This window comes from Monodelphis domestica, chromosome 1 (assembly GCF_027887165.1).
Source record: "Monodelphis domestica isolate mMonDom1 chromosome 1, mMonDom1.pri, whole genome shotgun sequence".
Classification (NCBI taxonomy): domain Eukaryota; kingdom Metazoa; phylum Chordata; class Mammalia; order Didelphimorphia; family Didelphidae; genus Monodelphis; species Monodelphis domestica.
The window spans coordinates 62,614,228-62,741,106 of record NC_077227.1 but is presented as its reverse complement, the minus strand read 5'-3'; the positions used below and the strand labels follow the sequence as shown (position 1 = coordinate 62,741,106).

General features: G+C 39.1%; 2 protein-coding genes, 2 non-coding genes and 1 pseudogene across 6 annotated transcripts; 1 reads left to right on the top strand and 4 right to left on the bottom strand.

The window, feature by feature from the left end:
* Nucleotides 1–18,185: 18,185 nt before the first annotated feature.
* Nucleotides 18,186–64,201, bottom strand: BMS1 (BMS1 ribosome biogenesis factor). 3 transcript variants are annotated; one of them, XM_007478481.3, is made up of 23 exons: nt 64,030–64,201; nt 62,217–62,418; nt 61,495–61,685; nt 56,731–56,810; nt 54,595–54,783; nt 48,477–48,619; nt 47,585–47,706; nt 47,019–47,215; nt 46,245–46,384; nt 43,714–44,510; nt 43,427–43,528; nt 40,835–40,992; nt 37,071–37,152; nt 33,284–33,378; nt 28,723–28,899; nt 24,627–24,815; nt 22,997–23,177; nt 22,534–22,592; nt 21,762–21,884; nt 20,839–20,986; nt 20,184–20,359; nt 19,560–19,721; nt 18,186–18,767 (listed from the first exon to the last, which is right to left on the bottom strand). In XM_007478481.3, the coding sequence occupies exons 2-23, from the start codon at nt 62,390–62,392 to the stop codon at nt 18,528–18,530; spliced, it is 3,927 nt and encodes a 1,308-aa protein (XP_007478543.1). In that variant the 5' UTR covers nt 62,393–62,418; nt 64,030–64,201; the 3' UTR covers nt 18,186–18,527. The 3 variants fall into 3 exon arrangements, with proteins under 3 accessions (XP_007478543.1, XP_007478544.1, XP_056655911.1); XM_007478482.3 differs by having other exon boundaries at nt 63,725–64,116; XM_056799933.1 differs by lacking the exon at nt 64,030–64,201 and adding an exon at nt 63,418–63,439.
* Nucleotides 64,202–64,283: 82 nt separating this feature from the next.
* On the top strand, nt 64,284–69,230 carry LOC130454617 (splicing factor YJU2-like; annotated as a pseudogene).
* A 6,209-nt stretch (nt 69,231–75,439) lies between these two features.
* On the bottom strand, nt 75,440–93,847 carry LOC130454616 (homeobox protein OTX1 B-like). Its single transcript, XM_056799919.1, has 3 exons — nt 93,139–93,847; nt 90,673–90,830; nt 75,440–87,419 (listed from the first exon to the last, which is right to left on the bottom strand). Exons 1-3 carry the CDS (start codon nt 93,167–93,169, stop codon nt 86,232–86,234), a joined length of 1,377 nt encoding a protein of 458 aa, XP_056655897.1. The 5' UTR covers nt 93,170–93,847; the 3' UTR covers nt 75,440–86,231.
* A 3,860-nt stretch (nt 93,848–97,707) lies between these two features.
* LOC130456800 (U4 spliceosomal RNA) lies at nt 97,708–97,844 on the bottom strand. Its single transcript, XR_008915829.1, has one exon. It is a non-coding gene; the product is annotated as a U4 spliceosomal RNA (small nuclear RNA).
* Nucleotides 97,845–113,196: 15,352 nt separating this feature from the next.
* On the bottom strand, nt 113,197–113,300 carry LOC130456638 (U6 spliceosomal RNA). Its single transcript, XR_008915707.1, has one exon. It is a non-coding gene; the product is annotated as a U6 spliceosomal RNA (small nuclear RNA).
* Nucleotides 113,301–126,879: the final 13,579 nt, after the last annotated feature.

Below are 126,879 nucleotides of genomic sequence, written 5' to 3'. Positions count from 1 at the left end.
ATGAGCTATACATCATCTGGCATAGGCTACGTGTTGATTCACTTTGCTTAATTGTGCTCCTTTCTTATAAGGGAATGGGGGAAAAGGGAAAATGCATCAAGAAATAATATCAGTGCCCAAAAGGGTCATCAATAAAACATTTCCCCAAAAAGTATTTCCTTAAACTAATGCTTACCCGTGGAAACTAGGATTGTGGGAGAGGGGAGAGGGGGCGGGGGAGAGAGAGAGAGAGAGAGAGAGAAAGAGACAGAGACAGACAGAGACTGAGACAGAGAAAAAGAAAGAGAAAAAAACAGAGAGGCAAAGACAGAGATAGAGAGAGAAGAAAGAGACAGACAGAGACAGAGAGACAGACAGAGACAGAGAGACTGAAACAGAGAAAGACAGAGACAGAGACAGAAATAGACAGAGACAGAGACAGAGACAGAGAGGACAGAGACAGAGAGAGGAGAAAGAGAGGCAGAGAAAGAGACAGAGGCATACAGAAAGAGACAGACAGAGACAGAGAGGACAGTGATAGAGGAAAAAGATAGAGACAGAGAAAGAGACAGACAGATAGAGAGAGGAGAAAGACAGAGACAGAGACAGACAGGGAAAGAGAGAACAGAGACAGATAGAGAGAGACAGAGAAAGAGAAGACAGAGATAGAGAAAGAAAGAGAGAGAGAGAGAAAGAGACAGAGATAGAGAGAAACAGACAGACAGAGAGGACAGAGACAGAGAGAGGAGAAAGACAGAGACAGACAGAGAAAGAGAGAACAGAGACAGATAGGGAGAAAGAGACCGAGAGAGGACAGAGATAGAGAAAGAGAGAGAGAGAGAGAGAAAGAGACAGAGATATACAGAGAGAAACAGACAGACAGCGAGGACAGAGACAGAGAGAGGAGAAAGACAGAGACAGACAGAGAAAGAGACAGAGACAGAGACAGAGAAAGAGAGGACAGAGACAGAGAAAGACAGAGAGACAGAGAGGGAGAGAGAGAGAGAGAAAGAGAGAGAGAGAGACAGAGAGAGACAGAGACAGAGAGGGAGGGAGAGAGAGAGAGAGAGAGAGAGAGAGAGAGAGAGAGAGAGAGAGAGAGAGAGATGAGAGAGGAGAGAGAGAGACACAGAGAGAGAGAGAGAGAGAGAGAGAGAGAGAGAGAGAGAGAGAGAGAGGAGAGAGAGAGACACAGAGAGAGAGAGAGAGAGAGAGAGAGAGAGAGAGAGAGAGAGAGAGAGAGAGAGAGAGAGAGAGAGAGAGAGAGGACAGAGACAGAGAAAGGAGAAAGACGGAGATGGAGACAGACAGAGAGAGAGTTTGAAAGATTGGAAGTCTCTGCAATAAATCCTGAAGGAAAAGATGACCACCACCAGGAGAATTAGACCAAGTCATATCCTAGCTTGGCACTCTGAGGATAGTGGAGGATTGAAATGAAGGGGGAATGCTGCCTAGTGGCCCCAAGAGTTGTCCCATGTCTTAAGTGTCGCTTTCTCAGGAAAGTATAAGAGGAATGAGAGGCTAAAGCATCAGGTTTTAAGCATTTGACAATGGGTGATTTCTTCTGTAATATAGAAAGCAGGAATCGCTGCTCGATTTTGTACAATGAAGGAGCCAGAGACTACAAGAAGAAAATGACTCTCTCTTTGGGGTCAGCCTCCCCCAGGATAGGAAAATGGTCTGCGTCAGCCAAGAGCTAGGGTCCCTTGTTGGGATGAGCTCCTCATCTCGGACCCTGGGCTAAAGGTTTTTTATTTGAGTGGTTTCTCCTTGGTAGGGCATCTCTAGAATTCCTTATAAAGCTAGTAGCCTATTAGATAAAAAAGCTCATATAAATTTTCATTTTCTTATTAGTATCCACATAATACTGTCTTGGCTACTTGCCAGGGTCCATTTCTAAAACTGGCTGCTTAAAGAATCATCCAATCTCGGGTACTTCCTGAGCCATTCTTGGCAAAAGAGGTTTTTATCTATCGGTTCTTTGGAGTGCTCAGCCTGTTCCCGAGACACCACCTCTATGCCAGCCAGACATTAGGAAGTCAGCAACCGTAAGCACAATCTTATGGCTCATCATTATGGGCATGCAGAGGTTGTTTGGGGGTAGCTGGGCTCATTCAGTAAAAGGGAGAGTAAGGTTTCCTCCCCAAGGATTCCAATAAGAGGTGCTGCTCTTTATACTATATTTTTCTCCATCCACCCAAAAGAGGGCAGAGAGCTAATGCCTTCCTGAGACTGGGTTTTGGCACAGATGTGGCAGTCCATTCACTAACATATTAGCTTAAAGAGAGATGCAAGGATGCATGAAGGGCATTTTTCAGATATTTGGCCAATTTTAAAAGCCAAAAGGATGTTGGGAAGTACTCTTAAGTCAATCTTGAGAAAGATGGAAGAGGGCTCAGCATGACCTGGTTAAAAATGGTTAAAGTTATTTGTTTTTTTTAAATCAGGAAGTGCAAACTAGGCTTCCTTTATTACTTCCCTAATGTTTACAAGAAGGGAAGGAAAGGGAAATGGGGTTGAGGGGCAGGTCCAATAATGATACTGGGGCAGCCACTTGTGGTACAATAGAGAGAGTGCCAGGTAGACCTCTCCCTGAGTTCAAATCCAACCTCATACAACCTCAGACACTCACTAGCTGTGTGGCCCTGGGCAAGTCATTTAACCCCTCATTCCTTGGCTCTTACCCCTCTTTTGCCTTGGAACCGATACATAAGGCTGACTCTAAGACAGAAGGTCAGGGATTAAAAAAATAAGGAACAAATCTATACAACGGATAGGAGAAGGTATTTTAGAAAGAAAAATGAAGTAGAGACAAAGAAAGAGGAAGCTTGACTCAGATTCTAGCAACAAATAAGAGCAGGGGCTCCTAGGTGGCCCTGTGGAGAGAAAGCTAGGCCTGGAGTTGGAAGGACCTGGGTTTAAATCCAGCCTCAGACACTTCCTAGCTGTGTGACCCTGGACTAGTCACTTTTGATTGCTAACCCTTACCACTCTTCTGTCTTAAAACTGATACTAAGAGAGAAGGTAAATGTTTAAGGTTTATTTTTAAACACATATACAAGAGCAGTAAAGAGGCAGAAACAAAGGAACATATTTACATAGAGGAGGACTGTTCACCCTCAGGTGACAGACACCAACCTGCCATGTTCCAGGGAGATAAAGGAGATGAGACCCCTGAGTTTGAGATATTGGGGGGCACAGGGAACCTTTGAACCTGGCCATGAGGGGGATGTTGGCGTCTTTGTCATTTTCCTTCCCATAATGCAAATGAACGGGCTCCAGAGACAGCCCTGCCACAGAACGGAAGCTTAGCCCAGCCCAGCCCAAGAAATAAAAGATAAGCAATTCTTGGGTATTTTCTACCTTGTAACAACATGCTGAGACGTAGAACAGCCGACCTTCTTGAGGGAGGTTATTGTGTACGGTGAGCAGGGCCTGGTCCAATTTGAGTCCGACACCTGGCACATAGACACAACCAGAGGAGAATCGATGCCCAAAGTTAGAGCAGATCTCTAGCAGGAGTCCTCTGTCTCTGCCTCTGTCTCTCTCTGTCTCTGTCTCTGCCTCTGCCTCTCTCTGTCTCTGTCTCTGCCTCTCTCTGTCTGTCTTTGTCTTTCTGTCTCTGTCTCTGCCTCTCTCTGTCTCTGTCTTTGTCTTTCTGTCTCTGTCTCTGTCTCTGCCTCTCTCTGTCTCTGTCTCTGTCTTTCTGTCTCTGTCTCTGTCTCTGCCTTTCTCTGTCTCTGTCTCTGCCTCTCTCTGTCTCTGTCTCTGTCTCTGCCTCTCTCTGTCTCTGTCTTTGTCTTTCTGTCTCTGTCTCTGCCTCTCTCTGTCTCTGTCTTTGTCTTTCTGTCTCTGTCTCTGTCTCTGCCTCTCTCTGTCTCTGTCTCTGTCTTTCTGTCTCTGTCTCTGTCTCTGCCTTTCCTCTGTCTCTGTCTCTGCCTTTCTCTGTCTCTGTCTCTGTCTGTCTTTCTCTCTCTGTCTCTGTCTCTGCCTCTCTCTGTCTCTGTCTTTGTCTTTCTGTCTCTGTCTCTCTGTCTCTGTCTCTCTCTGTCTGTCTTTGTCTTTCTGTCTCTGTCTCTCTGTCTCTGTCTCTCTCTGTCTCTGTCTCTGTCTTTCTGTCTCTGTCTCTGCCTCTCTGTGTCTCTGTCTCTGCCTCTCTCTGTCTCTGTCTTTGTCTTTCTGTCTCTGTCTCTCTGTCTCTGTCTCTGTCTGTCTCTGTCTTTGTCTTTCTGTTTCTCTCTGCCTCTCTGTGTCTCTGTCTCTGCCTCTCTGTGTCTCTTTCTCTGCCTCTCTCTGTCTGTCTTTGTCTTTCTGTTTCTGTGTCTCTGTCTCTGTCTCTCTGTGTCTCTGTCTCTGCCTCTCTGTGTCTCTGTCTCTGCCTCTCTGTGTCTCTTTCTCTGCCTCTCTCTGTCTGTCTTTGTCTTTCTGTCTCTGTCTCTCTGTCTCTGTCTCTCTGTGTCTCTGTCTCTGCCTCTCTGTGTCTCTTTCTCTGCCTCTCTCTGTCTCTGTCTTTCTGTCTCTGTCTCTCTGTCTCTGTCTCTGTCTGTCTCTGTCTTTGTCTTTCTGTCTCTGTCTCTGCCTCTCTGTGTCTCTGTCTCTGCCTCTCTGTGTCTCTTTCTCTGCCTCTCTCTGTCTGTCTTTGTCTTTCTGTCTCTGTCTCTCTGTCTCTGTCTCTCTGTGTCTCTGTCTCTGCCTCTCTGTGTCTCTTTCTCTGCCTCTCTCTGTCTCTGTCTTTCTGTCTCTGTCTCTCTGTCTCTGTCTCTGTCTGTCTCTGTCTTTGTCTTTCTGTCTCTGTCTCTGCCTCTCTGTGTCTCTGTCTCTGCCTCTCTGTGTCTCTTTCTCTGCCTCTCTCTGTCTCTGTCTTTCTGTCTCTGTCTCTCTGTCTCTGTCTCTGTCTGTCTCTGTCTTTGTCTTTCTGTTTCTGTCTCTGCCTCTCTGTGTCTCTGTCTCTGTCTCTGTCTCTGCCTTTCTCTGTCTCTCTCTCTGCCTCTCAGTGTCTTTGTCTTTCTGTCTCTGTCTCTCTGTCTCTGTCTCCAACCAAGTCCACATGGGGCATGGTGTGGGGAGAGTAATATTTAATGGTTGGATATTACTAACTAAAAAGCTGTATTCTATCTGAATTTTAAAGATAGGAACAGACCTAGACCAGGCAGGGGGTGGGGGCGGGGGTGAAGCAATGCAGACCATTACTGTCAACCAGAAATGCTCATCGGTCTTTTCAATCAAATTATGTACACAGAATGTGTATATAATGTGTGTATAAAAGATGCCAGTCATTATATTTACATGCACATGGCAGATGAAACTACATTATCCCAGGACAAATATAATGCACTTCCCTACTCCCACCTCCACGCCATGTAAACATCAAGTTCATAAATTAAACTGGGCATTCATTAGCTGGGTGTGTCCACGTCATAAAACCAGACTAAGAGTCATTCCTCAAATCTTGAATGCAGAGAGCAATTATGCAATAAAGCGAGAGACGAATCCTACAAATCACTGCAATGTGACTCAATATAACGAGCATTTATAAAGAACCTACCTTGTGCCAGACTCTGGGGATACAAAGAGTTTGCACTCTACCACAGAGGTCCTGGGAGAAATCACTTCCTTTATGCATTTCCCATGGATCATCTCAGACACTGAGTCCTTGAAAATCAGAGCTGAAGGAAACCCTCTAGATTTTCTACACTACAGATCTCTCCCTGCACCCTTCATTTTATAGAGAATCAAAAAAGGTACGGAAAGAACTAACCTAAGGTTACATGGATTGTATGAAGGAGCCAGAATGTGAATTTAGGAATCGAGATCCCACCTACAAATCCTGAATTATACTACCTCCACAGAGATTTTAGAATTTGAGAAGAGAGGGCTGATATAAATTCATTTCAAAAGGGGAGTAAATATGACCTTGGATACTTTCTAGCTGTGTGATCTTGAGCAAGTCATTTAGCCCCCATTGTCTAGCCTTTACTGTTCTTCTGTCTTAGAACCAATACACAGTATTGAAAGATAAGAGTTTAAAAATAAATAAATAACCAAATAAATGCAGTTTACTGTTCTATCTTAGAACTGATTCCTGTATTAAGAGGAAGGAAGGAAGGAAGGAAGGAAGGAAGGAAGGAAGGAAGGAAGGAAGGAAGGAAGGAAGGAAGGAAGGAAGGAAGGAAGGAAGGAAGGAAGGAAGGAAGGAAGGAAGGAAGGAAGGAAGGAAGGAAGGAAGGAAGTTAGGAAGGAAGGAAGGAAGGAAGGAAGAAAGAAAGAAAGAAAGAAAGAAAGAAAGAAAGAAAGAAAGAAAGAAAGAAAGAAAGAAAGAAAGAAAGAAAGAAAGAAAGAAAGAAAGAAAGAAAGAAAGAAAGAAAGAAAGAAAGAAAGAAAGAAAGAAAGAAAGAAAGGAAGGAAGGAAGGAAGGAAGGAAGGAAGGAAGGAAGGAAGGAAGGAAGGAAGGAAGGAAGGAAGGAAGGAAGGAAGGAAGGAAGGAAGGAAGGAAGGAAGGAAGGAAGGAAGGAAGGAAGGAAGGAAGGAAGGAAGAAATGAAGGAATCAAGAAAGGAAGGAAGCAAGGAAGCAAGGAAGGAAGGGAGGAAGCAAGGAAGGAAGGGAGGAAGGGAGGGAGGAAGGAAAGAAGAAATGAAGGAATCAAGAAAGGAAGGAATCAAGAAAGGAAGGAAGCAAGGAAGGAAGGAAGGAAGAAAGAGGGAGGGAGGGAGGGAGGAAGGAAGCAAGGAAGGAAGAAAGGAAGGAAGGAAGGAAGGAAGGAAGGAAGGAAGGAAGGAAGGAAGGGAGGGAGGGAGGGAGGGAGGGAGGGAAGAAGGAAGGGAGGAAGGAAAGAAGAAATGAAGGAATGAAGGAATGAAGAAAGGAAGGAAGCAAGAAAGGAAGGAAGCAAGGAAGGAAGCAAGGAAGGAAGCAAGGAAGGAAGGAAGGAAGGAATGAAGGAAGGAAGGAAGGAAGGAAGGAAGGAAAAGAGAAAAAGAGAGAGAGAAAGGGAGAGAAAGAGAGAGAAAGAACGAATGGCAGGTTGGTCTACAGACAAGAGCACTGGGCTAGGGCTGAGGTCCTAAGCCCTGCTGTGCCATGAACTTGTCTTTTCACCTTGGTTAAATAACACATCCTCTGGACCTTAGTTTCTGCCTTTCTAAAATAAGAGTAGTAATATCCTCCAAAGACCAAGTGAGGTAATACATATGAGAGTGCATTTTTATCTATAAAGAACTATGCAAACAATTAGAAACTATCTCATTGACATTATATATTCATATGATGATGATGATGATTTGAGTGATGAAGTCATAGGTTCAGCAAAAAAAAATTGTTATGACTATTAAATATTAAGATAGCCAATAAGTGATTTCTTCAGACATCATGTTCTCTTTCTAATGAAAGAGGACTTGGATTTAACATTGAGGTGAACCTTCACTTTCTTTTACACATACTTTCCCCAATAAAAATATTTATCCAATAAAGAGAAATAAAGGTTTTCATATTTGGCCAGGATTAAAGAAGATTTTTTTTAACTTATTGATATCTTTTTTGGTAGCACTTTCATTTAGGAATCTATTTCTTCCTCATCTCCTTACCCAAAAAAGCCATCCCTAACAGCAAAAAAGAAAAAAAAAAGTAGTTCCTCAAAATATATCAATACACCCAACCTATGAGGAAACACATGCAGCATTCTACATCCATAGGTCCCTGCCTCATTTTACCCTCTGCAAGGAAAAGAGAGAGAAGTATTTTTTCAATTGCTCTCAAGCCAAGCTGAACCAATGAAGATTTAGTCCTTTCCAAAGTGACCTGGAGTTGGGAGTTTCCGGAACTATCTGATTGATCCTTTGACCCATCCAGAAAGTTTAGAGAGCAAGAAATAGCTCTGGAGGACTTCCGTCTAGAATCAAAGAGTGAATGACAGGCTGCCTGTGTGGTGCTGAATGCCTACTCAAGAGAGGCATTGTAGGCTGTTTTGTTGGGTTTGTTGGGGCTTTTTTTTAATCATTCCCAAGTCATAAAGGCCAAATTTGATACTAGAATCACAAGAGAACTACAAGTGCTAGACAAAGTGAGTAGTCAAATAATTAGTAACCGATTTCCTCACCGAAGCCACCTAGGGAACAGGAAAGTAACAGGAATAATCAAATTAAGACGTCTATTCTCTGGAGTATCATTGTAAGCTATGGTCCTATTTATATTGGGCTCCCAGAGATCAGAGACCCCTGGTTGCTTCCTCACCTTCACCAGCACTCCAAGTGGAGCCCATGACAGCAAAGAGCCAGAAGACCGAGTTCATTTTCAGCTCCATTTTCTCCAGAGGTGTGGTTATAAAACTTTGTCCCTTTCTCTGAGCTGGAAACAAAGTTCAAATAACTTAATGACTTTATTTTAGGAAAGATAAAGATCATATTTTGTTTATAAAGGAAAAAATGCAGTAGCTATGGATCAGCAAATCATTTTCATTCATTAATGGAATTCAATGGCCCATACGTCATCCTTAAAGTCCATCACCAAACTAGCAAAAATAGCGTCACATGGGGGCAGCTGGGTAGCTCAGTGGATTGAGAGCCATGCCTAGAGATGGGAGGTCCTAGGTTCAAATCTGGCCTCAGACACTTCCCAGCTGTGTGACCCTGGGCAAGTCACTTGACCCCCATTGCCTAGCCCTTACCACTCTTCTGCCTTGGAGCTAATACACAGTATTGACTCCAAGATGGAAGGTAAGGGTTTAAAAAAAAAAATAGCATCACATTTTAGTTGACAAAGCACTTTCCCTCCATGGAACCCAGAAAATAGTACAAGTATCACTTCTCTCATTTTAACAGTTTTCTGGAAGCTTGTAGAGATTGGCTGCTTTTGAACACAGATCATCCTGGCTCTGAAGATGATTTCCTATCTACTGCCTCTAATATAAATAAGGGAGCTAGGGGGTACAATGGATAGAAAATGGAACCTGGAGTCAGGAAACCTGATCGAAATTCTTCCTCACATACTTATTAGCTGTGTGACCCTGGGTCATTTCATTTCTATGTGCCTCAGTTCCCTCATTTGTAAAACAAGTTTAATAATAAATTCATGAGAGTCAAATGAGAAAAAAAATGTATAAAGTGCTTAGCATTTCTTGAGGCTTTATATAGATGCAGTTTATAAGTATTATTATAGCAGGCAATTAATAAATGTTTCTTGAATTCAATTTGGCACCTCTTATGTGCCAGGGACTATACTTGCTGAGTGACTACCAGCCAGCCAGCAGAGCAGTTCATGGTCATCCATCTAAGGCACAGTCTCACCTGTCTTAATTCCAGAGAAAAATCAGATCTTTGCTGATTTCCAGGAAATTTGTCTGGACCCTCTGGGTAGACAGAGGAAAAGGCATGCCAGGCTCTGGGTTGACCTAGTGAGAAGGGATTTTTGTGAATAGATTGGCAGGAAAGAAATTGGTTGGGTGGCACATAGGTACATGGGTGAAAGGGAAGGACATCAAGTATCTATTTTGCAACTTTGATTAGAGAAAGGAAGCGGAAGGAAGGATTTGATCTGGGATTTGAAGCCAGAGAAGGTAGGAGGCAAAGATGAGAAGGGAACATTCTAACCATGGGGAGTAGCCAGTGTTTCATTGAAAGGAATGGGGATGGGGGGCAGATAGGTGGCTCAGTGAATTGAGATCCAGGCCTAGAGATGGGAGGTCCTGGGTACAAATTCAGCTCCCAAAACATCCTAGCTTTGTGACCCTGGGCAAGTCACTTCACCCCAACTGTCTAGCCCTTACTGCTCTTTTGCCTTGGAACCAATACTTGGTATTGATTCCAAGACAGAAGATAAAGGAGGGAGGAAAAGAAGGAAGGAAGGAAGGAAGGAAGGAAGGAAGGAAGGAAGGAAGGAAGGAAGGAAGGAAGGAAGGAAGGAAGGAAGGAAGGAAGGAAGGAAGGAAGGAAGGAAGGAAGGAAGGAAGGAAGGAAGGAAGGAAGGAAGGAAGGAAGGAAGGAAGGAAGGAAGCAAGGAAGCAAGGAAGCAAGGAAGCAAGGAAGCAAGGAAGCAAGGAAGGGAGGGAGGGAGGGAGCAAGGGAGCAAGGGAGCAAGGAAGCAAGGAAGCAAGGAAGAAAGGAAGCAAGGAAATGGGGAATGAGAGGGAAGTAAAAGGTTACTAAGCAAAAAGAGGGGTAAGAAAGATTTTAGACTTGACCTACCATTACTTTTCAAACCTGGAAAGGTGGCAGACAAAGTGGGAAAAGAAGTGATTGATTTCTATCCACCCCCCTCAAGTCCCATTAATTTCCTGGACACTGTGTGACAAGATCTAAAGAAGCTACAGAGAAAATATCAGGAAGATCCCTTTCTTGTCTATGTTCAATGGGCTATAAAGAATTGGCCCTTAACCAAGGAGCAAAGTGTCTCCCACAAAGTTTCAAATATCCATTTATGTATACTTCTGATATTCCTCTCTCTTTCTCCATTCTCAAAAGGTTTGTTTTGTTTTTGTATTGGGTGCTGCCAGGCATCTTGTGTACTATTTCACATTGAGTTAAGGACACTATTTTCCTGAGGGGGGTCATCATCACTGGAGAGTTTAGAAAAAAGCCAGTAACTCTGATAGTGGAATTTCAGGCCATGTGGCAGATGGATAGATATATATGTGCAAGAGGGAAGGGACAAAGTCCCTTGAATGAACTAAATCAGATCATATTGACAAGGATTTGTTTGATAACCATTTGTTGGATATATTGTTGAAGGATTCTGGTTCAAACTTAGGTTACTTTAGATGTTCTGAGGTTCCTTTCAATGCTAAGATTCTGAGATAAAATTTTCCTAACTAAAACCTCTAATGGGAAGCTAGGTGGTGAAGTGGATAAAGTACTAGGCCTGGAATCAGGAAGACTTCCAGCTATGTGACCCTGGATAAATCACTTAATCCCATTTGCCTCAGTTTTCTCATCTGTAAAAATAAATTAGAGAAGGAAATGGCAAACTACTCCAGTATCCTTGCCAAGAAAATCTCAAATGGGATCATGATGAGAGTCAGACACAATTGCATAGCAAAAACTTATAAATACAATACAAATGTATTTTACTTTGTTTTTTTAATTAAAAAATTTTAATGAAAATAATGTATTTTCTCTCCCTCCCCTCCTATCCCACTCTCCCACCATTAAAAAGGGTGGGGGGCATTGACAAGCAAAACAAATCCTCATGCAGGTCATGTCAAACAATAATCTTAGCACTCTTGGGGGCAGCTGGATGGCTCAGTGGATTGAGAGCCAGGCCTAGAGATGGGAGGTCCTATTTTCAAATCTGGCCTCAGACACTTCCCAGCTGTGTGACCCTGGGCAAGTCACTTGACCCCCATTGCCTAGCCCTTATCGCTCTTCTGCCTTGGAGCCAATATACAGTATTGACTCCAAGATGATGGAAGGTAAGGGTTTAAAAAAAAAATCTTAGCACTCTTTATCTCTCTCAGGAGATTGATAGCATGTGTATTCATCAGAAACAGAATCTAGAATTCTAGAATCATGACTGGTCATTGTGTTAGTCAGAATTTCCAAGTCATTTTTTTGTTGATTTTTTTAATTTAATCAGAAGTTACCTTCTCTCCCTTCTTCCTCCCCTTCACCATGTAAACCTCAAAATTTCTGATTTATGAATGTTAGGGGTTTCCCCCATTGGGGAATCTTCTACTTAAAAAAATTCCCTAGCAGATAGTGAGAATTCTACTTGAATGTGAGGGCTCCTTGCCTTGGGATTATCCCTACTCCACCCTACTTAGGACTGCTTTAGGACAGAGAGCTCCTTGAGAACAATGAAAGTGCTTTGACCCATGCTTATGGAAAGGACAGGAAGTTCTTTGAGTCATGACTGTTTTAGAATTGATACAATGGAATACTAAGTACCTATAAAGGTGGGGCAACTTGTAAACTACTTAAACCTAAAAGGGTGATAACTTATTCAGAGGTTTTTTCTTAATGAAATTTGTCGACACAGCAGCATTTTTTCCTGACTTACTAAAGAGATTAAAACTACTCAGCTGTGAATTCAAAATGGGCGGTCCTTTAGAAACATCTACAGTGATTGGTAGATGTAAGGACTTTGGGGAGGTGACAGAGGAGATTTTTCCCTTAAAAATAAGAGCTCAGAGAAGAGCAGAGGATCTCGATTTCTGACTCTCATTCTGAAGGAGAGCTCCTTGAGGAGCTCCTCTGAGGGGCTCTGTCCCTCTGGGGTAGGAGCTCTGGAGGCTCTTGAGAGAGGCCCTTTGAAACAATCTCTGGCTGGAAGACTCTTTGAGGAAGGACGCTGGCCTGGTGTCACTAGTATCCTTGTTTGGGCAGACCTTGTGGTGAGTGTTAAAAAACTGACTGATTTCTCTTTTAAGACTCAGGTCTAAGCCATATTGGCTTGAGGCCCTTCATACTTATTCCTTTCTTACTCTCTCTCTCTTTCTTTGATTACTCATTGTATTGTTAATTAAAATCTCTATAAAACCCAATTGACTTGGGTATTTGAATAATTGGGAATATTTCCCTGGCGACCACCTTATATTTGATTTTAAAACCCAAGACACTGTAGTGAAACATATTTCTATGGTCAAATTTACTCACCCTCTCTTATATCTATCACAATTTATATCTTCCACTATTTTAATCACTACAGTTTAAGACCTCAATCACTTTAAATCTCACAACCAAAGAATAAAGAAAGAAAAACAAAATCCTTAAAATAAGTGTGAATTGTCAAGCAAAACAAATTCTCCTATTGGCCACACCAAAAAACAGGGGGAAATTTTGATTCAATCTGCAGGGTCCATCACCTCTCTTTTAGTAGCATATTTGATCACAAGTCCTTTAGAATAATGCTTGGTCATTGCCTTGATAGGTTGAGCCCTTCGATATCGTTTGGCTTTATAATATCATTGTTATCATGTAAATTATTTTCTTGTTTCTCTTTTTATTCTGTGACAATTCATCTTAGTCTTTACACTCTCTCTGAAGTCATTTCCTTCATTTTTGAAGGCAAAATGTTATTCCATCTCATTCATGTATCACTTGTTCTGATATTTCTCCAGTTCTTTGACACTATAAAAAGAGCTGGGTTTTTTGTTTTGTTTTTTTAACTGATGGGTCCTTTCCCTTTTTATTTGCTCTGAATTGGGTATAAACCTAACAGTAGTATTAAGTCAAAGGATATGCACAATTTAGTAACTTTGGAGGCTTAGTCTTCAACTGAATAGCTGGACCAGTTCACACCTCCAGGAGCACATTAATATGTTTATTTTCCCACAACTCCCTCAACATTTGTAATTTTCTTTTTTGTCATATATGCCTGTCTGGTGCATCTGAGGTTGAACTTCACATTTGCTTTAATTTTATTTCCCTAATTAGTTTGGACTATTTTTACTATGGTTCCGATAGCTTGGGTCTCTTCTTTTTTAAACTGCCTATTCATATCTTTTAAGCAATTCTCTGATAGGGAATGACTCTTTTTCTTATAGATTTGAATCATTCCTTATAGAACTTAGACAGGAGATATTACCAGAGACTATAAAGACTGTTATGAAGATTTTTTTACCCCATTTATCTGTTCCCATTCTAATTTTTATATTTTTACCCCATTTTTTACCCCATTTACCTGTTCCCATTCTAATAATTCTAAAACTATATTAGATTTAGCTAAAAAATCCTGTTAATTTTATATGATCAAAACTGTCCACTTTAGATTGTTATCCACTCTATCTCTTTTCAGTCGTATACTCTACCCTGTCAATTGATCGGAAAGTTAATTCCTTCCTTTCTTCTAATAATTTGTGATGTTACTTTTATATGCAGGTATCCTTTTGGAGCTTATCTTGGTAAATGCTGGGGGGGGAGGGTTGAGGGGGGGAAGCATATCTGGCAGAAAAACTAAGCATAAAGCAAAACCACGACTGTATGCCAAGACAAGCTCCAAATGGATACCTGACTCAGCCATATGGATACATGATTTGAGGCAATGAATATGTGACCGAATCAACAATACTACTAAGTCTATGCCTCAAGGAGATCAAAGGAAGAAGAAAAGGATATAGATGTGTGTGTGTGTATCTATACAAAGCAGCTATGATAAGTAGAAAATTGTACTGCAGTAGAAAAATGGATACTAAGGGAATTCCCTATTGGCAAATATAAACAAATTGCAGTATATGGATGCTATGGAATATTATTGTGAAATAACAAAAGATATATAGTTCTGGAAGACTAGAAAGACCCCTCTGAACTGATGCAGGGGGAAGTGAGCAGAACTAGCACAATTTATACAACAGCAATAACGTTTTTTTTTAAAAAAGGCTTAAAAAAGGGAAGACTTTGTAAATTCAGAACTCTGGTCAATGCAATAAGCTGAGTCTAGAAGGCTGGAGATGAAATATGCTTTTCATTTACTGAGATGTGTATGTGTGTGTGTGTATACACATATATGTTAGGTACAGTGAATGTGGGAATGTTTTTATTGGATTATGCCTGTTTATAATATACATAATGTATAAATTAATATATAATTTTATATATTACATAATAATATATTAATATAGGAATTAATAAAATATAAATAATATACATAAAAATAATAAAATGCCTATTATATTTTTTCATTTTTTGTTATGGAATTGGGAAGTAGTAAGAAGAGCAAATTATAAATGTATATAAAAATAAATTTACTTTAAACATATCTCTATTTCATTCTATTCAGTTTTCTTTTATTGTATTCCCTGCTATGAACTCTCTGATAGTGACTTGACACTAACCTACTTGCTGTTTCTCTTCCAAAACCAAGCATTTTCACTGGCTGTCCCTCACACCTATAATATTCTCTCATCTCACTTCTTTCAAGCCTCAGCTCAAATCCCTCCTTCTACAGTTTCTTTTCCCAATCCCCCTAATTCTAATGCCTTCCTCCTTATTTTCTCCCATTTGTCCTCTACATACCTTATTTGTGCACAGATGTCATGTTGTCTCTCCCCTTAGATTATGTGCTCCTTGAGATCAGGAACTGGTTTTTGCCTTCCTTTGCATCCCTGGGGCTTATCAGTGCTTGGCACATGGTAGATGTTCACTATTTATTTAGCAGACTTTAGCTCCTACTCAATTTTTTTAAGTGTTTCATTATGAACTGTCATTCCTCCCACTCTACCTCCTCAAACCAGTGAGGACATTCATCAGAAGCTCATTATGCCCTCTATTACACCTAACCCCCCACTATATCCTTTCCATCATCTCCTCCTTTGCTCCAATCTCTGGGAAAGGGGGTGGCCCCCTCCCCTCCCCTCCAGCTTCCCAGGTAATTATTCCCTCCCCTTCTCTCTTCACTTTTTCCTATTCCCTTATTTGTTACTTTGCTCAGGTCTAGTTGCCATCATTAGGGTCTTGCTTGTTGCTTATACTTTGTGGTTGTGGGTTTTGCTACCAGTTTCACCAGTCATGAATTTCTGGGTGTTTCAGGTATAGTTTTTCCTATATCATTGTTAGATTATACAGGAGCACTTTTCTCCTTCCCACACCCCTTTTATTAGATTTTGCAAAAGAACAGTTAAGAAACATTTTATAAGCCAGCCAAGGGTTTTTCATTCTCTGATTCTAAGGATTGGACCCAGAAATCCAAACCATATTCTCAGACACCATGTTCTTAGTCTGTTCTTTTATTTTCCAAATTACATCTTCCTCCACCTCCCACCCCAAACTGTTCTAGAGAAATTTCCATTTTAGCATCCAATCTGACACTGATGCCTTTTAAGAGAAATAGATTTACCAATAACCTCTTTGCACACCCTCTAAGCACTTAGCCAGTGCCTTGAATAGAACAGGTACTCAATAAATATTTACTGAATGTTGAATGAATATGAGCAGCTTCTTTTCCAGGTACTATATGTTGGTTTGGAAAGAAAAATCAGCCTTTAGTGAGATGTTTCTCTTTATTTCCACTTACAAAGGGCTGCCTGCTTTTCAAATTATTTTTAAGTAACTGAAACCCTAGTTCCTTTTATTCATTAACTTTTGAAATTCACTTGGATCTTAATGAAGATGACCTCAATCATTACTAACAGTTCTTAAGATGAGATCTGTGCACTTAGCTTTATAGAAATAGTTTGATAATGATCTTTCAAAATAATTGATTTGTTTTTTATAATCCTATATACTTTTTACATTATGCATTTTAAAATATTTTTCTTTGGAGGTTACACAGACTGCCAAGGGGGTGCATAAAACTACAACATGGGGATCTGCCTATCTATGGTATATACCCAGATTGTCGTTTTCCCAACCTGAGATATGCCACACCATCTCTTAAGTTCTCTCAGAATAGTACACTGTTTAACATTCAGTGGGAAATGGGGGAACTGGGTGGTTTGGTGTATAGAGCCAGGTCTGGAGATCAGAGGTTCTAGCTTCAAATCAGGTCTCAGATACTTCTTAGCTGTGATCCTACGCAAGTCACTTAACCCCCATTCATTGGCTAACCCTTATTGCTCCTCTGCCTCAAAACCAATAGTTTTGATTCTAAGATAGTAGGTAAGAGTTTGTAAGAATATATTCAGTGGGGAAACAAAGGGAACTGGATCATTCATCTAGGATATGCAATCCCCAGATATCTCTGAATATATCAGTTGAAGGTAGCTAAAGATGGACATCACAGACTGGTAAGTATTCCTTTGGGGCTCAGGAGTCATTCCTATAGATGCAGTTGCGGTTTCTACCTTTGGGTGTCCATTCTTTCTTTTAAGAGAAGGGGATCTGTCACCCTCAATATTTATTGTGGATGCTCATTACACCTTTCAATTTCATCCAGAATGTGGAAAGTTGGATGATAATTGTTCCAATGCAGACTACCTAAGACCCCCCCCCCCAACTTTAGTTTAAATGTGGTATCAGAAAATCAGAGTCTGACCATTAACGCTAAGAACTTATTTAAAAGTAAACATCAAATTGATTAGAAAGGCATTATATTTTGCAGCCAACATCAATGTTATGTAATTTAGATTCTCCAAAGCATATCGATGTAGTTTGTCAGCAAAGTATTCATTTGTACAGAATATTTACTATGTGGGAAGCACCACAATGTGTAAAAATGGAGATTTGAACCCCAGACTTCAATCCCCAGAAGTCCTTGGCACTTCCCAGAATGCCCTATAATCTCACCTGAGATACCCACCTGTGTCAAGAACAAAATGGGTATTTAAACTGACTGGTCTCTCTCTGCTTCTGCTTCTAAGCACACACATCTCTCAGGATGTAGTAAGTGAAATTGAATGGACTTATCAGCCCTAGAAACATGGCTTATTGATTTGTATCTTTGATTTCTAATAATCTTTAATAAACCTTTAAAAAATAATATTTTTAGTAGAGATACTAATTTAACTGTTACAAAAGTATACCAGTACAGTCTCCTCCTCATTTCCTGTAAAATGAAGATATCCACATAAACGAAGCAACAGGAAACCAAATGGAAGGGGATATACACAGCCCCATCCGAGCAAATTCAGCAGATGAGAGCAAGAAATCAAATCTACTGCTGGCTCCCCAACTTCTTTCTACCAAGTTTCAACATTATCCTGTTTGTTTGGGTTTTTTTTAAACCCTTATTTTCTGTCTTAGTAACAGCTCTAAGACAGAAAGGCAAGGGCTAGGCAAATGGGGTTAAGTGACCTGCCCAGGGTCCTCCCAACTCCAGGCCTGGAGCTCTATCTATTGTGCCACCTAGCTGCCCCCATCACCGTTTTGGGGGTAAGCTTAGAAGACAAAATCTTTTCCCTCCTCTCAGGACATGCTTTCAAGTTTTTTCCTCAGGGCATTTTATGAATTCAATAATAAGCTGCCACTAATCGTTTCAAAAGAAAACTACTAAAATGAAAGCATTTCACTTGGAGTAACTTCAACTAAGATATCCCTCAGCTCCTTGGTTCTGAAAGACAAGCCTCCCCAGTGGGACACAAACCCGCTGAACAACTAAGACTATTAGAGAATACTAGCAGATACTGCCTAGGATACCACCAGTACTAAAAATGTTCAAGTTAAAGCCTCATTAACATCATCCTGAAAAGAATGCCAAGTGGCAGAACAAAATGAGACAATCCAACGGGCTTATAGAATATAAGAATTTGGAAGGAAAAAAAAAATCAGCTGATTTTCTCCCTCTAGAAGACATACTGTGAAAATAAGGTCAACACCAGTCACAATGAAAACTACCACTCCACAATTCACAAGAAAATACTTTAATGTTTTTAGTAGTGGGCCCTGTGAGCCCAACTACACTGCGATACCTCAAGTGTTGTAGGAAACAATCCACAAAAGCATAAATTATTCTCTCTGTACACATTCCAAATGCTCCAACTGCACTTTATCATGTCATCAGCATTTCCTTCAGGTCTCTCTTCTCCAAGGCGGGATATGTGGGCAGTTCAAGCAAGAAGTCTGGCTTTGCACCCAGTCAGTCCCCTCTTTGGATCGCTATCTTCTAGCCCTGCCAATATCTGAACACTGGTCCTCAAAGATGCAGATGCAGGAGCAGCAGCAACAGCAACAGCTCTGCTCACAGCCTTCAGAAGGCTGCCTGCCCCGAAGCTCCAGCCCCCTTCAGGCTTGACCTCAGATTCTTTTGTTCTTTCTGGCCCCTAATTCGGAAGACTTTTTTCCTGGCCTCCTTTAGCCGCTTGAATTTGTCCTCCTCCTCCTTCTGCTTGATTTTGAGGTGTTCTTTATGCTGCTGGCGATGCTTGTCCTTGGCCTTTTTCATCTTGTAACTGTGTACTGTGCCCAGAGCAGTGAGCAGGGAGAAGATCTGATTTGGAGAGAAATCCATGGCATCAGAACACAGTGTTTTAGAAAAATAACATTTTTTAATCTTTAGTTTCCAAAAAACCTAAAATTCAAAACTGAGGGTATCAAATCTGGAGTTCACTAAATTGCTGATCTTTACTAGGTAAGAAAGTGATGGTAAAACAGAATCCACTATATATTCTTTGCATTCTGTCAATCCTTCTGACAAGAATCACAGACGAAGAGTATTTACTTTCCTGTGCATCTCTAAATACTTTTGAATATTTGGGCTATTATGAATTAAGATCATCAGACCTAACTAAAGCAAGAGACAAAACCTCTGCCCTTAAGGAGAGTTTATTATGTTTTAAAGTGAAAGTTTGTTTTTCCCCAAGTCATAGAAGTAGGGATAAAAAACAAAAATGATTTCTATCTAAAGCCTTAATCACCTAATAGCAATATCAACAATCAAACTGTCCAGTCTGCTCACATTTATGAATGTTACAAATACCATGTGTTTGTGTGAATGTTACAAATACAAAAACACTTTTGCCTTTTTACCCCTAAACGGGATGAGGTCTGTTTTAATTTGGGGAACTCCTTTCTTTTCCTTGATGAATCATAAATAAGAGACATGACTGAGAGAGATCAGGGAAACTGTCTCTGCTCTGAGACAACACATGATCTTCCTTATCCAACTCTGAGAAAGCTAGATTTTTCCCAGACACAAAATGGGGATGCACTGGAAACCTAAGTAATGCATAATGAAATTACATATGAATATGATGCATGGTAAGCCATCACACCATCTTACCTTTTTTTCATGAGGCTCTCTGATCACAGCTGCTCTCACCCGATCCCTTGGTATCTTGGCAGCCTTTTCCTGGTTCTTAGGCTTACTCTTAAAAGGCAGGGCCTTCTGCAGAGCTTTGGGGATGTGGAGTGTATTAAAATGCTTCTTTTGCCTGACTACTGGCTGCAAAAAATAAAGGCACACAATACAACATTTTCAAATTATGCTTAATATGTATTTTTTCAAATTTTGGCCCTTAATCTCCTCAAAAGAAAGATTTCCATTATCACAAAAAAAAAAACAAACATTAAATTTTATCATCAGATAAATAATATATGTATATTTTGTAAAAACATATATATCTCATATATTTATTATCTATTATGTGTACACTCTTTGCTAGGTGGCAAAGAAGGGTAGAAAGATGTGTAATCTTCTCAACTAGATATGTCTGAGATTATTTGCTGGCTATTATTATTAGCTATTAACCAAAGTAAACATTTTCAGGGTCCTTGGGCAAGAGTTCATAGGAATATTTACACCATATTGGCATGTAAAGGTTTTGAAAAACTTGAGTGAAAGTAATCACCTGCTGAATAGTTAATATGAACTTGGTGCCCTCATTCTCTGAGTGCAATGAGTTACCTTATACAGAGAATCCTTGCTCTGCTTCAGGCGGATGCCATGTGCCAGTCGAAGCTGGCCTGTGGTCCTCATTCCTGTCCAACTATCTTTTTCACCCACTGGTTTCAGCAAAGATGTTACTGGATTATAGAAGGTTGGGATGGAGACAGGATACCAGGTTCGCATGAAGACAATATCTAGAAGAGAAAAATTATTATTTAAATCCATGAAAAAACTCAAGTTTATTCATTCTCTCAAAAAATACTTATTCAGAGTTCACTGGGTACAAGGCATAGTTTAGGGAATACAAAGGTGAAACACAGCCTCTTTCCATTACCATCTAATAATTAATGTGTATGTTCTAGAAGCAAAGGCACGAATACTTCACATCATAAATCTCTCATTTTAATTAATAATTTGTTAGAAGACAGGAGGAGCCACTAAAATAAATCAAACATTCCTATTCATTAAACCTTAATTAAATTTTTTTAAAGTTGCTACCTAATTCAAACCAAAGAGAATCTAAAAGTTTGCAACTATCAGTAGCCAAAACATGATATCCAAAGTGCAATGACCCCCTAAAAAACCTTTCTGAGTTTCTTATAATGACCTCAGCTATCATGAATAGCAAATACAAGTAAAAAATAAGTTCAGCTCAGAGCTGAGGATTACTTACCACTCATCAACAACTTGTCCTCAAAAGTAGCTCGGAAGGCACCTTCGGGGGCTCGAAGGGCCTTCTTAATCTGCCCCCTTATTCCACTGACAGTCCGGATTGCAGCACCTTCAAACTTGGCCACTTCCAGGGCAGAGTTGAACATTCCCTAATATCACATAGATATAAAAAAACTAATCATGGTCTCATTCCTTAGCAAAGACTGTTATCTCAATGACTGAGAAAGGTTGTTGTTTCTTTTCAATGAGTAAAATGCAAATAACCAAAATCCAGTCAACACAAAACTGACAGGATAAAAGAAATATGCAGGGTAAATGGTGGGTGACCAGTCCAGCATGTGCTAAGGGCTCTGTTGTGCTTCATTACAGCACAGACCTCTGAAGGAGAGACATCCTTATCCAAGACTTACAAGTCCTATAAAATGACAACTCTGGAGAGGAAAACTATCTGCTTAACAGATAAAAATAAACATAGTTCAAGTAGGCTATGTAGCTACAAGCAATGTGGTAGAGGAAGGAGAGTCTTGGATTCTGAATCAGAGGCCCTGGATTTAAATATCAAATTTTACACTTCCTACATATATAATCTTAGGTAAAACACAATCTCTTTGGGTCTCAATTTCATCACTGACAGGAGCAGCTAAGTATCATAGAGAATTGAGAGCCAGGCTTGGATGGGAAATCCCGAGTTCAAATCTGGCCTCAGACATTTCCTAGCCGTGTGACCCTGAGCAAGTCGCTTAAGCCCCACTGCCTAGCCCTCACTGCTTTTCTGCATTAGAACCAATACATAGTACTGATTCTAAGATGGAAGGGAAGGGTTCTTAAAAATAAAATAAATAGGATCATTCTTCCAGTTCACATTAGGTATTGAAGTGTTTAGCATTTTCTTTTTCATTTTTGCTGTGGCTTATAAATACACACCTTAATAAATGAAGTGTTCTTGAAGATTTTAAAGGGGAAACCTGTTAGTTTTAACTTCTTCACAATGGTTATAGATTTATCCAAGTCAAGGACAACTCCTGTGGCAGCTATCCGAAAATCAGTCTAAAAAAGACAACAAAAATGAGGCTTTGTGGTCTGACATTTTATAGAACTGTATTTCATTTACCATCACTAGAAAAGATTATCCTAATGATTTCAATAAGTGCTCAGGCTTTAGTGAATTCAAACCAAGCCAATAAAGAAGCTCAATACTCCCTCTAGACCCAAGGTCTTTAAACTAAGGTTCATCATTGGCCATTTGTGGGCAGATTTCAGGGGGTCATGCATTTTTAAAAAACATTTAAAAAACTTTTTTAAATAAATAAAAATATTTTGATAAATATGTTTTAACATAATCTTTGTAATGCTATCACTTTTGTTTTATGCATTTAAAAACATTATTCTGAGAAGGGTTCATAAGCTTCATCAGACTGCCAAAGGGGGGCACAAAAATGGTTAAGAAAGAAGCTCCGCCCCAGAGAAAGCCAGTAAGGAGCTATTCAAAAGAGATAAAAAGAAGTTCCGATGAAAAATAAACTTTATTTTTTAGAGAATTGTCATTTTATACATTCCTCTCAAAAAAGGGGGAAATAAAAGAGTATGGCAAATCCCATCTGCTAACATCTCACAGCTTTTTCCAAATCCATAATTATCCCCACGCATTCAAGCTGCTCCCAAACCCAAATAAGACTAGTCCAACATTTGAGTTTACCATTGTGCCACTGACAGACTGAATCGCCAAAAACCCAGTTCCCTGTGGAGTGATGGGACCTATAAGTAAATGAAACAAAGAAATACTATGAGCCAAAAAGGGAAGAGTGAAGATACTGAGAGGACTTCAGGAATTATTTCCTGATGCCTTAGCAGACAAGAGATCCAGCTAAGGTCCCCAATAACCAGCTCATCACTTATCATCCCTCTAAGGACTTGGCAGGCAAGACACGCTCTTAGGGAAAGCAGTACTTCCATACTCTCAGAGAGTAAAATCATCCAGCTAAGATCTCAACAAGGGTTCTTCAAATTACCTTCCTTTCAATCTAAAATACCACATGCTATAAAATCTTAAATCAGGATGACTTACAAAGAGTTGCATGTCATGAAATTATAGAAAGGGAAGAAAAATTAACATTAATGCCCCAAAATTTTAACTAGTGGGATTAATCACTCTATTTTACCCCAAAAGGTTGCTCCACAATGCATATGCTGTGGGGTGTATTTAAGAAGCCTTTGTCGCCCATTATGGTCTTCAATGTGATATAATGGGATAGTCTGAAACCTCCTCCATCCAAGAGAGAAAATTAAAGGATCCCGAGACTTAAGAATTTTCTTATACCAACGATGCTTCTTCAGACGCATCTAAATTAAGGAAAAAAAATAACATTCGCTGGGATTATTAGAATTAAAAGTCCACTTAGATCTAAATTTCAGTATAGAAAAGCAGCAATCAATTTCATTTTACTTTAAGATATACCAACTATGTCCAAAGCGCTGCACCTGAAATCAAGAATTCAAAGATAAAAAAATAACAGCCTCTGCCCTAGAGAAGATTCTAATCTGTGAAAGGGAATTAAAACCGATATTAAATAGATAAGGTACAAGTGATAGGATAGGAGAGGCCATTCCTTCAAAGATAAATTGTCAATGCATGTGAAGAGTGAGTAATCAAAGTAAAAAACCTAAGACAGCAATAACCACATGAGAAAATGCTTCAAATAACTAATAATTTGAGAAATACAGGTTAAAGTAACTCTAAGGCTCCACTGCATACCCACAATATTGGCAAATATAACAAAAAAGGACAAAACAGGCACAGTAGGGCACTGTTGGGAAGAGCCATGAATTTATCCAGTCACTACTCTGGAAAGCAATTTGGAACTATGACCAACAAGTTGCAAGCTATGCATACATTCGGACTCGTCTATACCACCATTAGGCCCATATCCAGAGAGATCAAAGAAAGAGGAAAAAGTCTCATATATACACAAGCATATTTATATAACAGCTTTTCTTATAAGGAGTAAAGGGGTGCTCACCTACTGGGAAATAAATGACACAATTGTAACATATGAATGTCCTAGATTATTGTGCCATAAGAAATGACTAAATCAACAGTTTCAGAGGAAACTAAGAATACTTCTCTGATCTGAGGCCGAGTAAATGGAGCAGAACTCAGAGAACAATGTACACAATGACAAAATTCCAGAGAGAACGATTTTCAAGGCTTTAGATTTTATTAATACAATCACAAATCACAAGGAGATGAATGACAACACTCACCTCTGGCCAAAGGTGTTAGGAATTAAAATCCAGAATAACACATGTATTTCTAGACATGGTAAATGTGAGAAATTTGTTTTGCTGGACTGTTAAATGTTTGTTTTGAGGGTTTTGTTTTCATTTTCTTTAATTGTTCAAATGGGGATGGGGAAGGCAATAGGAGGGAAAGATATAAAGTTTGTAAAAAATAAATTACTGAATAGAATTTTGAGAATAAAGGATTTTTTTTTAAAAGAGCATTTACAGAAGGTAAGATTACTTTCAGCTGGGATAATCAGAGGAGGTTTCTTGGAAGAGGTGGCAGAATCTGAATAGGGATATGAAAGAAGAGATTTTGATGAATGAAACTGAGGAAGGAGTAGGTTCTAAGTATTAGAGATGATCCACACACAGAGATAACAAGATAAGACTAAAGTCTAATGCAGCTAGAATATGAAAGGGCCTAATGTGAAATAAGGGGAAAATTGCAGGTTGGAGTCATACTACAAGCAGCCTTAAATGACAAAGAACAGAACTGAGAATGCCTACCTGTACATAACCAACATTTCCTTCACTGTTGCCCAAGCCACCAAGAATAATTGGGTAGTGGGGGTCAAAGTTAAGCACAAACTCGCAGGGGACATTCTCTATCTCAATCCGGACATACATCCCAGGTCGGAAGCCCTCATACTGAACTCTGGCCTCGTCATCTTGATCCTCAAATTCTGCTCGATTAAGCTACAGATAAGACAGAAATCACAATGCTATTAATTTTTATTAAAATATGAAGGCAACATGAAAGATATTAGCAATTTTGAAATCCAAGAACCATAGACAGTTCTTCAAGTGGTATCCCTAAGGGCAAGAACTGTATTCTCCTACAGATATATGTGCCCAGGAATAGCTAACATGTTCCCAAAAAGGTCCCACCTAAATTTCTTCTCACTTTTAAGACTAAAACTGTAACAAAGTCCTTCAAGTCTGTTTTTTTAACCCCAAAGCCCTGTTTCTGAAGGACCTTCTTTCCCTGCAGTGGCTCTTCTGGGATCTCATGGCTGCCAACCCATGTTATATTCTCAGAGAACAGACATGCTCAGGTAATTCTCTGCACAATGAGCTGGGTCCTCCCTGGATGTACAGCAATCCCTTTGTTTCCCTGATTCTCTAATATGCTCAACAGTTCTTCCAAACTTCTCTTCTCTCCCTCCTATTCTGCCCCCTTCTTCTAGGCAAGAATGATTCCCCCACTTTATTGAGGAAATCAAAGCCAGGCTCTTCCCCTCCATTCTGTGCCTTGTTGCCCACTACATTATCTTAGCCTCTTTTTCCTTTACTCCGGGTCTCTCACAGACACTAACCCCTACGTAGGCATACTGAGTCCCCTCCTTTTTCCCATTTCGAGGTTGCTTTGGTCCCCATCAACCACACCCTCTCCTACTTTCAATGTCTCCATCTCCATGCTCAAGTCAACCCTATATTTAAAAACCTTCCTCTGAGACTACCAAGCCCTAAACTACCAGGCTGTGTGTCTCCTCCCTGTGACTGCCAAATTCCTTGAAATAACTCTCGGTCCTGAACCTCTCACTCTCTCCTGAAGCTACTGGAATCTGGCTTCATAGCACCCACCCTATCCACCCCTTGATGAAGCTTGCTCCTGTATCTTAGTCCAGCTTTTCTTACTGATGTTTCTGTGGACATAGTGTATTCCCAGTATTTGAGTACTCTAAGGCTTTTTTCCATTTTGTGTTTGTCTTTTCATGCATTGTACAGAGGCGGCTTTAATAAATGGTTTTGATTTAAATTGTTATCATCTGTTTTGTTTTCCTTGTTTACTCGCTTGTTTGCTATTTAATGGAAAGATGTTATTTATGCTATGTAAATGTCCCCTTTTAACCCAGGATTTTGTGGCACTTGTCACTGATGCCAGTAGCTAAATGATGCAGCCTGATGTAAAAATAAAATAATGATGAGGTACATAAAATAAAATACTTAGATGGAAAAACTGTTCAAAATATAAGGTCAAAACTTTTCAAAACTGTTTAATTCGCCAATTAGGTTCAAACTTCAGATACTTTTGATAGAGGTAATCAAAAGTATCCTCAGTGATGAAGTGAAGCTCAAATGTGAACTTCTCTTCAGGGCTAGGCACAATGACGCTAAAGAGACTTTATTATAAACACAAAATATTTATTGAAATATATAAGGTTAAGGGATTTCTAATTCTAAGGGATTCTAAATCCATCCAAATAAACTCCCAGGTTCTGCAAGGAACTGTTTCTCCTGTGTTTCACAGGCTACACTAATCCTCCCTGACCTAACTAACCCAAATGTATACTATCTAAATAAGAACTACCGCTATTATCCTTATAAATCTTAACTTCGCCTTCAAATTATAAAATAGCAAAGGCTAGCTGGAGTCTTAATAGACTCGAGTCCATACCAAAGACCAGGTTTTTCTTTGGTCTCCTCAGATAAAAACCACAATAGATATTCACTAGTGTTTCCCAAGTTGGGAAAGGAAAACACTGAGCTCCTTCAGGTCTTTCCCTCAGACAGAGAGAGAGGCAAAGATATTCCCTCCTCCAGTGCTGAAAGAGAGTCTCTGCCAACTGCCAGAGAGTAATTGACATAGAAAAATGGTTAAAACTGTCAGCAGTTGAAATTAACACATTCTCTCATCTCTACTTCAAACTCCAGTTCTTTTCTCAAGCAGCCACTCTACTTCTTATCCCTAAACTAATATTATTTTCTGATATCATCCTTACACTGGTCACCACCATATTAATGACTCAAACAAGAGTTCTGTGAGGTTGGATTAAAGGTTGTGGTGAGAATAAGCTTCTTCCTGGAGGCATCTGGGTAGCTCAGTGGATTGAGAGCCAGGCCCAGAGATGAGAGGTCCTGGGTTCAAATACGACATTGGACACTTCCCAGCTGTGAGATCCTCGACAAGTCACTTAGCCCCCATTGCCTAGCCCTTATCACCCTTCTGCCTTGGAGCCAATACACAGTATTGACTGCAAGACAGAAGGGTGGGGAGGGAGGGAAGGAAGGGAGGAAGGGAGGGAGGGAGGGAGGGAGGGAGGGAGGGAGGGAGGGAGGGAGGGAGGGAGGGAGGGAGGGAGGGAGGGAGGAAGGAAGGAAGGAAGGAAGGAAGGAAGGAAGGAAGGAAGGAAGGAAGGAAGGAAGGAAGGAAGGAAGGAAGGAAGGAAGGAAGGAAGGAAGGAAGGAAGGAAGGAAGGAAGGAAGGAAGGAAGGAAGGAAGGAAGGAAGGAAGGAAGGAAGGAAGGAAGGAAGGAAGGAAGGAAGGAAGGAAGGAAGGAAGGAAGGAAGGAAGGAAGGAAGGAAGGAGAAAATAGAATAAGCTTCGTCCTGACTCTACACTTACTTAACCTGACAATCTTCTCATGCATGGGACAAGACAAAATGATACAGGGGTTCCTGAGATGTAGGCTATCAAAGGAAGCTAGCTTACCCTACTTCTCTTCCATGAGAACAAGACAACTTATGCAAATTCAGAGAGTAGGGATTACTTAATTATTTTTATTTTTATTTATGGCCCCTAGCATAAGGGCTGCCACATAAACCAGGCAATTGATAAATGCTTGCTGAATGACTAACTTGATCTAATGTGCATTTCCCCCCAGTACTAAGCACAAGATTCTAGACAAGATACTCAATAAATGTTTAAGTGATCTGGTGAATTGAACAATATTCATACCTAAATTTTAGATTCACTCCCTGCCCCAAAGTTTACAATGCTTCTCGATGGCATGGCATGCCTTAGCCCCCTTCATGCCCCAGATGTTTCTAACAGACCTTGCCTTGAGCTGTGTTGTTTGTTTAACAACATTCCAACTTATTGCCATCTGCTTTAGTCCCTGTGCCTGACTCTCCAGGCAGACACTTCTCTTTCTCCCTGACAGCCCCTCCCACAGAACTTGCATATTTCAGTCTCTGAGGCATCCCACATTCTACCTCTTCCATTTCTGTTCCTTCCTCTCTGAAGCTTGTGCTATCACTTAAAAGTCAGACCTGGATGAGTGCTTAGAGATCAACCAATTCATTAGAGACCAACCCTGTTACAGATGAAGGAACTCAATTCCAGAGAGAACCAGGGATTTGTCACACACAATGAACTAAAGGCACTAAAGGCAGAGTTGTATCATGCCTGCTCCCAATTACTTATGGGTGTTTTTTAGTCTAGGTAAGCTTTGGTAAAAATTTTCCCCCAGTTTGAGTGCCTAAGGGCAAATTCAAGCTGTCTATGAGCCCCCTGAATTTCAAGAGAGTGAGGGAGGAAATGCTTGCTTTGGTCAGCTGGACAGAAGGGTAGAGCATGCAAAAAATGTCCTTAGGCACTGAGAAGGGGGGAACAGAGCAGCTTCCCAAGTGCTGGCTGGGCATGTGTGCTAATACTTTGCCAACACTGTTCTAGGTTGACTAATAATTAACAATAGCTAGCATTTATTTAGTGCTTATTATGTACTAGGCACTGTGCCAAGTGCTTTTACAAATACTACCTCATCTAATCTTTACAACAACCCTGGGAGATAGATAATGTTACTATCTTCATCTTATAGATGAGGAAAACAGGGTTAAATGACTTGTTCAGGGTCACATACTATTTCAGACTTAAGATTACCTGAGCTTGTTTGTGCATTTCACCTTTAAGATCATCAAAATATGTGTTTTCTCCTTCATCATATTCATTATCAAACATTTCTTTCAATTTCCGCTTTTTCTCCAAGCGCTTCTTCTTTGCATCTTCCTCTGCTTTAGGCACTTCTTCCTCCTTCACTTCCTCTTCAACACTTTCAACCTGGCAAAAAGAAAAAAGAAAACCCTTGACTGCCAAGAGAAAAAAAGGCTTTAGGATTGTTTTCACCTTAAATCAGATCACAGTGCTTTACAATCAGAAAATGGGCATAGATAAGAAAAAGAACAAAGGCACAGAGGTGAAAATGGTTAAAGTTAAGCCTGAAGCATCATGAACTCTCAAAAAAATAATAAATTGGGACTCATTATATTGTGGCTTCCTGGCACACAGAATGCAGGACTTCTTTTTTTATCCTTCAAGGGCATAAGTTAATCACTATTTGTCCAAAGTTTGAATTGGTCATTATGGTTTCTCCCTTTTTTTTTTCAAAGTGTAATATTTGCATTCTCCCAACCCCTACACCTTCTTCTTGGAATTCTCCAAAGATTCCTTTCCTTTTCCACCTCAATGTCCTGCCCTGATTCTCTCCTGATTTTCAGTTTTATAGTGCTAAAGATTTAAACTTTAAAGCTTAGGGAATTTCTCACATAAGTTGCTTTCTTGAAATAAGAAATACATTTTTTCACAACACAGTTCTCATAACCAAAGTCTGATTTCCAAAATCTAGAGGAAATTGATAACAAATATCAAAAATTAAAAACTAGTCACCAAGATACAGTGCTCAAAGAATATGAATAAACAGCTCTCAAAAGAAACATCAACTATCAACGGTTATCTGTAAAAGGGCTCAAAAACCACCAAAAACTAGAAAAATGCAAATTAAAACAACCAACAGATTGCCCAAAATATATCAAATTAGCACAGCTGATAAAATAGAGAAGTTCAGAGATGCCAGGTATACAGAAAAATATGTGTATGTATTTTCTATAAACTTGTGTAATCATTTTGGACAATAATTTGGAATTATGCAAGTTTTTTAAAAAGCTGTTTGCTCCCAGCAATCCTACTATTAGGTTTATACCTCCCCAGAGAAGATAAAAATAACAGGAAAAGACCTATCTGTTACAGAGTATTTGCAATAGCTTTATCTGTAATAACCTCTAAAAAAAAAAGGGATACTAAATAACTTACAACTGGGGAATGGCTAAACCAGTGGTATGTAACTACAATAGATTATGAACCTAATATAAAAAACAATGAATATGGAAAAAGTCAAAAGAATAGAGGAAAATATATATATCAAGTGGAATAAGGAGAACAAGGCAAAAAGAAGAATATATGCAATTATAAAATCTCCGAAAGTTAATTTAACTCAAAAAAAGGCAGACTGAAAGCAGCTGATGTCATGGGACTACAAAGAGCTCCAGAAAGGCTTTCATTTGATCTTTCTTTTAACAGCTTAAAAACACTTTGAGTGTAGCCAGGTGTACAAAACAGAAAGCAGTCACAATTCTTCCTTTATGCTGTTTCACTTAGCTGCTCATGAGGCTTTTTAAAAGGATATAAATCTACATCTAACCTATTACTGGTTATTTCCCTTCCTGAGAAATCCCATAGAAGGGTTTGGAGGCAATTTGGTGTGGTCCCTCCCCAGAGCTAACATATTCCCAACAAGGGGCTGGTCAATCTGTCCCTGAATTCTTCCTCCTGGTAAAGGCATCACATTCCATTTTTGAATAGTTCTAATTGTTAGTGTTCCCTTAAACTGAATGGGAAACCTACTTCCCTGTAACTTCCACCCATACAGTTCTTAAAATAAGTGAAAACAATGATCACCTCCATCTTAAGTCTTCTCTACACTATTCCTAATCCCTTCAACTAATCCTTATGTGACATGGTTTAAGGTCTTTTATGCTCTTGGTTGTCTTCTGTTGGCATGATCACATCTTTACTAATCATAGAAGGTAGAAATGAACCTAACCCTCCCAATAACCATGTTTGACTTCCACAGAACAAAGAGGTTAGGCACATCACAGCCTTCATCCAGGAGTTATAGAAGTTCAGGAGAAGGCTGTAACCATTTTCTAGAGGACAACACACTGACATATTAAGATTGCAGTCAACTAAAAGAATCCTGCAGTCTAGCTATACATCCCATAACCTAAATTTCTCTATCTGATTTTCTAAGAGATAATATTTTACATTCAGAATCCTAGACTATGAAACCTGGAAAAGGCCTCATGAGATCAACTAGTCCATTACCTTCATTTTTATAGATGAGAAAATTAAGGCCTTGATCTTATTAAATCTGATTCTTAATTCCAAGCTATCGAGAAATTTTTATGCCTTTTCTGTCTTCTAATATATTAGCATCCATAAATTTGTTAGAGCATCTGTTTCTCTTTTAAATTACTAATAAAAATGTTAGGTGAACAAGGTATGAAGATTAAATTTAACTCTCCCCTGATTATAACAATGAAAATACTTAACTCTCCCCTAATTGTGAAGATTTAAATTGTAACCCAGGCCTATTTTTATATTTTAATCACCAAAAGTGTAAACACCCTACTTAAAAGTTGAGTAGGAAGATCTGCCCATTTTAGATTTACTCACCGAAGGTATAAACACTGTTATATTTAAAAGAGTGTCTTAAACTGTAAGAGTTAAAATGGTTGAGGTCATAAACTGTAGTGAGTTAAAATAGTGGAAGACTTAAATTGTAGTAGATATAAGAGTGGATGAGTAAGTTGTGGCCACAGGAAATATGTTTTCACTACAGTGTTTTGTTTTAAATCAAATATAAGATGGTTGCCAGGGAAATATTCCCAATTACAAATATACCCAAGTCAACTGGGTTTTATAGAGAATCTAATTAATACAAAACGAGGAATTAAAGAAAGAGAGAAAGAGAGAAAAAGAGGGAATAATGAGAAAGGGGTAAGCTGGCCCTGGCCAGTCCTGGCCAACCCAGGCCTAAGCCCTAAGAGAAAAGATCAGTCAGTCCTTAATCACTCACCACAAGATCTGTCCAAGCAAGGATTCTAGTGACACCAGGCCAGCTCCATCTCAGCTCAATCCTCAATCTGAAATGTCCCCGAGAGAAATTCGAGAGAGACCCTTCAAAGCAGCCTTTTCCCAGCTCACTGTCTCAGAGAGAGCTTTTCGTCTCCTTTTAAAGGGCATTTTCTCTTTTGTAACCTCCCCTAAATTCCCACATCTACCAATCACAGTAAATGTTTTTCAAAGTACAGACCATTCTTAGTTCACACCTAAGAAGGTGTGAACTTTTGAGTAATTCACACCAGGAAAGCTCTGAGTAAGTTTCTCAGCTCTTTGTTCCTTGTAAGTTCACAAGTTGCCTGACCTTTATAGGTACTTAGCACCCAGTTCCAAAAATAGGCATGGCTTAAGTATGGGTTTAAGTATTTTTCATTGTTCAGCAAGGAGTTTTCTCCCCTAAAGCAGGCTTAAGTACGGGTGGAGTAGAGGTCTCACATTTCTGATCTAAGTAGAGTTCACTGCCCAAATGGGGAATGGTCTTAATCCAATCTTATGAAGTAGGGTCTGGGAATTTTTAAGGTTCACAACACCCGATTCGCACTTGAGTGGGGGGAGGTCTGTTACCCATGTGTGCAATAGTGGATGACAAATCAAAATCGACTGACTGTCCCCTGGGCAGTCCTAAAACAGTCAACTGTGATCGATAGATGTAAAATTACGGAAAGGTACAGGAAGTGATGCAAGAGAAAATGTCTTTAAAAGGGAGTGACAACTTCCTGAAGAGTTCAATTCTTCATGCTTTCAAGTTGAGGCTGGGGAAGAGGCTGCTGACAGGACCTGAGACCCTGTTTTCCTGGTGAGGCTGTTCTACTGACACGTGGTGAGTGAAAAGAGCTGACCCTTTCCTGGAAATTTTCTGAAGAGACTTCCCCAGGTCCTCAGCTTTGCTGAGGCCAGCTAAGGACCAACTCTCTCTGCCCTGGTTTTGAACCAGGGGCTGGGAGTAAATTACTTAATGATTAGGCTAGATATCATACCTTATCCTCTCTGATTTTCTTACTTCACTCTTCTATATTTTGTAAATAAATTGTAAATAAATCTCTTTGGAATAAATTAAATTCCTGGTGACCATACTCTTAAATAATCCTGTCCAACCCTTTTAAAATTAACCCCGTTTCACATTTACGAAGACTCAAAGCATTACGCTGACAACCTCCATTCATCAGTTACTAAAAAAGAAAGGGGCAATGACAGGCTAAAAGACAATTGACTTTGCAGTTGTTTTCTGTGCAATTCTGTATGAGTTCATTCAAATAAAGAGAAAAAACATCTCAAAAAATTCCTAATCATGAAAGGCAATAGCAACCAACATGTTGCTATTCAAAGAATTCCTGCTTCAACTCCCTTTTTTTTTTTCCCCGAGTAAATAGAAGAAGGTCCGATTTAGCATCCTGCCTCTCCCTAGGGCAATAAATAAATCATCCTTTAACTTCAGGGGCATGTGTACCAGGAAGTGGGCCATATGTGAAAGGCAATGAAAGCATACCTCCTCCTCCTCCTTGTCCTCATCTTCTGGTTCAACAGATTTTCCCTTATGTACATCCCCAGTCTCAAGGTCTTCAAAGTCACCATAAAGTTCTTCTGTGAAAAATAATCATCAAAGGACTATGATGAAACCCACAATTCTACATACTTCAGAATGAGCCCTTGTCACTTGACACTTTTCTTTCAAGATACACTGAATACACAAAGCCCTTTTTCCTTTCATTTGCCAGGGTTCTGCATTATCTATCTTGTTTCAACAAATGCAATTCACCATCTATTAAGCACCTATTATGAACCAAAAAGGGAAAAATAAAACGGTCCTCCTCAAAGAATGAATGAATGAAAAAGGGGGCAGCTAGGTGGCTAGTGGATAGAGACAGGTCTGGAGACAGAAGGTCCTGGGTTCCCAGCTAGCCTAAGACATTTCCTAGTTGTATGACCCTGAGCAAGTCACTTAACCCCCATTGCCTAGTCCTTACTACTCTTCCACCTTGGAACTGATATTTAGTGTTGATTCTAAGAGAAGCTAAGGGTTATCAAAAAAAAAAAAGAAGAAGAAGAACTAGTCATCATTCTCCTAAACAGGAGAATGAGAATCTAAGTTGAAATGTTCTTCTTCCTCATCTCTCTTCAGAGATCACCTTAGTATGGTCTCCTCTATTCACTATCCTTTGCCTTTGCTTTTATTCTTAAGGCGACCTGCCTGTCTTAATCTCAAACTCTTGTCCTTTCCATACTTGGAGAATCCAGCCTTCAACCTCAATCCTTCCTTTAATCCTATTCGATTTATTTACTTTCTCGTTTCCATGCTGCATCCCCAGTAGAATTTAAACTCCTTCCCAGTGGAATCATGTGTTATCTATGGGAGAGGTGGTGGGAGGGGGGGAGGAAAAGAAAATGATCTTTGTCTCCAATGAATAATGTTTGAAAATGACCAAATAAAATAATGCTAAAAAATAAATAAATAAATAAAAGACAAAGTACCAAAAAAAAAAGGATTTAAACTCCTTGAGAATAAGAACTATTATCTCTCTTCATTTTTATATCCCCCATACCCTCATACACAGTAGGCCTTAATAAATGTTTTTGAGTTAAAACTGTCTTATTTGGTTTTGTCTAACACCATAGTGTTAAGGCAAAATGAAAAGTGAAGAAACCAATGAGAAAGTGCTTAACCTGAAGTGAGGAAAACCTAAATTCTAAACTTACCCCTATAATACCATTGTGCTGAGAAACCCCAAACAAGTCAATGAACTCTACAAGACTCAAGGATTATAGTCACCATGGCATCTACTTAGTTCACTAGTTTGTTGAGAAGCTCAAAGCAGGTAACCTTCAGAAAGGACTTTGAAAATCTTCAAATTGCAGTATGCAAGTTCCTTGCACGAAGGGAAGGAGGTAGGAAGGTGCCAACCACTTGTATAAATGGAGATTTTGAGCCTTTGTACTTCATCCCCCAGAAGTCCCTTAGTATTCCCAAAATTCCATTTTCCTGCATCCCCACATTTTGCGTGATTGTATTTAAGTGGCTGTAACACCTCCCTCTCTCTCCGACTTGCGACCTAGGCTGAAGTCAGGCAGTTCTTGTGTTTTCGTTATTATTAATAAAACTTTATAAAACATAATATTTAGTTATTGATTATTAATTTAAAAACCCACATTTTGGCTTACCACAAAGGGATTATGAATTCTCAAAAACTTTTGAGCAGACAGCCTTATAGTAAAGATAGTAAGTTTAAAACCCACACACTATTTATTGGACAAGACCTGTGGTTTTATGATTAGAGAACTCTCAGTGAGGAAAATCCTTCTATCAGTGCTTACTATATTGCTCTCTTCACCTTCAATTCTTAAAGTATTGCACTGGCATGTTACACACCTAGCTCAAGGTCACACAAGCCAGTATGTGTTATAGGCAAAACTTGAAAACAGGCTGCCTTGACTCAAGACCAGCTCTCCAGTCATTTATAGCACTAGAATAATCCACAACTTACATTTTGAACTAAAGAGCAATTGTTCCATCTGTCTATTAGATGCAGTAGGAAGTAAGTTATATAGGTGACATAAAGGAAAACACTGAGTATTTTCCAAAAGTGATTAATCCAAGTTCATCTGACTCCATTTTTGAAACATCGGAGGCAACCATACAGACCTTAAAGCAGTTAACAATTATTCTAGCTTGAAATAGAAATCAAGTGTGTGGTTCTTATGAATATTGTTCATTCTTAACTATTCTTTCACAAAAAAAGACAACAATTTTTAATTCACCTAAACATTTTCTAAAAACATCCCCCTCCCCCTTCTATCATCTCCAGGTCTCAAGAAGTCTATTCTTTGGGCAAATCACGAAGAGAAGGAGACCATGGGTCTTATCTCCTACCAATCACAAACCTGCCTCTTCTGTAAATCCACTGGAGATACCACCATTCTGCCAATCACCAGGCATGAGAACATCCAAGTCATTTATCCTCAAATTCTCACTCTTACTGCATGTAACTATTCAAGTTGCTAAACCTTATTTCTCTCTTCACATCTTTCCAACATGTACCTTTCTCTTGCACTCCTTATAGCAACACTATTTCAAGCCCTCATCATCTCTCATCTTTACTTCAACATGTCCAGATAAACAGGAAGTTATCAGACAAATCAAAGCTATCTATAGGCATATGGAAGAATGTGCCTGATTAGAGAAATGCAAATTAAAGCAAAGAAAATGTTTAGGTTAATTAAAACTCTTGAGATACCGAACCTATCATATCTGTCACATTGGCTAAAATAACAGAAAATGACAAATGTTGGAGGGGATGTGAGAAGTTTTGGTGGAGATATGAAATGATCCAACTATTCTAGATTGCAATGTAGAACTATGCACAAAGGATTATAAAACTACATACCCTTTGATCTATCAATATCCATTACTAAGTCTGTATCCCAATGAGATTAAGAACAGAAAACAAAAAGAGAGAAAAGGACCTATCTATACAAAACTATTCCTAACAAATCTTTTTGTGGTGGCAAAAAAAGGGAAATTGAAGGGATGTCCATCAATTGGCGAATGGATGAACAAGCTGTGGTATATGATTTTAATGGAATATTACTGTGCTATAAGATTTTAGAAAATCCTGGTATGCAGAGTGAAATAAGCAGAACCTGGAGAACACTGTGCACAGTAACAGCAATATTATATAGAATGATCAACTATGAATGGCTTAGATACATTCAGCAATACAATGATCCAAGACAATTCCAAAGGATTCATGATGAAAAATACTATCCACCTCCAGAAAAAGTACTGATAGAGTCTGAATGCAGATCAAAGCATACCATTTTTCACTTTATTTTCTTCATAGGTTATTTTGGGGGTTTGTTGGGAGTAAATGTGTCTTCTTTCACAACATGATGAATACAGAAAAATATTTTGCATGATAGCACATTTTATACTTGTGCTATCTATTCCAAACTGCTTAATATGGGGAGAGGAGGAGAAGGGAGGGAGTTGAGAACTCAAAGTGTTAGAAAACAAATATTAAAAACTGTTTTTACATGAAATTGGGAAAAATTAAAATATTACAGAACCTTTTCATCTCCAGGGTTTGGCCCAGTTCCTGGTATAGAATAGATGCTCACTAGACTGACTAATTAAAGAGCTATAAAAGTTCATTAGAAAAGTAGATAAGTAACTTCAGATTGTCCATAATTTAATAAAATATGAAGTAGAAGCAGTTTTTCAAGGATTTTCTAAATGACAAAGCACCAATTATTTTCTAAATATTTGGCTGCTTACTTACCATCATCTTCTAAAAGTTTCTGTGCATCTTTATCTGCTTCCCATTTTCCAGTCACAAAACAATCTCGAATATTGTTCATCACCTCACAAGAAAAAAAGATCAGTATTTAGATCATGGGCTCCAAACACTTCACATAAATTTCCAGACTATGAAACAGTAACAGTCTACATTTGCACCAAGTTCTTACTTTTCAAGCAATCTGACCTCACTCTCATGTGTTCTTAAGTACTAGGCTTTCCTTTGAGCACATAAAACCAAAGCAGCAAGGACAAACAGGCTAAGGAATTAATACAATGTGAACTGAAAGCAATCTCTGACAGAGATCTGCAGAGAAAGCATGGGGGAGGTACAAAGAAGAAAAAAAATCTCGAGATTCCAGTCAGAGAACGGAAGGGGGACAGGAGAGCTCCAACTGTCACTCGGTCACTTCTTCAGCTGAGAGTGAGAGGAAGGAGGCAAACCTCCCAAGCTGGGAAAAAGCTGGATATCTCTGGAGATCAACAGTTTTCCCTATGAACCCCTGTGCCCCTCTTCCCCATTCTCAACAACAGTACAGAGTCATCTGTGAATATTGTAGACAGGAACTTTGGAAGGAAGCCATCTACAGAGAAACCCCCTGTCAAAGATCTCCTTCTACATTTCTCCCTAACCTGTTCCTGGATTCCTGAATTAAAAGCTAGTTAGCTGAGGAATAGGAATCCACCAGCAGCTGACCGGAAGAGGGGTCAAGGCACTCAGCCTTGAACCCAAGAACTTGGGCAGGCCAGTCTGACAGAGGGGACAAGCATTAGGGTTTCCTGCTCCCTCACTTTCCTTGCCTGACACCCTTACTTCTCCTTCCCTGTGTGAACCCAAAATATATTCTTTACTACTTTAGAATTAGGTCTGGCTGTTTCTGACACTAGGAAAGGGGATAAAAGATTTGGGGAGAATCATATCTCTCCCCAAAGGGGAAGATTAACTCAGGATCCCAGTGATCCAAACTGCCTAAGCCAAGGAACAACATCTCTCCTTGAGAGTGGGGTAACCCCAGGTTTCTGAAGGGAAGTGACAGTAGGTGTCCCTAAGGAGACCAGAGGCAGAAGAATCCATCCTGCCTCTCAACAATAGCTGGGACCAAAGGGGAGGCAGTGGGTCATCTTACCAAAGCTAATCTCTCCAGTTCTTGTCTTCCATCTCCCAAAACTATCCTCTGAGGAGACATATTCCCTCTGTCAGGAGGGACAAGACTTGGCTACCTCTCTCCCAAAAAAAGAGAGGGGAAGAAGAATCTCTTCACCCTCTCTCCTTTCATTCCCCTTGTTCCCCTTCCAATCCTTCTATTACACCTTTGAACAAAGAAAAACAAGATAGAAAGATATTAAGTGACTTACTCAAGCTGGCATCAGAATATGATAATGCTACCAGTCCCTCAATTTGCTCAAGATCACATGGCTAAATAGACAATACAAAGAAAAGTACCCTTGCTGTATTTCAAATCCCAATTATTAAGGGCTTGAGAACAAATTTTAAAGTTTCTTTTTCATATTTTACTTTTTTATTTAATTTCAACAAAAGAAAGTTTCTGCGAATAAATTTTCTACAGCCTGCCCAAGCATTCTTCTAAACTGAGGGCTTTTAATCTTTAAGTGTGTCCTAGTTTCATCCCTAACTTCTACTTAAAATTTCTATGTTTTAAAATCCATAAAATAAAAAATACAGAATTACTAAGGCAACCAATTCTACCAAAATATAATTATTAAAAAAATTTTGACATGTATTCCAGTTTAAAAACCCCTTCTCTAAACAGTATCCCAGCTTAATCCACAAAAGCAAGACTGACTGTGGCCTTATGAATCCACATTCCCTGAAAATGACTTTCCACATTGTTCTATAGTTAAGGCCCCACCTCAAGCCCAAGTAATTGGGTTCTTCTTTAATTAACCTGTGATTTCACCCCCATCTTTTTGAGACTATTTACCCAGAAACTGGGCTGCTACTTAATTTCCCTATGCCAAAGGGATAGAATTTCTTATCTCCAAATCCTAATATTCCTATGACTAGCTCTACTAGTACATAACTCCAATAATAACCAACTCAACACTCTTCTGTTTTCTTGTTCTATCCATTTCTGCAGGGAATTGCTGACTCAGTTTGGTAGTGCCTCATTGATCCTTTCTCCCATTGAGTCATTCATCTCCAAGTTCTGGAACAACCTTCAGATTCCTCTCAATATTCTAAAATAACCAAACCCAGGTCACATTCCTCAATTCAAGCCACTATCATTTCCCTGAGTCTTTGGGATCTAAAAGAACCCAATATCACCAAGCCCAGGTTCTAACAATGATTACATTTTACCTAACTGAAGAGCTTATAGGGAAAGCAACAACACTAACCAAAGCATAAGCCTTTATTCTTCACAAGGAAATGGAAAGGGAAAATTTAACCAAGAGACCCTTTTCATTTTAGAGAAAGTAACTATTCTGATATTTTAAAAGGGGATTGAAACTTAGGTTTAGCCAACCTCTATAATCAAATATCTTTCACTAGTATTTGCAACTACTTTATCTACAATAAAAATTAAGAATTCTAATCTCTTAATTTTCATGGTAGAATTATAAATCAAAACAGCCAGCATAGAAGGAACTGTTAACAAATTCTGTCTGGTATCCTCATGCTTTCTTCTAAAAGGAGCCCACCATCTTTACATATTCAGTTTACCAAAGGTATGGTCAAATCCAACTATACTGGGGGGCATACTGTTGATTTTCTCTTGTGTAAAACCTGCCAATTTGTGTGAATTGTAGGTTTCAAAGGCCACACTGCTGCTATTCCTATTCTGTTATAAATATTAGACCTTTTTTTAAAAATGTTCATGGCTAAAAAGAAAAGTTTTACAAGCAAGAAAACGCCAAGGCAAAAACACAGATCTTTAGAAAATAATTGCATTCATAGCCAAAACTCAAACTAAAGTCAGAGAATGATAGTTATCTATGTAGAGATACTAAAGAATTGCAGAATCATGGAATTTTAAAACTGACCCTTAAAAGATTTCCTAGCCCCCCTTTCTCAATATGATAGGCAGATTTTTACCCTATTGTGTGTTAAGAATCTCTTAAAATTTCTGGGTCTCAGGTTCCTTATCTATAAAATGAGGTAGACAGATTAACTGACCACTAAGGTCCCTTCTAACTCCAAAGTTCCATGAGTCTCTGTATTTGTAAAATGTGAAAATACATAGTGTCAAATGTATACTTTTTGTATGGGTATGGCCTCCACTGATATAGATCACAACTGTTTACAGATTGGCAAATGGTTCTAAAGAGTTACCTTGGTCAAATAGTTCATTTCCCCCACCAATGGCAATCTGGGGTGACCCCTCCAAAAGAAACTTGAGGCTGATCCTTCTATAATTGGCATTCAATAAATAGGACTGGTGTGTCTCAAGACTCCCCTCCAAAAAAAGATTAGGAATCAGAAAGTCATCCTAAAGAGAATTCTAGTCACCCCCTCCTCCACCCACCCCTGCCAATAAAAGGTGTTTAGCAAGACTTCTCCCCTATGGGGGGTGGGGGAGGTGGGGAGTGGTGGTAGTAAGATATGTCCATAGACACAATGGTTCAATCAGCAACAGTGTTATACTCAATTGTCACTAAACCTTCCACCGATCCGAAGGATTCCCAATCAACTAAGAGTAACCATCAATTTCCAGGAAGAACCAGGTCTCTCAAAGAACAAAAATCACAAAGGTCTGCATGCCTCCAAGCCTCACTATCTTTACTTACCTCCTCTAAGTCCCAATCTTGTGGTGCTTCCACAGGAAACTTGGAACAATCTAAGGAGTCAGCCTTTCTCTTGGATTCTTTGTCTGGACGGCTGACACGGAACAAGCCTCCAAGCTCTTCATTCTCATCACCTTCTTCATCATCATCATCCTCAGCCACTAAATGAAACACCAGTGGGGACAGGGATGAAAAGCAACACAACTCCAGTCAGAACCTTCAAGTTCAAGAACTTATCAGAGATAAGCCTCAAAGTGAAAAACCCAGAAGTTCTGAGTTCTTATTTTGCCTGTGCACTGACACCCTTATGATATAGTCCATTCATTTTCTCTATACTCCAACACCAATATGGAAAATGGTATCATATGTCACTAAAAATAATCCTCTTATAAGTCAATTATAAAATGCTCTTTTTACAAAATAGTTTACCCCCTCTCCTTCTTTCCTTTTTTTGGTTATAAATGTCTATGTGGCAGGAAAGTTGGCTATTCTGAAATGGAGGTTATGGACATAGGAGATGACAATAATTTTAACCCATTTAACAAATATGAAATGCTTAAGAAAAGATAATGAAAGTCACTAATGGGGGTGACAGTGATAAAAGTGGGACCCTCATGTTCTGAAATCTTCTATTTTTTAACAGTTACCACTAATTAGGCATAAATTGCAAAATCCATATTACTAAGCACTGAACTTTTGTGTTATTAATCAGTTAGAATAGTCTTACACTGTTCCAGCCTATATTTATGTCAATATCATACTGTTATGTATTATTAATCACCTATACTGATCTTATACTGGACTGTACCATCTCTACATTCCCCACTGAGAAAAGGACATTCCAGGGAGATAGTAAAGGCAGTTCTCCTCCACAGGGTTTTCTCCCTGTAACATCACAGAAAGCTCAGGAAAGAACGATTCAATAAATATGCAACCCCTGGGGGCAGCTGGGTGGCTCAGTGGATTGAGAATCAGGCCTAGAGACAGGAGGTCCTGGGTTCAAATCTGGCTTCAGACACTTCCCAGCTGTGTGACCCTGGGCAAGTCACTTGACCCCCACTGCATAGCCCTGTGAACCTTAAAAATTCCCAGACCCTACTTCATAAGATTGGATTAAGACCATTCCCCATTTGGGCAGTGAACTCTACTTAGATCAGGAATGTGAGAACTCTACTTCACCTACTTAAGTCTGCCCTAGGGGAAGATAAAAGTTGTAAACCCTTTTCTGAACAATGAAAAGTACTTAAACCCATACTTATAATAAGGCAAAAAGTTCTTAAGATAAGTACCTATAAAGGTCAAACAACTTGTGAATTTACAAGGAACAAAGAGCTGAGAAACTTACTCAGAGCTTTCCTGGTGTGAATTACTCAAAAATTTACACCTTCTTAGGTGTGGACTAAGAATGGTCTGTCCTTTGAAAAACGTCTACTGTGATTGGTAGATGGGAGAACTTAGGGGAGGTGACATAGGAGAAAATTCCCTATATGAGGAGATGAGAAATCTGAGAAAGGAAAAGAGTCTCTAAGGAGGTGTTGGGAGAGAGCTCTGGAAACGGGCTCTTGGGACAGTCTCTGTCTGGAATTCCCTTTGAGGAGGACTCTGGCTGGAACTCCCTCTAAGGAGACTCTGTCTCTCTCGGGACAGTAGCTGGGAAGTCTGAATTGCAACTGGTGTCTATATTCTTGCTTGGACAGATCTTGTGGTGAGTGATTAAGAAGTGACTGATCTCTCTCTTAAGACTCAGGTCTAGGCCATGTTGGCTTAAGGCCCTTCATACTTATTCCTTTCTTACTCCATACTTATTCCTTTCTTACTCTTTCTCTCTTTCTTTAATTCCTCATTGTATTAATTAATTAAAATTCCTATAAAACCTAGTTGACTTGGGTATATATTTAATAATTGGGAATATTTCCCTGACGACCACCTTATATTTGATTTAAAAACAAAACACTGTAGTGAAAACATATTTCCTGCGGTCACAACTTACTCATCCACTCTTTTATCTACAACAATTAAGTCTTCCACTATTGTAATCACTACAGTTTACTGCCTCAAACTATTTTAACTCTTACAGCCCTTACCACTCTTCTGCCTTGGAGCCAATACACAGTATTGACTCCAAGATGGAAGGTAAGGGCCCTAAAATAAAATAAAATAAAATAAATAGATAAATAAATGGAAATCAAATAAATGAATGAATGAATGGATGGATAGATGGATGTGCAACCCCTGATCTACCCTTTAGGCTACTCCATTAGACCCTAGGGCTATTTCATCATCCCAAGAGGCTATTCCATCAGCCTCACTATTTATTTTTCTACCCTAAACTTCTTTATTAAATAAAGATTTTCATACCTCTGGACAAGAATGGAGTCTTAAACCTCATATTCTTGGTGCAAGAGGCTGCTATACTTTTGGTGCATTTTCCCCACAACTCATTTATCCAGGAATTGGTATCCAGGAATATGGATATCAATTACCCTTTCCAAAACAAAACTCCAGCCTACTTTCTCATCCACTTTGAAAAGCCAACATGCTATCAAGATAACACTGCTAGCTCTAGATCAAATGTTGGGTGGTTTTTTCAAATACCTGTCCCATAAACAAGCTTTCGAAGGTTTGGAGTTGCCTGCTTTTGCCTCAAAAAGGCCTCAGCAGCCTTTCTGGAAAGATCTTCCTTCCACTTGAGAGCACCTAGAAATACAAACAATGATATTTTCAATATCTTTTCAGCCTACAGACCTCCAAACTCATATGAGCATCACCTTTTCATCCTTCACAAGGCCACCAAAAGCCAATTCTCATTTCTCTCTTTTTTTAGTTGAGGCAAGCTCAGTGGCAAAAACAAAACAAAACAAAACAAAAAACGTCAAACATACCTACAGTTTCTGTGGAAAAGTCAACTTCCTCATTATATTCCTCCTCCTCTTTCAACAAATCTTCCACCTCAAGACTCTCATCTTTTATTTCCTTAGACTCAAACTGGTGAGCATCTTCTTCTTTCAGCTGTGGGCGCTTTCGAAGCCTTTTCTTAGAGCCTTGTTCTGTTTCCGAACTTTCTTCCAGGGAATCAAGAGAAGTCTCTCCTTCAGATTCTGCATCTGACCCAAATGCCTCTTCAGCTGTGCAATGACCAGAGTCTGTAGTGGTGAGGGCTGCTTTCATCACCAAAGTTTTTTCTAGGTTCAGATTACTACGGGATTTTCCTGGGTTAACTTTAGGAGTAGCTTCTCTGAGATCCTTGGACTCAGAGATTTCCTCCTCACTCTCTCCTTCTTCAGAAGATTCCCCTTCTTGACTGCTTTCATCAGCTTCTTGAGATTCCCCTTCCTCACCTGAGCTCCTCTCAAGGTCATCATCACTATCAGCAAATGCAGGCAGATCCATCTGCACATCTTCTTCCATCTCCTCTAGCTTGGGTCGCTTGATTCTCCTCGTGATCTCTTCTTTGCTTGGGAGTTCATTATCAGATTCCTCCTCATTTGCTTCATCATCACTAGAATCATTTCCCACTGTTTCCTCTTCAGGCATTTCTTCATCTTCACCATCATCATCATCATCATCATCATCACCATCACTATCTTCCTCTTCATTTTCCTCACCTCCAAAAATTGCTTTCCGACGAACTCGACCACTTTCAGGGTCTACTTGTCTCTCCTCTTTTGGCATCAGAAACCTGTATTCCCAAGCAAATATACAGCCACCGTTAACTCTTTCCAAGAATTTGCATAAATCATACTACTGAGTACATGCATCACTTTCTGAACAAGAATGATTTATGTACAGTTTCAGTCCAATCAGCATGTACTTAGCTAGTACCTAACACATAATAAATTTCCAACCTTCAGTCTCATAAGAAATATAATGTTCAAAATCATTAGGATAGTAATATGGGATGGGGCCTAGACCTGTGATTTCATTCATAAAGGGAAAATTTGAATGAAGAAACTTTCTCTATTGATTCTAAATATTTTCTATGTTGTAGACCCCTTTGAGAGTCTGGTGATGCCTATGGACTCTTCAGAATAATAATTTTAAATGCATTAAATAAAAAACATAGGATTAAAAAATAAATAAGAGAAATACACCTTCTAACAATATTAATAACAATTAAACAAGTTATGACTCTCCTTCAGAACTCCTTTCTAAAGTTGCCTAATCCACTCAGAGGTTCAGTGACTTGGGCAGTCATAGTCAGTATATCTCAGAGATATGACTTGAATTCAAGATCTTCTTGAATCCAAGGCCATCTTGATTCTCTATGTTGAAATTCATACAGTGTGAAGATTAAATTTAATTCTCCCCTTATTGTAACAATGAAGGTACTTAGCTCTTCCCTGATTGTAAAGATTTAAATTGTAACTCATGTCTATTTTTAGATTTTTAGTCCACATAAGTGTAAATACCCTACTTAAAAGTTAAATATGGAGACCTGCCTATTTTTAGATTCAATCATAAAAAGGGCAAACACGATACTTAAAGTTGATAGGGAAGATCTGTTCATTTTATATATTTAATCGCCAAAGGTATAAGCACCCCATTTCACACATTAAGTGGGGGAGGTCTATGACCCACGTGTGCAATAGTGGGCAACGAATCAGAATCAACTAACTGCCTTCTGGACAGTCCTAGAGCAGAGCACCAACTGTGATTGGTACATGTGAAATTAGGGAAGGCACAGGAAGTGATGCAAGAGAAAATGTCTTTAAAAAGTAAAGTTTGGCTGGGAACTGGGACTTTTGGAGTGGAACCTCCTATGAGAGGGAGTTCTGCTAGACTTCTGCTGGAGGCTACTGTCAGTTCTTCATTTTTGAAAGTGGAGACTGGAGGAATTCTTCATGCTTTCGAGTTGAGGCTGGTGAAGAGGGCAGAAAGATCTGCTGACTAAACCTGAGACCCTGTTCCTGACTGGACTGACACATGGTGAGTGAAAAAGCTAACTCTTAACTGCTGGACTGTCTGGAAAGGAGCCTCAGGAGAAACTTATCCTCTTAAGAGAAACTCCCTTTATCCCCAGGGCCTCAGCTACAAGAACCAAGGCCCCTCCAGCTAAGAACTAACTCTCCCTGCCTAGGGGCTGGGAACAAATTACTTAGTGCTGAGGTTAGATATCTTACCTTATCCTTCTGTGATTTCTTACTTCACTCTTTCTACATTTTGTAATAAAATTGTAAATAAAATCTCTTTGAAATTAATTTTCCTAGTGACCACAGTCTTAAATAATTAAGTCCAATCCTTTTAAAAATAACCCCATTCCCCCTTATAACAGGAAGTACTGCTATACCATACAACTGATCATCAGAGGACTTAGGTCATCAGAAAGTTTAAAGAAAGTTTATGGGATGTATGTTGCAGCTCAATTAATCAGATCTATTTATAAATCTCCTAAAGAAACAGAAAGAAATCTTACCCTTGGTTTTCTATTTCCTCTAACCCTAAGGGTTTGGAATCTGAGAAAAGAGACACTTTACTTGAAGCCATTTTGGCATCAATGGTAGAATGTGTGGAAATGAGGCTCTGAACCAGCTCATGAGTTGGCCTCAATTCCTCCTGTCAATAAAATGAAGAGAAGACTATTGTTATAAAAGGTGCAAATGATTACCAAAAAAAATGTGTTGGTTCAAAAGAATTGTTTAAATTATATGAGAAAATGCCTGATTCATGAAAGGCTTCTGGTCTAATGAATAACAGATAATCTAATGAACTCCCTCCCGGCCAAACCTGAATGTTTAGCTAAGATGAAAAATGGAAGAGCAGTAAAAGAACTTTTATCTTCCAAAACTATAAGCAAAGTTTAACAAAAGAGGATCAATGTCTAAAAACACATTTCTACTTTGGGTTTATGGACAAAAAAGATAAATATAAGGTTCCTTTAAAAGGCTTTATTTCCTCAATTTTTTTCAAATGGTATTATTTTATTTTCTTTCAATTGGGGACAGCTGGTGGTTCAGTGGACTGAGAGTCAGAACTGGAGATGAAAGGTCCTGGGTTCAAATCTGGACTCAGACATTTCCTAACTCTTATGACTCTTGGGCAAGCCACCTTCTGCCTAACCCTTACCAAGACTCTTCTGTCTTGGAACAAATACATAATATTGATAGTAAGACAGAAGGCAAGGTTTGTTTGTTTTTTTAACAGCATCTGAAAGAATGAGAAAAACTCAAGGCAAAAACTCTTCCCTCACCTCTTCATCCTGAAAAGCATGACTGCCCCCAAGATCCACATAAACAGCATCCTTATCATACAGCACACCACCAACTCCAGACAGAGGTGCATAAACCAACTTCTCCTTCTCATTTAAGCCTCGTTTCTTTTGGTGGTCTGGAAGGGCACAAGGGTCTGGCAAAAAACTAACATCACTCACGTTAAAATCTCCTACACCTAGAATACAAAGCAAAAGAATAGCCATTGGGATTTAGACAAAAGAAAATCAATATACACAAAATGTATGTAAGAACTTTTAAAAATCAAGCAAATAAAGAGGAATAGCACAATCACAATATTGGAGGGAAAAACCCGATAACACTGGATACCCAACTTTTCTGCATTCAGGTTCCCTATCATTAAGTAGAACAGAAAAGGCTTCATTGAATTTAAGTTGTTGTCACTGTTGTTCTAATTTAACAAATGTTTTAAGCACCTATTATGTTCTGGGGTATGTACTTATCACTGTCCTCAGTTTTCCTAAGAAATTACTCTTCCCGGAAGCACTCTGAAAGTAAGAGATTACAAGAGAACAAGATAGGGTACCTGGCATGTGAATTTGGCTTTTATTTTTCAGATGTGCTCCTCTTAAATAACCATAAATAGACACCTTTCGGTCACACTTGATGTTCATTCGAATATTTTCTGGATTAGTCAAATCTTCCATCCTGGGCGGAAACAAAAGACATTTAGAGTACCTTCTCCAATTCCAGGAAGGGCACTGAAACCTAGCTCTCCTATTTATTACCTATATGTCTTTGAGCTAATCAACTATGGTTCTCCATTTCCTTATGTGTAAAGGAAAGAAGTGAGATGAAATGTTCTCAAAGATCTCATTTGACTCCAAATTCTGTGATGCTATCTGCTTTCAAACCTCATGATTCTTCTTTCACCAATCTCATTTACCAAATGCTAACACAACTAAGGGACTAACCTCTGCCTCTACCTACCACAAAATTAGGTGGAAATGCTTATTTAAAAAAATAGAGAAAATAAATTCCAGCTAATTATGATCCCACAGTTCCATTTCTCACTCAATGATCAATGTGCATAAAAAATCTAGATAGCTAGGTGGTGGCAGTGCACAGAGGGCTGGTCTCAGGGGTCTGAAAGATCTGAGTTCAAATCAAGCCTCAGACATTTCCTAGTTATGTGACCTCTGGCCACGTAAGTCACTGAACCTTTCTAAGTCTCATTTTTTTCCTCCTTTATAAAATGGGGGTAATAATAGCACTGAGTTCACAAGGTTGTTGTAAAGATCAAATAGCTAGGTGTAAATGTCCTTTGTTAACCTTAAAGAGCTCTACATATAAATACTATTATAAATTATTATTATGGTATGGTTCTAGTCAATATCTCTTTAAAACAAGGCTTATGGCTCAGAGCTAATTATGGTCCTTCTTTCTGACAGAAAGAACTAAATGAAAATTAACTTTACCTGTCTGCTAGAACATAAGGATGAGAGGTTTGCCATGTGAGAGGACGAAACTTCATAACTGTGATAAAACGCCCCAGATTATGAATTTCCTGATTTTGATATTCACCATGGACCATCCCAGAGAGGTAGAACAGTTTGGCACCCTACAGGTGGAAAAAACAAAGAAAAAATGGCACTTCACTCTGCTAAAATGAGAACATGGAGCTATCTGTTTTGGCCCCAATTTCTCAACTGAAATATGAGAAACAACTAAATGATTTTTAAAAACCCCTTCCAACTCTAGAGCATGTCTTCTCTCAAAAGGATAACAAGAGAACAGATATAGAATCAAAATAGTAAATTAACATTTACTAAAGGCCTACCATGTGCTAGCATAATGCTATCAGAAGTCACCTGGTTCAGTTCCTTCATTTTACAGAGAAAGGTCTTAAAGTCTAGAAGAGTTAGACAGATGGAGGATAAAGGCAAGGCTGGTTCCAAAAAGCCATAATGCACTGGCCTAAAAGTCTGAACTCAAGAGCACTATATAAAGTTGCAGAGAGGAAGATGTAGGCTAAATATATTGAAAAATTTCCAACAATGAATTAGCCACAGTGGAATGGGCTACCTCCAAAGGGAGTGATGAGTAAAAAATTTTTAAAAAAGTAAAAAATAGACTCAAATACAGGACTACAATCCCCACAAGCCTTTGCTCCACTTCCCCAAAATGCTTTGTAATCTCATGGGAATTCTGAGGTGGGCCGAGATCGAGGAAGGATTTAAGCTGGTGGCAAAGGTCTTGTCGGGGGTCTTGGACTTCTGATTTGGGGCAGACGTGGCTTTTTTTCATAATGTAGGTGAGGTTGTGTCTAGGCCTCTCTATGGCCTGGACACATGTCTCTTATCCTGTATTTTCTTTAATCCTTAATCTTCATTAACCCTCTAAAAAATATAATACTCCTTGCAGAGAGAAACTAATTTCTACCTGCCTCAGTCTCTCCATATATTCCTAAATTTTAATTTTTACACCCTCCAAGGTCTTGAGGCAAAAAATAAAATGGCCATTCATTCATTTGGTTAGAAAGAGGTTTCTTGACGGGTTTTTTTCTCAACTATATGGCCTTGATTCTGTGATAAAGAAATTACACTGTAAAGAAGGATTTTATCAGGGAAATTTTCCTCATTATGAAAGATCTTCTGATTACTTGTTTAACCTAGTTATGTGAAGATTCAGAGGAGCAAAACCAAGTTGTCAGTTATTGTGAATTTTAGTTTTACTCCACCCTGCTTAGCCTTTAGAATTCTAGCAACCAGGAATGTATATACTCCCACTTAAGGATTAACTGTGGGGAGGATAGCCTATGACCGACATGTGTTAGCAAGTGACAAATCAGAAACAACTGACTGACCCCCTGGGCTATCCTAAGTCAAGCTTAAGCTACCATTGGTACATGTGAGACACAGGAAGTGATGTAAAGAACTGCCTATATATTTCACGGCACTTCCTGTGATTGCTCTCTCAGTGTTGGAAGCTCTTGGGCAGCGTTTGGCATTTGTAGCTTGGCAGTGAGGTTACTGGGAGAAGCTCTGTAGTGTAGTTTAGGTGAGGCATCTTCCCTGAGCAACGTTGGTGAGTGGTAAGGCTGATTCCTCCTTTCCTTGACCTCCTGAAAGGCACTATCCTCCTAGGAGGCCCCTCATCTTGGAGGAGGCCTCATGGCTGGAAACCAAGCAAGATTTAATCTTCTGAGAAGACCCCTTGGCCGAGGCCTCTGAACTCCCTTTGACGTAATCCAGGCGGGAGAAAATCTCCTCCCCTTACCCTCTTCTCCTTCTTAATTTCTTCCTTCTATTGTAATTAAACCACCATAAAAAAATCCCAAACTGACTTGAGTATTTCATTGGGATTTAATTTTAATCCCTGGCAACCACTAATAAAATATATTGTCAAAAACTTTAAATTTTACCCCTAACAGTCTAGCTAATACACGAAGCCTTCAAATCCTGTATGAATCTAGAGGTGCTTGCCATCGGGCCCTCTTTTTGGTTTTTTAATGGGCAGGATGGGTGAATTGTATTCAGATTTATAAGGGATTATTATTCCCTGGTCAATTAATGAGTTTATTACTGGGGCAATACCCTCAATTGCCTCTTTTGAGAGGGAATACTGAGGAATGGAAGGAGGTGGGCTAGATTTAGTTTTAATCTGCACAGGAACAGCCGACTTAAGTAAGCCTACATGAGAAGATGTGGCCCAAAGAGACTCCGGTATATCTGCAGGTATTACAAAGGTAGGATGCTCTTTCCCCACCTGACTCTCTGAGAGAAGTACAGGGAGTAATTTTAAAGATTCTTCAGATACTTCCAATGATAAGGAACCATCTGGGGAGCAAGTTATTGTGGCTCTGAGTTTGCATAGAAGGTCCCTCCCCAGCAAATTTAATGGGGAGTCAGGCATCAAAAGGAAGGAATGTTGTACTTCTAGGGGTCCTACAGACACCATTCTAGAGGGAAGCTTTTTAACTCTTTGGGGTATCCCTGACACTCCCATTACATTCTCTGAGCAAATGGAATAGCAATGTAAATCAGGTGTACTCTTTAATACAGACCTGGAAGCTCCAGTGTCCAAAAGACAATCATAATAGGTGTTACCCACCTTTAAGGTAACATGGGGGCTCATCAGTATGGGGGGGGGGGGGCAGTGGATAAGGACAACGGGTAGTAGGGCATCAAGGTCCAGAAAATCAAAGGTTGTATCCTCTGATTCCTGTGCCCCGGCCCCCCCACACACACACACACACTTTCATAGTATTTGGGAAGTTCCTTGGGCACCCCTCTGAAGGGCACCCCCCCGAGGGGCATTAGCACCCCGAGTATTTTTTGAACAAGCACCACTTAAGTTATATTGTTGTGGAGTCATTTGGTTTGAGTTATCATTCTCCCAAAATCTATTCCTATAGTTATCATTCCTAAAGTTGTGCTTTCCATTATCATTATTATAATTATTTCTATAATGTTCATTTCTGTAGTTGTTATTAAACTGCATATTCCTTCTGATTGCCTTGAATAAAGTTCTACATTCTATCATTCTGTGGCCCTTCTCACAGAATTGTCAGGTAAAGGATCAATAATTAGACTCCTGGAGAAGGGCAAGTGCCATTGGTTGAGTATCATGCCCTCTTTCCAGTTTAGCAATCTTATCTTTTAAATATGTCAATTGTTTCCCAATTTCCTCCATGAGATCATTATTCTTTTCCTCCTTTTCTTTGTTTCCCTTTGAAACATATAGAGCCATTTTTTGCAATTCTTCAAGGTCCATCTGCGGCCATCTTGGGCAATGTGTTCTAAAATAATCCCTAATCACTTTGCAAGAGTTATTGACAAAGTGCCTTCTAATTTGTCTTTTGCAATTTTCTTTAGAAAGGTCAAAATCCAGGTATCGACTCCCAAACTCAATTATTCTGTCCATGAATCTAGAGGGTGTCTCCTCCACATTTTGCTTAATTCTTTCAAATTCTGTCCACTTATCTGTACTGTCTGCACACTCTCTCATGGCCATTAAGATGGCCTCCCTAAAACTGTATAGTTGTAAATAACCCTCAGAGTTGTTATAGTCCCATTCGGGATCCTGAGATGGCCAGTGTGCTGCATTGCACCCCCAGGTTTTATTGACATGACAAATTATTTTATTTTTCTCACGTTCAGTTAAAAAAGCCTGCAGCAAGTTTTCAACATCTTTGTAAAACAGATTATACTGAAAAAATATGTCATCTTTTTCATTACCAGAAAGGGATCTTGTTCATATGTGGGAACATTTCATGTGAATTCATTTATTTCTTGGGGAATACATGGTATATTGTGCCTTAGAGTAACCACATTCCCGTTGAGTCCTATTTCAGGTACTTATCTTAGAAGAAAAAGGCCTGTAATTGAATTTGGTACCTGTGGGTCACTTTGACTAGAACGAGTTTCTTTAGAACAGTGGTTCTCAACCTTTCTAATGCCGTGACCCCCCCAATACAGTTCCTCATGTTGCGGTGACCCCAAACCAAAAAAATTATTTTGGTGGCTACTTCAAAACTGTAATTTTGCTACAGTTATGATTCGGAATGTAAATACCTGATATGCATTATGTATTCTCATTGTCCCAACCCACAGGTTGAGAACTGCTGCTTTAGAAGGACGAGATTTCCTTGGGGCTGGAATTGGTTTTTGGGTAGGAGGACATTTCCTTGAGGCTGGGATTGGTTTTTGGGTAGGAGAAGTAACAGGAGAAACTGGGATTTCAGAAGTTTGGGTTTCAGGAGAAGGGTCTTGGGGATTAAGTTCAGCCAAGATTTGTGGAACATTAGAGAACAAGTCTGTTAACTGAGCTATAGGAAAAGTGTTTTCCATCTCCATTTCAAGGGAGGGATTTCCTTATATAGAGGTTCAGAAAAAGGTTTGTCAGGTTCAGACCTGTTTTTGGTGGGGTCAATATTTGCCAAAGGATCCTGTAAGAAGCATTTTAAATTATCCAATTGGGTTTGCATGTTCTCCTGTATTTTAGTTTCAGATTCTTTTTATGTTTTTCTGTATTTTAGCTTCAGATTTTTGCATAATTTCCTATATTTTATTTAGCTTCAGATTTTTGCATGGTTCCCTGCATTTTAGCTTTGGATTTTCTCATATTTTTCTGCATTTCAGCTTCAAATTTTTTCAAGTTAGCATTTCTTATCACAGTATTTAGGAGTATAAAAATGAAATTACCTAATAACATAAGAATTTGGAGATATTCTGAAATCTTTGATGTCCCTAATTCTTCAACTGCCATATAAATGTTGGAGAATGTAGTATTCATTTTATACATATATATATATAGAGTGTAGTTATTTTCCTAGGGGGCCTCACAAGACACGTGGGGAACAGGACAAGGCCAAAACTTTCTCCAGGTTCCTCTCAATGCTAATTAAGAGTAATCTAGGCAGTATTGTCAGTGAGGGTTGTGAGATTCGTTCGTAAACAGCTTCCCCAGTCCTGCCACTTTTAGGTTTAAAAAAAAATGTCTATGTTCAATTCAAATTAAGGAGAAAAGAAAATTTTACTCTCCTGATCTCACAGCTGTGTTTCAAACTGCTTAAAAGCTGACTTGAGGAAGTAATAGAGAAAGGAAAGAGATTTCACAGAAATTCGGGGTCCTTGTCACACCCTTCATGAATTAGACAGACTATAAGGATAATTTTAGGGTTGTGACTTAATCTAAATTAATTTTGATCGCCAGGGAATATCCCAAATAAAATACCCTAGTCAGTTTAGAGATTTATGGTGGTTTAATTAATATAGAGGGAAGGAATTAAGGAGAAGAGAGAGAGGGAAAAAGTATAGTATTTCTCCCACCTGGCCTGTCCCAGGGGAAGTTCTAAATCCTCCGCCAGCAAGTCTCTAAAGATTAGTGGCTTTCGAAGAGGATAGTGTTTGGAAGGTAAAAGAGAAAGAATCAGCCTAAACTCCAAGAGAGATCAGTAAAGATGCCTCACCTGAACTAGGCTATTAAGCTTCCTCTAGTATGGTATCAAGGAAAACTCGCTGCTAAACCCGGATAATAGCAGCCACCACACCAAGATGCTGAAACACTCAGCACGCTGCCACCAGTCACCTCTCTGCCACCAAAGAGAGTTGGAAAGAGGAAGTGACGTGAAATATATAGACAGTTTTTATGTCACTTTCCTGCATCTCACATGTACCAATGGTAGCTTAAGCATGACTTGGGACAGCCCAGGGATCTGTCAGTTGTTTCTGATTTGTCATTTGTTAGCAAGTCTATCATAGGCCATCCTCCTACCCTTAAGTATGGGTATAGACATCCCTGTTTTTGTTAGACTAAGTAGGGTGGAGTAATCTAAAGTTCACAGACCTCTCATCTGTAGGCCTGGCTCTTCATCCATTGAGCCACTTAGCTGTCTCTTACACTGCCTAAATTTCAACAGTGACAATATATCAAATGCCTAGTTCCCAATGAGAGGCAGCATGATCTAGCAGGAAGAGTACTGGACTAGGGTATGAATCCTAATATTTCAATATCATACAATATTTCATACCATATATATTCATTAATTATAGAGATGTAATATTAATATCACATTTTAACTTTAATACCTACTGGATAGACTTCTGTCCAAAATCTGTGTTTTAATCTCTTCTTGGTCTTTTTTAGCTGCTTGTTATTTTTGAAGGTGTCAAGGTGTGTGAGGATACCCATAATTTTAGGGAATCCATGTACTTGGCAGATGTTTAGAAATTCAAATGTTTCCATTTCAAACCCAAAGCTGGCATCAATAAGCATGAGAACCTGCAACAGAAAAAAAAAAAGCATATTACTTTTAAGATTATTAATCAATGAGGGAATTATGTCTCTGATTCAGGTTTCTCTTTAGAAAACCACATTGATGAGGAAATAAATCTTCCAATTTACTCTCAAAAGCCCTCAAAACCCATCAAGAGTCACAATCTTCCACATCAAGATGTTGAATACAAAAAAACACATGATCTATTCAAATTTTACCCAAGAATAAAAACAAAACCTTCCTGAGATCCCTTACTTTTAAGAAACACAATTAACAATTAAGAAACACAAACAAAAAACAAGAAACACAACTCAGAGACCTATAGTTTGTATTTTTAGATCTTAAAAATACAAACTATAGGTCTCTGAGTAGTCTTCCCTCTATTAAAACTAGCAATAAAAAATACTCAGAGAATATAGAATCCTGTGTAAAAACAAATGTCTTTTTCCAAAATCACTTATGAGGGAAACAAATTTTGTTAAAGAAATTATTCTTATTGGATTTCCCATCACTTCCCATCAAGCTGTTTTAAGGACTGTTCTATTAGCCCTGGTCCAGAAAGCAATTGGAAAAAGGATAAAAAAATACAGTGAACTTTTGTATAAATAATCCTCTACAAAAATGCACTACATATACAAACATAAACTCCAATTTACAATAGACATAAATGTTGGACATGATTTTAAAGGGCTCTTCACTTATAAAAAGGATACCAGAGTTTTGTAATTATCAAACTTCCCTACCTTTTAAAGATACAATAGAGATTACTAAAATGCCTTTTATGTCCACCTTTCAAATAAAAGCTATAACTGAATACAATAGTATATAGTTTAATGTCTAAAATCAATCAAGAAGCATTTACCAAATAACCTATATATATTATCTACATATTGTATACATATAACTATATTTTATCAGGTACCAGAGAAAAAGGGCAGCTAACATTTATTTGGTGCTTTGAGCTTTTCAAAGTACTTTCCAGAAGTAGGTGTTATTATCCCCAATTTACAAATGAAGATGCAGAGTCACAGAGCTAGTAAGTGTTGACATGCAGCATTCAAACTTAGGTGTTCCTGAGGTCAGGTCCAAAACTCTATTTATTACACCACCTAGCTACCAAATATGAAATAGTCTAGGCCTTTTCAAGAAACTTTCATTTTATTGAGGAATATGCATATTCAAAATTAATCATATCAGGGAACAGCTGGGTGGTTCAGTGGATTGAGAGTCAGGCCCAGAGACGGGTGGTCCTGGGTTCAAATCTGGTCTCAAGACACTTCCTAGCTGTGTCACCCTAGGCACTGCCCCATTGCCTAGCCCTTAGCACTCTTCTGCCTTGTAATCAATGCCCAGAATTGATCCTAAGATGGAAGGTAAGGGTTTTAAAAAATAAGATAAAATAAAATAAAAATAAACATGTCTGCTTTATCTGGGGATTGAGAGAGCACTAGAATAGGGATGGGGAGGTAGGGAAGTCTTCACAGAAGACAGCACTTGAGTTGATCTTTAAAAGAAACTAGGAATTCTAAGAAGCAGTGGTTAGGAGACAGTGCATTTCAGGTACTGCAAAGGTATAGAGATAGGAGATGAAGGATTAGATATGAAAAGAAAATCTATTTGTCAGTTGAGTGGGAGAAAGACTGAAAAATGGAGACTCCTGGTAGGGATTCCAATTAAAAAATTATTTCCATAATAGAGCTAAGAGAAAATGAAGGTCTAAACTAGGATGGCAACCATGTGAGTAGATGTGAAAGGACAGGTATAAAATACAGAGGTAGAAATGACAAAATTTGGCAACTGCTTGAATATATATATATGAAGAGTGAAGAGTCAAAGATGACTGGGAAATTTTGAAACTGGAGGACTGGAAAGATGGCAGTTCCCTCAATAGCAATCAAAAAGTAGAGAGAGAAGACCTTTGTTGAGTCTCTGTAAAGAAACTAATGACTTACCAAATCAGCCACTTTTGCCAAATCAATCATTGTGTTAATGTCACATCCACATTCAATAATGGTAAGTCGTCGTTTTTTACCTAAGAATAAAGATACAGAAACTTTAAATTTTTAAAATACTAAGACCTTTTTACCTAGTAAGTTGGTTTACTCAATTATGTCTGCAATGCCTACCAAAATATTGTGCTATTTTCTGGGGGATTTTTTTTTTGAGTAAGGGTATTTAATAGAAAAAATTTGGAAACAAAGTGGAGACCACTGATTGAGGAATGGTTGGACAGAACATGATATCCAAACACTACAGAATTGTACTGCACTATTAGACAAAAAATGAATATGACAAATTCAGAAAAATATGGAAAGATTTATAAATATTGATAAGTTTTAAAGTAATGAACACCAAGAAAATAACATATACCACTACAATAATAATGCAAATAAAATCATCACTAAAAAGCAGTCATTAAATATGGCCAATCTTCAGTTCTGAAGACAACTGACACAGCTCCTTCTTCTCAGTCAAGAGGGGGGCAACTATGGTTTGAGAACGTGGCCTACATTTATAGTCAAAGACACTATGTCAGTTGCTCTAGCTTAATTCTTTGTCTTTAATATAAGGTAATGTTCAACTGGAAGGGGTGGAGGAAAAATGTTTTGGGATTTAACTATTGTGTGAAAAAAAGGCATGATTGAAATTTTTTTAATATGTGACATTTAACAAAAATATTCAAATGTAATGGCATAATGTGAAGTAATATGAAGGAAAAATAAAATTAATTATATACTTCTAAAACATTTACATACCTTTAACAGTTTTTTCTAACATAAAATAGTTTAACCATGGTAAGAATGATAACAGATTTTAAACATTTACAAACATTAGCTGTTGGTTTATAAAAGTCTATCAGGTGAGATAGTATATAAATAAGTATTACATAACATAGAAAAGATACAAAATAAACTGTATCAAAGATACTAATAGCCAAAAGGATCTGAAAAGGTCTCAAACTCAAGGTGAAGTCTGAGCAGAACTCTGAAGGAAATAAGGACTACTAAGAGGGAAAGGAGAAGTGGGAGTAAATCCTAAGCATTAAGGACATCCACAGCAAAGATGGGAGTCACATACAACTCTTTTTGTTCAAGGAAGCTTTAGAGTTGAAATTGGAGAGAAGGGGGCAGCTGGGTAGCTCAGTGGATTGAGAGCCAGGCCTAGAGACAGGAGGTCCTGGGTTCAAATCTGGCCTCAGACACTTCCCAGCTGTGTGACCCTGGGCAAGTCACTTGACCCCCATTGCCTAGCCCTTACCACTCTTCTGCCTTGGAGCCAATACACAGTATTGACTCCAAGACAGAAGGTGAGGGTTTAAAAAAAAGAAAGAAAGAAAGAAAGAAATTGGAGAGAAAATGAGTACAGGTTATAAAGAGCTTTGAAAGCCAAACAGGAACTTATGAACTTAAGAACAGTCAATATTATTTGAAGAAAAACTGTGAATGTCCACCTCCAAAGAAAAGAACTGATCAACAGAACAACAGAAGTATGCAAAAACAAACAAATTAAAAAGAAAAAGAAAAAAGCACACTGCTAGCTGGGTGGAAGATGGATTAGAAAGAATGAGAATTGAACAAAATCAATTAGAAGTAAGTCTATTTCAACAGTCTAGGCAAAAAGTGAGAATAGTGGTTATGTGAATAAATAGGAAGAAAAAGATGCCATGAGATATTGTAACAGTAAAAACATCATCAACTGAGACTATTTATCACCATTCCCTAAGAAAGTTTCACAGATGCAAATCAATAAAAAGGGAGGCCAAAAGACTGGAAATATCTTCAGCAAGCAAATATATGATTTATATCCTCATGAACAAAGTGAAATGGAAACCAAAGCCTACATTTGTTTTTTAAAACTATAGAGGCATTTTGGACAATAGAACAATTAACTGTATTCATAACAGGTTGAATAAATATCAGCTTGTAATGAATGAGCTCTTCACCAGGGTGCCCCAGTAATCTGGCTAGGCCTTGTAATGCTTAATATTTTTCTACAATTAATAGATTTTCAGATGACACAAGGTTGGAATAATACAAATTTAACAAACTGGATGACAGATTCTGCATATAAAAACATCAAAGCAAGCTAGAAAACTTGGCTGAATAAAATTAAATTTAATTAATTAATGTCTAATCTTAAACTTTGGCTCAAAAAATTCAACTTCAAAAATGCAAGATAAGAAGACATAGTTAAAACAGCAGTTTGCCTGAAAAAAGATCCTCACTCTACCTCATCACAAATATAAAATTATTTGACAAATCTCATTATTTTTATAACTTTCTCATACATTTCCTTCTCTCTACTTAAAGAAGCATTCTTAATTCATTGACCTTCACCTAATTATTGCAACAGCTTTCTAACTGGTCTCCCCTTCCTTCAAGTATGTCCACATTCTCATCCATCCTTCCCACAACTGTCAGTGATTTTCTTTAACAACAGATATGAACATGTCATGCTTATTCCCAATAAATTTTAATGACCCCCATATTGCCTCTACAATCAAATAAAAAGTCCTCTGAATAGCTTACAAAGCCCATCACAATTTGATCGCTATCTAACTTTCCAATATTACTGTACATGACTCTCATTCCCATATTCTAACTATGATCTAACTAAACTGGCCTTCTCTGTCACATAAGGAACTCCATCTAAAAACACAGATCAAGAACCACATTCTCCATGAAGCCAGGTTTGATCCTCTACCCACAAAACTGGTAGTGCTCTTCTACCCTTGAATCCATACATTTTCTATTTACTCTGTATATACTTATGTATGTACTTCCTATCTTCTTTGTCTTAAGTGTAAGGGTTGTTTCACTCTTTAAATTTATATTCCCAGCATTTCACATAGACCCTGGCACTTAGTAGGACTGACTGAGAATTTTAGTAGATTCCCAACTGACCTTAGTATAACAATGGAATGATATGGTAGGAAAGAGAATTAATGCAGCTTAAGCTCAATTTAAGTATGAGAAAGGGCAGCATTAAGAACCAGAGGTGGTGAGATTGTCCCTTACTCTGTTCAGATCCCATCTGACATCTATTTTTGAATCTGGATCTTTATTAGGAGGAATACTGACAGACTGCAAAGTACTCAGAGGAAAAAAAGCCTCCAATTCCTACGTAAATCAACTGAGAAAACTAGAATTCTTTAGACTGCAGGAGCTGTGAGATGTCTATCAGAGGAATCTCAAAGTGTCAGAAGGAGAGCTGTCATATGACAAGAAGATTAGAGAATTGTACTATCAATAAGCACATGAAAAAGTGTTCTAAATCTCTTATAATCAGAGAAATGCAAATCAAAACAACTCTGAGGTATCAACTAACACCTAGCAGATTGGCTAACATGACAGCAAAGGAAAGTAATGAATGTTGGAGGGGATGTGGCAAAGTAGGGACATTAATTCATTGCTGGTGGAGTTGTGAACTGATCCAACCATTCTGGAGGGCAATTTGGAACTATGCCCAAAGGGTGCTAAAAGACTGTCTGCTCTTTGATCCAGCCATAGCACTGCTGGGTTTGTACCCCAAAGAGATAATAAGGAAAAAGACTTGTACAAGAATATTCATAGCTGTGCTCTTTGTGGTGGCAAAAAATGGGAAAATGAGGGGATGCCCTTCAATTGGGGAATGGCTGAACAAATTGTGGTATATGTTGGTGATGGAATACTATTGTGCAAAAAGGAACAATAAAGTGGAGGAATTCCATGTGAACTGGAACAACCTCCAGGAACTGATGCAGCAATAGGAGCAGAACCAGAACATTATACACAAGAGACTGATAAACTCTGGTACAATCGAATGTAATGGACTTCTCCATTAGTGGCAATGTAGTGATCCTAAACAACTAGGAGGGATCTACAAGAAAGAACACTATCCACATTCAGAGGAAAAACTGTGGGAGTAGAAACACCAAAGAAAAATAACTGTTTGATTACCTGGGTTGAGGGGGTGCAAACATCAACAACATGGAAATATGTCTGATCAAGGACACATGTAAAACCCATTGGAATTGTGTGTTGGCTACGGGAAGGAATGGGGGAGAGGAGGGAGGGAAAGAATATGATTCTTGTAACAAAGGAATAATGTTCTAAACTGACTAAATAAATTTTACAAAAAAAAAAGGTTAGAGATTTGTTCAACTTGGATTCAGAAGGAAGAAAAAGGAACAATGGATACAAGTTGAAAAGAGGCAAAGAAAAGATTTCTAACAATGAAAGCAATCAAAATCAAAAACCTCAAGACCAGGGTGTTCTCCCACTATGGAGTTCTTCAACCAGACTGGAAGAACACTTATTGTATGTGTTGGAATGGATAATCTCAGAGTTCCCTTCCAAGTCTGAAATTCTGTGACTGAATAAAACTCTCCTTTGTATGTGAAACTCTAAGCAAAATAATTTCTTTTGTGTCCAAATGGCAAGTCCTAGAAATTACTAGGTAGCAAAAAGGTGACACAGATTTAAAACACAAATTCTATTTATCAATTATTTTATTCCTATCCAAGTTTCCCATATTTCAAACAGTTTTAAATCATCCTCCTCCTCATTGCAAAACAATAGTTTCATAGCATATAGCATTATTTCCATATTAAACTAAAAACAAAGTCTATTTGTGAAATATATTATCTTATACCTAAAGTCTGATTTCTATTTATCCACTATTAAAATATAACAAAGAAAGATGCACATGTGAGAGCATAGTGGTACTATTCTTACCTGACACAATTGTTACTGGACCTCTAATTTCTGTCAATTTTTGTCTTGTAAAATTTCGAATAAGGCACTGAATTAAAGTGCTCTTCCCAACTTTTGGAGGACCCATTACCACAACCACCACAGGTGGCGGTTCCAGGGGAGTCCGATCAACCACTGGAATATGATGTTTTTTTGTCTTCAAGTCCTGAGTTCTATATGTAAAGAAATAAGAATAAGGAATTCAAATGCACATACATATAATCATAAATAAAAACAAAACCTGATGACTTTTCTCAAAGCCTTGCTTGCTTATTTCCTTTTGCTGAAGAAGTAATTGACTTATTACAGATCAGGTAGATAAGAATAAAAATGCTTTACATTTATTTTAATTAATTCATTATAAATGTTTAATTAAAAAAAAAGGCATGCACACAGGTAAAAGAAAAGCAAAATACCCTTGCCCACAATCACAAGAAGCAATGTTTTACAAAGAGAGCATTAAATACCAAAGGACAATTCAAACTTTGAATCATAATGAAAGCCTCTTATAATGTCATTATTCAGGGACAATTACCATGTAATAATTAAAACAATAATATCTAAGTACATGGGGGAACATTATTTCACTCAAAATATAATTCCATGTCTTTACAATTCTAAAATTAAATTATCCTATCCCATGATATTCACTATGTAAAACAAGGGAGCAATGAGACTCAAAAAAAGAAAAAGGTTGCCAGTACCTGTGGAAGGACCTTGCCATCCGAACAGCAGACTGAACAGCAAAAGCCTTGGGGTTCCTCTTCCGGGCATCTTCCTCATCTCCAAGGCCTAGATCTTTCAGGTGACGTTTCTTTTTCTTCTCTGCTTTTGGCCCACTGTTTTTCTTTCTATGTCTTTTCTGATCCTTGTCCTCCATAATTATTTTGAACAATCAGCTATCACCTATATCAAATGACAATTAACAACCATCTGACAATCATCCTTGATTTCACAAACTAGGAAATCATTGAAAAAATACATATCTGTATGCAAAGACTATTTGATCATCTAATAGGGGCAGAAAAGAGTTACTAAAAATCATTCCCAACTTTACTCTTCCATAAAATCTTTACAAAAAGTCATCCTGTCCAATCCTCTCATTTTAAAAATAAAGAAACCAAAGGTTAAGAAAAGTTAAATAACTTTCTCATGGTCACAAAGCTAATAAATGTCAGAGAAAGAATCTGAATGAAGACCTCTCCTGTCTCTACATCTCATTTTAAAAGCTGAAAAACTAGTTGAGACATAAAGAGATAGGCATCATTTAGACACCTAAGTCTTATAATTGCATTAAAATCCTTTGGTCTACTGAGAATAGAAAACTGTTCTTTCATTTATAATTATAGGGCACAACTATCCCTAAAATACAGCAAAACAATAAAGATAAGGTAAGCATTTCATGCACTTGGGAATCGCCTAAAACAAAAATCTACTCAGAACTGTGAATGCTATAAAATGATTCATTGATTCATCCAAAGTTCATACAGACTATTGAATTCTTCAGAACAATCCCAATGTACTTGTGTGAGAAGCCTGTGTAATACTCACTCATCCCTTTTGGACACTAGAATACATCATTGTCAAAACAGCTGATTGCCCCCTCTAACAGAATAGTAATCCTTAAAGAACAAAATCATACTAATAATAAACGCTGACAGTAAGAACTACATAAGTGGCAAAGGAGGCTTAGGGTAAAGTTGCCACAAGTCCTAAGAAAAAAGATGGTGACAAAATTCACCTAATGAAGGACTTATGCTGCTTGATTTTTTTATTTCCTATTCAATAATAAACAACACAGGTAAAGAAAACTAGCAAAATTACAGAATCACGAACTTCTGAATTGCAAGAGACTTTAGAGGTAATTTAATACAAAAATGTACTTTAAAAGATCTCTTCTATTACCTATCTGACAAGTGGACATCCGTACTATGTTTAGTACTTCCACTGAGAGGGAACCCCCACTGTTTCTCATCAAGTCTAAATCTATAACTCCTTTCAACTTCTATTCCAGGGATCCTGATTCGTCTAGACTCTATCCTCCAGGCTTCACGCCAGCTCCAGGGCATTGGGAAGGGGCTCTGGCCCAATGTTGAGCAGTGCAGATTTAGTCCGCACCAGAGACTGTCAGGAAACGCCCCAAGCCTCAGTTTCCTCGTCAGTCAAATGAGGCTGGGTTCTGTAAATCGCTCAGGGAGGGGAGAGGGGCTACCTCCTGGGAGACTTCAATGGAGAGATTCGCAGACGACCCTCTCCCCCCTTTCTGGAATCCGAAGACCCGAACCCGTCCGTTGCCCCCTTCCAGGGCTGGGGAAAGAGGAGTAACTCCCGCGCGGGACACCAGGTTGGAAAGGGGGGGAAGCGAGGTGAGGTGGAAGGGAAGGGGTGGTTATCCGTCCAGCATTCCGCCCCCCGAGGGCCCGCTGGTCTCCTCAGGCCGCGACCCCTGCTGGTCGGCCCCCAGTCCCGGGTCTGCCCATCTGCCAGCCTCCGCTCTACCTCGCCCTGTCACACTACCTTGCCTTCTCTTCTCCCCTTCTCTCCGCCCGCGACCGTTACTGGTATCACAAGTGATCACCGTCCTCAGTCCCGCATGGACACCACCGGAACCGGAAGTGCGTTCGGCAGTTTCCTCCCGACCTTCCCCAAGACTACGGAACAAAAGGTCCGGGAAAAAAGGAAGGGACAGATTTTTCCGAAACTCAGAGACTGAGATGTGTTTGATTGGTTTGCGACACGAGGGGACTCATGCGCACTATCAGAGTCTGAGACGTGTTTGATTGGTTTGCGCCACGAGGGGACTCATGCGCACTATCAGGAGCGTGCAAGAACAGCCAGAGCTGATTTAAGAAGCCCAGCTCTTAGAACTATGTCTCTGAGAAGTCTCCTTAAAGTGCTTGTTATGGGATCACGGATTTACAGAGGATGTTTTCTAACCTTTGACTAGAGGTATTCCATTCCATGGCAAAATATTTCTATAACCCAACATGATAGTAAAGCTATTGATAGATAGAATAGACAGGTTAGATGGATGCATAGATGGATAGATAGGCAGACAGTCAGAGAGATGAGGATAAATTGTCTAAATTATATTATAAGGAAACGCATGTGTCTCCTCTCAACCCAGTTAGTAGTCCCAGAGAGAGCCCGATGAGACAGAGAATATAACATTAATCTGTTATGCCTTGTTGACCTTAAGGGAAAGGGAGAGGAAGAATATGCCAGAAAAGCATAAAGGAAGCCCAAGGAAAAATATATCACATAATTAGAGTATTCAAATAGAAGTCTGTAATAACAAGGAGGAGGAAGTAATGGAGTAACTAATACTTGATCCTGTGAAAAGGGAATTTTTGTTCTCTTTGTTTATTCTGAGTTTACACTTGTGAAAGGGAATTCTTTATTCCCTTTGTCTACTTCGAGTTAATACTTGGTTAACAATAACTTAAATACTCCTACTTAGAACCTCGTAGATTGTGAAGACAGGATTAACTCTCCATTGTCTACATTTGAATTGAATCAACAAAAGCTTGAACACCCTACTTAGAGAAGAACTCTCCACTCTTTCAACTCCATCAACCAGGAATCTGTGAACCCTTTTGATGAGTATTCATCTCTCCAGAAGGTGAGAAGTGGTTTCCACAAACACTGCCCTCAGGGCAGTGCTATACAATTTAGAAACAGTGACTGACCCCTGTGAAGAGGGGAAGAGACAAGAAGCCACTATAAAAGGCCCTGAATTGCTGAGGCTAGAGAGTGGACTCCAAGAAGAGAGTCACTCAAGAAGGAAGTTGACTTCCTGAAGAAGGTTGGCCTCAGGACTCTCCTTCAGCTCCAGTCATTGTCTTGACCTGCCTCTTGGAGGGAACTGGGATGAGTTGATAGCTGGTTTTCCCTTTTTAATTCCAGTTGAAAGTTAACAAGTCCTGGCTGAGCCAAGCACTGGAACAATATTTAGTTAGATAGGTTAATGTCTTTTCTACCCTTTTGTAGTTCTCTACTTTTACTCTTTCCACCTCTTTTGTAAGTAAAACCTATTAGTCATTTTCAACTTTGAGCATATATTTCAGCCAAACCATTAAAATTTAACCCTTACACTTGCCTCATCAAAGAGAGGGGTGATTTGGTCTTCAAGGACTTGAAAACTAATGGGAGGATCCTTCATTGAGGTGGCTCTGTTTTTCCAACCAAGTTTACTAGAGGCTGTTGATTCTCATACAGCAAGCAGTGTTCCTTAATTGTGTGAGAGGGGCACGATCTGAGAGACGTGAAGACCAGCTCACTTTCCCCATAAAGCTTTTCTACTCTCTCACCTGGCTCCACTCACTCTATTGGGGTCAATATAAATCTGGTCTGCTGCGTCCCCATAATCAGCCTGCTGACCTGAGAGCAGAGAGTCCCACACACTCGGTTATCAGTCATACATATCACTGTTAATAAGATGTTTTCTGGTCAGGAAAATGTGCCTCATTTTCCTTTGGTTGTATTTTGACCAGGCACACCATTGCACCAGCAGTGGAGAAAGAAGGCTGGACAGAGAGCTCTTTGGGTGGATTGCTGAATCAGGGGTGAAGCAGCACCAAGATGTCTGAGAGAAAAGTCTTAAATATTATCCATCAGATTTTGATCCCTTGAAAATCCCCAAATGGAAACTGCCCCAAGATAGGCAATATGTGGTAAGAAACTGCTCCCTTCAACCTGAAATGTAAGACATGTGGGGAGTATATTTACAAAGGCAAGAAATTTAATGCCTGCAAAGAGACCATGCAGAAGGAGCTCTATCTGGGACTCCCAATTTTTTGTTTTTATGTCAGGTGTCCCCGATGTCTAGCTGAAATCACCTAAAAAACAGACCCTGAGAATACAGATTATGCCATGGATCATGAAGCCACTAAGAACTTCCAGGCTGAGAAACTGCTGGAAGAAGAGAAAAGAGTCCAAAAGCAAAGAGAAGAGGAAGAAGTCAATAACCCTATGAAGGTGCTGGAGAATCAGACCAAGGACTCCAAGCTGGAGATGGAGGTCCTGGATAATCTGCAGAAGCTGAAGGAGCTCAACCAGCACCAGGCCAATGTGGACTTTGAAGCCATGTTGCAGCAGTGCCTGCAGTCTGAGGAATAGAAAAGGCAGAGCCAGCAGGAAGAGGACCAGAAGGAAATGGAAGCCATGATGGCCCAAGCCAGGACAAGAAGACCCACTGAAGACTGCCTCCAATGAAGAGCCCACTCTGGCCCCTTGCTGGCTGCCCATTTGGGCCAAGCCCATAGCCATCTTAGAGGAGGTCCAGCAGAGAAAAAAAACAAAAGACTGAGAGCTGGGTGCACAGGGTGAGAACACCCCCAAGCAAGTACAAACTAGCAGGCCTGGTGGTGGCAAAGAAGCCAGCTACCCAAAGCTCTAGCAGCAGCAACAGTGGGCATGTAGGCTCAACTTCCCCAGGAACAGGCATACAGCAAAGTTTGAAGGAATCTGTTATGGTACCCAAGATACCCAGTGCCTCATTCCTGAGCCAGCTGGGGATGTATCCAGACAGTGAAGAGAGCAGCAGCTGAAGCATTAACCCTTCCTGTTGGAGGGAGGCCCCAGACCCTCAAGTTGGAGCCAGATTGGATGGGATTTCTTTCTTGCTTCAGTGAGCTGAGAAGTGAAGATGGGGAAAGGGGCTGGAACAAGTGACCCTCAAGGGCTAGTTGGAGTCCATTTAACTTTTTTCCTTTGGAAGTGACTCTATGGTGTTTCTAGATCTTGATGGAACTCAAAACTTTTAACTTCAGTTAACAGGATAGTTTCTAGGCTACTTTTTTAATAGTTTTACTAGTCTGATTTTCTAAAGCTTCTGTTCTGGTGCACAGAGCCATATCCTTGTTCTTTGGGGGTGGGGGGTGGGGGGGAGAGCATTGATTGAGTGTATGAATAAATAGAATGACCCAAGTCCTCTGGTAGATTAATTCCAACTTTGTGCAATTTATTCTTTTTTTATTTTATTTAGTCAATTTAGAATATTTTTCCTTGGTTACAAGAGTTGTGTTTTTCCCCTCCTCTTCCCCCACCCCCTCCCATAGCTGACTATGCAATTTATTCTGATAGAATACCTGGAAATTCCTTGTGAACTTGAATCAAATTCTCCTTCCACTTACTTATCTGTGTCAAATTTTATCCCCCAAGCAGAATGCAAATTCCCAACAGAAAAGAAGTGCTTTAAGTGGGGATATGGGAGGGTAGAGGAATAGAGTTCTTTGTATCTAGCATCTATCTCAGTACCTTGCTTAGTAGTTGGCAATAAATCCAAAGTTGAAAGGGCTGAAATTGATGCTTGGAAACATACCTTGAGGGGGTCGGGGGAGATTGTTAAAAGTTGTTACTCTAGATGAAAGACTACTATATGGCTTTCTTCTACTGATATCTTGAAAGGGTTATATACTGTTTATTCCCTTAAGTGAACAATTTTAATACAGTCTTATGGGATGGCTCAGCACTATTTTTCAAAGATTTTGTAACAAATTGGGACACCAACGGTGTGATAGAGACATGAAGAGAGAGAGTTTTTGCAGGACTTGTGGACCAAGATGCAGGGCTGGAGATCTAGCTCTAGATGTCTGTCAAGAGAAGATTCCAATGGAATGTCCCCAGGAGGGGCAGTTGAGGGTTTTTGCTGGCCACACTGAGAAGAGAAACTGGGCTTTTGGACTTGGTCTCTGTTTCTCTGGCTCTGAGCAATTGAAGTTGACACTGAGAGAAATCCTCATCCCTCTTACCTCAGTTTCCCATCCTGTTATCCCAATAAACCCCCTGACTGAGAAAGCAACTGGAGTATCTTTATAGTTCACTCAGGAGGGAGGGAAGAAGCAAAGGCTTCAAGAAGATTTGGGAGGTGAGGGAGGCAAAAGGGAGAGGTTAAGGAAGAGAGTGAGGGAGGAAGGGGGTTAGGAAATAGATTGATCCTTCAGCAATCAGTCGGGATCAATAGGCAGAAACACTAGAGCAAATCCCAGAGCAGTGTCCCCTGTGTACCAGCATCTGTGTATGTGGCATCCCTCAGCAATTTCTCTGTTCTAACTCCATTACAGATAAGCAGCCTCAGGTCCCATTAGCAGCTCTCTCTCTCTCTCTCTCTCTCTCTCTCTCTCTCTCTCTCTGTCAAAAGTCAGAGAACATTTTACCTCACTATTTCAATCAGTAAACAGTTAAAGTCAGTTTACATCTTTATTACAAGGGACACATTTTTCTCTCCAGGGGTGAAAAAAGTGTAGAAGGGCTTAGTGGATAGGAAGCTGGCCCCCCCAGGGCCAACAAGATCTGAGGAATTCAAGTCTTGTCTGAAATACATGGGCTGCTTATTCAGAAGTGTCAAGCTACATCAACACCTAAGACCTGAGTTCCCACATTGTCCCTACCATTTGCTTAGGTATGAACCTGGGTAAATCACTTAACCCCTCACTGGCAAGTGCAAAATGAGAATAACAATAACACTGAAGGTTTTTGTGAGGATGAACTTCCTCTGAAAGAAAGCATCAATAATTCATTTAAATACACAGAAAAGAACAGAAGGTATTTCAGAAAGATGAAATCAAAGAGCAGGTCAGTGTTAGAGCTACCATATTAAGTTTGAAAAATACCTAGAAATATGCCACCTGGGCACAGTATTGGGTACAAACCTGTTTTTATATTTGTACAGGAAAATGTTCATGATTGTTAATCATAATAAAAAATGTTTAAAGATCTGTTGATTATGTTCAAACCTTAGTTTGATTTAAACAGTATTAATGAGTGTATGACTGACATATACATGGGAGTCTGAATTGGGAAAGAACGTGATGGGAAATGACTAATGATTAACAATATAAATAAAAATATTTTATAAACTTAAAAAAGCTCATATAAACCTAGTTATAATAATAAAATAATGCATTTTTGAAAAACCAAGAGCAAACTGCCCTCCACTTCCATTCTGCTGGGGAGATATGTGTATTTCGACATAGCGAATCAATCCATAGACTTTACAAAGTCATAGGAAGGACTTTTTAGAAGAAGGAAGATTGGGAAAGGAGGAAATACAAGAGCTTAGCCAGGTCTTAAGGCTCCAAAGATCACCACTCCAAAAGCTACAAGCTGGAGCTACAAACGAAATATAGACAATACAGTCAGGAGACATTCAAAACAAAGTGCTTTTCTGACAGGACACTAGGAATGGTAGGGAGGTCAGGAGGTTGTAGAAGACTTGGCAAGAAAGCAAATATTCAGGTCTCCCTGAATAATTACTTCAGGGCTGCTCCATTGATGCAGTTTACAATTCCTGCCCCCTTGTTAAGGATAAATTTAGGGTTGAGACCGAATATACATTTAGTTGGTCACCAGGGATTTAATTTCTAAACCCCAATGAAAACACTCAAGTCAGAATGGAATTTTATGTTGGTTTATTTACAATAGAAGAAAGAATTTAAGAATGAGAGAGAGAGAGAGAGAGAGAGAGAGAGAGAGAGAGAGAGAGAGAGAGAGAGAGAGAGAGAGAGAGAGAGAGGAAAAGAATCTAACTGCTCCAGCCCAGACTGAGCCAGGCAGGAAGTTCAGAGGCCTTGGCCAAGGAAGGCTACCTAGAAAGCCAAGGGAAAGGGGAGTCAGTCTTATCACTCACCACTTGAATATCTCAAGGAAGCTGTCTGAGGGGCTCCTCCAGGCTCAAGTTAGAGGGTCAACTCCACCAAAGCTCCCTCCCCACAGGAAGTGTCAAGAAACATAAAGGCAGTTCTTTACATCACTTCCTGTGTCTCACGTGTGCCAATGGTGGCTTAGGCTTAGTTTAGGACAGTCCAGGGGTCAGTCAGTTGTTTCTGATTTGTCACTTGTTAACACATGCCAGTCATAGGCCTTCCTCCATGACCCTTAATCCTTAAGTGTGAGTGTATACATTCCTGGGTGCTAAACAAAATGGAGAAAATCTAAAATTCACACCCTTGAGCATTTGCCCATAGTCTACCAATTTAAGGCAATCACTATCCATTTGGCCTCTGGCATAGCTGAGGCAAACACATATACCAGGGGATACCAACACAAAACTATTCTGGATCTACTGTCTAAGTACCAAGTGAGAAAGGAGAGCTCCTCAATCTGGTTAGCTGTGGTGTTCCCTCCAGCCACCTCCACCCCACACAGGGGAGGAAGGGCTCCCATTAGCTGCTGGGCAGCAGAGCAAGTGATATGAAAAATGTCCAAAGGCACAGAGGATAGGGGGAAGGGAGCAACTCCACCCAAGTCACTCTGCCTTTCTAGCAATGAACTCTGGGGCAGGAGGAAAGATGGTCATGTGCCCACCAAGAGAGCTCTGCATGCCATCTTTGGCACTCATACCATAGATTTGCCATCACTGGACTAGGCGATGGGGGTCAAGTGACTTACCCAGGGTCACTCAGCTGGGAAGTATCTGGCAATCTGGAAATATATATTACATGAAAATACCAGAATAACCAATATCTGACTACTTACCTTCTTAGGGAGAATGGTGGAGCAAAAAATCTGAATTTTAAGATGTCAAAAACAATTGTCAAAAATTGTTTTCAATGTGTAACTGAAAAAAATAAAAAAGAATTAGAAAAAAAAGAAAAAGAAAATGGGGCATGGATAGCTTTTTATATGTATATTACTAAAGTTAAATTGAGTCAGAACTCTGACCTTATCAACAGAGATATCCTTTCTGCAGTACTGCCTCTGAATTTTTATTTCTTCTAAGTTTGAGTTTATTCTATTCTTTTTGTTAAGACCAGGTTAAATTGCCCAGGTATCTCTTTTGGATCATGCCTCCCAAATGTAAAATAGCAGATGTTAGAGAAAATTCAGTGCCAAGATAAAAGAATTGGGAATTCTCTGTAAGATGGTAAAATTTTTCATGTATTGGGTGTGTTGAAATTAAAGTAAGTCAAAGTTACCAGGATGTTTTCCTGAAGACTTAAGATACAAGTTCCTTCCTTGCCATAAAGTTAGGTTTTTATTTTTTATTTTTATCTTATTTTTTATTTATTTTTTTAAAACCCTTACCTTCGGGGGCAGCTGGGTAGCTCAGTGGATTGAGAACCAAGCCTAGAGACGGGAGGTTCTAGATTCAAATCTGGCCTCAGACACTTCCCAGCTGTGTGACCCTGGGCAAGTCACTTGACCCCCATTGCCTAGCCCTTACCACTCTTCTGCCTTGGAGCCAATACACAGTATTGACTTCAAGACGGAAGATAAGGGTTTAAAAAAAAAAAAAAACCCTTACCTTCCATCTTGGAGTCAATACTGTATATTGGCTCCAAGGCAGAAGAGTGGTAAGGGCTAGGCAATAGGGGTTGACTTGCCCAGGGTCACATAACTGGGAAGTGTCTGAAGCCAGATTTGAACCTAGGACCTCCCAGCTTTAGGCCTGGCTCTCAATCCACTGAGATACCCAGCTTCCCCCTCTTATCTTATTTTTTAAAAGCTTTATCTTCTATCTTAGGATCAATGCTACTTTGTATGTATATGTTGGTGTTCTATAGGGGCTGGGTTTGGCTAAGAAGTGTCTGAGGCCAGATTTGAACCCAGGACCTATGTCAAGGAAGTTCATTCCCTCCCCCTCCTGAGTAGCCTGACCTATCCATCAACATTCCTCACATAACACAGTTAAGCGAGGTTTTGCATCCATAAATAAAAGTGAGGGGACAGGTCCTTTCAGGGCTTTTGGCTTTTTGAATGAAAGCGGGGAACAGAGCAGGGAGGTAAGGAGGAAAAAGGAAGGGACTGGCAGACTAGGCAACTCATGGTCAGGTTACTTAGAAGGATGATGAGATTTAAAACTATGATTGTCTACCCTTTCTAATAAACTTTATAAACTATATCTGGGTAGAAATATTAATTTAATTCTTACAGACTTCTCATCTTTAGGCCTGGCATTCTATTCACTGAGTTACCTAGCTTCCCCCACATACTACTAGTTTTTTGTTTGTTTTAATCCTTACCTTCTGTCTTAGAATAAAGATTCTGTATCCCTTCCAAGGAAGAAGAGCAGTAAAGGGCTACACAATTGGGGTCAAGTGACTTGCCTAGGGTCACATAGCTAGGAAGTTGCTGAGCTCATGTTTGAACCCAGGACCTCCCATCCCTGAGCCCTGTTTCTCTAAGAGGGTTTCTAACTTAATCATAGCAAAAATAAAATTTAGGGTCCCAAATTTTTGCCAGAAATTCTTAAGGATTTTAGATCAAAGAAAATAATACTTAATAGATTCGTCCCTATATTTTCCTTGTTCAATAGGCAGATCTCCATCATCCCAAGCTTTTAAAAATCTTTCTAGGGGGGAGTCTTTTGGAATAGGTCCCCTCAAAAGTCTAGAACCCCTATTGGGAGGTGTCCCACCTGTCAGGGGTCACAAAGCTTGTCAAGAAGAAACATTAAGGGGCAGCTGGGTAGCTCAGTGGATTGAGAGCAAGGTCTAGAGGTGGGAGGTCCTAGGTTCAAATCTGGCTTCAGACACTTCCTAGCTGTGTGACCCTGGGCAAGTCACTTAACCCTCATTGCCTAGCCCTTACCACTCTTCTGCCTTGGAACCAATATATAGTATTGATTCTAAGACAGAAGGTGAAGAAGGTGAAGGAGAAGAAGAAGAAGGAAGAAGAAAGAAGGAAGAAGAAAGAAGAAACAATAACCCTAAACCCTATGTGCTGCACGAATAAACCATGTTTACTTGGGGGTTCAAGCACTCCACATGCCAATCTTGGCAAGGGCTTCTCAGGAACACCCAATCAAGGGGTTAAAATTTTGCAAATTTTCTTTGGCCATGAGACCAGCACTCTGGTCTCCTTGGGAGTTCCAGTTCTCCCGCAGTGCACCACAACACACACACACACACAAACTACATTATGTGAGTGGGAACAATTTCAACACAGTGTGAATGTCCCCCAGGCATAGACCTAGCCAGGGACCTTCTGACTGCCAACTCTAGCCCTCTGACTCACTTCCCCAAAACTTCTTGCCCAAGCATAGGTCCACACACAAAATTTTAAATCTGAACCATTAAAAAAAAAAACTCTTGTTATTTATTAATGGAGTCTGCTTTCCCTCATAGTGAGCTAAAAAACTCAACAAAAAAAAAAAATCTGTTTCTAAGAGAACATAACACCTTAAGCAAATAACTGAGACAAAAACACTTAATTTTCCCTCTACCGATTTACATATTATTTGGCCTAGGACATACAGAAAAAACTGTCTTCTTCAGGGAGCTCAGAATGGGTAACCACAATATTTGCTATAAAATCTTAGAGGATACCAGTTGAGAGAGGGAGATTAACCCTGACAGGGTGGGAAGAAAGAAAAGATTAGACTTCCTTCTGAGGGCATCCTAATTAAGACTGCTGGGGCACTTACGTCAGTCTGAGATAGCTTAGTCTAAGGAAAGAAGGATCTCTGAATTGTAATAGTGCCCTTTAAGATCCCAAAATAAATGTGTTTAAATAAAAATAAATAATTTCAATAATAAATTTATAAAATAAATTCCCAACTCTCCTTAGGAAAGGAAAGGGTAAGACTTTATAGTATTTTGGAACTTTAGAACAAAAGTCAAGGGGTGGAAGTGATTCAAGGTTGAAGATTGTTTTGCTGTTCAGTCTATTTTCAGTCATGTCTTACTTTTCCTTTCCCTTTACAGGGTTTTCTTGGAAAGATGCCAGAATGTTTTGCCCTTTCCTTCTCCAGCTCATTTGTTTTACAGATGAGGAAACTGAGGCAAACAGGGTGAATTGACTTGCCCAGAGTCACCCAGCTAGTCAAGTTTGAGGCCAGATTGAAACTCAGGAAAACGACTCCTTCTGATTCCAGGCCCTGCACTCTGCACATTATGGCACCCTCAATGGTCCTGTGATAAAGGATGAAAAGGTTTGCAATTTGTAAATACTGTTGCAAAAAACAGAAATGCAAACCTTAGGGACTGATTGACAGTAGCATGTGACCAAGGATCACATGGGAGCCTGAGCCTTGGGACCTGGCAAGACTATGTGCCCAACAGTTTCTTCTCAGTCTGCTCTTCTGGAAGGACCTTGAAGAGGATTTTGCCTGCGATCAACAGAGGAAGTTTTTCTGGGTATGGCTGCTGGTAGCATCAGTCTAGATTTACTTGGACATCTAACAGCATCAGATCCTGGCCCTATTTGATATGGACTCCTGGTGTGAGATGGAGATATTTGGGAAGTTAATGTTTTAGCTTAGAAATATAGTTAGTTATAATCTCTTAAATTAAGTATAAGAATATGTATATTCCTAAACCCTTATTCCTTTCCTACCCTTCCCAAACAATAAATCAGAATTTATTTATATGTTTTCCTCTTGTTTTTCCCTTGCTCCAAATCCTACCATAACAGTTTGGCTGAGCCAGCTAGGTTGAGGGGTCTGTTTATTGTATAATTATTTTTTTTAAGTATAAGGCAACATTCTATTCTGTATTTAGGTGACTAGGAGCATAGGGGGTTAGCCACATATAATTCTAAGGGCTTGGCTCACTGAAGGGGGTTAGTGAAGCTGCACCACAGATCCCCAGCAGCCATCTTGAGAAAAAAAACTGTTTTTGAATTTTTTAAATTTATTTGTGTTTGTTTTCTTTGTTATATGTACAAGTTACACTGTAATAATATTATTTTTAATAATCTTACAATGGAAGCTGGCATGTCAGTAGACATGTTTAGCAATATGCTAGTGATGTTTTTCAATTATTTGATGTATATTCCATATTTTATATTTCTGTCATTTCCTAGTTATAGCCATTATGTTTTTACTATGGATTATATGAAGCCATTGATGAATTTAAAGCTCTGTGACATTATGGCATATGTTCCCCTTGCTGTGATCTGTGGCTGTATTGTTTATAAGTCTCCATGCCTCTGTGTACCTTTATGTTAAGCATCTTAAAGATCTGGTAACCTGGTTCAGAAGGGATTCTGACATAAAGATGATTTTTTATTATACAAATAAAAACTCAACTGGATACACTAGAGCAATTTATAAGCATGAATATGAATCAAGGTTTTGCACATGATAACAACAGATTAAACACTAATGGAAAAATCTAAATAGACTAGAAAAAGAAGCATCAGGAATAGTTACTTCATGCCCACTTAGGGATATGCCAGTGGTAAAGCAAAATGAAGTCCCTAAAGTAAAGATGCAGAAGAGATTTTCCCCAGAAGACCTGAAATCCATCAAAAGGAGGACCCCAAATTTCAATAACGAACCTAATAAATTAAAGAGATGCATATGGCAATTGAATTATACGATCCAGATTTCAATGATTTTGCCCTACTGATGAAAGAGGTCTTGACAGAAAGAGAACCAAATTTATACAGAAAGAAAGAACAGATCCTTTATTGCAATCTTGGCCAGAGGACTTAAAGTTGGATATATCTGATGAGGAGGTTTATGATACATTAGTAGAAGCAAGAGATGCAATCCTGAAGGCAATGGGGAGATATACCAAAAGGCCCAATTCATGGTCAAAATTTTAGGCTATAAAACAGGAGATCTCTGAAGTTCCTGCGGTTTTCCTGGAAAGGATAACCAAGGCAGCTGAAACTTTACTAGGGATGGATCCACTGGAAGAAAACTCAATTGCAAATATTAAGAGGGTCTTTGTAAAGAATGCAGTCCAAAAGATCAGACAATTTTTTAAAACAAATTACCCTGACTGGGAAGAGTTAGATTTGGATGACTTACAGAAAAAAAACTACACATTTGACTACTGACTTGGAGGATAAAAATGATGAGAGAGATACCATTATTGAGGACATAAAACGGAAATTAAAAGAAGCTGAAATGAAGGCCAAAGATAGTGAAATTAAAGAAATAAAAGCTGTGGCTGCATTGAGATCTCTACCATCAAAGTATAATAATAACAATTATAAGCCTAATGAGATATTGGGCCCTTGGCACTGTTTCCTGTGTGATTGTATTGGACACCTGTACAAGGACTGCAGATTCAGGAATCAGGTTAGAAGACAATTAAATAATGGGCTTAATAGATACAATAACAGGAGTAGTAATAATAATTATAATAATAAATGGAATACTAATAACAACAATAATCGAAATAGGTATACAAATCAATGTCAGAATGCCTATTGCCAGGGACAACAAGAGCCAGATTTAAATACTATGCAGTCTTGGGTAAATGCTGGAGCTAGACCTAAATACAGCCAAGTTGTAAAGGGTGACCACAGTAAGAATCCTAGTGCCTTATGAGGTTTCCCCTAGAAACACATGAGAATAAGTCAAGAAATTAGTGTGATATAAATGAAAATGAGTTGAGGATAAATGAAATTGGGAGTAATGAAAATAAAATACATGGTGATACAAATGAATTAATTGAATCAAAGGAGGCTATAATTGGTGTAAATAACTGAACAGAGAAAGAACATCGTAATATGAATTTAATAGAAAATCCTAATGAATGTAAAATAAGAGAAATTAATGAAGAATATAAACTAAATAATGATAATGAAATTGTAAATGGGAACAATGATACTAAGATGGAGAATTTAAGGACCAATAAGAGTAATATAAAAGCTGATGATGCAAAATCCTGGGAAAGTCATGTAATTCAAGCAGATGTAGACTTGGATGGACAGGATATGACTGAGCTTTGTACTGATGTTCCTGTGCTTGAGCCAATTCTTGAAACCTTCCAACCTCCAAATAGTACTAAGTCCTTTGTTTCTGTAACTATAGGGGATCAGATATATGATCTTTTAGTGGATACTGGAGCCAGAAAGTCAGTTTTGCAAAGTCTTCCTAAAGATCGTAAAGCTGTTGGTACTATGGTAGTGATTGTAGCTACTGGAAAACCAGAGATAGTAGCAAAATTACAACCTAAAATAATTACCTTACGTCCATTAACCATGGAGCATGCATTTCTTTGAATTCCAGAATGTCCAATGAACCTTCTTGGGAGGGACTTGCTTTGTAAATTGCGAGCAACGATTCAAAGTACTGACACTGAGGATATATCATTACAACTCCCAGAAGAATCTCTGAAAGCTTTTCCATTGCTGTTCTTAGATTCAGTCAGTGCAGAGAATGAGTTGAATCCCATCTATCCTATTCCTGAGGAGATACCAGAAGATTTATGGGCAAAGTCTTCCACAGATGTAGGCCTATTAAAATCAGCTAATCCAGTAATAATAGTGAGAACCAAGGAAGGATCAGTTCCTTGTGTTCCTCAATACCCTTTGAGTAAAGAAGCTATAGATGGAATAAGACTTATTATTAAGTCCTTTATTCAACAAGGGATCATAATACCATATTTTTCAAATTACAATACTCCCATACTGCCAATAAAGAAACAAAAGCTCAATCAAGATGGCAGAATTGTCTATAGATTCATACTGAATTTGAGAGCTATAAATGATCATGTAATAAAGACTCATCCTATAGTACCAAAATCAGCTGCTATAATCTCATCTATTCCAAGTCAAGCAAGATATTTCACCATGGTAGATTTATGTTCAGCGTTTTTCTTGATACCAATTCACGTGGATTCTCAAAAGATCTTTGCTTTCACATGGGACAGTACCCAGTGGACTTTCACTTATCTTCCACAAGGTTACTGTGATAGCCTGAGCCAATTCTCTCAAATTTTGAACAGAGATCTTAAAACAATATCATTCAAAAAAAGTAAAATAGTACATTTTGTAGACGATATCCTCCTAGCACCTCCATCTGCTAAAGTGTGTTTAAGAAATAGCAAGATTCTTTTGATTAATTTACATAAGCATGAACATAAAATCTCTAAAGCAAAACTTCAATGAGTTTTGCCTCATGTTGAATATCTTGGTTTTGTGTTGTCAGAGGGTTCCAGAAGTATCACTAAGAAAAGAATAGCTGATATCCAGAAACTGGGTGCACCTAAGACCAAGAAGCAACTCAGAGCTGTTCTTGGAACAACTGGTTTTTGTAGAAAATGGGTACCTGGGTATAATGAAATTACTAAATGTTTAACAGATCTAACAAGGAATACAGAACCAGAACCTCTAAAACTCAAACCTGAACATCTACAAGCCTTAAGTAAGCTTAAGGAAGCTATTTTATCTGCACCAGCACTTGGAATCCCAGACTATACTAAACCTTTTCAATTATTTGTGGATGAGCCAAAAGGAATTGCATCTGGTGTACTGACACAGACTTTAGGACAAAGTTATCGTCCAATTGGATACTATAGTTGTCAGCTAGATCCAATTGCTGCAGGTACAGTTCCTTGTTTAAGGGTTACAGTTGCTGCAGCTGTGTTAGTTCAGAAATCAGATTTAGTTTTGGGATGTCCATTGACAGTATTTTGTTCACATCAAATAGAAACACTAACGAGTAAATTTTATACTCAAGCATATTCAGACCAACAAATATCTAAGTATGAAATTATACTTCTAGGTAGTGAAAGCATCACGTTGAAAAGGTACAGTGTATTAAATCCAGCTACACTTCTTCCTGATTTGCCAAAAAATGAATGTTTAGAATTAGATCTAGTGGATATGCCAAGGATGGATTTCAAAGATACTCCGATTGAAAATGCAGATTTGGTTTTATTCACAGATGGTTCTTCATATTTGTGCAATGGAATTAGATGTACAGGTGCTGCAATTGTCCCAGAATTTGAGACACTGTGGTATGGATCATTACCTAGTAACCTTAGTCCTCAAAATGCAGAGTTGGTCTTTGAAGCAAGTATGTCTTCTGGCAGATAGTAAAAGTGCAAACATTTACACAGACTCACATTATGCTTTTCCCATTTGTCATGCTACAGGAAGGAACTGGAAACAACGAGGTTTTATCACTACATCGGAAAAACCAATTGCTCATGCAGAAATAATAGCTGAGTTGTTGGATGCTATCCAGAAGCCTAAACAACTAGCGGTAATCTATTGTAGAAGTCATACTAGTAGAAGAGATTCAGTTGCTAAAGGAAATCAGAACTAATATAACTGCAAAATTTGCTGCCAGAAATGCCCCAGTGTATATTATGAACTTATCAACTATAGAATCTGATGATCTAGAAAAAGCTTATGTACATGCAGAAATACAAAAATGGAAAGAGAAGCTTGGAGCAAGAAAAGAACATGGCATATGGTTAACAGATATAGGAAAACAGCTGTTACCAAAAGACCTGTATACCTATTTGTGTCAAGCCATTCACACAAAAGGTCATTTTTGTACTCAAACTGATACTGTAAAGAGACAATGTTTTGTCCCTGGAATAAGTACTGTAGCAAATAAGATCTGCTCCAGCTGTTCTGTTTGCCAAAAATTCAATCAAGGATCATTCAAACAAAAAGGTTTAGGTGGTAGACCTTTAGCATATTGTCATTTGAGAATCTGCAGAATGATCATATCAGCATGCCAAAAGCTGGAAGATACAAGTTTTGCTTGGTAATTGTTGATAGATTAACCAAATGGCCTGAAGCTTTTCCATCAAATACAAATACAGCTAGCTTTGTGGTGAAAGTGTTGATTAAGGAAATTATACCTAGATTTGGAGTACCATTAACAATAGACTCTGATAAAGAATTCCATTTCACTCATAATATCCTGAAAAGAGTCTATGAAAATCTAGGAATAACACCAAAATATCATGTGCCTCATCATCCACAAAATTCAGGGCAAGTAGAGCATGTAAATAAGGAAATAAATACTATCGTGGGAAAGCTCTGTGCTGAAACTCATCTCAAATGGCCAGAAATTCTTCCCATAGCTTTGTTTTACCTACATATGAGGCCAAGAGCAGATTTACATATATCATCCATGAAATGCTCTTTGGACATGCTCCACTACAAGCAAAAACTTCTATGACAGTCTATATACATCTCTCTTAGGAGGAGACTGTCAACTGGCTTCTTACTTAAGTGCTTTACAAAAACAAAGACTAAAAGAATTACATGATATGGGAGTATTAATTCATACGGGTCCTCTGGATTATTCTCTTCATAATTATGAACCAGGAGATATGGTATATGTAAAAAATTTTGCTAAAACATCAGCAACACAGGAAACTTGGCTAGGTTCTTACACTATTGTGCTAGTTTCTCCATCTTCAGTAAAACTTTTGGATAGATTCCTGACATCATTGTTCACATATAAAATTAGCACATGGTATAAATAATGAAAATGTACAAATCATTGTAGAAGAAGAAAATGAAGAAGAGATTGCAGAAAGATAGAGTCATCAGTCAAATTGAGTCTACAGTCAAAAAGATCAGTAAGGAGAGGACCATTCCTTCAGAAGAGAATAGAAGAGGACAATGCAGATGAAGAGAATTCAGGAGTTAATGGACATTGTTAAAAGACTGAAAATTTATGAATTTAAAAGACTTTGTGAAATTTGCAATGAAGAGGATTATAGGATAAATGGACTAATGAATTTATACTTTGGGGGTAATGTGTTATAGTACATAATAACATAGCATTTATTCACATACAAACACAAATATATTTACTACTGTGTTTGGTTTTGAATACAGCTCTGAATTGTGATTCTTATGTGTATAGAGCTTCTGGGGAGAGTCTCTTTCCAACGTAAGTGAACATTCTCTGAAGCTTATGGTCTTAGAGTTGTCTAAGGACGTTGAAAGCATAGTAATACTCCTATCAGTGTTAAACCTTGGAGTATTTTTATTTGCTGTCATTACTCAAAGCTCAACTTAATTCTGAAATGAATACTGACCCTTCAGAACACAAACTTAAAAAACAAAACCCCAAACAAATCAAAATCCTATCCCACCACTCAGGTTGGCCTTGGATCTGCTCAAGCACTCACAGATGAAATCTACCCTTAATTGACAGAATAAGACAAAGATTTTATTATAGTGCCTATCACACCATGCTATCCATATTCCTCAAAATAACTCGAGATCTCTATTTCTCATTTAACTGAAAATTCACCATTTAGTAGAGATATTAAGGTATCTCAATATGAGAGATTTAGGAATCTGTCATCTGGTGTCTCCAACCAATCACTGAGAAAGTCAGTCAGATACTCATCAGGATCAGCCATATATCCTTGGGAATCAGCCAGACATTTGGCGACTGTAAGAGGGAGAAGTTGCAAAAGGAAAAAAAAAAAATCATATCCAGCAATGCAAACAGCCCAAGTGGGGGAAGGGCAAGGAAGACTCAAGATTCCAGGAAGGAACACAGATGATCTGGGGGAATTCAAAACTGTCAGCTCACTTCTGACCAGTTCTCTCTTTGGAGGGGACAGTCTGAAAAGAGGACCTCTGAGATGGAGGATCTCTCTGGACATTGACTACTTTCCAGTGAACCCATAAATCTCTCTGGTTCCAGCTGAAGACAAAAAGTAGACTAGGACAATTGCTCTCAATTTACGAAGAGGATCCCTATTCACTAAATTCATTGGGGAATTTGGCATTAAAAGAAAAGAGTGTTCTATACTTAGAGGTCCAAGTGAAACCATTCTTGGTTCTAGCTTTTTGACTTTTTGAGGTCTTCCTGTCACACCCACAGCTTCTATTGAACTCCCTGCTTTACACTCCTTAGGGATTTTCTGCAACACAGATGCAGATTACATGTATACTCTGCTCATCAAATAGAGAAGATTCTAAAAAGGATTAACATGCAAGTATTTACATCTGCCAGATTATCCCAATATAAAGTCATCCTGCTAGACAATTAAAACCTGTCCCTATACTGGTGTGCACTATTAAATCTGGCAACTCTTTTCCTGACTTACCTTTAGCAGGAGAGCCACTGCACGACTGTGCACAAACAATAGAACTAGTGCAGAAATCCAGACAGTATCTGAAAGATACTCCAATCATTGATGTTGACCTGAAAATGTTTTCTGATGGATTTTCTTACATACACCAAAATAAAAGAGTCACTAGTACATCTGTAGTTACACAAACTGACATGCTATGGCATGTCTCTCTGCCTAGCCATATCAGTGCTTAGGGAGCAGAACTAAAAGCTCTTACCATTGCTCTCATCTTAGGCAAAGACAAAAGAATCAACATTTACCATGACTCAAATTATGCATTTTCGGTTCTTCATGGTACAGGGGATATATGTAAGAATAAAGAGTTCATTACATCAGCTGGGAAACACATAGCTTATGGGAAATTTATAACAACTCTTAGATGGAATTCTTTTTCCAAGAGAAGTAGCTATAATACATTGCAAAGCTCACTCCTTTGGCAAAGATAAGATATCCCAAGGGATATGCAAAATTTGCAGCCAGATTTGGTCCCATACATGTGCTGAACTTCTCTCTAGTAGAAAAGCAAGATATCATACAAGCTTACAATGAAGGAGAGGTTCAGCCATGGAAACAACAATTGGAAGCAAAACTAGTGAATGGGATCTGGATAGCAGAAGGAGTGAAACCCATTTTGCCCAGGATATTGTACTACCATCTCTGCAATGGCATGCATTCCAAAGGACATTATGGCACCATGGCATTGTTAGATGAAATTAGGAGATTTGGGGCAGCACCAGGGATATCTACATATGTAAGAGTATGCCAGGCATGTGATCTTTGCAGGCAATACAACCAAGGTCATTTTAAAAGCAAAGCATTAGGGGGTAGACTGTTAGCTGTCATGCCATTCAAATGTTTGCAGATAGATCATATTAACATATTTAGTGACAAAGGATATAAGTATGCCCTAGTGATGGTGGACAGGTTGACCTGGTGGACAGAAGCATACCCAGCCAAGAAGAATAACACAGCCTTTGTAGTCAAGACACTCCTAAAAGAGATCATCCCCAGATATGGCATTCCAGACAGCATAGATTCTGATAGAGGGTCTCATTTCACAGCTAAAATCTTACAAGTCTCTAGAAGAAAATCTACATGCAATTTACCATCTGGGCAGTTTGGGACAGGTGGAAAGAATGAATAGAGAACTTAAAACTGCAGTGGGAAAATTATGTGCACAAACACACCTCAAGTGGACAGAAGTTCTCCCACTTGCACTATTCCACCTGAGGACAAAGCCCAGGGAAGATTTGCACATATCCACATATAAATTACTGTTTGGACAGCCTCTCTGGCATGGAAGGACTGCAAAGTATTCTTACATTTCCATGCTGGGAGGGGAGTGCCAGTTACACACTTACCTGACAAATATACCGGACAGACTGAAAGAACTACTCAATCTAGGCTTAATGGTGCACTTTGCTGTACACAACATCAACTCTGGAGACATGGCATATGTGAAAAACTTTACAAGAAGCACAGCAACAGATCCAAAATGGAATGGATCATTCCGAGTTGCAATTTTACAACCTCTATGTCAATCAAAATCATAGGAAAAGAACCATGGTACAATGCTTCACATGTCAAACACTACTTTGTCCTAGTTGGCCCAGACGAAATCAGATCAGAAAATGCCCCGGACGATACACAAGAAGTACTAACCCATTGAGAAATTGACAGGAATAAGGAAAACAAGCTATACGCAGCCCTGAACAAAGTGATACTGAGATATGAATGATGACAGAAGAAAGACTGATCATAATCCAAGAAGCAGAAAACCCATTACTCTCCCTTTATATCTATCTAATTCTCCATTCTCCTCTCTCACTCATACTTTCTATGACATGAAGGACATTACATATATTCAAAAAAATCTGAAGGCAAACAAGGAAAACTCCACAAAGTCTTACCCACATTCACATAATCTTAACCAATCAGATTTACACTCACACAATATCAACCAATCTTACACACTCATACTATAGCAACAAATCTTACATATATGCATGTTCCAGTGCAAGGAGAGAGAAGGCTACTATTAAAGTGAGATGACAGATATGTCTCCTGCAAAGATGAAGCCATCAGGACCAGGAAAAAATCCTTCCAGGACATCAGAGACTTTAAGTGGACAAAAGGAACACTATGTAGGGTAAAAGGAACTTCAAAGAACATGTCACTTAAGATGAAGCACCATGCATATTAACTTCACATTAAGGACATGCATGCAACATGCACATAAATGTGCAATGAGAAAATAGAAACATCAATCAATATGTGAAGAAGATTCATCTTCGGGGAGTAAGAATGCACAGACCACACAACATATTTAGAACATAATCATGAAACACACTGATTTAGGGGCCTTGTAGATAAGCAAGGTCCATGATAATGAAAAATGTACAAACTTATAAAGTTCTTACAAGACTCAAACAGGAAGAATAGAACAAGAAAAAAACTTTTCTGTCTGGTTGACTCCAAAGCAGAACTCATGTATATATTTAATATGTATAAAGTTTGTATCATATGTAATGATTGTACAGAAAACACACATGCACGTGTGAATTTTAGAGCACTAACATAGGGGAGGAATCACCTAACAATCTTAACATAACTCAAATCAGGGAAAGAGGATAGTCAGGACTGAAAAGGGAAGTTCAAAGTTTAGAGAGCCAGTGAGAGGCAAAGAATAGAACTAGCATAACATAGAACACATACAAATTCTTAAATGTTAAAGAAATTGCAATAGCTAGAGAAGTTAAGAAAGCATAAGATAATATAGGGAGTTGGGAAAATATTACCTAGATAGTTAAATTAACATTGTTACATATTGTTATAGGACATTGTTAGTCCAAATACATGTTACTGAATTATATCAACCTTTGTAACAAAACACACCTACTCTGAATCTTTTCCCAGAACCCCTATTTTAGCATAGTTTTAATTAGCCAAATTAAGCTTAAGTTAGGAGTAAAACATAGTTAAGTGTCAAAAGATTTTTTATTTTGGGAGGGGGATGTAGGGTACAGAATATAGATAGAAATTTAATACTAAGAAACTAAAGTAAGTAAGGAAAAGTAAGTAAGGTAAGTGCAATTGTCAAGGTGACAAACCTGCATAAGATGAAAAAGGGGGAATTTGTAAGAGAGAGAAGTTGCAAAAGGAAAAAAATCAGATCCAGCAATGCAAAGGAACAGCCCAAGCTGGGGAAGGGCAAGGAAGACTCAAGATTCCAAGAAGAAACACAGATGATCTGGGGGAATTCAAAACTGTCAGCTCACTTCTGACCAGCTCTCTTTGGAGGGCACAGTCTGAAAAGAGGACCTCTGAATTGGAGGATCCCTCTGCACATTGACTACTTTCCAGTGAACCCCTAAATCCCTCTGGTTCCAGCTGAAGACAAAAGTAGACTAGGACGTCATAGGAAGCTATCTACTGAGAAGATCTCTCTTTCCCCTAATTGTCCTGAACTTCAACTCATAGCCAGATTAGCTTCGAAGGAAGGACAAACCCAACAACTGTCAGGCAGACAGCTTGAACCCCTCAGGATTTGGATGGGAGGTCAGTTGCTAAGCTATAAGGATTTCTATCTCCCACTTTCCTCAACCAACACCTTCATTCTCCCTGCCCTGCGAGTCCTCAAGAATAAAGTGTTACCTTTTAGATAGGTCTGACTGCATTCTGATATCAAAGAAGGAGACTGAAGCTTTGGGGAGAATCATACTATTTCCCAAAAGGGAGAATAGTTCAAGACCGGAGCTAAGGAGTGAAATAGGTCTCAAATGGAAGGGTGGCAGTTGGGATACTGGGAGGATCCAGAGGTAGGAAGTTTACCCTGCCTCTCAGCAACAGCCAAAATTAAGAAGGGAGGCTGTGGGTCATTTCTCTAAGACCTTCTCCTCCAGTCCTTAACCTCCACCTCCCAAACCCAATCTTTGAGGAGACATATTCTGTCCCTCTGGAAGACAAATTGTGCTATCTTCCCCCAGGGGAAGAGAGGGGAGGATCAGTTTTTTCCCCTCTCTTCATTTCTTCAGTTGTTTCACCCTCTCTCTCCAGTTTCCAAAAGTGTGAATGGGTGACATCCTTCTGGTCATATATTCCAGAACATGTCTGATATTCCTGTAGGATGTTCGGATTGCCCTGTGGGGCAGCCTCCAGGGAGTCAGCTGGATCTCCATCAGGAAGCAACCATGGAGACTCAAGTCCAATGGTTCTCTTGGATAGATCAATGAGAATCAGTTCTTGTTGGTGCTCTTCCCCTATCAACAATGGAGGTGGCCATGGCTGGCCTTGAAGCTCTTCTGGTGCTTGATTCAGAGATGGAGTTATGTGTTGTGTCTGGAAGGTGGGGAGTTGAGGCACCAAGAGCAACAGGGCTGCTGACTGCTGAGGTTCATATTGCTGCAGCTGACATGGGAGCTCTTCTGCATGCTGAAAAGGCAACAGGTAATATTTTAAATAAATCTGTCTATTTGTCCAGTTTTGCTCTTGACCATGAGGTAGTGAGTTCACTCCATAATAGGAGGTGTGTGGGCCATAGTTTTGTGGCCCAGGTGTACTCTGAAGAGCTGAGGAAGGTGCACACTGACTGGAACTTCTTTGGGACATTGTACAAAGCTGAAGTTCAGTTGAGGCATTTGTGGTTGGGGAGGAATAAGAGTAATGTCCTTGGGCACTTGAGCAAGCATCCTCAGTGGCTGGATCCACCTTCTTTCTCTTTGGGGAGCAGCTAGTCCTTTGACCAGCTTCCTGACTAGGCTCATAAGAGGTGTGTGGGCCATAGTTTTGTGGCCCAGGTGTACTCTGAAGAGCTGAGGAAGGTGCACACTGACTGGAACTTCTTTGGGACATTGTACAAAGCTGAAGTTCAGTTGAGGCATTTGTGGTTGGGGAGGAATCAGAGTAATGTCCTTGGGCACTTGAGCAAGCATCCTCAGTGGCTGAATCCACCTTCTTTCTCTTTGGGGAGCAGCTAGTCCTTTGGCCAACTTCCTGACTAGGCTCTTCATCTGTGCTGGAGGAAGACCCAGACATACTGGGTGATGACAGAGCATTTTCAGAGAGGTCCTCTCCCTGAATTTCACCTAAGCTTGTAGAAGGTTGAGATGGAAGCTGTTTTGGATTCAATGATCTTCTAGCTCTTCTGTTTTGGAACCAGACCTAAATGGGGAGAGGAAATGTCATAATGTCCATTAACCACACTTCAATTTTATTTTTACCTTATCATGAAAAGGGGTCAATTGTTGTTTCTTTAAACAGGTATTTCTCTAAACATTGTAAAACTGATCAATGGTTAAGAGTTTTGTTCATCATCACAGGAACCATTGTAATCAAGCTATAAGGCTTTAAGGCTTACAGTGTTACTGTGCAGGTCTAATGCCTACATCTCAGTAAGCAAGCAAAACAAGCATGTCAGTTGAAGTAGATGAGAAAGATAGATGAAGGATAATTTGGTGTGGTCCCAAGATGTTTTCCTAGAGTTGGGCTCCATTAATACAGGGAGCAGGTAGATAAGGAACCTTCTGGAGAATTTTATAGGAAGATGACTAAGTCTCTTGCCCCTCCATAATGCCATGGACTCTGGAATATCCCTAATCTGGGAGGAGAGCACAGGGGGGTTGAGTTGTCATGAAGCCTTTGAGAGAATGTTGCTATGATGATGATTATTCAGATGGTCTGATAGTGAAATTAAGAATCAATCACATCTAATTTCCAAAAGATATACAGAACTAAGTCAAACTCATAAGAAATCAAGCCATTCCCCAATTGAAAAATGGTCAAGGGATATGAATAGGCAATTTTCAGATGAAGAAATCAAAACTATAAATAATCATGTGAAAAAGGGTTCTAAATTTCTCCTGATTAGAGAAATGCAAATCAAAACAACTCTGAGGTACCACCTCATACCTAGCAGATTAGCCAATATGACAGATTAAGGAAAACAATAAATGTTGGAGGGGATGTGGCAAAATTGGGACACTAATGCATTACTGGTGGAGTTGTGGATTGATCCAACCATTCTGGAAGGAAGTTTGGGATTATGCCCAAATTATTGCATGCCCTTTGATCCAGCAATACTACTACTGGATTTGTACCCCAAAGAAATTTTAAAAAGTGTTTTTACAAAAATATTTATAGTTACACCTTTGTGATGGGGAAAAAAAAAGGAAAATGAGGGAGTGTCCCATGATTGGGGAATGGCTGAAAAAATTGTGGTATATGATGGTGATGGGATATTATTGTGCTATACAAAATGATAAACTGCTTGATTTCTATATGAACTGGAAAGACCTCCATGAACTGAAGTGTAGTGAAATGAGCAGGACCAGGAGAACATTGTACACAGTAACAGAAACATTATGGAAAGATCAAATATAATAGTCTTTTCTACTAATAGCAATGCAATGATCCAGGACAATACTGAGGGACTTATGAAAAAGAATGCTATCCACATCTAGAGAAAGAACTGTGGGAGTGAAAATTGAGAAGAAAACATGATTTATCACTCATTTATATAGGTATATGACTTGGGGGTTGGTTTTTTTTTTTTAAGAGTACTCTATTACAAATAAGAATAATATGGAAATAGGTTTTGAATAATAAGGCAACTAAACCAGAGGAGATTTCCTGTTTGATCCAGGACAGGGGAGGGAGAGAACATGAGTCATGTAACCATGAGAAAATATTCAAATAAATGAAAAAATAAAAATAACCAATCACAATCTTAATTAAGAGTATATCTCTGGACCCTATATAACCATTAAACTGTACAAAAAGGCTGGGCTGATAGGGGGTCTTTGGTTACTGAGGGACTATTGACTTCTATTATTGGTAATTGCTAGTCTTGCCAGTAAAGAGATTAACCTTTGTGCCTCAATTTCTCATTATGATAGATTTATCTAAATAAACATGACAGGACAAGTTGATAAAAAAGACATTTCTCATGTTGGTAGATTTCTTCATCTGATTAAAATAAAGGCCTAAAGAGACATACACTTCACTTGATCTTAGCCAAAAGGCTGGGAAGTGATATAGTCATAAACTTAAAAATAATCCCCAATACTTTTTTTCTTAAAGGCCTCATCTGGTAAAGTTTGCCATATGGAAAAACAGAAGATATAAAGATCAAACATCTTTCAGAACAATGGTACTAAAAAACAGATCCTTTCATAATTGTATAAATAGCAGGCTGGGAAAAACTTCACATCAAATATGTAGTGTGATGAGGGTCTGATGTTAAAATCTTAAATTTTTATGGTTGGACTTGAATATTAATTGGTGGTCATTAGGGATTTAATTTCTAAATACCAAAATGAATTGCTAAAATAAAAAGTAATTTATGGTAGTTTATTTACAATAGAGAGAAGGTATTAAGGAAAAGATAAAAGGGGAGAGAGAGAGAGAAAGCCCCAGCTTCTCATAAGCCAGGTAGAAATTCTAAGGCCCTAATCAGGGAAAAGAGTCTCAAGACAATGGGCCTTTCTTGGAGGTTCACACCTCCAGAAAGGCAGGGAAACTAGGTCAGCCTTTTACCTATCACTGTGACCATCTAAAAGGAAAGCAGTCTGAGGTTTCCTGCATGAGCTCCTCCAGGGTCGAGTTCCACAGCCAAGTCCGAGTGTCTGTCTTCCCTCCAGCTCCAAGTGACTGAATGTTCACTCCAAGCCCAGGTGAGTGATCAATTCATTGATCTACCTCTCCTCTATCTGGCCTCTGTGGTCCTCTATTTAAAAGATCTTTTTCTCTTGAGTCCCCTCCCCTAAATTTCACTTCTACCAGACCTCCTCTCCAGGAATGCCCACTCAATATATGAAATGGGTGTTCACACCTTTTGTGGTTAGATCACACCTTTTGTGGTTAGATCACACCTTTTGTGGTTAGATCACACCTTTTGTGGTTAAAATGGGTAGATCTACTTTTAAAACTGAGTTGACACTTCTTGGGGATTAAAATCTAAAAATAGATAGGGGATTACAATTTAATCTTCCCAATAAAGGAAGAGCTAAGTACCTTCATTGTTACAATCAGGAGATAGCTAAATACAATCTTCACACAACATATCCAAAACAATGACGATTCCCCTTAAAGCTCAAAGAGCTGGGATTCCACTGTAAATCATAGTCTTGGGATAGGATGCTGCCATAAGATAGTTTGTACAAATCTTTCAGATGGACTCTAATAGAATCTATCATTTGGCAAACTCAGGCTTTGAGTGAAAAGTCAGTAGAAAAACTCAAGGAGACTTTCCATCAGCACAGGAGTAAATGTCAAGTTGATAAAAGAGAGGCAATGTAGGATTTTGTTTTTTAAATAGATTTTTTGCTATATATAATGGAACTTTAAAGAAACACATATATGTGTAGAAACTATCATTTCTATACATGTAACATACCAGCATGAACTCTCTACTTGCCTGTATTCTGTCTTCGGGAACATTGATCATCTTGGAAAGTTGTTCTCTTTCTTCTATACCAGGGTAGTTGTCCTTTTGAAAGTAGTCGATCAAAATATTTCTTTGTGCTTTACTAAATATTGTTCGTTTTCTTCTTGCAGGTAGGTTAGAGCCAGGCTCTAAGAGAAAGGGAGGGAAAAGATTTGGAGAGTTAATTTACAAAAACTGGAGCATTTCCTTCTCTTACTAGATCACATGTAGAATAATGGCTTTGAGCCTTCAAAAAGCCTCTGTAGCAATGGACACAACTGTCTTTAATCCTCCCTCCCTTCCTTTCCCTGATGTGTTTTTCTCCTTCTCTTTGCCCAGTATTCCTATCTTTTCATTCTCTTCTTCCTTCATTAGGAATATTCCATAAAGTGTGTCCTCAGGTCTTTATTATGCCCCTTACATCTGTTTGTTCCCTTTCCTTTTCTCAAGACTTTTAGGCCAATCAAGTTATTACTTTTGACTTTCCTATTGTAATACCCTCCCTTAAATAGATGCTCTGCCTCCACATTTATTCACTTGACTGCTTGACATTGGCAAATAATTTAAATATCTTCCCCCCACCCCATTCTCTTCCCCTCCATCAACTCCACCATCATTCTTTCATTTACTCCTCATTTCTTAAGGAGGGGAAAAGAAGTGGAGTATATGAAGCAAAGGCCTCTGAATCTGGTGGCAAGTCAATTAACTACAATGTGGAACCAACCTACCTCTCCAGCTTACTTCTACATTCTCCAGCCCAGCTGAACAACCACTCTCTCATTCAGTGTCTTGGCTCAGGTATCCTCTAGGCTTGGAATCCCCTCTCTCACCCCTTGGACCCTTGAAATCCCCCCTTTCTTGCCACTTTGTCCATGGTGATTACTTTCTCTACCATCCCACTCTTGGATGGCAAAGATCTTCCCTTCCTCATCCCTTACTCCTTACTCAGGTTATATCACAGGTGCCCCCAGCTCTAGATACATGAATGTGAGTACAAAACAGGGATTTGGTACCTGTTGAACTGAATAGCCCTTGGGTAGTTTATAGGTATTTATCTCTAGCTCATCTACCATCAAGCCCAGGGTTGTGGGTGTCTAAAAAGAAGCTGCAGGCTTGAAAAGCCTATTGCAAATGCTGAGAAACAACTGCCCCAAAAGGTAGGAAGTTGTGTCTATTCCTAGCCCTGACTCCTCTCTCTCTCCACTGGGCAGAGAGGGCAGATCCCTCCACCAATTAAATCATAGGCCCAACTTCAAAACAAAAACCAACCAAGGAACTTCTTCAAGGAGACTAGGTTGAGTTCCCTAGAGCTCTACCTGAATTCAAAGACTGACTCAGGGTCACACAACCAAACTATGTCAGAGGCAGGACTTGAACTTGAGTCTTATGACTCTATGGGCAGATCTTTTAATTCATGATGCCATGTTTGCCTCTCCATATGTGAGCCCCCTTCTAAATCCTCTGAATTTCTTGGCTCTGGGATCAGCTTCATCATACCCATTGAGCCATCCTCCCTTTAGCTAAGGGATTTACTTAAGTTAATTAACAGTATGTAACCCTTGGGGCAGCTAAGTGGATCAGGATAGAGAGCCAGGCCTGGAGTCAGGAGGACCCGTGTTCTCATCTGACCTCAGGCTAACCGCAAACATTTTGTAGCCATGTGATCCTGAGCAAGTCACTTAACCCTAATTGCCTAGTCCTTACTGCCCTTCTGTCTTGAAACCAATATCAATTCTAAGATAGAAGGGAAGGGCTTAATTAAAAAAAAAAACTTAATATACAATTCTTTCAAGACACCAGTGAAAGAAAACCATCCAAACAAAGTCCTTCATTGATAGTAACTTTAAAAATCTTTTTTTGAAGGCAGGTTTCCAAGCATCAACTTAAGCCCTTCCCACCACAGATTTATTGCTGACAACATGCAAGACATAGAGATAGAATGAAGATAACAAGCAACCTCTTCCTCCAACCTTCCCCTCTACTCCCCTTAACATTTAGGAGTTTGCATTCTCCTTGGGTGATAAAATATGCAAACTGATAAGCACGTCCTAGATAATCTGGACTAGGAAGACTGTTCAGGCAGAAGGGAAGACAGTTTGAATCAATTTCACAAGGGGTCTCAATGTATTATTTCAGAATAAAATGCAAAGGGTTGGAATTAACCTGGGAGTGGGGAGAGTTGGAGGAGAGACTGGGCTCTTTCATCTATTCATTCACACTTTCATTCATTGACCATTTTTTTCAAGGACCAAGGATCTGACCCTGAACTCGAGGAGAACTTCTGGGAAATCTGAGCTAATAAAAATATTCCAGCACTAACCCAGAAGCATCCTGTCAGCTGAAATTCCTTCAAAGTCCGGAAATCCTGAAGACACCGAAGAGATGTCAACCCATCATCCCCATAGGAAAAGTCATCAAACTTCAACAAGTCTTTGTGGAATAGAAGGCTTCACTTACTCAAAGAATCGGGTGGAGGTTTGGTGTCCATGTTCCTTCGAGGCAGAAGACAGGATCCAAATGAGGTGTGCCAGGGAGTGCTGCGGGAAGAATAAAAAATCTTGCTCCCAAGGACTGGAAGGAATGGAGAAGCCTTAAAGCATCCACTTGTGAGTTACTTCAAGTCCCCACAAAGAGAAACCAAGAGCCCCGCCTCCTTTTATTTCCTGAGGCGCTCTCCAAAGGCCAGTCCGTGATATCCGTGGGGGTATTTTACCCACTAAAAAGCTGCTAAGGACCTAAATTGTTAGAGAAGGGTGGTACCTTGTATCTAAGCACTTAGGGAAATCAGGTGCTAATTTGGACTTCAGTTTGGTGCACCTATCCAACAGGTGAAACTATTTTCCTGATTACAGAAAGACTCTAAGAAAAGACTAATTTTAGGACTAGCTTGGTAGCTGGGTAGCTTAGTGGATTGAGAGCTGAGATTGACCCTGGGAGATCCTAGGTTCAAATGTTGCCTCAGACCCTTCCTGGCTTTGTGACCCTGGGCAAGTCACTTAAGCCCATCGTCTAGTCCTTACATTCCCCGGAATTGCTCCTGTAACTTCAGCCTGGCAAGCTCGCCTTTTCTGTACCTCTCAGCTTGCTAGGAGGAGATAGTTTCTTGTCAACTTTAAAACCAGAAAGTCCATGAACTTGCCAGCGAAGACAGACAAAAAAAAAACAAAAAACCTCAATGAAATCCCTTTCTGCCTGGTGCCAGTAGAGGGTTCCAGGAGCTCACACACTACCCAAGGTGTCCTGAGAAAATAGAATCATGGAATTCCCCAGTTCTCCTCTGGTTTAACACTCAGGTTTTACTGTTTTCTGAAACTTAAAAAAATAAAAATAAACATTCTTAATGAAAGATTTTGGGGCTGTTAAGTGGTTCAGTGTATAGAGAGAGGAATAACTCTGGAGACAGGAGATCCTGGGTTCAAATTTAGCCTCAGAAACTTCCTAGTTCCTATGTGACCCTGGACGAATCATTTAACCCCAGTTGCTTAACCCTTACCCATCTTCTGACTTGGAATAGACGATCACGGCTTTCAAGGAAAACAAATTCAACAAAAGCTCATCCCTCAAAATCAAAACAAAAGCCATACTTTCATTAAGCTGTTCCAGAAAACCTATATTAGCCCCGAACCCAGTTAGCTCTGGAGGTTGTCCATGAATAGTGATTGCCTTAAGTTGGTAGCCTTTGGGCAAATGCTCAATGGGGCAGGAATTGTAGACCGCATCTATGGAACAGCCCTGAAGTAGTTTATTCAAGGAGACCTGAATTTCTGCTTCAGCCACACCTGAAGAAGGCCAGTGCACTTTTCCCAACTGTTGTTAATTTCTACTTTTCTACTACCCCACCTCATCCACTCCCTCCTTTACAGTGGTCTTTTCAGTTCCCACCATGGTTTCTAACTGAGGAAAAATAGTCTATGTGACTCATTTTATTAACAACTTTATGCCTCACTCTTAATAAGTTCTTATCTTGCCTTGAAAGTTCACCTCCTTTTATTTTCAATGCATATTTATTCACATCCTTGCATCAGTAGAGGAGGGATACAAGTAATGTCAAGAAAGAGAACCTACTGTTGTAGGGGCATCAGCTAAGCTTTTTAGTTCAATTTTATGTCAAGAAGTCTGACAATCTAGGTGAAGTGGATGAATATTTGTAAAACTATAAATTGCCTAGATTAATAAAAGAGGAAATAGAACACAACCATCTCAGAAAAAGAAATTGAACAAGCCATCAATGAACACCCTAAGAAAAAGTCCCCAGAGCCAGATTTACTCACAAGTGAATTCAATCAATCATTTAAAGAACAATTAATCCCAACACCATTTAAACTATTTGGCAAAATAAGCAAAGAAAGAGTTTTACCAAATTCTGTTTAAGACACAAATATAGCATTGTTACCTAAGCCAGGAAGATGGAAAACAGAGAAAGAAAATTACAGACCAATTTCCTTAATGAACATTGATGTTCAATTAAACATTTAAAATAAAATACTAGCAAAGAAGCTACAGCAATATATCACAAGGATTACTCACTATGATCAGGTGGGATTTACACTAGGAATGCAAGGCTGATTTAATATTAGGAAAACTATCAGCATAATTGACCATATCAATAACCAAAATAACAGAAATCACATGATTATTTCAATAATTACAGAAAAGGCTTTCGACAAAATATAACCCCCATTCCTATTAAAACAACAACAACAATAAAACACTAGAAAGCCTAGGAATAAATGGACTTTTCCTTAAAAGAATAAGTAGCATCTATCTATTTGCAAAAGAGGATATCAGGAATGAAGCAAAGATGACCATTATCAGCATTATTTAAAGTATTAGAAATGTTAGTGGTATCAAGTAGAGAAGAAAAAAGAAACTGAAGGAGTTAAAGTAGGCTACGAGAGAACTCAACTATCACTCTTTGAGGATGACATAATGGTCTACTTTGAGAATCCAAAAGAATCATCTAAAAAACTAGTTGAAATAATCACTTTAGCAAAGTTGCAAGATACAAAATCATCTCATATAAATCATCAGTATTTCTATATTTTTCCAACAAAGTCCAGCAGCAAAACTCTAAACAATATAAAATACTTGGAAACCTATTTGCCAAGACAAATGCAGGAATTATATGAACATAAGTATAGAACACTTTTCACACAAATAAAGTTAGATCTAAACAACTGGGAAAACATGAATTGTTCATGAATAGGAGGAGCTAATATAATAAAAATGACAATAATACCTAAATTAATTTACTTAGTGCCATACCAATCAAAACTACCAAAAAAAACTATTTTATAGAACTAGAAAAATAATAACAAAATTCACCTGGAAGAACAAAAGATCAAGAATTTCAAGGGAATTGATGAAAAAAAAAGTGAAGGATGGTGGCCTAGTAGCACCAGATCTGAAACTGTACTATAAATCAGTAATCATCAAAAAAAGCTGGTACAGGCTAAGAAATAGAGTATTGGATCAATGGAATAGATTAGGGGTAAATGACTTTACCAATCTAATGTTTGATAAACCCAGAGATCCCAGCTTTGGGAATAAGAATTCAATATCAACAAAAACTGATGGAAAAGTTAGAAAACAGTATGGGAAAAATTAGGAGTTGATCAAGATCAATCACACCATATACCAAGATAAGCAGTTTTCAGATGAAGAAATTAAAGCTATCAATAATCAGATGAAAAAATGTTCTAAGTCCCTCTTTTAGAAAAAAAAATGTAAATTAAAATAACTCTGAGGTACCACCTATATCTATCAGATTGGCCAATATGATAATAAAGGAAAGTGATAAATGTTGGAGAGGATGTGGCAAAACTGGGACACTAATGCATTGCTGGGTGAATTGTGATCTGATCCAACCATTCTGGAGGGCACTGTAGCCCAAAGGGCTACAAAACAATGCATACCCTTTGATTGTAATGAGGATTTGGGAACTATAGATTAGGTATTGATTAAGATAAGAACTTTAGGGAAAGGGTCTCTGAGGCTGAAGGCAAGACAGAACTCTGTGTGTGAGATCAGAATCTGGAAGGAGAGAAGCAGATAACAATACTAACAGTTGGTGAGTAGGGGGAGTTGGTCCTTAACTATTGTTGAAGGCAGACTCAACTCAGTCTTGGACTCTGCTGATTATAGGAGAGAGAGAAATCAAATCCATTTCAAGGTTCTTACTTGCCTGACCAGGAGAAATCATCTTGGAGAGAGAATATGTTATATCTGCTGTGATGAAAAACAGTTCTTTAAAAAAACACATTGGCTCCAAGGCAGAAGAGTAGTAAAGGCTAGGCAATGGGGGTTAAGTGACTTGCCCAGGGTCACACAGCTGGGAAGTGTCTGAGGCTAGACAGGACCTCCCATCTTGAGGCCTGACTCTCAATCCACTGAGCCACCCAGCTGCCCCCTAAAGAACAGTTCTGAAGAAAGATAGAAGGCCTGTTTTTGCCCAGTCTCTGGGCCATCCCAGAGTACCCCCAGATTAGATAGCTTGTGCCATTTTGGGCTATCTGACTAGGTTTTACTTGGAGACATCCTTAATAATATTAAGTTAATTTTAATAAGGATTATAGGTAGATTTTAGTCAGATAGCATTGTGGGTTTTTTAGTAAGTGCTAGGCAGGCTCAGAGTAGCAGGAAGAACTGAAGTGTCCAGCATAAGGCAAACGTAGAAGGTGAATGAAAAGTTAGTTCCTCTTTATTATTAATGTTTCTTGGTTACTAATCCTTATATACATATTTATTAAATATAAATAAATAGTGTTTTCATAATATAAAGTCTCCAGGCAAAGTTGATATTGGCCTGGTAAAGGGAAATCACTTCTGGCTTACCTTCTGAGGGGAGAACTGAAGAGATACTTTTGTGAACATTTACAGAGTATCTTAATACAACATCCTCTACAACAACAAAGATAATACCACTATTTCTTGATTCAATAATACCACTACTAGATCTCTATCCCAAAAGAATTTTAAAAAAATAAGGAGGAAAAGACCTACTTGTACAAAAATATTTATAGCTGCTCTTTTTGTGATGGTAAAGAATTGAAAATTGAAGGGATTGCCATCAATTGGAGAATAGCTGAACAAATTGTTTCAATTAGCAATAATCACACTTCAGTTAAACCTCATTGGCTATGATACTGCCACTGTGCAAAGCTGGCTGAACAAATTATTGTACCTGATGTTGATGGAATACTATTGTGCTATAAGGAATGATGAACAGGATATCAGAAAAAACTGGAAAGACCTACATGAACTGATGCAGAGTGAAATAAGCAGAACCAGGAGAACACAGTAACAACAATATTGTAGAATGATCAACTATGATAGACTTAGCTACTCTCAGCAATACAATGATTGTAAAAATGGAGATTTGAACCCCAGACTTCAATCCCCAGAAGTCCTTGGCACTTCCCAGAATGCCCTATAATATCACAAGACTCCTCACCTGGGCCGAGAACAAAATGGGTATTTAAACTGACTATACCACCTACTTGCTCTCTCTCCCTGAGAAGGGAAGCAACAAATTGGGAAATAATCTTCATAACAAAAACCTCTGATAAAGGTTTAATTATTCAAATTTACAAAGAGCTAAATCAATTGTACAAAAAATCAAGCCATTCTCCAATTGACAAATGGGCAAGGGACATGAACAGGCAGTTCGCAGCCAAAGAAATCAAAACTATTAATAAGCACATGAAGAAGTGTTCTAAATCTCTTATAATCAGAGAGATGAAAGTCAAAAAAACTCTGAGGTATCACCTCACACCTAGCAGATTGGATAGCATGACAGCAAAGGAAAGTAATGAATGCTGGAGGGGAAGTGGCAAAGTGGGGACACTAATTCATTGCTGGTGGAGTTGTGAATTGATCCAACCATTCTGGAGGACAATTTAGAACTATGCCCAAAGGGCGCTAAAAGACTGTCTGCCCTTTGATCCAGCCATAGCACTGCTGGGTTTGTACCCAAAGAGATAATAAGGAAAAAGACTTGTACAAGAATATTCATAGCTGTGCTCTTTGTGGTGGCCAAAAATTGGAAAATGAGGGGATGCCCTTCAATTGGGGAATGGCTGAACAAATTGTGGTATATGTTGGTGATGGAATACTATTGTGCTAAAAGGAATAATAAAGTGGAGGAATTCCATGGAGACTGGAACAACCTCTAGGAAGTGATACAGAGTGAAAGGAGCAGAACCAGGAGAACATTGTACACAGAGATTGATACACTGTGGTACAATTGAAAGTAATGGATGTCTCCATTAGTGTCAATGCAATGTCCCTGAACAATCTGCAGAGATCTAGGAGAAAAAACACTACCCACAAGCAGAGGACAAATGGTGGGAGTAAAAACAATGAGGAAAGGCAACCAATTGACTACAAGGGTTGAGGGGATATGACTGAGGAGAGACTTTAAATGAACACCCAATGCAAATACCAACAACATGGAAATGGGTTCAGATCAAGGGCACATGTGATACCCAGAGAAATCACGTGTCAGCTATGGGAGGGGTGGCAGGAGGCAGGGGGGGAGGAAAAGAAAATGATCTTTGTTTCCAATGAATAATGTTTGAAAATGACCAAATAAAATAATGTTTAAAAGGGAATTTTTTTTTTTAATTGGAAAATGAGCAGGGTATCCTTCAGTTGGGGAATGGCTGAACCAATTGTGGTATCTGATGGTGATGGAATACTATTGTGCTGTAAGGAATGATGATCTGGAGATATTCTGTATGAACTAGGAAAACCTCAATGAACTGATGCAGAGTGAAAGGAACAGAAACACAAGAACATTGTACACAGAATGTAAAACACTGGAAAAATCCAAAGTAATGAACTTTGCTACTAGTAGCAATGCAACAAGCCAGGACACCCCTAAAAAACTTAATGTAAAAGAATGCCATCCATGTTGAAAGAACTATGGGAGGGGGCAGCTGGGTGGCTCAGTAGATTGAGAGCTAGACCTAGAGATGGGAGGTCCTATGTTCAAATCTGGCCTCAGACACTTCCCAGCTGTGTGACCCTGGGCAAGTCACTTAACCCCCATTGCCTAGCCCTTACCTCTCTTCTGCCTTGGAGTCAATACACAGTATTCCAAAATATATTCCAGCTATAATCTAGGTCCTTGGTTGAAGTCTCTGGACAGCAAATACAGGTAGTTCAGTTTGTAGTCACAAAAGACTAGGTTCAAACAAAGCACAAAGAAGTTGCCTGTAGAAGATGGGATTTTGGTTGGGACAGGAGGGAATGAGGAGTAGGCATGAGAGACAGCCAGGGAAAATACCTATATATGAGAGATGAAGAATCTTATTTGAGGAACAGAAAGTATTAATCAAAGAGTATATGGTTGGGGAATAAGGTAGAAGAAGGCTGGAAAGGCAAGAGGGGCTAGGTAACAAAGAGTTTGAATGTTAAACAAAGCATTTTGTATTTGATCCTGGAAGTGATGGGGAGTCAATGGAGTTTTTAGAGTAGAGGAGTGACATATTAGGATCTGCCCCATAGGAAAATCATTTTGATGACTGAATGGAGAAGGGATTAGAGGAGATGGACTTAAAGCAGACAGATGCACAATCAACCTATCCTAATAATCCAATGGTCCAACAAAACTCATCGGCAGGAGTTAGAAAGAGAAACTCCATTTTAAATCACTTTAGACAATATAAAATATTTAGAAATCTATCTGCCAAGACAAAACTGGAACTATATGAACACAACTACCAAACACTTTTCACACAATTAAAACTGGATCTAAACAATTGGAAATACATGAATTGCTCATGGGTAGGATGAGCTAATATAATAAAAATGACCATCCTACCCAAATTAATTTACTTATTCAGTGCCATAACTATCAAACTACCAAAAAAACGTTTTTATAGATTAGAAAAAAATTATTACAGAGTTTATCTGGAAGAACAAAAGATGAGAAATATCAAAGGAAATAATGAAAAAAAAGTGAAGGATGGGATCCTAGCAGTACCAGATCCTAATAATCCAATGGGTCAGAACCAGAGTGGTCTTTGTCAGAGTAGAGGAGAAAGCTTATTCTAAAGATGTTGTGAAGGTGAAAGGAAGATTGTGGAATATATGGGAAGATTTTAAGTAGGAGAAATAATAGTACTAATTATAACTAGTATTTATATATAGTGCTTTAAGATTTTCAAAGTACCTTAAAAATCGCATTTTAGGGGACAAAGTAAGTGATTTCAGAAAAACCTTGAAAGACATGAACTGGTACAAAGTGAACTGAAAAGAACAAAAGAAACCAAACCTATTTGCACAGTATTGTCCATATTGTAAAAATAATCAACTGTGAAAGAAATGTTAACTCTGATCCATATAGTAATCTACCACAATTCCAAAAGATTCAATGGCACAAAATGTTATCTACCCCAGGAGAAAGAACTGATGTTCACAGAGTGCAGATTGACGTACATTTTTATTTTTCTTCCTTACTTTTCTTTGGGGGGAATAGGGAAACATGACTAATGCAGAAATATGTTTTATATGACTTCATATGTATGATAGATAAAAGAATTTTTAACCTTCTCAATGGATGGACCAGGAGATTCAAAGAGAGAGAACTTGGTGTGGTATATGATTGTGATGGAATACTATTGTGATATAAGATAATGATGAACAGGATGATTTCAGAAAAACCTGGAAAGATTTTCATAAACTGATGCAAAGTGAAGTGAGCAGAACCAGAAGAACATTGTACATGGTAATAATAATATTTTTTGATGAACAACTGTGAATGACTTAGTTATTCTCAGCCATACAGTGATCCAAGACAATCCCAGAAATTCATGATGAAAAATGCCATCTGCCTTCAAAGAAAGAACAGGTTGAATCTGATTACAGACAAAAGCGTATAATATTTCATTTCCTTTTTGTTATTGTTTGAGATCTCTTCCATAAACTGACAATATGGAAAACTGTTTTACATGATTACATATGTAAAATATATATTAGCTTACCTTCTCAGGGCAGAAGAGAGGGAGGGAAAGTGGGAAGGGAGGAGAGAATTTAGAACTCAAAATTTTAAAAAGTTAATGTCAAAAATTATTTTTACTGAGGGGATGCCCTTCAATTGGGGAATGACTGAACAAATTGTGGTATATGTTGGTGATGGAATACTATTGTGCAAAAAGGAATAATAAAGTGGAGGAATTCCATGGAGTCTGGAACAACCTCCAGGAAGTGATACAGAGCAAAAGGAGCAGAACCAGAAAATCATTATACACAGAGACTGACACACTGTGGTACAATCGAAGGTAATGGATGTCTCCATTAGTGGCAATGCAATGTCCCTGAACAATCTGCAGGGATCTAGGAGAAAAACACTATCCACAAGCAGAGGATAAACTGTGGGAGTAAAAACACCAAGGAAAAGCAACTGCTTGACTACAGGGGTGGAGGGGATATGACTGAGGAGAGACTCTAAATGAAGACTCTAATGCAAATACCAACAACACGGAAATGGGTTCAAATCAAGAACACATGTGATACCCAGTGGAATCATGCATTGGCTATGGGAGGAAGGGGGGGAGGAAAAGAAAATGATCTTTGTTTCCAATGAATAATGTTTGGAAATGACCAAATAAAATAATGTTTTAAAAAAATCATTTTTACATGTAATTGGTAGAAAGAAAATGTTATTTAAAAAGTGAACTTGGGGGCAGCTGGGTAGCTCAGTGGATTGAGAGTTAGGCCTAGAGACAGGAGGTCCTAGGTTCAGATCTGGCCTCAGACACTTTCCAGCTGTGTGACCCTGGGCAAGTCACTTGACCCCCATTGCCTAGCCCTTTCGACTCTTCTCCCTTGGAACCAATACACAGTATTGATTCTAAGAGGGAAATTAAGGGTTTTTAATAAATAAATGAATAAATAAATAAATAAATGGAAAGAGAACTTTGAACTGAAAATGTATATTTAAACATTTTTAAATGTGCTTTTCAAATTTTTCCGTTTATATGCTAACTTTCTGGTAATGCATTTATGAAAGCATACTGCCTCAATAATTTTCACTAATGATCCATGCAAGTATTTAAGTCTAGGTCTTCGTAATCAAGAAACAAGCATATACTGTATAAAATATATATGCATACATATATGTATGTGTACATATATCCCCATTTTATCCTCACAAGAACCTTGGAAGCTAGATGTTATTGTTATCCCCCCTCTACAGATGAGGAAACTGAGGTTAACAGAAGTCAAATGACTTGCAGAGGAGAACAAATAGCTTAGCTTGTGTCAGAGGTAGGATTTAAAGTTTGGTCTTTCCGAGATGCCGATCAGGGGTTTACCCACAGTGCCACCTAGAGGTCTCTTCAGGGAGCTCAAAGTGGGCTACAAATTTTTCTGTAACATCTCAGAGGACCGGAGCTGAACAGGGAGAGATTAAGACTGGCTTGGGGCAAGAAGAAAGCAAAGATTAGACTTCCTTCTGAGTGCATCCTAATTAGAGCTACTGGGGCACCTGAGTGAATCTTAGATAAAAGCTTAATCGAAGAAGGAAAGAAGGATTTCTGAGTTGCAACTGTGCCCATTTGAGATTAGATAACATAAATTTGTAGAATATCCCTGGGGGAAGAAAGGGTGAAATTTATTGTATTTTGGAACTCTATAAGAGAAGTCAAGTGATACAGGTGGCTCAAGGTTGAAGATTAGTAGGGCCCCCAAAAAAGGAAAGACAAGGAGTCAAGGGAATGAAGAGTGGAGAAGTGTGTACAGTAGAGCTAATTAAATAGAGACTTTAGACCAAAGAGGAAAATGAGTGTTGTGGAGGTAGATGATGGTTTGAATGAGGGAGAATTTTAGGAGGAAAAAAGCAAATAGAGACTTAATTTAAAAAGCAGATAGGACGCGATAAAAGGGGTGATTTTCAGAGTTCAAAATTGTGGAGAAAGTTATAGCAGTTGTGTGTGGTGGTAAATATATATGAAGTATAGGGGGCAGCTATGTAGCTCAGTGAATTGAGAGCCAGGTCTGGAGAAGAGAGGTACTGGGTTCAAACTTGACCTCAGACATTTCCTAGCTGGGACCCTGACCAAGTTACTTAACCCCCAATGCCTAGCTCTTCTGCCTTAGAATAAGTACATACTATTAATTCTAAGTTGGAAGAGGAGGAAAGGTAGGATAAGGATGTAGGAAATTTGGGACACTAATGTACTGTTTGTTGGTGGAATTGTGAACTAATACAACATTCTGGAAAGCAATATGGCCCAAAGGGCGATAAAACTATATAGCCATTTGACATGGCAGTATCATTACTAGATGTGTATCCCAAAGTGATCAGAGGTAAGGGGACAGGACCTACTGGAATAAACATATTTTTAGCAGCTCTTGTGGTGGCAAAGAATTGGAAACTGAGGGAGTGTCTATCAATTGGGGAATGGCTAAATAAACTGTAGTATATGGCTATAATGGAAAATTATTGTGCCACCAGAAATGATGAACAGAATGAGTTCCTAAGAACCTGGAAAGACTTATATGAACTGATGCAAAGTAAAGCAAGCAAAACCAAGACAACGGTGTATGCAGTAATAGCAATAAATTACAATGATCACCTGTGAAGGACTAAACTATTATCAGAAAAACAAGGTCCCAAGATAACCCCATGAGACTCTTGATAAAAAAAAAATAAACAAAATGAATAAAAATAATTTTTTAAAAGCCTAAAACCACAGTCAAAGAAAGAACTATTGGAATCTAATTCTAGATTAAAGATTAAAGGTGTGAATTTTCTACATGGTTTTTGAGCTCTTCCACCTAGTTCAAGCTTTTGTTGATTCAATTAAAAGGTAGACAAAAGAGAGTTAATCCTGTTTTCACAACTAGAGAGGTACTAAGCAGGGGTACTTGAGTTATTGTTAACTAAAGAGTTAGCTCCAACTAGGCAAAGAGAATAAAGGATTCCCTTTCACAAGTGTAAACTCAAAGAGAACAAAGAATTCCCCTTTTCAGGGTTGGGGGAAAGAGAGGAAAAGACTCTGAATTGCAAAAATTGTTTCTACCTGTAATGGGAAAAAAAGTAAGGTATAGACACTTTTGGGCATGGCTGAAAAGTGAAGCAACCAATCCTGGAAGTCAATGTTGATGAACTGGGAAGCTAGCATGTAGGAGGGAACATTGAACATGAGAGAACAATTGAGATCATAGAATTTTTTAAATTTTATTTTTAAAATATTTTTCTATGTTTATAAAATTCATTTTCTTCCCCTCCCCTCTCCCAGATTCAATAAGCACTTCCACTGGGTTATATGTTATTACTTATACCTACAATATTTCCATATTACTCATTTTTGCAATAGAGAAATCTTTTAAAACCAAAACACCCAATCATATATCCACATAAACAAGTGATAAGTCATTTGTTTTTCTTCTGTTTCTACTTCCATAATTCTTTCTCTGGATGTGGATAGCATTTTTTCTCATAAATCCCTTGGGGTTGTTTTGTAGTAGCAAAATCCATTACATTGGATTGTTCCACATTTCACTTTTTGTGTATAATGTCTTCTTGGACATTATATATATATATATATATATATATATATAATGTCCTCTTGGTTCTGTTCATTTCACTTTGTATCAGTTCCTGGAGGTTCTTCCAGTTTCATATAGAAATCAAGCAGTTCATCAATCCTTCCAGCACAATAGTATTCCATCACCATCATATACCACAATTTGTTCAGCCATTCCCCAATTGAGGGACATCATGAGGGAACAATTGAAACAGATTTTGTGGTAGAGAGTAAGTACTGAATTCCTTGAGAAAGGAGACAGGATGCCTAGACCTGTAGGAAGATTTTTTTTTTTTAATCTAAAGAGATGCAGGGAACCTGAAAGGAGAGTTTGTTAAGGGGGGTGGGGGGGTATAAATGTGAAACCCCCTACTTCTTTTTGTGATTATAATAGTATTGGCCTTTATGATTATTTTTATAATACAATCATTAGCTTTTAGTTTAGAGTCAAGGAATATAGTTAGCTTTATATGAATTGTAAGCACTAGTTAAGAAAAATCTAGCTTGGGATGGTATTAAACCTTGTTTACAGGCAGTTTGGCCTTAAGCCTATAACCCAAATGTTTCTACCAAGCCCACCACACTCTGCTGCCTGTAGGGCATAAGGCAATCAATCGGGAGGTGGAGGGCTGCCTTTAGATGTCTGACATAAAGGCATTCAGTCAGGAGCTCATCTCCTAGGTGCAATGGCTTAGGTCAGTCATCCTTAGCAGCCATCTTTAGATCAGAGTCCAGTTTGGTGACTGACTCCTGAAAGGGATAAGAATTGTCAGCTAAAACCAGACCCTGTCCCCTTATTGCAGAGGCCTTAAAAAGGTCAGGACTAATAATAGATATTAGTTACCACCCATAGTAATGATTTCTGTACTTTCCAGCTTATTCAGCCCTTGTCACTAATTAAGTCCTATCTATGTGAAAGATTTAAGTTCATTCTATTTTTTTAAAACCCTTACCTTCCATCTAAGAATCAATACTGGGTATTGGCTCTAAGGCAGAAGAGTGGTAAGGGGTAGACAATTGGAGTCAAGTGACTTGCCCTGGACCACACAGTTAAGAATTGCCTGAGGTCAGATTTGAACCTAGGACCTCCCATCTCTGGGCCTGGCTCTCAATCCCCTGAGCCACCTAGCTACCCCTGTTCATTCTATTTTAATTTTAACTGTATGTTCTGTCTTTAATCTGACACTGTATCATCAACTTTCTGGGCATAAAAGAGGCTATCTTCTAAGGTTTGGGGTCTTTGGTTTTGACCAGAGGCCAGCTTTATTGTAAGACCAGCCCTCTCTCAATAAACCTATTTCTTTTTGGCTTAGAGATTTTATTTCCCTTGTTGGCATTTCTACTGATTATAATTTTCACCACAAAGGAGATCCTTAAACTGGGGGGTGTCAAACGTGGCCTTATTGGTTACCCTGACCTATTGAATAGTGTCTTCAAGACATCTCTCTGATAATTCTTCTGCTAACCCTGTCTACTTCTCCCTTCAAACATGACCCAAGGCAAATCCCTTCCCATCTCAAGTCCTCAGTTTTTTCAGCTGTAAAACGCAGTGAAATTGGGGGAGGGGAGGGAGATGGAGAGGGCCTGAGAGAGAAGACCTCCTGGAATTGAGGGATGTCTTAGTAGTCCACTGAGTTGGACACACGGTGCATGAAATGATGACAAAGGATGTTCTGATGCTTTTTTCATTCAAAGATATTTTATTTGCCCAATTACATATAACAACAATTTTTAACATGCATTTTCCAAAATTATATGATTGAGATTTTCCCCCTCCCCCTCTTGGAGATGGAAACCAATTTGATCTGGGCTATACATATACCATCAAGCAAAACATACTTCCATATTGATCATTGTTGGGGGAGAATGGAGTCTGACATTTTTGAGCTGAATGATAGTTTTTTAATGTCTTTTGTTTTGGCCAGATTGGGGTGGGGAGTTGGGGGATGGTAACAGGCTCCACTAAGACTAACCTTCCAGGAGAAGACCTTGTCTCTAACTCGGATTATCTGTGTGACCCTGGTCAAGTCATTTCTCAGGGCTCTAAACATTACTATAAGATAATTAAATTAGAGAGAGGGGAGACTGCCAGTTTGCACTGATAGAGGGGGATTCCTTCCTCAAGGATTCCTAATGCCAGTGAAGTCAAAGAGCCTATCCCTCTCTCTAGGTTAAAGGTGAGCTCTTCCAGCAATACAAAAGGCAAAAGGCTTTCTATGTATCCCTAGCAATTGGCCAAGGTCTGACACACATTTCATAAATGCTTGTTGACTGACTGCCTATTATATGCCTCCATTAGGTTTGGAAGGATACAAGGACATTATTTAGCCCAATCCTGCCCCTAGTAGATTGGAACTTCTTGCAGGCAGGGAATTTCACTTCTTTATGGGCCCAAAGGAAAGTCCCTGCGCCTTGGAACTCCTTATGAAATAGTGCCTTAACAATCGGGTATTCTAATTTACTAGAAGTCACAATTGCTCACCTAGTCTGGGAGGCGAGTGGGGAGGAAATGCAAAGATAAGGAAACAGACAGGAATTTCTGGAGGGAGTGTCTTGCCATGGATGGACCTTCAACTAAGAGTTAGGTGGTGGTGAAGCTGAAAAGCAGTCTGGTCATTTTCCCATACTAACCCTCTTCGTTCAGCGTCCAGCCTAGTAAAACAATGCTTCCCAGTCGTAGAGATAAGGACTGGACTTGTGATTTCACTGATCTAAAGAACTCCCAGGTGAGAAAACTCCTTCTAGTAATATGGCAAGTTAGCATCTCCTCTGCAATTTCTAGTTTTACTCTCTTCTTGGAGCCTTCCTATTACCAGACGTATTTAGGTCCTTTTGGAAAAAGCCAGCATTTCTTCTAGAAAAATAAGAAGGTTGTTTCTGTGGCTGGCTGGGCAGATCACAACTGAAATCAAGTTAACAAGTGAAGTTCAAATTAACACCTACTTTCCCTACAAAACGTGAACTTAGCTTCGTGGACCGCCCGACTCCGGGAGGGAAAAAAGGAGGCGGGGCTCTTGGTTTCTATTGGTTGGGACTTTAAAGGAGGCGTATAAATGTCTGGAGAATGGGCACTTCGGGGCATTTCCACTTTTTCTAGTCCTTTGGAGCCTATCTCCCTTCAGCAGTCCTTGCCAGCTACCATTTGGATCTTATCTTCGGACTCTTCAAGGAAGATGGACACCAACTCTCCATCTGAAAATGAGATGCCCAGGTCTTTCAGTAAGTGAAACACTGTTCCACAAACATTTGTTGACATTCCTTAACTTTTTTTTTAACCCTTACTTTCTGTCTTAAAATCAATACTGTATTGGTTCTAAGGCAGAAAAATGGTAAGGGCTAGGCAATGGAGGTTAAGTGACTCGCCCAGGGTCACACAGCTGGGAAGTGTCTGAGGTCACATTTGAACCCAGGACCTCCTGGCTCTATGCACTGAGCCACCTAGACACCCCTTTTGCTGGTATCTTGAAAGAATTACATACTGTTAATTTGCTAAAGTGAAAAACTTTACTGAAATATTGTGGGACAAGTTAACATTGTTTTTCAAAGACTGTCAGAGATCAAGACAGTAACACATTTCTCTCCATGGGGTGGGGGTGGGGGTGGGGGAAAGTAGTAGAAGGGATTAGTAGATACAAAGCTGACCCCAGAGCTAGGAAGAACTGAGAAAATAATGCCTTCCCTCCAAAATGCTGTGTACTAAGAAGTGTCAACTTCTGCTAGCACCTGAGACCTGAGTTCTCACCCTGTGCTTAATAGGTACTTAGCAGTGTGAGCCTGGGCAAGTCACTTTACCCCTATCTATGTGCAAAATGAGGATAATAATAGTATCCAGTGTTTTTCTGGGGATGAACTGAGTTAATATTAGCAAAGTGCTTGTTAGTTTGTTGAAGAGAAATTCCAGAGTTATCATTAAATTGTTTAAAGTTCTGTGTTATATCTGTGTATTGCACAACTCAGCACAAGGTAGTGGGGCATTTAATAAATATAGAATTCATAAGGTAGCTTAAATGTGGAGAGCATGACCTCTTGAAGTCATAAGACCTCGATTCAAGTCCTGCCTCTGAAATAGTCTGGCTGTGTGAACTTGAGCCAGTCCTTAAATCTACCAGAGCACTTGAGAAATCAGCCCAGGTCTTAAAGCAGCTCAACCAGTTATTTCAGCGTTTTGTGCCAAATATTAGCTCCCACATCAGTCTTTGTCCAGAGTTCTTGCTTTAAGTTGTGTCCATTTCAGAGCAGTGCTTCTCTTTGTTTCATTAACACTATTTAGTTATTAATAATAGCCCCAAAGTACAAGAGTGGTGATGCTGGTAGCTCTGATAAGTTTGAGATATGTGCTTATCGCTATGATGCCCAATTTTCAGCTTACTCAAAAGGTGTTGGTATTGGTCACATAAAGCTAAGTCCTGCAGTATTGATGACTAATGGTCTCACTTTGTCAAATCCAGGCTTATACTTGTAAGAGAAGAAGCGATCTGAGAAGCCATTGAGTACTCTCCCCTCAGTCTTATCAAGAAGGAACTGGGACAGGACACAGTGGATAGAGAGCCAGGCCAAGAGAATAGAGGTCCTGGCTTCAAATCTCAGCCACTTCCTAGCCTGGGCAAGTCACTTAACTCCCATTGTCTAGCCCTTACCACTCTTCTACCTTGGAACCAATACTTAGTATCTACTCTTAAGACAGACAATAAGGGTTTTTTTTTGTTTGTTTGTTTTGTTTTGTTTTAACGAAGAACCATGGGTTCAATAAACTAGGGAAATTTTTTTTTAAACAAATGTCTTTGACAAAGGTCTCATTTCTCAAATATGAAGAAAACTGAATCAAATTTCTAAGAATACAAAGCATTCCACAACTGACAAATGCTCAAAGGAGATCAGCAGGCAAAGATAGGGAGAAAACCAAATTTTCTTGGGAGGGAAACCAAAGGAGACTGGATTAGAGACAAGGCACAGTTGTGTCCACTGCTACAAGAGAGGCTGTTTGAAGGCTCAAAGTCATTATTCTACATGTGATCTAGTAAGAAAAAGAAATGCTCCAGTTTCTGTAAATTAACTCTCCAAATCTTTTTCCTCCCTTTCTTTTAGAGCCTGGACCTAACCCATCTGCAAGAAGAAAACGAACAATATTTAGTAAAGCACAACTCAATATTTTGATCAACTACTTTCAAAAGAACAACTACCCTGGGATAAAAGAAAGAGAACAACTTTCCAAGATGACCAATGTTCCTGAAAGTAGAATACAGGCAAGTTGAGAACTCATGCCTCTGGTTAATATCTGTGTGTGTATGTATGTGTGTGTCTGTTTAAAGTTGTTTTAGAGAGCATGAAACTATCCTATATTGCCTATCCTTTCTGTCCTTTCATTTCTCACTGTGGAATGGAGTAATAATGCCTTAGCTCTCTCTTTTTTTTTTAATGTGATATTTATTGAGTAATAAAAAAATCACTGACATTGCCCAATATTATCTCCTATCCCCAACCAATAGAATCTCCCAAAGTAACAAAGAACAATCAATCAACCAAATGAATCAATGCATTGACCATGTGTAAGAACATAAACTCACCACCTTGTGACCAAAAGAAGGGAAGCGTACTTTCCCATTAGTCTTCTTAGTTCAATTTTTGTCATGGCATCCATCTGAGTTCTGATGTCTTTTGGAGTTTTCTCTGACTTCTCAGAGTCTTGATGTAGCAATCTGAGGACCAAGGTGATCTGACTCCACATGGAACATTCTTTCCTCTACACTGAGATGACTTCTCAATTTCTTGCCACAAAAAGTGCTCTAATCATATTAATTATTTCACCATTTCATCTTTTTTTTTAAACCCTTGCCTGCTGGCTTAGAATCACTACTAAGTATCACTCTCAAGGCAGAAAAGCCATAAGGACTAGACAATTGGGGTTAAGTGACCTGTCCTGGGTCACAAAGCTAGGAAGTCTCTGAGCTAAGATTTGAACTCATTAGTTTTCAAGAAATAGCTTCACCAGATTTTCTCCAACTCAGAGCAAGCTCCTTGAACAACCTTCCTTATTCAGGACAGTTCAAAAAGTAATTCTTGGTCCAACTACCCTTCCCAAGGCTCCTTGGGAATGTTCTCTTTCCATCATCCTTTTAAGATTCCATTCTGCCTTAAAGAAATTCAGTTCACACAAATTCAGCTCTCTGTACCTAACCTATTAATACTCTTTTATTGCTTACTCAATTAACAAATACTTGTAACACTTCCTATTTCCAAGCCTGACTTCTCTAACCACTGAGACCACATAGCTGTCCCCTCATTTCCTCTAAATGCCTAGTAGTTTTCAAAAAATAGAAAGTTTAGTCAATTTTCAAGCATTCTCTAAGTTAGGACCAGTTAAAATAGAGTTCCCATATAGTCTTGTTTGTGTCTGTCTTCCTAGAGCTTTTTGGATAGGCAAAAAATAAATCTTTTTCATCTTTGTCCATGAGCTTGTGACTCTTGATTTTCCCCAGACTGTGCCAATGGAAATTCTCCTTGATACCTCTATACTGAGGTCTTAACCTAAGACAGAATTTGGCATGTAATAGATTTCACTTCAGCCCATCTGAAAGACTTGTACAAACTATCTATCTTTTTGAGACAGCTTACCTGCCTAAGACTAGAATTTATAGTAGAATTATAGATCTTTGAGCTTTAAGGGAAACATGACATTGTTTTGGGGGTGACTTAAATATCAAGGGCAGTTAGGTGGCCAGTAGATAGAACTCCAGGCTTGCAATCAGGAAGACCTGAGTTCAAATCTGACTTCAGACACTTACTAGGTGTGTGATCCTGGGCAAGTCACTTAACCCCATTTGCCTCAGTTTCCTCATCTGTCAAATGATTTGGAAAAGAAATTGGCAAACCACTCCAATATCTTTGCCAAGAAAATCCCAAATAGGGTCAGGAAGAGTAAGATATAATGACTAAAATACCATAAATCTTAAATATCATACCTTTATCAGACTACATATTTGATATGAAGATTCCCCCCCCCCAATCTGCAGTTGCCCTTTCCCTAATTGAAATCATCCTGTTTATGCAAAAAACTGTCTAGTTGGGGCAGCTAAGTGGTTCAGTGGGTAGAAAATCAAGCCTGGAGACTGGAGGTCCTAAGATCAAATCTGGTGTCAGACACTTCCTATCTATGTGACCCTGGGCAAGTCACTTAAATTCCATTGCCTAGCCCTTACATAATATTATTTGCAAACATACTATTAATTCTAAGAAAGAAGATAAAGGTTTAAATTTTTTTTAATTGTTCAGTTGTAAATAATGAAAGGATCTCTTTTTAGTGCTGTAGCTTTGAAATATACTTGATCCGGATATCTTCTGTGTTACCATGTGGTAACTTTGGCATTTAGGTTTCATATCCTGCGAACTCATTGTGATATATTCTCTACCCTTCTTAGCTTTCATAAGAGGCATTTTTTTCATCTTATTTAATGAATACAAGCAGGGCTTTTGCAACATTTAGCTTTCTATAGTGGTTTACTTGTAGGGAGAGAGAGATTTTTTTTCTTCTGGAGAACTTTGGTAAGAAAAGAATGGGTTAGAAAGGATTTATTTCCAGAGAGAAAGAAAAGTCTGGGAAATGGGGTTTCTTCCAAAGAGGCAGAGTCCAGTATGGTCAAGCAGGGTGGGGTGAGGATGCATCCCTTGAGAAATAAGGTGATGGGCTTCGTTTTTTAGGTCTCTATTTCCTTAAGGCTTTCTTTTTGTTCTTTAAAGATATTTTATTTTTACCAATTACATGTAATGACAAATTTCCACATAAGTCTTTCAAAGAGAGTCCAAATCATCTCCCTCCCTATCCTTACCTTCCCTCTCCCCTCCTGGAGCTGGCAAGCAATTCAATCTGGGTTATACATGTATTATCATGCCAAAAACATGTCCGTATTGTTCATTTTTATAAGAGAATAATGATATAAAACCAAAACCCAAATAAACTTACATGAAGAATCGAATGCTTTGAAAAAGTATGGAACCCCTCATGAATTTGCCTGTTATCTTTTTGCAGGGACCATGCTAATCTCTGAATTGGTCCAATTTTGGTACATGTGCTGCCAAAGCGAGCACAAGGCTTTCTTTTAATCAGATGAAGAAAGCAGCCAAAAAAGAGAAATGTCTTGCCATGTTGTCTTGTCATGTTTAGAGCCATACCATTTCAAAGAAATGAAAATTGACCCCCTTTACTGACAATGAAAAATTAAAATTGAATTCATATTAATGGACATCATGACATTTATTCTTCTCCCCACTTAGGTCTGGTTCCAAAACAGAAGAGCTAGACAAGGTAAAGGTCCAGACTCTCCCTCATCCACCACCTCAGGAAAAGAGATGGAACAGCTGGAGAATTCATCACCAAGCCAAATTCTGAAAAAGGACCTCTCTGAGAATGATCAGTCTTCATCTAAGGAATCTGAGTCTGGCTCCTGCACAGATCTGGAGCCCAGTCAGGAAACTAGCCAGAGCAGTAGCTGCTTCATAAAGAGGAGAAAGGTAGCTTTACCTCCTGAAGTTTCTTACTCGTATGGAGATGGCAGTTCCCAAAGCCATAACTTGGGCTCCTCCTCAACCATGAGAGCCACCACACAACTTCAGCCTCATGCCCTCCCCTGGCCAGGGTTCCTAGGAAGCTCCAACCAGAGTGCATCTTCCTGGGCCTTGCAGGGAACACAAGGACCAGAGAACTATGACCCACACACTTCCTTTTATGAAGTGAAGCCACCGACACATGGTCAGGAACAAGGTGTGTACTCCGACAATGACCCATTCACCCATTGCCTTTTCAATGTGCACAACAGTCCCCATGTCAATTACAGCAGCCATAACCCCAACAGTCTCACCCCCAGCAGCTGGCAGCCCTTGATGACCCAACACTCCACCATCCAGGGTCAACAGCTGACCCTATCAAGGCATCAATTACCACAAGAGAATGAAATCCATACACAGCCACCCTCATTGATGAGAAGGGAGGAGCAGCCATATGGATCATTTCCTTCCTTTAACCAGGAATTGAGTGTCTTTGATCTACCCAACAGAACTGCTAACCTTGAGTCTACACAACTTCTTGATGGACATCTGGCTGCCCCTCACAAAAATCTGGCAGAGAATCCAAATGCTAAATCTAGTAATTTTAGTTATCTAAATGAATTAATGTCTTTTTAAATGTACTTCATTGATGATCACTCAGTAAAGTGAGGAATTTGGATCTTGATTTATGTGAAAAATATAAATATCATGGTGTGAAATGTACTAGGATAAAATCTTTTGCCTTACTTTGTCAATTAAGGGTAAATGCCATCTGTGAGTGCTTGAACAAGTCCAAGACTAAGCTGAGTGGTGGGAGAGGATTTATATCTGTTTAGTTTGTGTTCTAGAGGAACAGTATTCATTTCAGAATTAATCTGGGTCTTGGTAAAAACAACAAATAAAAAATACTCCAGAGTTGCCCTGACTTAACTGTCTTCCTCCAAGCTCTTCCCTCTCAGACTTATAGTGAAAAGGATTTGAGAAGGGTGAAGGTGAAAAAGAGATTTTCACTCCCTTACTCCCTTTACTCCCTTGATTTTTTAATAGAAAATCAAATACTTTAAGGAAATTAGGGAGCAGGGAAAGAAAACAGTTCAGATATACTCCTAAAACTAATACTGCTGTCTTTGAACTTATTTCTAACATTTGTTGTTTTTTTTTTAACTTTGCCTTCAGTCTTAGAATCAATACCAAATATGGGTTCCAAGGCAGAAGCGTGGAAAGGACTAGGCAATGGGGATTAAGTGACTTACCCAAGGTCACACAGCTAGGGAGTGTCTGAGGTCAAGTTTGAACCCAGGACTTTCCATCTCTGGATCTGGCTCTTAATCCACTGAATTACCTAGCTGCCCCTATTTTACACTTTTAAATCAGAATTCTCCACCCAAGTTTTAAGTTGAAATTCAAGTTGTGAATTTCAGCAGAATAGCTTTAGTTTGTATTAACACATGTTCATTAATAATATGGATAAAGTATAAGAGTACCTAATAAGGCCATATTACCATATTATAGTGTTACACACTGCAAACTAGAAGTACTACAAAATACAAGTACAACCTAATATAGGCAGAAATTGCAAGTTCTTTCTTTGTTTTTTAAGCAGTTTGATTTATTGAAAAGAGAGGCCAAAGCAGTCACTTTTGTTTACATGGAATTATGGTTTCGATTGTTGTTTTTGCTCTATGTGGAAAATAAAGTTTTTTACATTATTTTCGGCCAGAAGTATCGCTGTGATTTTTTTATTGGTACCTGTGGAACTCTTATCCTAAACGCCATCAGTATGTGCATTTCATACATTTTTGTTGTGTTTATTTCAAAACATAATTGAATTTCAATAAAAAAAAAGGACATCTTGTAGTTAAGCACCAAGTTACGGTTATAAAAGGGTGTCTGGTCACAGATGGGCAGAACTGAGGCTTATCTGAGTGAGCCCAAGCCAGAATTTCATGGCCTTTCATGTTTCTTGATTTCTCTGTTTCTGATGTGGGAGAACAAGTTTTGTGGTAGGAGAACTAATGCTGGTTCTTGTCCAAAGAATTCAGCTCAGATCCCTTCATCTTAAGACATGAAAGTGTTTATTGTAGGATATTCCATATAGAAGGCCAGGGCAATGGACAAGCCACAGAAAAAAGCCACAGCCAGGGGGACTTCAGGTTTCTAGTTTTTATTATGGACCTGAGATATTGCCCCCTCCCCTCCTGGGAATTCTCCACCCTTACTCAGATTATTTCTTCCATGGGCATTCCAAGAGAAGGGGTAGGGGAGGAGTGCAAAGATCTCCAGTGCACTTGGTTGATTTTCCTTCCCATGTCTTCTTGGTGCTGGAGTTTTTTCTCAGTCTTCAAACTCTTATCTAAGGGAATAAAGTCAAAACAAAGCCTCTGGTTAGCTCTGGTGCTGCCCCCACAACCACACCCTGGTCCCTTTAGGCTTGATCTTGCCATCTCTTTTCAGCTGGGGGTAATTGGGAATGCACAGTTTCTAATATCTGCTAACTAGTAAAAAAGTATAAGATCTAAAAGCACCATTAAAGAAAAAGGATTTTACAACATTTCTAGGATTTTAAAGCACTATTTCTCATTTTCCCCATTGCACCTCTCTTCTGTCTTATAATTGATGCTGTCAGAAAGTTAAATATAAAAAAGATATAACACATTAAATTAATAATAGAGAATTGTAATATAAATAATAAACAATAATTTAATTATATTAAAATATATAACAAAATGGATAGATGGATAGACCAAAATCCCTTTTCCCCTTTCTCCCAATCCCTGCCAGGACTAAAGTCCCCTCTCCCACCTTCCCACTTCCCCCAGCACCTGCCCAAGCCTGGCAGGACTCCAAGACTTCCCTGTCAGGCCTAGACAAATGACCTCCCTGCATCACTGACCCTCAGGCCTGAGAACTTCTCACCCCAAGAGATAGAGGTTCCCAACTGCCTTAGGACACTCCAGTGAGCTTCACCCAAGTACCCAACTTTGCCCAATGGAGGCAATCCAGATTAACTCATCCCAGACCACCACCCTATAAGAGATTGCCCCCTTCTCCACCCCAGGGGAAACCCTGATAGCCACCTACAGGTTTGCAGGCTCCCCTCCCCCCTTACTCTCCCTTCTTTTCCCTGCCCCCCTTCCTTTTCCACAATAAAACTTTGTCATATTACTCAACTCTGTCTCATCAGTATCAGCAATAGCAACAGCAGTAGAAATAGCAATAGCAATAATAGTAAATAGTAATAGCAACAGCAGTAGAAATAGCAGTAGCAAATACTAACAGCAATAGAAAGCAATAATAGTAACAGGAGTAGATAGTAGTAGCAATAAATAGCAATAGCAGTAGTAAATAGTAGAAATAGCAATGGGGGAGGTAGGAGGAAGAAAGCAGGGGAAAAGGGAAAGAATAGCACTATACAGTAAAGTTAGCAAAAATTGTCCCTAGTTTCAGGCATCCCTTGTGGGCCTTATACTATATCCATGCAGATGGGGGAAGGGGGCAGCTACTGTACAAGACTATAAATAATATATAATATACTTTAGTATTACTGAATTTAATGTTGGCAATGTCTTACCATCTGGCTAATTTATCAATGAAACATGATTTTCTTGTCCATATGTAGGTAAAATAATGTTATATATGGTATTAGCATGTGTTTGTTTATATTTGTGGTTTCATCCATCCACTTTAATCTTGGAAAGTATCGCCCTCTAATACTTGGACCCAACTTTTCTGTACCAATTTTTCTTCTTAAAAAAAAAATTCAGATTATTTTCACATTTACGTTCTTCCTATGCTCTCTGGACCTTTTTCCCAGTACCCTGATAGAGTCCTTGGCTCTAAGTAATTAAGAAATGACTCCCACTCTGGCAGAGGTTTTTTTTTTTTTTTTTTAAATTATAAAACCCTTACCTTCTGTCTTAAAATCAACACTAAATATGAGTTCCAAGGCAGAAGAGCTGTAAAGGCTAGGCAATGGAGGTTTAAGTGAATGCACAGTCACATAGCCAGAAAGTGTCTGAGGTCAGATTTGAACCCAGATCCTTCCAACCCCAGTCCTGGAGCTCTATGCTTCACCCCCATGCCCCTTCATTTGTTTGTTTTTCAATTGACTCACCCTTTCATTCAACCTTACAAACAATATTTAGTCAAAGAGACCCAAGTCATCCTAAAACTGCTCAGATTTTTTTTTTGGCTTCCCCTTTCTTCTCCTTTGCAAGGGCAACTATGCTAGCAGGAGCAGTCCCTCCCCCTCCCCCCAGCAGCTGGGGTAGGTCCACCAACTCCTACATTACACAGCTTCTAGTGTTCATGTGGTTCAGGGCCTTTGCAAATACTCCAGGCCAGAATGGTTCAAACATTTACACCTGCTGTCACTGTGTACAGTAGTGGTCTAGCTACCCAGTCAAGAGACCAAGAAACCATCTATACAGTTGTTTATTGAGAAAGAAAGAAACCTGAAGAAAAGTCCCTCCCATCCTTGACCTGCTCCATACTTATTTGGAGCCCCTTCTCTAATTCCCCAGATATAGTTAAAACGCTCTCTGATCAGTTCCAGGTTCGAGGTTCAAGGTTCAAGGTTCTAATTCACTTCACCACACAGATCCTGCTAGAATACTCTGGTCAGGGTTAGGTTAGAGGTTCTAATCTGCCCATTCCCTCAGAATGAAGAGAGATCCAGGCCATGGGGTAAGGTTTACAGAAACTGGGAAGAAGCACAAACTTCTTAACATTTTAAAACAGAAACTTAAACTCATCCTAAAACGCTTTGTATAGTAGAGATATTGGTTGCTTCTGATAATAAAGACATAAGGGAACTCGAAGACAGGAGAGACTTGTTTGGAGTGATGCCAGTTACTGGCTGAAGTGAGGGTTCACCCAGATGTGGCCGGTAGCTTCCACAGAAGAATAGAGCATCTTGTAGACTTCAGAAAAAAAAGCCTCTTCATTTGTGTTCAAAGGGATGCTCTGGAGAACTCCTTCCATAAGCAGTTCAGCGTCTTCTCTTGAGAAGGTGCAGGGTGGGAGGGAGCCACTGAGGAAAGGAACCTTTTGGGTTGTTTTAATTTTTGTTTGTTTGCTTATATCCCAGCCTCATCTAAAATGAACACTGATTCTCAAAGACAAAAAACAAAACCAGGAAAACTAAAGTGAGGCAAAAATGCTATCCTACTGCTCATGTTAAAGTAGTCACATAGTACAGTTGCTCCTTAAAAGCAGGACAGGCAGCCCAATGGATAGAAGACTGGTTCTAGAGTCAGCAAGACACAGTGAGTCATCTCTGTCCCATCTCCCAAAAGAATAGCCAGATCTCTCATGGAAGCAACTAGACCTCCCTGGGAGGCAGTCAGATATTGGGAGGGGAGCAGATGTTCAAGGGGAGCAAGCAGTAAGATGTCCCTGGGGGGGGGGGGGGCAGTCAGGTATTCATAGGGACTGTCAGATATTCATGGGTGATAGCCAGGGGTCCCAGAGGAATCTGAGGGACAGTCAGACATTCCTGGGGCCCAGTCAGATGTTCCTGGGGGGACAGCCAGAGGTCCTAATGGGGGAGCCAGGTCTTCTGCATGAGCAGTCAGATCTTGCAGAGGAGTGGGCTCAGCTGCATCAGGGTAAAGTAATGGCAATTCAATGGTAGCAGTTATCTGGGATAGATCGAGAGATTGTAGTTGTTCTTCCTGATGATAAGGGAACAGTTCATGTTGTTGCCCTTCTTCCTCCATGAATGGAGAGGGCTGTATCTGGCCCTGTGGTTCTGGTGGAAGCTGACATAATGGGGCCACCTGCTGTACCTGGGAAGTGGGAGGCTGAGGCACAAAGGGCACCAGAGCTGATTGCTGGGACCATGGCTGCTGTGATTGGCATGGAGGATCTTGTCCAAATTGAAAAGGCATTGAGTGATGGTTTGAGTACGGTGTCCATCCTTGCTCTTGACTGTTAAGTAGTATGTTTACTCCTCCATAAAAGGAGGTATGTGGACCATAGTTTTCTGGTAGACTTGCTCTCTGCAGGGCCAAGGAAGATGTATGCTGGCTGGACCTTCCTTGGGAATACCTAGGAATGGCAGAACTCTGAAGTTTAGTGAAAGATCTCCTGGTTGAGGAGGCGCCAAAATAATGGCTTTGGGAACTGTTATAGCTTATGCAAGCATTCTCAGAGGTTGAAGCCACATTCCTCCCCTCTAGAGAGTAGCTAGCCCTGTGGTCAGCTTCCCAACTAGGACCTGGACCTCTGTTGAAAGGGGTCCCAGGTACACTATATGGTGATGGATCATACTCAAGGAGGTCCTCTTCTTTTATTTCTCCTGGAGAGAAACTTTCCTGTTCCATCTCTTTTCCTGAGCTGGTGGAAGCCGGAGATGCTTCATTTTTCTGTTGTCTTGCTCTTTTGTTTTGGAACCAGACCTTAGAGGGCAGAAAATAATGTATTTATGTTCATTTCCTTGACTTTATGTTTGTATGCTCAACACTTGGCACAATGACTGGCATAGAGGAGGCACTTAAATGTTTAGGAAAGGGCTGAATTCAGTGACTATTTCCTAAGTGCCTGCTATGTGGCAGACCCTGTTATGGGTGCCATGTGGGCACCTGGCCAAACCTAGCATTTTGGCCTCTAGGATATCAGAGACAAACACACATACCTGGGGATGCCAAGACAAATCTATTCTGGATCTGCTGTGTAAGTACTAAGTGGGAAAGGAGAGCTCCTCAATCTGTTAACTGTGCGGTTCAAAACAATGCTACCTTTCCTTGGCAATGTAGGACACTGGGAAAATGGCCTTACTGGTAGAAGACCAGAAGAGAGAGAGAGCAGCCATCTATAAAAGCTGCTAGAATTAATGCATGTTATGTGTGTCCTCTCTTGGTCTCAGTTTCCTCATATACAGCATTTCTGCAATGATTAAATAGGATAATAGGTTAAAAGTACTCGGGAAAATTACAGTAGATATTTGCACTTTATTTCTTAAAACCAGAGAAAAGAATTGCCTTTGACTGTGTCCCATCCCAGTGCTTCATAGTACCCAGTCTCTCATTCTGGGCCCCAATGGGTTCTACTTATCCTCTAGAAGCACTTTCATTCTCCAGACTTTTCCTACCTCTCTGGAAATTAAATCTGTCCTCTGCTCCCTACCCACACTTCTTCTATAGGTTAATTAAAAAAACGCTCTAGTTATGAACAACTTTTATTGGTATTTGTTTCATAAGATTAAAAAAAGGTTACTTCTTCTAAAGGCTGATGAGAGTATATATGTGAAAACTGAATGTTAAATATAGAAAACATGGAAGAGAACCAGATCAAGCACTTTCCATATCTGTGGCAACAAAAGAGAGATTGCTTCATTATATAAAACTGAAAATTTTTGGAATAGACAAAATGCAGATATGCATATAGTCTGATAGAGTCTAATATTCAAGACACCTAAAACAATTACATGGTTTTCTTAAAAACAAAACAACAACAAAAAAAACTATGATTCTACTGTGAATCTTAGTCAGAGGAGGTAAAATTGCCCTTAAAAGATAATTTCTTTATACAAGTTTTTTTAGTCTCAAGTGCAATCTGTCATTTCTGACTTTGAGAGTCCAACATAGAAACATTTCATTGGCTGACAGCCTAGGGAAATCAAGGGACACCAGCACATAGACAAAAGTGAAAAAAGGACTAGTTATGTAAACATATACATGAATACCCTGAGGTTCTATTTTAGTGGATCCAACCATTTTAAAATTTTGTTTATTTAAAATATTTATCCATGGGTTATATTGATTCATGATCTTTCCCACTCCTCTTCCTTCCCCTGTCCTGGAACTGACAAGCAATTGTGCTATACATGTGTCATTGTTCAAAACTTATTTCTAAATTATTTATATTTGTAGTGGAGTGATCTTTTAATGCCAAAACCCCAGTCACATCCCCACTGAACCACATGGTTGATCATATGTTTTTCTTCTGTGTTTCTGCTCCCACAGTTCTTTCTTGGGATGTGGATAGCATCTTTCTCATAAGTCCCTCAGAATTGTCCTGGATCATTTCATTGCTGCTAGTAGAGAAGTCCATTATGTTCATTTGTATCACAGTGTATTCATCTCCATATATAATGTTCTCCTGGTTCTGCTCCTCTTACTTTGCATCATTTCCTGGAGGTCATTCCAGTCCCCATGGAATTCCTCCTGTTGTTATTCCTTTCAGTACAATAGTATCCCATCACCATTAGATACCACAATTTGTTCAGCCATTTCCCAATCAATGGACATCCCTCATTTTCCAGTTTGCCACTATAAAAAGCATGGCTATAAATATTTTTGTACAACCATTTTTCCTTATTATCTCTTTGAAGTACAAACCCAGGAGTGGTATGGATACGATCCAACCATTTTAGAAAACCTTGCTTGAAAAGTGACTATTGCAAATATGAATAACATGGAAATAGATGTTGAACAATGATACATGTATAAACCAGTGTAATTACTTGTCAACTCTGGGAGGGGGAAGGAAGGAGGGAAGGGAAAGAACATGAATCGTGTAACCATGGAAAAATATTCTAAATAAAAATTTTTTAAATAAAAAAAATGATAGAACTGCTCCTATTCTTTGATCACAATTGAGCATTTTCACTAGAGATATGAGACAAAGAAAATTGGCCCATAATTAATATGTATAGGAACATTAAAAAAAAACAAACCTTACCTTCCATCTTGGAATCAATACTATATATTGATTTTAAGACAGAAGACAGGTAAGGGGGGTGGGGTTTAAATGACTTGTCCAAGGTCACAGCTATAAGTATCTGAGGTTACATTTGAACCCAGGACCTCCTGTCCCCAGGCCTGGCTCTCAATCCATAGAGCCACCTGGCTGCCCCCTGTAGGAGTACTTTTTGTGATATCAAGAAATAAGAAGGCAAAATAATATAGAAGGAATGATCTATCTGGCTTGCAATCCAATTTATGTCACTTTTTACCTGTGTAGTAACCTGAGTAAGTCACATTAACTTCTCTAGGCCTCAGTTTCCTTATCTATAAAATGAAGTTAGATGAAAACAACAAGATATCATATCATGGGAGGGCTTCATCCAAGGAATTTCTAGGCTCAGAATAAATCTTTAGAAAATGAAGGAATTTATGGCTGGGGGTGGGAGACAGGATGCAAGATGCAAGTGGAATCTGCCTCAAATGGGGAGAATGGGTCCAGGATTTTTATATCTTAAAGGAAGAGACTTCATGACCAGAAAGGAAGGTGTGAAGAGGGACAAACAAGGAGGATTAAGTGATAGTCCCATGCTTGAGGTTCCTTGGTGTCTGGGGAACAGGCAAAGGTATACACTCTTTGTAGCATCTTAAGCTCTGATCATAGAGGTGAATGGAAAAGATGACTTATTTTTAAGGGAGCTAAGAGTTGCCTCCTTTTCACAATAAGAAGACTTATTGAAAGTGCCCTAAACTGATGTTAGCCTTTTGATTTGTTATATTATGGTCATTCTTCTATATATCACAGTTCACAGCTTCACTATTATTGTAGGCTTTTAAAAGAAATATATCTAATTTTGTATCACAGAATTTTCACTATATTGCAGGATTTTGCAGATGAATACCATACTGTACACAATGGAAATGCAGTACACCACTATTGCTTGCATAAGTTTGCCAACATGATCCACTACTTTTCAGATTGGAACATAAGCATATGAATGGATGAGGCAATGTAGGATACTTTCATACTATCTTTAATAGAACTTTAAATACACAAACACATACACACATATTATATCTAGACTTACCTGTATTCTGGACTCCTCAATGTTTATCAACCTGGAAAGTGCTTCTCTTTCTTCTATTCCAGGAAATTGGTTCTTTTGAAAATGGGTTAAAAGAATATTAATTTGTTCTTTTGTAAATTGTGTTCTCTTCCTTCTCTTTGCTTTTCCAGAAACTTGTTCTAAGAGAAAGGGATAAAATTTTTTGAAGAGTTATAAGGGAATTCCTTCTCTTACTAGGTCAGATTTGGAATAAATGTGTTTGAGAAATATTTAGATTAACCTTTCAATAATTAAAATGCCCAAAGCATTAGTGTATTTCTTTTTTTTTTAATAAACCCTTACCTATAGTGTATATCTTTTTTTTTTTTTTTGAAACTCTTACCTAGCACTCCTATCCTAGTCCTCCAAATTGGTATTTATTTATTTTTAAACCCTTACCTTCCATCTTGGAGTCAATACTACACATTGGCTCCAAGGCAGAAGAGCGGTAAGGGCTAGGCAATGGAGGTCAAGTGACTTGCCCAGGGTCACACAGCTGGGAAGTATCTGAGACCAGACTTGAACTGAGACCTCCCATCTCTAGGCCTGGCTCTCAATCCACTGAGCCACCCAGCTGTCCCCCCTCCCCCATTAGTGTATTTCAAAGAGAAGTATCCTTCCATTACTCAAGTCTTTCTAGTTCTGGAACCAGCTCTAATATCCTCTTAGCCCTTCTGTCTTTTTTTTCCCTTGTGGGAAGGATAAATGTGACCTTACTATCATGATTTGTTATAAAATCTCTGAAACACTATGTTAACCCATCCCAAAAAATTACAGTAAGATATTCTACTTAACTTATGTAAAAAATATAATTCTTATCAAGATACCAGTAAAAGAAAAGACTTCTAGTTAGTCATCAATAATGACTGCTTTAACAATTTTCCCCCCTTAATGTTTTTAAGTATCACTCATGCTCCTTCAACAATGAATTTATTGGGGCAGCTTGGCAGCACAGTGCTGGGCCTGGAGTAGTTGGGAGAATCTGAGTTCTACCCACAGACATTTCCCAGTTGTATGACCCTGGGCAAGTCCCTTAACCCAGGTTGCCTAGCTCTTACTGATCTTCTGTCTTAGAACTAATACTAAGGGGGCAGCTGCATAGCTCAGTGGATTGAGAACTAGTCCTGGATACAGGATACTAGGTTCAAATCTGGCCTCAGACATTTCCCAGCTGTGTGACCCTGGACAAGTCACTTAACCCCCTTGCCTAGTCCTTACCACTCTTCTGCCTTAGAACCAATATACCAATATTATCCACGATGAAAGGTAAGGATTAAAAAAAAGACTGGGAACAGAAATGCAGAAGAAAAGCATATGATTGATCATGTACTTCCTATTAGGGATATGACTAGGGATTTTTGCTCTACTGCAGATATGAATACCATGGAAATAGGTTTTGAACAATGATCCATGCATAACCCAGTGGAACTGCTTGTCAGCTTCTGGAGTGGGGAAGAATATGAGAAGGGGAAATCATGTAACCATGGAAAAATATTCTAAATTTTTTTTAAATGGTCATTGAATGAATGGATGAGCTAAGTCTCTTCCCAGTTCTAGAGCTAAGTCTCTTCCTAGATCTATTGCAACTATGCACTTAATTGCAAAATAGTGCACTGGAATTCACTGGGCCTGACTCTCAATCCACTGAGCCACCCAGCTGCTCTCCCCCCCCCCACTCCCACCCCCATGGATATTTTTTCAAAGGCATGGCATACTAGAGGAAAAAGCATGGCATACTGAGAGGAAACTTGACCTAATAAAAGTCTTCCCAGAAATGAACCCCGCAACCGAAGAAATGAAGTGCAAATTCATTCAAACCATGGAAATATATAAAAGCTTTCCAGTTATCCCCATTAAAAAGTCAGATATCCAGGCAGGCTTTGAGGACAGAGGGAAGATGGCTTACGAAAAGAATTCAGGTTCTCATCCTCTCCGGGTGGCTTGGAGGCCATCCTCCTTGGATCAGCTCCAAATGGTAGGAATTGATGGAGGAACATGGAGGTCTAGAGATTTATACCTCCCCTAAAAGCTCCAACCAATAAAAACCAAGAGCCCTGCCCCTTTTTATTCTCTGGACATACTTTGTGAAAAAAGTCTCACCATAAGTACCCTCTTTAAAAGTTTATTATACTAGAGAAAAACTAAGCATGTCAGGAAAGGGTGGAGATTCTTATCAGGAAAACTAAGTGTTAGCTTGCTCTTCAATTGTGCTCACCCCGCCCAACAGCAGTTTGCCAGAAGCAAAGCTGACATCAGTCAAAACCTGCATTGGCCAAAATATCCAGTTTTCATGTCTCTCACTCTCTCTCAGCATTTAGCAGTGCCTTGAACATGACAGAAATTAATAAAAGTCTTTGGGTGCTTGTTGAAGGTTCTGGACACACCTCATTGTGAAGGACTTCTTTGCAGTATCACATGACCCTGGACTCCTCAAACCACAGCTCTGGACCAGAGCTACAACGGACTTATGACAGTGAAAGACAGTCCCAGATACAATATCAGGAAGATCCTGTGGGACCATGGCCAAAGTCATTGAATTTTCCCTGAGCCTCAGTTTTACTATCTGTAAACATGAAGAAAATACCTGGGAGAAGTAGTATGGTATAATAGATGGTGAACTGACTATAGACATAGGAAGACCTTGATTCAAATGCTGCCTCTACGACTTAATGACTGCAGAACCTTGGGTAAATCTCTAGAGTTTTCTCTAAGCCAGGTCATTTCCTAAGAGTCTCATTTGCAGATATTTCTACCTGCTTGAATAGAAGGAAACTCTTCAGGCTGGGCTCCCCTATGACAAATGACATCGCAGGTTGTGTTTAAAGGAAGCACCTATTAATTACAAGGCTGTTGTGAGCACCCCAGGAGATAAAAATAGGTGTAGTGCTTGATGGACCTTAAATTGCTCTAAATGGTTTTCTGGTTCTTTTTTTTTCTTTCTCTCTGAGTTTCTCAAGGTCAGACATTGATATCCTGAGGAAAAAAATGTGGCAACCAGTTGAGGGTACCCCCTTTTGGAAATCATTTTTCCCTCATTCCCTCTTTGCTGATGAACACATTCCATTTTAGCATTCTAAATTCCACTTGTTAAATATCTCCTATAATATGCTAAGTTGTTAATGTAATGCAGATGAATACAACATAAGCTATTTAAAAATTGTTTTGGAATTTCTGTTTAATGCTATTAAATAAACAAACAAAAACCATATAAACGGCAAAGTTCTTGGTCCCTATGACTAATTAGAATAGAAAAATACTGAGGAAAATCACTTAACCAAAAATAAGTTATAATAGCCAGCATTTTTCTGACTTGCTTGTGGTTTGCAAAGC

What these genes read in the sequence shown, in the direction of transcription:
- LOC130454616 (XM_056799919.1), bottom strand. Translation starts at nt 93,169, where the DNA reads ATGGACACCAAACCTCCACCCGATTCTTTGA. An exon ending in ACCTCCACCCGATTCTTTGA is followed by an intron (nt 90,831 to 93,138) that starts GTAAGTGAAGCC and finishes CCTTTCTCTTAG; the next exon opens with AGCCTGGCTCTAACCTACCT. An exon ending in TTCCCGAAGACAGAATACAG is followed by an intron (nt 87,420 to 90,672) that starts GCAAGTAGAGAG and finishes CTCCCCATTTAG; the next exon opens with GTCTGGTTCCAAAACAGAAG.
- BMS1 (XM_007478481.3), bottom strand. Translation starts at nt 62,392, where the DNA reads ATGGAGGACAAGGATCAGAAAAGACATAGAAAGAAAAACAGTGGGCCA. An exon ending in TCCAGTAACAATTGTGTCAG is followed by an intron (nt 56,811 to 61,494) that starts GTAAGAATAGTA and finishes CTTTATTCTTAG; the next exon opens with GTAAAAAACGACGACTTACC. An exon ending in GCAAGGATTCTCTGTATAAG is followed by an intron (nt 19,722 to 20,183) that starts GTAACTCATTGC and finishes TATTTTTTGCAG; the next exon opens with CCAGTAGTCAGGCAAAAGAA.